The sequence below is a fragment of the Triturus cristatus genome, chromosome 4_1 (genome assembly GCF_964204655.1).
Source record: "Triturus cristatus chromosome 4_1, aTriCri1.1, whole genome shotgun sequence".
Taxonomy (NCBI): domain Eukaryota; kingdom Metazoa; phylum Chordata; class Amphibia; order Caudata; family Salamandridae; genus Triturus; species Triturus cristatus.
In genome coordinates, this window is record NC_140585.1 from 1,292,490,924 (window position 1) to 1,292,635,102 (window position 144,179).

The following is a 144,179-nucleotide window of genomic DNA, read 5'->3' on the forward strand; positions in this document are numbered from 1 at the left end:
ACTACATCCTCCTCGGGGACCTCAACTTCCACCTGGAGAACAACAAGGACTGCAACACCACCGCCCTGCTGGACAACCTCGCCAACCTTGGACTCCAGCAACTGGTCAACACCCCCACCCACTACGCCGGCCACACACTTGATCCCGTCTTCTCATCCAGCAAGCACATCACCTTCAGCCACTCCACCGGACTTCACTGGACTGACCACAGCTGCGTCCACTTCAGCTTCAGAAAGAACACAACCCACCGCCACCCGAAGCAGGCTCCCCACAGAAACTGGAGCAAGATCACCGCCGACCAGCTCACCACTTCCCTCCGCCAAAGCCCACCTGTCATGACAACGGACCCAAACGCAGCAGCCCGCAACCTCACGCAGTGGCTGACCACCTGTGCCGACGACCTCGCCCCACTGAAGAACCCACTCACCAGGCCCAGAAGCAAGAAGGCCCCCTGGTTCACCGACGAACTCAAGGACTCCAAGAAGGCCTGCCGCACACTCGAGAAGGCCTGGCTCCTCGACAAGACTGCCGACAACATGACCACCCTCAAACACGCCACCCGCAGACATCACCAGCTCATCCGTTCCACCAAGAAGAAATCTCTGAAGGAACGACTGGACAACAACGCCCAGGACAGCAAGGAACTCTTCAACATCGTCAAGGAGTTCTCCAACCCCAGCACCGGCAACAACAACATCACTCCTTCGCAGAACCTCTGCGACTCCCTCGCCTCGTACTTCCACCGCAAGATTGCCGACATCCACAACAGTTTCGGCGCACCACCCCCACACCCATCGGTCGAACCAACGCACCTCGCCGCTGCCCTCCAGACATGGACCGAAGTGACCACCGAAGACACGGCCCGCATGATGAACACCATCCACTCCGGATCTCCGACCGACCCATGCCCCCACCATGTCTTCACAAGGCAGACTCCACCATCGCACCCCACCTCCGAGACATCATCAACACCTCCTTCGACACAGCCACCTTCCCAGAGAGCTGGAAGCATGCCGAGCTCAGTGCCCTGCTGAAGAAACCTACAGCGGACCCGACCGACCTCAAGAACTTCCGCCTCATCTCGCTCCTTCCTTTCCCAGCCAAAGTCATCGAGAAGGTCGTCAACAAGCAACTGGCCGCCTTCCTCGAGACGAACGGATCCCTCGACCCATCGCAGTCCGGATTCAGAGCCAACCACAGCACCGAGACCGCCCTCATCGCAGCCACTGACGACATCCGAACCCTTCTCGACAACGGAGAAACAGCGGCACTCATCCTCCTAGACCTCTCTGCAGCATTTGACACTGTCTGCCACCGCACCCTAGTCCAACGCCTCAACGACACCGGCATCCAAGAGAAGGCTCTGGAATGGATCACCTCATACCTCGCCGGCAGAACACAGAGAGTACGCCTCCCCCCCTTCTGTTCTGAGGCGACCGAAGTCATCTGCGGCGTTCCGCAGGGATCGTCACTCAGCCCCACCCTCTTCAACGTCTACATGAAACCCCTCGCTGCCATCGCACGCCAACACAACCTCAACATCATCTCCTACACCGATGACACCCAGCTTATCCTCTCCCTCACCAGACACCCCGACACCGCCAGAGCCAGCCTACATGAAGGGATGAAAGACGTCGCCGATTGGATGAACATCAGCCACCTGAAACTGAACACAGACAAGACAGAAGTCCTCATCCTTGGACCATCACCCTCCGCATGGGACGACTCCTGGTGGCCCCCAACCCTAGGCACCGCACCCAAGCCAACAGACCACGCACGCAACCTGGGCTTCATCCTGGACTCCTCCCTATCGATGACCAGACAAGTCAACGCCGTCTCCTCATCATGCTTCCACACCCTCCGCATGCTCCGCAAAATCTTCTGGTGGATCCCGACCGAAACCAGGAAGACGGTCACCCAGGCCCTCGTCACCAGCCGACTAGACTACGGAAACACCCTCTACGCCGGAACCACAGCCAAGCTTCAGAAAAGACTCCAACATATCCAGAACGCCTCCGCCCGACTCATCCTGGACGTCCCCCGACACAGCCACATCTCGAGCAGCCTGAGAGACCTGCACTGGCTCCCCGTCAACAAGAGGATCACGTTCAGACTCCTCATCCACGCACACAAATCCCTCCACGACCTGGGCCCCAAGTACCTCAACGACCGCCTGACCTTCTACACGCCCACCCGCCAGCTACGATCCGCGCACCTCGCCCTCGCCGCCGTATCTCGCATCCAGAGAGCCACCACCGGAGGAAGATCCTTCTCCTACCTGGCGGCCAAGACATGGAACTCCCTGCCCATCCACCTGCGGCTGACCCAGGACCACCTCCCCCAAGCGCCTTGAGACCCTTCCGGGTGAGTAGCACGTGATATAAATTCCATGATTGATTGATTGATTGAATTTTGACGCCATAGGCAGGATTACCTGGTGAAAAAAATGGTGGGTGGCAAAGTGGGCATGACACCTGTTGCCCAGCCAAGGGCTCATAAGGCCCGGCATTGGATATTCGGCAGCAGGATTAAGCCTTGTTCACGCACACAGGCCCCTCTCATACAAATGACTGCAGAACGGGCCTGGGCAGAAAGAAACATGCTTGCTGCGGCTGGTGAATGAAATGAGGCATCAGGGGGGCCCTTTTCAACAGGTCAGTCTCTGGATGACTGCATGTGATTACAAAAAACTCGCACCTCCCCAGCTCACCTGAATCGCCTACAGCTTAGCTGCGCCACGCTGGTGCCAAGTTGTTTGTTGGGGTGGGGAGGTGGTGTTTGTCTATGGCAGCAGGGGATGAATGGTAGATGGGAGGGCACTGAAGGGGGCTGGTAGGTTGTTAAATTCAGCAATTGCAAAACCTTAAAAATGATTAGAACAACTTTAAGCTGAAGTGCTGGAGCCAAGAAAGAGGGACGTTGCTGTGCACAGGACCTTAATGCAGAGAGCTCCGTGAACCCCTCTAAGGATTGGCGCGCCGGGCCTGAGCCCAGGTCACCTATGCCAAACGCCGGCCCTGAATAGCAGACTGACAGTAGGCAGGAGGTATGAGGTATCCAACTATCCACTGGTTGAGTTGTGATTTGATTGCGTACAAAGTGATAAAGCAATGATCATAGCATGAGGCGTTAATAAAAGACAACTGCCTTTTCCCTCCAACAGCTGCGTGTGGTCTTCCGGGATCTATGGCGGCCGGTGTGGGGTTCTCAGAAGAAGCAATGGAGGTCACTGTGGGGTTCTCAGAAGAAGCCGAGTAGCCAGGTTATAGCTTTGCGTTCTATTATAGGTTGTCATTGCGGTGTATTACAGTTGGCACTGTTGCCAGTTCGTGATAACCAGCTGCACTGAATGTCTGCCCTAAGGCTGGTGGCAGCTGCACTGGATTACACATGTGCGAGTACGTACAGGGAGCGCGTGCACAGACAGGTGAGCGAGACCGACAGTGCTGCTGGAACCCGCTCTGTTTCCATCCCGTCTCCACATTACATGACATGTGCCTGAGAGCCCGGGCTCCTCCGCAGCTGACAGGGAAGCCGCGGCTCCTGCGAGCTCACAGGGCGACGATGCATCTGCTGCTCGCAGCTGAGTCACGTTGACAAGTAGCCTGGGTGATCCGCACGGCCTTCCCTCTGCTTCCAGAGCCCGTGCTGCGACCTCGTGGTTGCTGCGACCTCGTGGTTCCTCCTCCCCCTGGAAACACCTGGAAGCATGTCCGGAGAGGAGGCTCGCGACGGATGCTCCGCTCACGTCTGCCCATTCAGCTGAACCGCCTGGCGACGAAGCATCCGTTGATCAATAGTCATGACATCATCATTCGTTTCCTGCTATGATCACTAACGTAAACGGAAAAAGAAGAAAAACAAATCTTTAAACAGTTTTATTGTTTGTGTTGCCTTTATCATGTTAATTCTATAGCGTTATTTATTTGATGGCGTTTCTTTTAGTTGCAATGTCTTTCTGTTTTCTTTGTTATTTTTAAGAGTTCCTCTACATTGGTCAGTCTGAGTGAAATTGTATGTATTGCTGTATTGCACGGAAATACAATCAACAAAATATAGCACACACATAATAGTCTAATTCAGTAACAGAGAAGGTTCAGTAATGCACACAAGACCCCCGTGACATTGAAGGAAAAATATCACGTTACTACTCTTCCTTAAAATAAGATTACTAACATGCTTTAAACAAAAAGGTGCCCCTTGAGGAACTTGTGTGGCAACCCTGGCACTTAGACGTATTTATTCATTAATGTATTTGTTTTATTTATTTATTCGAATTCTATCGCGATAAACCAAGGTGCACGTTGGAGCAAGATGGAACACACAGTCCTAAGGTCAGGTCCTAAGCTTGAAAATGAGCCTTGGTCAGAAGCTCTCATTCAAAAAAGTCCGGGGCGAGAGCTTGAGGAAGACATATGCAAAGGTGAAGCGGCCTGATTCGAGAGAAGGGACCGTGCTCCTGAAGGAATCTGCGTATGAATCAATACTCTGTCAAAAATCCTTGTCTCTGTTGCTTTCTTGATGGATGTAAGGCGGAAACGCGCCGAGGAAGGTCCTAAGGAACTCCCAGGAAGTGCTCCCTGAACTCTCACTGTTTTCTACCATGCTGCTTTCTCTTGTATTCTGGGGCCCTGCTAAACCTGAGGTCGTGGCCTAGTGTGAGTAATGGGTTTCAGGGTAGGAGGATGGAAGGATAAATAGGGAACTGTGTGGTGTTACACCACTGTTACCGCTGAAGCTCCCAGCAGCATTTTGTGCAATGGAAACGTTGCACATCACAGTGCAGGGCATTCAGTGTCTCTTGCAAAATTTCACTGGTTACCAAACATCCTACAGTTTGGGTTTCATGAAAAACACCTTTCCTCATATTTCCAAATCTGCGCAAGTTCCTCCTACCACCCAGGCTGTAGACACTCTGCCTCGCCCTTGTTGTACTATACTCTTCTGCTGTAAAATCAAGTTTTGTGTATACATTGTAAACTAAGCTTTGATTACCGTTATGACTGCTTTACATATATGGAGTACAGGTTACTGATACAAATCACAGCAATGGGAGCATTTAAAAAAAAACTGGTGTGCTTGTATTAGATAAGTGGTAGTACAGCCAAAGCGAACGGTTAAATGTTAGTACGCCTTTACGTTTTTGTGGCTAAATGAGAGAAGGGGCGTGTGTGTGTGAGTCTGTGTCTGTGTATGCATAAATGAGCACGTTATTGGGTTATTGAGTGAAAGTGAGTAAAGAGTGAGTGAGGGAGATAATGTGAATGGGTCAGTGAGATTGAGAAATTGAGTGAGTGAGCAAACAACTGAAAGTGAATGAGTCATAGACAACAGAGGCTGAGTGAGCTGGTGAGTATTAGTGGGTGATTATGTGAATAAGCAACCATGTGATGGGATTAATGCAAGTGACAGAAAGGAAGAGAAGAAGCTGAGTGTATGAGTGAGTGTGTGAGTGAATGAGTGGAATTTATACCAACCTCACTGTGGAATAAATCCCTTTTATGCACTTGTTGGTGTAAGGAAAAATATATTTAGAGATGCAAATGATTTAAACTTTTTTTTTATAGAAACATTTTATACAATTTTACAAGATAACAGTAAAACATTTGCCTTGCCCAGTATCAAAGCCGTATCAAAGTGTATCGCTGTCATTTTACAATCACAGATTAAGTTAAAATCCATAATGTCCACATTGCTGCAATTTGACCCTCTAGTATTATCTGTTCAACATGACATGGTAGTCCCACCATTTTTTCCAAATGATTTAAACTGTAAGTATAAATCGCTTGAATGTCCTAAGAGTGACATTTAAGAATGTTTTCCTAATATCTGATTGACTCTTTTTTGCTATATCCTGCTATACCCTCACTGAGGGACCGATTCACAAAAGTAATCTGAGACAAATTCCTAATTTTACGACTTTCGGTATTCACAAAAGGCATTTAGTAGTAGTAAAGTTAGGATTTCTAACTTTACTACTACTAAACTGAGACAAAATCCTAACTTTATGACTTTCGGTATTCACAAAAGACATTTAGAAATAGTAAAGTTAGGAATCCTAACTTTACTACTACTACTAAATGCCTTTAGTGAATACCAAAAGTCGTAAAGTTAGGATTTTGTCTCAGATTACTTTTGTGAATCGGGCCCTGAGAGAGGATTCAGCAGGAATTTGTTGTGGACTGTTTTGCTTCTTCCTCTACATAATGAGACCTTGGTTAAGGATTGTGGCATTGTCTTACTGTATATGGAAGTTCAAAGAGAGGGGGCTTCTAATGCTCTTCGCCACATTGTACGTAACATTATAGAAGTTGATTAAAGTAGAATTCGGTGGAAAAGTGGCATTTTGAGGTGCGAGTGGGGAGCTATAGTGTGAGGCTTTGCTAGCCTTTTTGAACAGGCTTAGTGTAAATCTGGATCTTCAGACTTCATGGTGTTGACAAGACATGAATGGTGACGGTAGCCCTGAGGTAGTTGTGGTGAGTAACAGTGGTTTAGTGGTGGATATGATGGTTGAGGTCAATGTTTATCTGAAATGAAGCTATTGTATGATGGGAGCTCCCAGACACAGGTGGCCCCCATGTTTCAGAGGAATTGAGGCCCTGTGAAAGAATGAAGCTGACCATTAAAGTAGATGACAAATGAGGTGTGTGGATGAGAACAATTAGTGGAGCAAATCTAAGAAGGAATTTGCAAGTTTGAAATGCAACAGAGTGCACTGTACAGGTAAAAGCTGGTAATAGAAAGTCTCTGTGAGTAAAATTGTAACCTGAACCCCTTCTCCCAGTCAACTGCATAAACTGGTCCATGGATACTATGCAAACAACCAATTATACTGTATAACTTAGCCCATTTACCTCGACCTTCCTTACTTCCAAAGGCCATACCTCCATGCTAACATAACCTCATCAGTTTGATACTTCCACAGACCCCGTTTAAAAGTCTTGTGGTGGATCCATTTAAGAAAAACCTTCAAATTATAAAAAAAATATTTTCATGGAAAAATATCTGATTTTTAAAAAAATGGTGTGCATGGCTAATTTTAAAGAGAAGTTGAAACACTAACTGCCTGTAGTGCGCAGGAAGTGTAATTTAAAAAAGAGTGTTGGAAAATGTTCCCCAGATTTTTCAGCCTTTTGCTGAACCCTAGTTTTCTAGTGGCTATGGAACACCGTGCACTGTACCACTTTTAACCAGAGTTAAAGTGCTTGTGCCGCTTCTGTCAACATGATTAAATTGATATACACGTATTTGCCAAATTTAACTTATATATACTTCTCTAGAACATGATACAAAGGAGTACTAAGGACCTGCAAGTTACATTTCACAAGTGGACTTCCACATCCATTGTGCCATCCACTTCAGTGACACGGTAAACATGACTGCGTGCCTGCCTCCAGTAGCCTGGTTGTGCAGGTTTTAATCGCAAAATCTACTTGCCAAAATTAACCCATTTGACAGGCCTAAACCTTCATTTTAAATGTTTGTAAGTAGGCCTTATTGCCAAACAGGAAGGGTGAAAGGTATTTAAAGACAGGACATGTAAAAGTTTAATGTTAAACATGTCCTTAAAGTGAAAAGGCAATTAAAGATATTTTGATTGTAGCAGGGTTAGTTGTTCCATGGAAAAGTACTGTGATGCAATAAGGAAAAACAAATTCTGTATCGCAGGAATGGAACACGTATGATTTTGCTCTAAATATTATGGTAAAATGTCACTTTTAGAATGCTACCTTTTCCCTGCCTGAAGTCCGTTGAAGGTATATATGCATTTTGCTCTCCCACTTCAACCAGCCCGCAATTTGCATGTAATTAGCTGTGAATGAGGTGTGAACTTGCTCCCAGTGGCAAACAATAGGCTGTCCCGAATGGGCAGAGATGGCACATCTAAACCTGATAGAATATGCAGGGAAGGCTAGGTGGATCCTCTTTCATATAAAAGTGTGAAGTCCTGCTTCAAACTCGCATCCTGCTTGACAGGTCTTCTGTTTTTTTTTTTAAATAATGCGTGGGACACACTTCAAAGAGGCCTCCCCTGTGTTATGCCGCGTTGGACACGGCTGGGAGCTGCTGCACCAGTTGACTTCCACTCATGTCTGGTTCTGTCTTGGTGGTCCAACCAGGCACACTATGGGTCTGTGGGCAGAGTCTTGTTTTGTCATGCTCTGTTGCCACAAGGAAAAAAAGGAGCCACTTTGCAGTTTCTAAACTATGCAACTGTCATGAACGCCTGGTGTTCAGGGGAGACTTAATGGCATCCTCATGGCACTCCTACATGTTGCCTTCCTTCTTTGTCGCAGATTCTACAGGATGCAGAGGTAGAGCTCTCCTTTTCTATTGACCAATCCAAGATAACTGAGTAGAGACCCTTTCCCATACAGCCTTCCTATTTCAAGATGGCCACCAGAATCGTTTCTTGCATAGTTTTTTTTTAAAAGGTGTATAAGACTGAAAGTAAAATTAGTACAGCTGTTAAGCCTGTTTTCTAACAAAAATCGTTCACCTTGTGATAGGAATCTGAAAGTTGATACAGACATTCATCTTTGTAATAGTAATCAAAAAAAAGCAAGATGCCAAGTGATTATTGCCTATGGCGCCATATAGTTTAATCAAAATCCAAGATGGCTGATAAATATAAAAAAATATTTTTAAATCTTCTGATGTGAGTCAAAATTGGCACAACATTTATATGCATCAGTGCATGCCCACGTTGGCTTTTAACTGTAACGTCATCCATATAAAACGAAAATGGCCACCAACATTATGTAGAAAACTTTAACATTTAATTCTGTTATTGATGTGTTTGATGTAAATATTCATACTTATTGGCATGTAGCAACATTTATTAGTATGTATTACATATTTAAATGTACCTCTCTTTACCAGCTGCAACACAGCTTCTGTAATGCCTGAAAATGAGCAGCATGTCGAAACAATACCTTATTGAAACACCCACAACCAGTGTTCAAGCCTGTCCAGCACAATGATGTTGCTGCACTAAATTGATCTGTGTTCTTTGTAAAGAAAGCACTTCAGAAAGACCTATTAGCCTTCAAAATTCTATATGCAAACATTATGGGTCTGAATATAGTGTTTTACACTATTACCTCAAGAAGTTTAAAGATCTGGAATGCGTACCTATGAATATCAAACTAGAGCAGCTTGATGATGGTTCTGGTATTAAGACGACAGTAAGGACTAAAAATGCAATGTGGCATAAATAGTGTTTTAACAAGTGCGACAATCTAAAGCTGCAATGGGCTCAGAAAAGAAAACATAGTGGTGCAGATCTATATGGTAGCCCAGTTAAAACATGTCAGCCAATTCCAGTTCCAAATAAAATTCCTGGAGTAAAAGCATGTTTCTTTTGCAACAAATCAGAAACATCTGTGATGCATAAAGTGAAAACAGATGATGTGGATGCTAATGTTTGTCATTGTGCTAAGTTAGTTCAAAATGCATCACCTATTGCAAAATTGGCTATGGGTGTTATGCACACACAGGATGATGGAGACCATCATAAATGTTTAGTTGGATTCTATAACAGAGCATGCAGTATATGAAAGAATAAAAAGGAATCACCTTGTGAGACCTCAGTAGAAGGAATAGCTCTAGCTGAGCATGCATTCTATCTGAAAGGGTCGCGAGCGGGAGATGTTAAAACAATTTTCAACCTCTGCGACTTAGTAAACCTTTACACAAGCATAGTGAGACCTCAGTAGAAAAAATAGCTCTAGCTGAGCTTGTATCTTATCTGAAAGGGTCGCGAGCGGGAGATGTTAAAACAATTTTCAACCTCTGCGACTTAGTAAACTTTACACAAGCAGAGTAAAGCAGCTCGATTCCATTGCCGGTAAGGTTAACTCGACAAGACTGAAAGAGCGAATTCTCAGATATACAAGACTTTGTAGGCATACAATGAACGACAAGCTGCCCTGTTAGCTTTCTAAGATGATGCAGGATCCACATTAGTATTTGCCTGTGACAAGTCAGCTGTAAATATTACTGACGCAGAAAATGTTAGATGGGACATGATGCAGAAATCTGAAAACGTCAATAGAACGTTTAGGGATAATTGTAAAAACCTGTCCGTTACAGAATTGCTTCTTGCCCTTGTTAAAATTATACTTAATGAACTCAACATAATAGATCAATATTAGCTGATCGCCAAAGTGATCTAATTGATGCTTTTTAGAAATTGGGTCTCTAGGAGGGAGAGGTTTGCACCCTGTCCAAGTAAGGACCATAATCCAAGTCAAGGTAAATCAGATAAACAACCTAAGTTACGCGTGCTCACCCTCTGATAGCTTGGCACAAAGCAATCAGGCTTAACTTGAGAGGAAATGTGTAAAGTATTTGTGCAACACTTAAATTACAGTGAAAACACCACAAAAAGGCTCCACGCCAGTTTAGACAAAATAAAGATTATTTTCTGAGTAAAACAAGACCAAAATGACAAATAATCCAATAAGTAGAACTTGAGATAATATTTTTTAAAGAATAAACTGTAATATAGTGCCTAGAAGTTAATAGCTCTTAGGGGTCACTTGAGAACGCACTGGACCAGGATAAATCCAAAGTTCAGACCGACCGCGATAGGGGGCAGTCTGGCTACAAGACCCACACAGGGCACACAATCCCAGACACTCTGGTACTTGTTCAGAGGTCTGTCTCCTTTGCAAGCTCTCTGGGGTAAGAGAGATTACAATTCACCAGATATTGGCTCAGCTCTGGAAAACAGGCTAAACATATGTGCTCTAGCAATCAAAATGTATAGCCCCTCAAAAGTGTTCAAAGTACTACCCTTCACCCAAGCATCCAGCCCCTGCAAAAGTGACCCGCAAAATCCCCACAGGAGTGGTGAGACATTTTCCAACTGCTCCTGAATCTTAACCTGTAATCTGCTGGCATGAAGCCATATCTTTTGACATGGGTCTCCTTTATGGTGGGATTTTCAGCATGTCCCTCTTCTGTAGGGCCAGTAGGGCGTCCCAACCATCAACAGGTATATCCCTCCATAGGACAGCTCTCCAGTCTTACTTAGTGATCCTGTGTGCTACTTGAGTTACCTATTCGGACTTAATGCACCTCAAACCACCTGTCTATGTCATACCCTCCCTTAAATCAGGCACCAAGTCTCAAGGTATTGAGGACCTTTCCTTACGCACCGGACATGGTACTTTGCTGCCAAGATTCCTGCCAAACTCCTCCAGCTGCTTAGCCTTCAAGTCCAGCTCCTTGAGATTGGGCTACTGGTCCAGCCTCTCCTTGCCCAGGGCTCTCTCGGCCCCAGCCCTCCTCATCTCCTCTAAGGTTCTCTCAACCTTATCCGTTTCCTCTATGAGGTTAGCCAGCCCTTTATTTCTTTCCTCCCTCCTGTTCTTCAATACCTTCAGGATACAATGCTGTTCCCTTCCCTGAGGGGAACCTTCACTCCATTGGCTCCCTGGCCCAAAGGCAGTCCCAGATTCTCCACTGAACACTGGTCCATATAATTTTCATCTATCACCACATCCTCCTTTTCTGGTGTCACAGCTGCATCCGGGCTTCCAAACACACCTTTTGCAGCTCCACCTTATTGGTGAAGCCCTTCATGGACAACCCAACCTCCTTACAGAAATCCTGGAGCTGGGCCAGTTGTAACTTTCAAGTTTGGCCAGTTCAAAATCCACCTTGGCAAGTGCAGATGTAGAAACTCCAGTTGGAGATAGGGTTTGAAAAAAAATGCTAATTATGGAAAATAGGGGAACAATGCCAATGAGGATCATAGACAATTGATTTGAATTGGTCTATATGTGGATAGTAGTGTACAACAAACTACTGTAAGGTACTACACAAACACAAGTCCTATCCCCAGTGCTGATACCCAATGTTCCAAATTGGGTCTGTAGTTGACAGAGGTTTGCACCCTGTCCAAATAGGGACCACAAACCTAGTCAAGGTAAGTTAGTTATACAACCTAGGTTAGGCTGTGCTCACCCTCTGGTAGCTTGGCACAGAGCAGTCAGGCCTAACTTAAGACAAAATATGTCTGTGCGACACTTAAATTACAGTAATACAGTGACAACACCACAACAAATCTCCAGACCAGTTTAGAAAAAATAGAGAATATTTATCTGAGTGAAACCAGATCACAACAACAAAAATCCAACACGTAGCACTTGAGATGTGTATTTTTAAAGAATAAAGTGCAATATAGTGCTTAGACGTCAATAGTGCTTAGGGGCTACTTGAGGTCGTGGTGGCCCAGGGTTAAACCCAAAGTTCAGGCAGGCCGCAATGGAGGGAATGCCAGCTATAAGATCCATGCAGGACCCACTGAAAAGGTACCTTGGATGGTGCAAGCGTCGATTTTAAAGACTCAACGCATCAGTTCTGATTCATGCAGTTGGGCCGATGCGTCACCCTCCAGCCTCGGAGTCAGGTCCGTCATTTTCATCAAACCCTTCACGGTGCAGGTGCTGTGTCATCCTCGCGCCTTGCAGTTGGGTCCTACATCATCGTGGAGCAGCACAGGGATGTCCTTGAAGCAGCTCTGCATCAAAAGGCACTGCTTTAGTTCCGATCAGCGTAAAGCCATCATTGCATCGCAGTCATAGAAACCACTTTCAAGGCCCAGGACAAGATTGGCACCTCTTAGCAGGGCAGAGCTCACAGTATACAGAGCCAGCAGCTGAAGAAGAATTGAAGGAAGTCTTTAATGGCCTTGAGACTTCAAAGCAGGAGGAAAGCCCTTGGAGAACTTGGGTTCAAGGATACATATATCAAGTTCAGTCCTTCTCACTCCCAGACAAGAAGCAGCAGGCAGCAGGCCAGGACAGCAAAGCAGGTAGGAAAGTGGTAGTCCCTCCTACAACACCGTAATCAGAAGACAGCAGGCTAACACAGCAAAGCAGTTAGCAGAGTGGCAGTCCCTCCTACAGCACGGCAGGTCTTCATCCTGCCTGAGGGTCTCTGGTTCCAACAGTGTTCCGAATTGGTGGTGTCAGGGTCCAGTATTTATACTCAGTTGTGCCTTTGAAGTGGGGTAGACTTCAAAGAGGCCTTTGGAGAACACAAGGTCCCTGTCCTGTCTCCAGACTCACTACAGCTTATGCAGCTGTTTGTGTAGTGACAGGAACAGCCCAAATTCAGGTGCAAGTGTCAGCTCCTCCCGCCCAATCTAGCTCAGGAAAGCTATCAGGCTGGTGATGGGCCATCAGGATGTGAATGTCACACAACAGCTCCCTTTGCGTGTGACTGTCAAGAGGGAATGCACAAAGTCCAGATGTCACCCAACCCAGATGTGTAGTCAGAGACAGGCAGATGCCCAGAATGGTTAAAGTAAGAAAATGCCAGCTTTCTAAAAGTAAATAACAAAAGCAGCTAAATATGCACTCATTTACACAAAAATATACATTATTTACACATTTACTGAAATTATTCAACAATTAATCTGTGATGTGTGCACCTGATAAGTGGCACTGCCAGCCACCTGTGTTAAACTACGAGCAAGAAATTCTAGACGAGTGTCTAGAAATAACAAGTGCACTACTAAATGCCCGAGAGGGGCGTATTCACATTTTCAAAATAGACAGCAAAAGTATGACACATTTATAAATGATAGTGAATGAAAAGAATGTTCAATAAAATACTGTGGTGACAATAAGAACACCAGATGAATTTCCAAATGCGGAATGAATTCTTATGTCTTTTAATTCTTTGTGAATGTAGATAACAGAATCAAACAAAGGTACCACCTCCTCGGAGGAGAGCTTAGCATCAGTTTAAGACACCCAATTATCTCGTCCACCTGCCCCCACAAGTTCACAGTCTCAAGTGAGCGAACCAAAGTTTCTTTTTTAGAGACAAGTCCAGCATCAAATCAACCTCCCACACTGACACCAACACCATCAGTAAAACCCGTCGAGGTCATAGATTCCACAAGAACAGGCTCCACGAGACGAGGGAAGAGACATTAGTGGTGAATATTTCCTCAAAAGTTCTGACTCCCAAGCAAATCGCAGTTTTGAATAAAGGTTGTTCTTTTGTTCCTACGTATGTAGGAAAGGGTCTATATTCTTAGGTAGATCTATTCAAATTCACTAGAAAGCTTCGGCTTCAATACTTTTTTCGACTATTGAAACCACCCCGGATTCCATTCACGATGATGGTTACCTTGAATTCAATCCCAAGAGTTCTTTTGTGCCACCTTTTTCACACAAAACCATTGATTTGTTCGAAAATTTGGTAAAACAAGATTTGACACAAATTCCACTTTCTAAACCTTCTTCACTTAATTTATCTAAAGGTGAAAAAATGGCATTGAACTCTTTGAGACTCAACACCACTTTACATTTCACAAAGGCCGATAAGGGTGGGGCGTTAGTTGTGATGGATCTTGATCACTATGAACAAAAAATTCGATTGATGTTACAAGACTCCGTCACTTACATTCCACTAGCTGAAGATCCGACGGTTTCTTTTGTCTCCTTATTGGATTCTATTTTCCAGCATGCTGTAGACATGCTTTGGATTAGCAACAAAACCAGGGAATTCCTGTTTACTCGACTTCCTCGTAGACCTTCCCTATACATGTTACCTAAAATTCACAAGAATGTTAATGACCCCCCGTTGAGGCCGATCGTCTCCGGTTGTGGGTCATTACACGACCCATTGGGACGTTACTTAGACACATTTTTTCAACCGATTGTGCAGTCTAGTCCATCGTATCTTCAAGACACCACGCATTTACTTAATATTCTTGCGGACATTAGGATACCACAATCATCTGAGGTTTTTTTGTGCACAATTGATGTTGTGTCATTGTACTCTTCGATTCCCCACAATGAGGGTATTGACGCCATTGAATGGGCCTTATTGAGGCATGATCCTATTAGAGCCAATAAAGTGTTTTTAGTCGAACTCTTGCACTTTTGCTTGTACCACAGATATTTCCAGTGGAGGGGCGAATTCTATCTCCAAGCCAACGGTACATCCATGGTCTTTTCTGGGGCACCTAGCTATGCCAACATCTTCATGCTTAAATTTGAATCCAAAAATATTCTATCTGACTCATTATGGTCATCCAAGCTCATTTTATATCGTCGGTACATTGACGATATTTTGATCATATGGCAAGGATCTCAAAACGAACTGGTATCATGTATTCACCAATTGAATGAGATTAATCCTAGAATTCAATTCACCCATTTAATTGATTCTCAAAGTATTTCATATCTAGATGTTGTACTTAAGAAAGTGGGAGATATCATTGAGACATCAGTTTTAAAAAAACCAACTGATCGCAATAATGCATTGCAATACCAAAGCTTCCACCCTTGGTCTTTGAAAAGACACTTACCTTTTTCTCAATTTCTGAGGATTAGGCGCATTTCTTCTGATTCTGAGTCATGCGTGCAGACCATGCAAGATTCCCAAAAAAAGATTTTAGCTAGGGGTTATCCCTCTAAAGTGGTTAATGAAGCTGAAAAAAGAGCATTGATGAAAAGTCGTGAAACTTTATTACTTAAGCAAAATAAGCCATCAGGCCCAAATCGTGAAGTATTTGTATCGACTTTCTCCAGCAATTCCGATTTGATCAAAAAAAGTATTTCACATCGATGGGATTTGCTACAAAGCGAATCTGATTTCAAAGATATTTTTTCTGAGCCACCTCTATTTGCTTATAAGAGATCAAACAACTTAAAAGAAATTCTGAACCGGACTACTGCTAGGCCCCATACTGCCTTTAGAGGCATGATGACTTGCATGAATTGTTCACATTGTCATAATGCTATCACTGGTAGATACGTCACACATCCCTGGACCGGTAAAAAGATTGCTTTAAATTTTGATGCGAATTGCAATAGTCATCATGTCATCTACTTTATTAGATGTCCGTGTGATCTGTATTATGTGGGGAAAACTGAGAGGGCAATACGCACTTGGATCACCGAACATAAGTGTAGAATACACACAAAGACCACCAGTTCACATCTTGCAGCACACTGGTCAGACAAAAAGCATTCCATAGCCCAACTGAGATTCTGTGTTTTGGAGAAAGTTGTATTACGTTCTGACAGGGATATGACAAAATTCTTGTTGCAACGTGAATCCTATTGGATTTGGTTCATGCAAAGCCTCCTTCCCAAGGGGCTTAATGATAAGTTTGAATTGGCTTGTTTTCTGTAAACACTTCTTTCATGGTTTTCTATGCGCATTATTCTTGTAAATAAGTATGCTGTCATATTGCTGATTTGTCAATGTATACCAATACTGACATTGTGATAATTACCGAGTTTGTGCACTAATTGTATCTCATAATTTTTTACTCTTTGATTTTTGCATCTGTTTTCCCCTTCACGCATTCTTTCTTCTTTTCTATTTTTTTTAAGGTTATATGATTGTTTCTGCACGATGGTGTTTTTATTTGTCTTTATATTTGTCTCTTTATTCATTTCAGCACATTTGTGTGTTTCTCGCGCAAACATGGCGGCTATTATTCTGGTTGTTTTGTCACTAGGATAGCGTAGGAATGGGTGCAGTCCCGTCTCTATGTTTAGTTTGGCTTTATATCACGTGACTAGGTGACGTTTTCGAAGCGTAGAACTTGGCGTGTTTTCACATGGAATGCCGCTTGGTCCGGTAAGCGCTATGATTTCATTTTGAGATTTTAGCTAGCAAGACTTCGGTTAAGTAGGTTTGAGATAAGTAACCTTAGTTTTTATTCACTTCTCGTTACAGACTGTTGCATTGCGCAACGTTTGGGAATGGTGTTGTAATCTTACATTTGACGACATCAGTGGTTGAAAGCTGACGCGAATTATTTTCTAACACGTAACGCAGGTGTTGAATTCATTCTCTTGATGCCATAAGTGGTGTAATGCTGGTAAGCGTACTTTAGAGTTTGTGGTTTCGTGTAATCTTATGGGACTTATATCTAGTATTTTGGTATGCTACTTTTAATCCTTCGCAGTGAAATTCTAGGATACCGGCTGGTATTTCCTGGTTTATCTTGCACAGAACAATTAAACTGAGCTGTGTGATTGCCCACGTATTGTAGTATCTCAAGGTATGTTCTTTTTGAATCTAGACACGAGAATGGATTTGTCTGTAGTGCACGGGTGTGATCGGGACTATTTTTGCCTTTTCTTTTGACCTTCTCTCTGGTTTTGGGACTCCGTTTGTGATTTAAACGTTTCTTTCAATTCAAGATCACAATGTTTATTAAAAAAAACCCTGACTTTCCCCGAGCCCCACGTTCGTGATAACACTTATGTAGCCACGTTTTCTGTGTACAAATCTTATAAGATAATTGTTTGTTTTTGTAGATTCCCTGACGAAGGGCTCATCTAATAGCCCGAAATACATTGGGATTTGTTGTTATGAAATTGAAAGGACAGACTACTGCTGAATACAAGCAACGTTTTGTTTGATTCTGTTATCTACATTCACAAAGAATTAAAAGACAGAAGAATTCATTCTGCATTTGGAAATTTATCTGGTGTTCTTATTGTCACCACAGTATTTTATTGAACATTCTTTTCAATCACTGAGTACAAGACTTAGGTGGAATTGATTATCTATCAATTATAAATGTGTCATACTTTTGCTGTCTATTTTGAAAATGTGAATACGCCCCTCTCGGGCATTTAGTAGTGCACTTGTTATTTCTAGACACTCGTCTAGAATTTCTTGCTCTTAGCTTTCTAAAAGTGGCATTAAAAGACTTACAGTTTACAATCTGACTTCACCATAAGTTCTAATTTTATATTGTGAGTCTCCAGAAATACTAAACTCTAACGTTCTATCTGTTCCCAATTGGAAATTACACTTAATAGATGTTTTAAGGCAATCCCAATGTTAATCTATGGGAGAGATAGGCCATGTATTAGTGAAAAATTGATGTAACTTTTTTAACTCCCAGGTCATGTGAAACTTAAAAGTATGTTGACTTTTAGAAAACACTGCAATCTGCCCTCAGGGCAGTGTAGGGCCTATCTTAGGGGTTACTTACATGTATTAAAAAGAAACATTTGGGTCTGCCAAGTGAGTTAACTTACCAGGTCGCAATGACAGTTTAAAACTGCACACACAGGCTCTGCAATGATAGGCCTGAGACATGTTTTAAAAGGCTACTAAAGTGGGTAGCCCAATCAGTGCAGCAAGCCCACTAGTTGCATTTAATTTACAGGCCCTGGGCACATGTTGTTCACTTTACTAGGGACTTACATGTACATTAATTATGCCAATTGTGGATATGCCAATGTTACCATATTTTAGGGGCAGAGCATCTTCACTGTAGCACTGGTCAGCAGTTGTAAAGTGCCCAGAATCCTAAAGCCATCAAAAATTAATTCAGCAAATGGGGAGGGGGAGGATGGCAAAATGTTTGGGGGTGACCATGCACAAAGGACCATTTCCAACAATGCTGCTAACACCTATGAATATAAATGGCTTGAAAGAGTGATGTGCAATGTTGAGAGTGGAAATATTTGTTCTGTTGAAAGCATATGTTGGGTAGCATATCATATCATATCAACAGACCACGGTCAACTACTTGAATGTTGCCATTGTTCACACAAAGTGCTCATCCTAAATCCATGGTCTTGCATTGCATAAAAGTCATTAAAGAGTCTGTTCTTATCTCAATCCAGGACAGACACCTATTATTTCAATGGACCAACCTCTGTTCGCCCTGGCAAAACAAATTTATTGGGATGTACCACATCTATCTGGTGAAGATAAATATTTTGTGATGATAGGGGTACTTTGGATCAAAATGAGTTTCTTCAAAGTACTTGGAGACTGGCTTTCAAACAGTGGATGGACCAGAATGTTAAGGCGAGCTGACATCAATTCCATAGGAAAAGCTGATGCTATTTTGAAGGTTTCCCACTTAACACGTACATGTCATGCTCATCAGATTACTGTTGCTGCGCTGTTCATATTACAGAGGAAGGCATTTCAAAGTTATCTTGAATCTAGACAGTCCCATGAAGAAATAAGCGAGTTTTCTAACTGGATTAAGAATATATATATATATAACAAGCACCCAAACTTCCAATTGTGGGCAATTGTAATGGATCTGCAGATACTTACACTTGAATTTGTTCGTTCAATTAGAGATGGTAACTTTTATTTGTATGTACAACTACTTGATCAGATGGTTCAGTGGATGTTTGCTACGAATCATAGGCATTATTTTCGATGGCTGTCTGTCCACATTCGGAATGTGGTGACACTAGCACAACGGAGAATGTCCTGAAGCACACCTTGTATATTTCACTTTACTTGTAAGAATAACCTCTTTTTTTCAATTTTGCGTGCAGCACCCGTGAATGGTGTGCCGTTCCTTTCACACCAGCGTTACAACAAACAAGTGATGGACGGAATGCTGACAATGCAGACATTCTCCCCCAGTCAACAGATCTGGGTTAAATCCATCGTTCTTTTGCCCACTACGCCACCCCAGTTTAGACATGGCCATATGCAAATCAGTCTTGACCCTGTGCCTCATGGGAACAGTCCAGCCCGAACTGCCAAGCCATGTCTTCCCTGGACCGGAATCAAGCATCCTAGGACCGGTTTCTGGCTATCAGCCGTCATCAGCCAGGATAACTTGACTCCAGTGGCGTAGTGAGCACGGGTCCCACGTCTGGGAATACCCATCCGACTTAGGGCGAAAAGCGTTACAACAAACAAGTGATGGGCGGAATGCTGACAATGCAGACATTCTCCCCCAGTCAACAGATCTGGGTTAAATCCATCGTTCTTTTGCCCACTACGCCACCCCAATTTAGACATGGCCATATGCAAAACAGTCTTGACCCTGTGCCTCATGGGAACAGTCCAGCCCGAACTGCCAAGCCATGTCTTTCCTGGACCGGAATCAAGCATCCTAGGACCGGTTTCTGGCTATCAGCCGTCATCAGCCAGGATAGCTTGACTCCAGTGGCGTAGTGAGCACGGGTCCCACGTCTGGGAATACCCATCCCACTTAGGGCGAAAAGCGTTACAACAAACAAGTGATGGACGGAATGCTGACAATGCAGACATTCTCCCCCAGTCAACAGATCTGGGTTAAATCCATCGTTCTTTTGCCTACTACGCCACCCCAGTTTAGACATGGCCATATGCAAATCAGTCTTGACACTGTGCCTCATGGGAACAGTCCAGCCCGAACTGCCAAGCCATGTCTTCCCTGGACCGGAATCAAGCATCCTAGGACCGGTTTCTGGCTATCAGCCGTCATCAGCCAGGATAGCTTGACTCCAGTGGCGTAGTGAGCACGGGTCCCACGTCTGGGAATACCCATCCCACTTAGGGCGAAAAGCGTTACAACAAACAAGTGATGGACGGAATGCTGACAATGCAGACATTCTCCCCCAGTCAACAGATCTGGGTTAAATCCATCGTTCTTTTGCCCACTACGCCACCCCAGTTTAGACATGGCCATATGCAAATCAGTCTTGACCCTGTGCCTAATGGGAACAGTCCAGCCCGAACTGCCAAGCCATGTGTAGTGGGCAAAAGAACGATGGATTTAACCCAGATCTCTTGACTGGGGGAGAATGTCTGCATTGTCAGCATTCCGTCCATCAATTGTTTGTTGTAACGCTTTTCGCCCTAAGTGGGATGGGTATTCCCAGACGTGGGACCCGTGTTCACTACGCCACTGGAGTCAAGCTATCCTGGCTGATGACGGCTGATAGCCAGAAACCGGTCCTAGGATGCTTGATTCCGGTCCAGTGAAGACATGGCTTGGCAGTTCGGGCTGGACTGCTCCCATGAGGCACAGGGTCAAGACTGATTTGCATATGGCCATGTCTAAACTGGGGTGGTGTAGTGGGCAAAAGAACGATGGATTTAACCCAGATCTCTTGACTGGGGGAGAATGTCTGCATTGTCAGCATTCCGTCCATCAATTGTTTGTTGTAACGCTTTTCGCCCTAAGTGGGATGGGTATTCCCAGATGTGGGACCCGTGTTCACTACGCCACTGGAGTCAAGCTATCCTGGCTGATGACGGCTAATAGCCAGAAACCGGTCCTAGGATGCTTGATTCCGGTCCAGTGAAGACATGGCTTGGCAGTTCGGGCTGGACTGTTCCCATGAGGCACAGGGTCAAGACTGATTTGCATATGGCCATGTCTAAACTGGGGTGGTGTAGTGGGCAAAAGAACGATGGATTTAACCCAGATCTCTTGACTGGGGGAGAATGTCTGTATTGTCAGCATTCCGTCCATCAATTGTTTGTTGTAACGCTTTTCGCCCTAAGTGGGATGGGTATTCCCAGACGTGGGACCCGTGTTCACTACGCCACTGGAGTCAAGCTATCCTGGCTGATGACGGCTGATAGCCAGAAACCCGTCCTAGGATGCTTGATTCCGGTCCAGTGAAGACATGGCTTGGCAGTTCGGGCTGGACTGTTCCCATGAGGCACAGGGTCAAGACTGATTTGCATATGGCCATGTCTAAACTGTGGTGGTGTAGTGGGCAAAAGAACGATGGATTTAACCCAGATCTCTTGACTGGGGGAGAATGTCTGCATTGTCAGCATTCCGTCCATCAATTGTTTGTTGTAACGCTTTTCGCCCTAAGTGGGATGGGTATTCCCAGACGTGGGACCCGTGTTCACTACGCCACTGGAGTCAAGCTATCCTGGCTGATGAAGGCTGATAGCCAGAAACCGGTCCTAGGATGCTTGATTCCGGTCCAGTGAAGACATGGCTTGGCAGTTCGGGCTGGACTGTTCCCATGAGGCACAGGGTCAAGACTGATTTGCATATGGCCATGTCTAAACTGGGGTGGTGTAGTGGGCAAAAGAACGATGGATTTAACCCAGATCTCTTGACTGGGGGAGAATGTCTGCATTGTCAGCATTCCGTCCATCAATTGTTTGTTGTAACGCTTTTCGCCCTAAGTGGGATGGGTATTCCCAGACGTGGGACCCGTGTTCACTACGCCACTGGAGTCAAGCTATCCTGGCTGATGACGGCTGATAGCCAGAAACCGGTCCTAGGATGCTTGATTCCGGTCCAGTGAAGACATGGCTTGGCAGTTCGGGCTGGACTGCTCCCATGAGGCACAGGGTCAAGACTGATTTGCATATGGCCATGTCTAAACTGGGGTGGTGTAGTGGGCAAAAGAACGATGGATTTAACCCAGATCTCTTGACTGGGGGAGAATGTCTGCATTGTCAGCATTCCGTCCATCAATTGTTTGTTGTAACGCTTTTCGCCCTAAGTGGGATGGGTATTCCCAGATGTGGGACCCGTGTTCACTACGCCACTGGAGTCAAGCTATCCTGGCTGATGACGGCTAATAGCCAGAAACCGGTCCTAGGATGCTTGATTCCGGTCCAGTGAAGACATGGCTTGGCAGTTCGGGCTGGACTGTTCCCATGAGGCACAGGGTCAAGACTGATTTGCATATGGCCATGTCTAAACTGGGGTGGTGTAGTGGGCAAAAGAACGATGGATTTAACCCAGATCTCTTGACTGGGGGAGAATGTCTGCATTGTCAGCATTCCGTCCATCAATTGTTTTTTGTAACGCTTTTCGCCCTAAGTGGGATGGGTATTCCCAGACGTGGGACCCGTGTTCACTACGCCACTGGAGTCAAGCTATCCTGGCTGATGACGGCTGATAGCCAGAAACCGGTCCTAGGATGCTTGATTCCGGTCCAGTGAAGACATGGCTTGGCAGTTCGGGCTGGACTGTTCCCATGAGGCACAGGGTCAAGACTGATTTGCATATGGCCATGTCTAAACTGGGGTGGTGTAGTGGGCAAAAAACGATGGATTTAACCCAGATCTCTTGACTGGGGGAGAATGTCTGCATTGTCAGCATTCCGTCCATCAATTGTTTGTTGTAACGTTCCTTTCACACCAGGGCATAATGTTCTGAGTAGTGGTGGCCCGCTGTGTTAGCAGGTCACACGCGGGTTGCACAGCGTATGCACTTTGGTATTTCCAAATTAATACTCATCAACCATTGTAATCCAATTTTTATCAAGTTTATTTCTTTCCTTTTAAACATGTTTTATCCATTTGGTGAAGACATCACGTCAAAAGATGAAATCCGTAACATTTTTTGGTTGTTAAATTCCGTGTATTGCCCATCCAGGCCTATACATGAATATATATTGGATTTCCGAATATCCACCAGATTCTGTACATTTTCATTACTCAATGCATTTCAGTTTTAGCAAAACCTTCCTCAGGAGTATCTATGAATTATAAAGATGTATATGTTACGATCACATAACATGAAACCCATAAAAATATTTGTTTAAATTATATCCGCCTTAACAAGTAAATTACAAAACATTCTAATTAAAATACCTTCATAATCACCTAACTAAATTTTTCAACTTCAACTAAAAAGGTGTAATATATTGCGTGTGACCTACTGAATGAATCCCCAGATTCTCTCCATAATCAAGACCTCGACAACCAAGTGCTTTTTAACCCCCACCCCATAAATCAACTGCCTGTCAAAAACAATCCTTCATCAACATAAAATCTTCCGTGCCCGATTACCCAAATCTCCCTTCTTCTTCATTCCTTCCCCTTCTCTGGTTTAAACACCCTTGACCATCCCCCTTTAGCATACCTGATGTAAAATTTCACGGCGCATCAACCTCCTCCTTCGTGATCGTGATTAAATTAAGCGCCACCATGTTGCTCGTCCCAATTTTTAAACTGTTGTTACCCGCCCCTCCTCCGTGATCATAGGTGTAAACCCACCACCTGTTCTTTCACATCCCACCCCTCAGTTAAGTACCTATCAGTGTTAACCAACCACATGATCTTTCACATCCCACCCCACAGTTAAGTGCCTATCAATGCTAAACAGTGCTCGCAAAATGTTACAAACCCACTGAAAACCCCTTATGTCCGATTTACCATCAAAAATCGAAACAAATCATAAACAAATGTGCAATAAAGAGTCCGTGTTAGTGACTTCTTCGTAATCCGAACGTGATGTGTCTCTTTTGACGTGAAGCATGATTTTCTCTTTCGTGCTCAGTTTTATACTTTCCTCTTGACACGGTGCTAACAGGTGGTGAAACGGTTAGTATTACGACAAAACGGAGAATGTCCTGAAGCACACCTTGTATATTTCACTTTACTTGTAAGAATAACCTCTTTTTTTTTTTCAATTTTGCGTGCAGCACCCGTGAATGGTGTGCCGTTCCTTTCACACCAGGGCATAATGTTCTAAGTAGTGGTGGCCCGCTGTGTTAGCAGGTCACACGCGGGTTGCACAGCGTATGCACTTTGGTATTTCCAAATTAATACTCATCAACCATTGTAATCCAATTTTTATCAAGTTTATTTCTTTCCTTTTAAACATGTTTTATCCATTTGGTGAAGACATCACGTCAAAAGATGAAATCCGTAACATTTTTTGGTTGTTAAATTCCGTGTATTGCCCATCCAGGCCTATACATGAATATATATTGGATTTCCGAATATCCACCAGATTCTTTATAATTCATAGATACTCCTGAGGAAGGTTTTGCTAAAACCGAAATGCATTGAGTAATGAAAATGTACAGAATCTGGTGGATATTCGGAAATCCAATATATATTCATGTATAGGCCTGGATGGGCAATACACGGAATTTAACAACCAAAAAATGTTACGGATTTCATCTTTTGACGTGATGTCTTCACCAAATGGATAAAACATGTTTAAAAGGAAAGAAATAAACTTGATAAAAATTGGATTACAATGGTTGATGAGTATTAATTTGGAAATACCAAAGTGCATACGCTGTGCAACCCGCGTGTGACCTGCTAACACAGCGGGCCACCACTACTCAGAACATTATGCCCTGGTGTGAAAGGAACGGCACACCATTCACGGGTGCTGCACGCAAAATTGAAAAAAAGAGGTTATTCTTACAAGTAAAGTGAAATATACAAGGTGTGCTTCAGGACATTCTCCGTTTTGTCGTAATACTAACCGTTTCACCAACTGTTAGCACCCTGTCAAGAGAAAAGTATAAAACTGAGCACGAAAGAGAAAATCATGCTTCACGTCAAAAGAGACACATCACGTTCGGATTACGAAGAAGTCACTAACACGGACTCTTTATTGCACATTTGTTTATGATTTGTTTCGATTTTTGATGGTAAATCGGACATAAGGGGTTTTCAGTGGGTTTGTAACATTTTGCGAGCACTGTTTAGCATTGATAGGCACTTAACTGTGGGGTGGAATGTGAAAGATCATGTGGTTGGTTAACACTGATAGGTACTTAACTGAGGGGTGGGATGTGAAAGAACAGGTGGTGGGTTTACACCTATGATCACGGAGGAGGGGCGGGTAACAACAGTTTAAAAATTGGGACGAGCAACATGGTGGCGCTTAATTTAATCACGATTACGAAGGAGGAGGTTGATGCGCCGTGAAATTTTACATCAGGTATGCTAAAGGGGGATGGTCAAGGGTGTTTAAACCAGAGAAGGGGAAGGAATGAAGAAGAAGGGAGATTTGGGAAATCGGGCACGGAAGATTTTATGTTGATGAAGGATTGTTTTTGACAGGCAGTTGATTTATGGGGTGGGGGTTAAAAAGCACTTGGTTGTCGAGGTCTTGATTATGGAGAGAATCTGGGGATTCATTCAGTAGGTCACACGCAATATATTACACCTTTTTAGTTGAAGTTGAAAAATGTAGTTGGGTGATTATGAAGGTATTTTAATTAGAATGTTTTGTAATTTACTTGTTAAAGCGGATATAATTTAAACAAATATTTTTATGGGTTTCATGTTATGTGATCGTAACATATACATCTTTATAATTCATAGATACTCCTGAGGAAGGTTTTGCTAAAACCGAAATGCATTGAGTAATGAAAATGTACAGAATCTGGTGGATATTCGGAAATCCAATATATATTCATGTATAGGCCTGGATGGGCAATACACGGAATTTAACATCCAAAAAATTTTACGGATTTCATCTTTTGACGTGATGTCTTCACCAAATGGATAAAACATGTTTAAAAGGAAAGAAATAAACTTGCTAAAAATTGGATTACAATGGTTGATGAGTATTAATTTGGAAATACCAAAGTGCATACGCTGTGCAACCCGCGTGTGACCTGCTAACACAGCGGGCCACCACTACTCAGGACACTAGCACAACGCCATCCAAACAATCACTCAGAGTTTAATAAAGGAAAGTTTGTTATCAATAAAAGCAACCACACATCTCATCAATTGCTCTAGATGAAAATCATAAGCAGGAAAATGCTAAAATCAAGGGACATAGAGGTGCTGTAGGTCTGATGGAAAATCTTGGAGCTCTCAGAAGATGGATGATATATGGTCTAGAGATTTCCCAAGCTGTAAATAAATTTGAACAAACATTTGTGAATGCAAAAAAAAACCTTTGCCACCATGAACAAATACCTAGGGTGCTAAAATCGTAGTAGAGTCAGACATACGACGGCAAGGAGTAAAGTAAGTAAATAAATAAATTATTAAAACCATTTACCTTGTGCTTGCTGCATCGCCAAGTACATTGATCTGTTCATCACAAAAGCTTCTGAAGTTCATTGTGTTCTTCACTCCACAAATGTCCTTCATTCCTTGTCCTCCTGCCTTCCTACCAGTTTCCCTGTTTCTTTTTCCCAGCCTCATTTCTTTTCTGGTTGTGTTCCCATCTCCTTTCAGAGGGTTTGGATTATGAGTGTTTTTGCTCCCGTTTGGGGCTCATTCTAGGGGGCACAAGTTGTCCAGTTGTTATCCTCGAACTGGAATGCACTGTGGCCACTGGCAGTCTCATTCCAAAAGGAAGACATCACTGGTTCTGTATCTAGACCTTTACACTGTGTCCAAGCAAATGTTAGCTGAAGTTTGGGCAGGTCTCTTCCTTTGCCTCCCCAATCAGTCTGGCCCCAATGACAGTCAGCTTCTTTTTGACATTACAGTGTCACAACCACTTTGCCATGTCTGCTAGGCTTCTATATAACATTTAGGGTGCACTTCAAATGGCAAAGCCCAGAGGCCAAAACAGTTCTTATGTATCCCATTTCTGGTTGCTGAAAACTCAGTTTTGTTTTACCAGACGTCTATGTCTGAGGTTGTTGAGGGTATAGGGACTGCTTAAAACTGGATTTTGCTATTAGCTGTGGGAGGTAACTAGAATTACTATTGCCCCCCCTCCACACACACTCCCAGGCCTCAGAGCCCAAGTTTAGTGTGTGTAAAGACTTGGGCCATCTTGAAAATGCCTAAAGTGGGTACGGTTATCCCTGGGAACATTTACCCTATTGGTTAGAGTATTCCTGGGTGTCATTACCCCCCACTAGATCATGCCAGGCATAAAAGTGGCACTACCAGGTACCCATTTCAGAACTCTCTAGGAGTGGTGGCAGATCAAAAGAGGTTGAACCTGCTGTATGAGACCTGAGAAGAGCCCAAGAGACCGTGCCTGCTCTCCCTCTTGTAATCAAGACTAAGAAGTAGACTCTAAGGGTCATAAGACTGATTCCCTGTTAAAGGTACAGGGACACAAAAGGCTACAAGCTGTGTTTTCCTGCAACTGCCCAGCTGCGCATTGGCAACTAGATCTGGACTAGAACCTCCTGTTGGCCTTTACTGAGCACCCTGTGAGCACTAAGTGCCTCCCTTGAGGTCCTGTGGGGGCTTTAGAAGTCTAATCCTGTGGTGGTTTGAGACTTAAAGGACTACGGGACAGATTTATATATTGGCGCAGAGGGTACTCCATTGCACCTGCGATAGAGTTCCCTTCTGCCAATATAGTGGTCTGCCTGCCAGATTTGATTGCAGGCAGACCTTAAGTTTGTCCATGGGTGAGACTACTTTGTCTCCGCTGTGGCGAAACGTCTCCGATTGTCCCGGGGAGTGTAGTAATTCTTTACTGTTTCATACTGCCTTGTGGTAGGGAACAGTAAAATTGTTATAATGCTCCCCCTGCCATGGGACAAGACTCCCATGGCAAGAGAAGCATTTTATTTTTTATTTTCAATATTAAAATCCAGTTTCAAGATTTTCTTTTCGAAAAGAAAAATGAAATACTCTGCGCTACAGGGCTGCGTCCTGCTAATAGAGCGCCATAGCAGAGAGTAAAATGCATTGACAGGAACCGCCATCACAGTGGTTGCTGGCAATGCTTTTATAAATTACCATCTGCCTGACAGTCATTTATAAATCTGGCAGGCAGGCGGTCCTTCCACCCCAGCAATGGAATTTCTCCTCTATTTTTATGGTATGGATTGAGGTTTGCTTTGTCCTGAGTCATGAAGATGCCTTGATTTTTGCTTGCACTTTCTTCTGTGCCCATGTCTCTCTTCTGTTCGTGGAGCAGGGCTGGCTCTAAGGAGGTGCGATCAGGGCGCTGACTTTGGGGCAGACCATGTCTTCAAGTACAATATGGTTTTAAAAGCACTTGCTGTTGTGTTCCTTGCCGCCAGCAATTTTCAGGCAACCATAAAAATGTCAAGATAACTCTGGTGATTAATAGACCTGCTGCAGCAGATCAGAGTTTTGTCTAGTGGAAGTTTGGACTCATCTTAAAGTAGCACAGGGGGTTAAAATGCCTGCGGCAAAGTACGTGTACCATGCAGATCACACGGTGCATATAATGTAAATAGTTTAGTGTCAGAGAGACCCTTTTTTACTGGCAGTTTGTAAGTTTAAATCCTAATAACTATTAACTATCATTAAAGAGCTGAATAAAAAGTGCAAGGTATAGATTAGATTGTTATGATTTTTCCCCCCATTTTTTTAATCCTAATGTTGCAAAAAGGGTTCGATTGGGTAGCAATCAATACTTATTAGTAAGACAATCCCCAACCATTGGGTTAAGTTCTAAATTCTGAGTTTGTGCTTCTCCAGACCAAGCACTCTAACTATACCGTCTACCAGTATGGATGACAAGTGACTCCAAAACCTTCTAGTCCTCTGTCTGATTTAACATTTTCTATACACTGATTTACAGACTTATGACTCATTGTCTCAGCAGTGTTTATGTGATGCAAAGTGCTCTGACACCTTACACTAGTACGACTGGTGCTATAATACAAAAGAAATGGAGAAGAGAGAGTGGTCATGGAGACTTGAGGGGCACTGTTAAAGGGTGGTAGTTAGAGAATCCATGGAGAAGGAGGTCATGGGGAGGTGCCAACAAACATTTTCACACTGGGCGCCACCAGCGCAAAAGCCGGCCCTGTCCTGGAGACTGTGGGGTACCAGACCAGCAGTTGTTTGGTCCTTTCTCTGTTTTCTGTAGGTCTGGGCTAAAATTCCGTTCCGCTCGCGGAAATTGCGATAATTTGACATTTTCGCGTTCCGCGAAGAGCGCGAAAATGTCAAAATTTCCGCAATTCGAATCTTACCGGAAATTTTTTGCTTGCTCGCGCTGTAAAAAAACTACATTCTCGCGTGCACGTGATCGTCTTACCTGAATCCTCGCGTTCGCTGACAAGTTTTCCCGATCCGGTCGCGTTCTCCATGAGATTGTTGGAAGCCATTTGCGCTGTCTCGTGACAGTTCGCGCCCGCAGAAACATAATTCGTCGCGCGATCACGTCTTTCTTCTCGCGATCATGCACCGCGAGACAAGTGAAAACAAGATGGACGTGCCCGTGAGCAACCGCATGGGTAAGTTGGTGAGCCGTGACCACGCAGAAAATACCGCGAACGGGCGGGAAAAAAAAGTCCGCAACTTCGCGATATTTCCGCGTTTGCGGAGGTTTTTAACATTTTCGCGATAGTTTGCGAATGTGAATTTCGCAAATTCCGCCCACCCCTAGTTTTCTGCTGGGCTTGAAGCAGCAGTTTGTTTTGTCCCCTCTGTGGTGCTAGACCCCCACCTGGCCTAAGTAGGTTGGGGACAATACTTTGCATGTTCACTTGGCAGTGAGAACATGGGGTCTCTGCTTTGGGCATTTTTTTTCTTTAGATCAAAACTGTTATTCATTGTGTTCCTCTAATAATCATTCCTGTAGCATGTCGTACGGTTCCTAGGAATAATGCATTACTATGTATCCTGACAACATAACTATCAGAATATGGGAAATGAGTCCACACATATCAGAGTATATTTGCCTAATACCTAGCTAGCACACAGTGCACCAACTGAACCCCTAACCTTTTGTGTGAAAATGAAAATCCACATCTGAAACACATCTTCTTTTTATGTGTAGGCATCACTTTGTGTCCTTCAGTCTTTTGCTTTGGCTTGCTTTTCACACTCATGACTGATTCACTCTAGGCACCTCGGGCCTCCATGGCAGCAGCTTGTTGATCAGCAAGCTCCTCAGCTCTAACAGCCATTAACACTTGCTCCAGACTAGAAGTTTCTTTCAGCATTCGTCGTTTAAATGAATCTGACAAGCATCCATCAATAACTCGGAGACATATAGCTTCTTCATCCTTAAATTCATTGAACTTACAGTGTTTGATAAGGGTAATGAGTCTTTCCACAAATTAATCGATGGTTTCACCAACTTTCTGGTGTTCTTGACAGAAAATGTATCTTTTGTAATCAACATTTGGCATTGGTTTGAACTTGAGATTCAAAGCTTTTTTAATGTGACTGTATGTGACTTCGTCAGTTTGCTGCATTTCCTTTATGACTTCTTTTATACCTTCACAGCAAAGAAATCTTTGAGATGCTTGATAATCTATTTCTTCAGGTGCATCAATGAATTCATAAAATGTCTCAATCCAAGCAGTCCATCTATCGCCAATATTTAGCTTTTTTGGCGATATAGAAAGATGGTGGTGCTTTTAGGAAAATGACGGCATTGTAACTCTTTATGGGAGGGGCTGGCATTGAGGGGGGAGTTCTTTCAGAAACTGTCTGCTGTCCATTGGGACCGTTGTCATCCGCGCCATCTCTAAGGTCCTGCGGTGTATGGACCTCTGGGTGATACTGGACAGTCTGGGGGACCGTGATCTCCTTCTTGGTCTCCATTGGATCCCTTTAATTTCAGGAGACCTCTGAAGTTGTCCTGAGCCACCACCTGGCAGCTTCAGTGGTAAGCCACGTCTGTTATTGGACAGCTCAGTAAGCACAAACCATGTGCTTCTTCTTGTGTCTCCTCGTCTGCTGCTGAGGTCGTATAGCTCTGCTTACTGAGGCTCTGGAAAGTGCAACAACAGTATGTTTACTTATCAATCGTTCTGTCAGCCAGCACTTTTATGTATCTACTTTTCTTATTTAAAATAAAAAAAATGTAACTTTTTTTTTATTCAAAGCAAGTTTATTAGATAGCTAAATGACAAGTGAAGCAAATTTACATGTCCTGTTAGCTGTAGTTCGGTGCAAGTGTTTTATCTTCTGCACCTTCTACTATTTTCCAGCGCTGAACTGCCCATGTACCCTCTTGGGGGATGCACATGGTGCCTACACAACCTCACTCATCCACGCTGACGTAGGAGAAGCCGACGCTGGTGCCATCCTCACAGACCAATTCTGGTTTCTTCTTACTTCTCTTCAGCTCCTGGCAACAAGAACATTTATGCTCCATTGCTCTAGTCATGGAGGAGAATCCTGAGGAACTGCTGCAAAGCCCCTCGCAAACAGACAGCTCAACGGTTGTGTTGCATGTGCCACGAGATAGGACAGTTGCCTTGGGTTGAGGCGTGCAAGACGACTGGGGCAATTTACAGATTTCACAGCAACCATCGGATGTCTTCTGTATGTATTCATTTGGACAGTCTGCGGGCTCTAGGGCCGGACACACCCTCTTCACAGAGGATACGACAAAAAGATCATTGAATTTTTCACACTTGTATCGCATTCTGCAGTCATCACCAGAGGGGTTCCATATCTTTCCAACCTAAAGGACTTTGGTTTCATTGTTCTGTGTCTTCATGACACACTGTGTCTGCACACACTTTCCACAGCACTCCTCTGGCGTCTTAGTATACTAATATCCTGATGAACAGTCTTTCAGGCAAACCGTGCCCTGGCACTTCACAGTGAGTAACTGGGTGTCTGGGTGCACGTGATTCGTGCACTCACATTCCTTACAGGTGCCCTTGATTTGTGGGATGTTGGATCCAGGCTGGTATGTAACATTGTTGAAGACACAGACTTTTTCTGGCACACATTCCATCTTGGCATAGCAGTCACCGGCTGAAAGGATGGACGACAGCGTGAAACCTATCTCGCATTTCTTCACATCAGGATTGCACAATATGGGGTTGCATTTGCATGTCATTTCGGTGCAGCAGGGGTTATCTGGAACTGGGGCCTCAACAAGCTCAAAGCCTTCCTTGTCACAAGCTGGTGGAGTGGGCTCTTGACACTTGATTTCCTCACACTAGATTGAATGGTATTGATGTCGCAGGAGCATTTCTGGCAGTTGCTTGTCCATGACTTTCCTGGCATTCTAGATTTTCCATCAGGTCCCACGCAGCTTTCGTCGTATTGGAAGCAACAGCCTTTCTGGTCATAGACCTGTTTGGGAGCTAATCTACTGTCACAAGTAATCTCCTTGACGGGTGGGCATTCAACAGGCTGCAGGGTGATGTTCCCACCAAGTTTCGCAGGTTGCGTTAGTACATTTGTTAATTTCCCATGTTTCACTGATCTCTCTGTAGGGTTCTACACTTTCACAGCCCTTCGAGACAGTGGTGACCGGACGTTTGTGATGGGTTGGCAGTGATCCTGAGGTTGAAGGTGTAGTGGGGGCACCAGGGCTTTCAGTTGTGCTTGGGGTGGTTGTTTCCATTGTACCTTCTGGAGTAACTGGTGTCACAGTAGTGATTGGCGAAGTGACTTGTGGCGGAGGAGTACCAGTGGTGATGCAGGGAGCCTTGGACCTCACAGGTACGCAGTCGGAACCGCAAATGGCAAAGTACAAGCAGCCTTCATTATCTGTTGTATTGTCTGTTGTATTGTAGATGACGCCACCAGGAGGAATCAGATTCTCGCCAACTTTGCAGTGGCAGGTAGTTGTAACAGAAGTAGTTGTTGACGTGGACGTTTATGTGGTGGGGTGGAGAGGAAGGTTTGCGAATAGAGGTGGTAGGTGTTGCTGTAGATTCAGGAGATCTGACAGGAGATTTTGTGTTGGTCTCTGCTGTACTTGTCTCCATAACTGTGGAAGGAGTAGTAGTTGATTCTGTAACAATTGATGTAGTTTCCTCTGTTGATGGCATTGTACTTCTGGTGGTAGTAGTGGGTGTTGTGCCAAAGGGCGTTGATGGTGCTCCTGTAGCACCAGTTGTTGCTGTGGTTGTTTCTGTGACAGCTGATATTGGTGGGGCAGTTTTTTCTGTGGTTGTAGTTGCAGCTGTTGTTGCACAGTGTGTGGTATCACAGCATAGAACTCTCATCTTATAGTTATAACACTTCTTCACATCCTCTTCTCCAGTCTGGTCAGCATTATTACACACCATCCCAGCTGTTACATTGCACTTTACAATTTGCCCAATTTCAGCAATGTCCTTTTTGGGAAAGTTTACAGCCCGACACTCGATATCACTTATTTTCTGTGATTTTGCACAAATAGTTTTCCCTGATGCTATTATATTTTCAAACTTTTCACTGTCACCATCATCAGGTTCTGAGGAGGGCTCCTTATCATCAAACCACTCAGACCATTTATAAAGTGATTCACAAACAGTTGATGATGGGGAAGTAGTTTCTGTGACAGCAGCTGTTGAAGGTGTAGTGGTAGATTCAGTGGTAGTTTCAGACATTGTAGATCCTGAAGTGGTTGTCCCTGTAACAATCGTGGTTGTGGTACCAATGGTTGTGCTAGGTTCTGTACCAGGTGTCGAAGAGGACCCTGTGCTACCAGTGGTTGTGGTTGGCTTTGTGGGAGGTGTCAATGGTGTCCCCGTAGTACCAGAGGTTGTGGGTGGTTCTGTACCAGGTGTTGATTCTGTCCCTGTACTACCAGTGGTCAGAGATGTTTCCGTTCCAGGTGTTGATGGTATCTCTGTAGTGCCAGTGGTCGTGGTTGGTTCTGTGCCAGGTGTTGATGGTGTCTCTGTAGTGCCAGTGGTTGTCTCTATTCCAGGTGTTGATAGTGTTCCAGTGGTGCCAGTGGGTGTGGTTGGTTCTGTGCCAGGGGGCAATGGTGTCCCTGTGGTACCCATGGTTGTAGTGGGTTCTGTGCCTGCTGTAGATGGAGTCCCTGTAGAACCAGTGGTTGTAGTTGATTCAGTGCCTGGTGTTGATGGAGTCCCTCTAGAACCAGTGGTTGTAGATGATTCAGTGCCTGGTGTTGATGGAGTTCCAATGCTACCAGTGCTTGTGGTTGGTTCTATGCCAGGTGTTGACGGTGTCTCTGTGCTACCTGTGGGTGTAGTGGATTTTTAGCCCGATGTTGATGGTGTCTCTGTAGTACCAGTAGTCGTGGTTGGTTCTGTGACTGGAGTTGATGGAGTCCCTGTAGTACCAGTGGTCATGATTGACTCTGTGCCAGGTATCAGTGGTGTTCTTGTAGTACCAGTGGTTGTGGTGGGTTCAGTGCCAGGAGTTGATGGTATTCCAGTGGCACCAGTGGTTGTGGTTTGTTCCGTGGCAGGTGTTGATGGTGTCTCTATAGTGCCAGTGGTTGTGGTTGGATCTGTACCAGGTGTTGATGGTGTTCCAGTGATACCAGTGGTTGGTTCTGTGCCAGGGGACAATGGTGTCCGTGTGGTACCCGTGTTTGTAGTGGGTTCTGTGCCTGGTGCTGATGGAGTCCCAGTAGTACCAGTGGTTGTAGTTGGTTCAGTGCCTGGTGTTGATACTGTTCCTGTAGAACCAATGGCTGGTTCTGTGCCAGGTGTTGATGGCACCTCTGTTGTTCCAGTGGTTGTAGTGGATTCTGAGCCTGATGTTGATTGTGTCTCTGTAGTGCCAGTGGTTCGTTCTGTGCCTGGTGTTGATGGAGTCCCTGTAGTACCAGTGGTCGTGGTTGATTCTGTGGCAGGTATCAATGGTGTTCCTGTAGTACTAGTGGCTGTGGTGGGTTCAGTGCCAGGGGTTGATGGTGTTCCAGTGGTACCAGTGGTCGTGGTTTGATCTGTCCCGGGTGTCGTTGGTGGCTCTGTTTTACCAGTGGTTGTTGTGTGTTCTGTTCCAGGTGTTGATTTTGTCTTTGTAGTGCCAGTGGACATTGTTGGTTCTGTGCCAGATGTCAATGATGTTCCAGGGGTACCAGTGGTCGTGGTTGGTTCTGTGCCTGACGTTGACGGAGCACCTGTAGTACCAATGGTCGTGGTTGATTCAGTCCCCGGTGTTGAGGGTGTTCCTGTGGTACCAGTGGTTGTGGTTGGTTCTTTGTCAGGTGTCAATGGTATTCCTGTTGTACCAATGGTTGTAGTGGGTTCTGTGCCTGAAGTTGATGGAGCCCTTGTAGTACCAATGGTTGTGGCTGATTCAGTCCCCGGTATTGATGGGGTTCCTGTAGTACCAGTGGTTGTTGTGGGTTCAGTGCCAGGAGTTGATGGTACTCCAGTGGTACCAGTGGTTGAGGTTGGTTCTGTGACAGATGTTGGTGGTGTCTCTGTTTTACCAGTGGCTGTAGTGTGTTCTGTGCCAGGTGTTGATGGTGTCTCTGTAGTGCCAGTGGTCGTGGTTGGTTCTGTGCCAGATGTCGATGATGTGCCAGTGGTACCAGTGGACGTGGTTGGCTCTGTGCCCGGGATCAATGGTGTCCCTGTTGTACCAGTGGTTGTAGTGAGTTCTGTGCCTGGTGTTGGAGACCCTGTGGCTCCAATAGTTGTAGTTGGTTCAGTGCCTGGTGTCGATGGTGTTCCTATGGTACCAGTGGGTGTGGTTTGTTCTGTGCCAGGTGTCGATGGTGTTCCTGTGGTACCAGTTATTGTAGTGTGTTCTGTGCCAGGTGTTGATGGTGTCTCTGTAGTGCCAGTGGTCGTGGTGGATTCTGTGCCAGGTGTTGATGAAGTTCCAGTGGTGTCAGTGGTCATGGTTGGCTCTGTGCCTGGGATCAATGGTGTCCCTTTTGTACCAGTGGTTGTAGTGGGTTCTGTGCCTGGTGTTTGGGTCCCTGTGGTACCAATGGTCGTGGTTGATTCAGTGCCAGATGTTGATAGTGTCCATGTAGTGCCAGTGGTTGTAGTTGGTTCTGTTCCTGGTGTCGAATGTGTCCCTTTAGTGCCAGTGGTCGTGGTTGGTTCTGTGCCTGGGGTTGATGGTGTTCCTATAGTGCCAATGGTCGTGGCAGTTTCTGTGCCAGGTGTTGGTGGTACCACTGTTGTGCCAGTAGTTGTAGTTGGTTCTGTCCCCAATGTCGAGGGTGCACCTGTTGTACCAATGGTGGTTGTTGGTTCATTGCCAGGTGTCAGTGGTGTACCTGTCATACCAGTGGTCGTAGTTGGCTCAGTGCCAGGTGTTGGTGGCGTCTCTGTAGTACCAGTGGTTTTTATTGGTACAGTGCCAGGTGTTGAGGGTGTCCCAGTTGTGCCGGTGGTAGTTTCTGTAACAGCTGATGTTGATAGGGCCGTTGTTTCTGTGGTTAGCCTCCCTGTAGTGGTCACTGCTGTTGTGGCACAGTGAGTGGTGTCACAGCATAGCACTCTCATCTTATAGTTAAAACACTTTTTCACATACCCCTCTTCAGTCTGGTCAGCATTATTACACACCAGCCCAGTTGTTACATCACACTTTACATTTTGCCCAAGTGCAGCAATGTCTTTTTCGGGAAAGTTTACAGCCCTACACTCTATATTGCTTATTTTCTCTGATTTTGTACAAACTGTCTTTCCTGATGCTATTATATTTTCAAACATTTCACTGTCACCATCATCAGGATCTGAGGAAGGTTCCTTATCATCAAACCAATCTGACCATTTACAAATTGGTTGACAGACAGTTGCTGGTGGAGATGTAATCGCTGACACAGTAGTTGTGGAGGGAGTGCTTGTTGATTCTGTGATTGTTGTTGTTTCTTTGGTTGTTGATGAAGGTGGGTTGTTTCAGTAACAATTGAGGTTGTACTATTAGTGGTTGTTGATGGGGCCCCTGCAGTTCCTGTGGTTGTGGTTGGTTCTGTGGCAGAACGGGTCGTTGATGAAGGCGTAGAACCACAAGGCACATAGGAACAACATAAAAAGCTGACCTGGTGATTGTAGCACTTGGGTGCTGGCGTCTGATCTTTGTTATTGCACTTAAGTCCAGTGTGAGGGGTGCATTCCACTACCTGACCGACTTCCAAAGAGGAATCTGGAAAATCTGCAGCTTGACAGCGGACTACTTTTGGTGTTTTACAAACCTTCTCCCCCTTTTCTTCCATTAACTCTAATGTCTCATAGCCTCCATCATCAGGTCCTGACCGTGGTCAACTATGATCAAGCCATTCTGTCCAGCTGCACACCTCATGGACACAGACGGTTGGAGTGGGTGGTGCGCTGGTGTGCGAGGAAGTGGGCGTGTCAGTGGTGAAGGTGAAGGCTGTGGTGGGTTCTGTGGTTGTGCATTCTGTAATCTGATGATTGATTGTGCCATTGGCTGCACAGGTTGCTACAAAGCAGCCTACCACTCCGGTAGATTTCTTCACCATACTTGTACTTCTTGCCACCGTAAGAACAAAAATAGGCTGTGGTCGTAGTTGCATTTCATGTCATTGCCAATGCACGTGCATGACATGCAGTTCTCCACACTGGGGATCTTGGACCCAGGTTTGTAGAGGTTGTCATGATTGTCATAGCAACCACAGTCAGCAGTGCAGGCCATGTTCTGCTCATCGAAGTAGGGTTGGTCCTCTGGGCAGCTGGGGTAGCAACCTTCCAAGCCCGGCAACCCATAAAGGCATTTTCCACCAGGGTTGGCGTAGGTCTTCATGCCTGGGGCGCCGCACGGTTTGTAGTGCCACTCACAGTCCCCATCTGGGTTGTAGAAGTTGCAGAACAGAGGGCATTTATTTGGGGTTCTCCAGTGGATGCAAACTCCAACCTCACATAGGCGGCAACAGTCATACAGAAGCACTCACAATCCCCTCCTGTGTCGCAAGCACAGGAATCAGTCAAACAGGCCTCGTAGAATTTGCTTGGGTCAACCGGTGAGTGACATGTTGAGAACGCGTCGCTTTTGATGATGTTGCACTGCTTCTGGGACCATGCTTTTCTGTACGGGTAGGCAGTACAAGCGTCCTTGGCTTCCAAGGCATCTGGGCAGGTGGGATTGGCTTTCCAGCTGTCCCCGAGTTCAAGTACATCGCCAGCCACAGACTGGCTTCTGGTAGTGAAGTCATTGATACCATTCAAATCAAAGTTACCACAGAGACCACAAACCTTGCCCTTAAATTTTGAACTGAGCTTGAGGAACATGTTGGTCTTCTTTTCCCACATGAGGTTCATTCCATGCTTTGACTCGATCGCTGTGTAGATGCCTGCAGAGCAGACGTTGTAAGTCATATCAACCGCACTGTCCCTTTGCACCACATCGATGTGTTCCTCATGCAGAATCAGTTCATTGCCCCCGAGGAAGGGCCGAGTGGATTTGGAGCAGGTGGTGCCAGTAGTGATGCAGGGAATATTCTCTGTGATCACTCCGAAAGTGCCAGCAGTGCTGTTGCCACAGTCGTCCTGAGTCTGGGTGTATTAACAGTAACCGTTGAAGCTGAAGCGCTTGCTGTCGAACGTGATGTAATGTCCATCGCAGTACACAGTGCAGGTGCTGAAGCAAGGTTTGTCAGTGCATTGCCACTTCCGGTTCTTGCAGGTGCAGGTGTTACAGCTGATGGAGATCTCCTCTCCAGGTTGGTATTCAGCCTCATTGTGGAGACAGGGACATGCCTCGGCCTGGATGCAGCCACCTTTGCCGTCGAGCACCATCCCCTCTGGGCAGATGCATCCAGACACGCAGTGGGTGCTGAAGCATTCCACGTCGAACGTCTGGCAGCTCTTCTGGCACTCTGAGCCCTTGGTGTTGGTAAAAACATTCGTGCAGTCGAAGTACACAATGGGGACCTTGCATTCTGGCTCTTCAACTGTCACTCCCAAGCAGCTGACCTTCCCCTGTGAGCAGGTGCAGATAGCCTCGTTTTCATGTGCAACCTCCCCGGGTGCCAAGGAGGAGCCCTGGTAGTAACAGCCCCACTCTTTGTCCTCCACACACTTGCCGCTCTCATCCAAGTACATGCCATCTGGGCAGATGACAGGTAGTATCTTGACACCGCAGGAGTTGTTGGGTTTGCTGAGGGACCACCAGGTGGCCTGGTATGTGTGCGCAGAGTATGTGTAGGTCTGTGTGGCAGGGCATTCTTCACTGTACTTGCCACATATCTCGCTCCTCCAGCCTTCTAGGAAGACCCCCTTGGCAGCGCATGTGCACACGTAGGACGAGATGGCTGCGCACATGCAGTCCTCAGTCTTCTCAAAGTTGCAAGGGTCAAACATGCAGTTCATCTCAAAAGACGTTGGAGCCAGGAAAGCGTGGCAGGGTCCCAATGGGTCTGACAACATCTCGCAGTGGTGCTGAGCATACTCGGCGTTCTGTACACTAGAGGCACACGGATCCTCATGGAGGTTTTTCACATTGGGACAGTCACTTTGTGTCTTCCAGTTGTTACCAAAAGAAGCGCCAGTGCCCTCCACCACTTCGCTCAAGGTTTTGAAATCATCGGCTTGATCTTTGTTGAAGTTTCCGCAGAGACCACAGGTCTTCCCCTTGAAGTGTGGCTGCAGCCGGGTCCAAAATTGCATAAAGGGCTTCACTTCGATCTCAACCTGGAGGCCAACATTTGTCTCCCCAACAATAAAGGAGGAAGAGGGCTAGAACACGGTAACACCATCTGAAACAACGGGTGTGAGAAAGCGCCATCTTTCTTGCATGGTATGCCCCCACTTTTTGCTGAATTGCTGGTGTTCTTTGAGTTTTCCCTGGGCTCCTGCTAATCAGGTACCCAGGGCCTATGTTCCTTCCCTAAACCTGCATTGAAGCCTAAACCCAATTGGCATCTATGGCCACATGTCAGCCCCTGGTAAATGGTACCACAGGTACTCAGGGCACTGTTACCAGAGAAGGCAACTAAGGGCTGCAGCACTTATTGTGCCACCCTCAGAGGCCCTGTACCCTGACTCTCACACACTGCCTTTGCAAACTGAGTGCCTTGGTGCAGAACAAAGTGAAGAGTCGAAATGGCACACATCTCTGTGTAACCACATATATATATACCACCTAAGGACAGGGAATTCCTACTATACATACCAAGACCTCTTATAATCGGCGGCCTCGCGATCCCATACGAATCCAGACCTCTCTACCCAGACGGCAGTCTCAGCACAAATGGCGGCCTCGCGATCCCATACGAATCCAGACCTCTCTACCCAGACGGCAGTCTCAGCACAAATGGCGGCCTCGCGATCCCATACGAATCCAGACCTATCTACCCAGACGGCAGTATCAGCACAATCGGCGGCCTCGCGATCCCATACGGATCCAGACCTCTCTGCCCATACGACAGTATCAGCACAATCGGCGGCCTCGCGATCCCATACGGATCCAGACCTCTCTACCCAGACGGCAGTATCAGCATAATCGGCGGCCTCGCGATCCCATACGGATCCAGACCTCTCTGCCCATACGACAGTATCAGCACAATCGGCGGCCTCGCGATCCCATACGGATCCAGACCTCTCTACCCAGACGGCAGTATCAGCACAAGTGGCGGCCTCGCGATCCCATACGAATCCAGACCTCTCTACCCAGACGGCAGTCTCAGCACAATCGGCGGCCTCGCGATCCCATACGAATCCAGACCTATCTACCCAGACGGCAGTATCAGCACAATCGGCGGCCTCGCGATCCCATACGAATCCAGACCTCTCTACCCAGACGGCAGTCTCAGCACAAGTGGCGGCCTCGCGATCCCATACGAATCCAGACCTCTCTACCCAGACGGCAGTATCAGCACAATCGGCGGCCTCGCGATCCCATACGGATCCAGACCTCTCTGCCCATACGACAGTATCAGCACAATCGGCGGCCTCGCGATCCCATACGGATCCAGACCTCTCTACCCAGACGGCAGTATCAGCACAATCGGCGGCCTCGCGATCCCATACGGATCCAGACCTCTCTACCCAGACGGCAGTATCAGCACAATCGGCGGCCTCGCGATCCCATACGGATCCAGACCTCTCTACCCAGACGGCAGTCTCAGCATAAGTTCATCCTATGATCACCATAACATACAGGAAGGGAATCAGTCTTACTATTCATCAGATCACACAAGGACTGCCAGTTCAAGCATAGCCTGTTCTCTGGTTCGAGGGGCTCCTCTCTCCCTTATTCAGTTACCACTTACCTGATCAGGGTTAACATCTGTTCATGTAGCCACAGCTGACTAGAAAAATAGGCTACCCTCTCATACAAGAACACGCAGCATCTGTTGGTTCACTACAAACTGGGTACTTTATTACTCATTACATACGCAATCACATAACATTACAATATAACACATAACCTGCAAAGAAAAGTGAAAGATTAAGTTGTACACTCTAATAAGAAAAGGGTCGACATCACCTTAGTAGTGTGTAGCCTGCACTCAATGGTCATCTAGGTTCCCTTCTCGTCTGTGCCTCGGCTCGCCTGGAAGTCACACCTCCTCAGTCACGGATCTGTTCCCTTCACCCTTCTCCGAGTCACTGGGACCTCTTCCTCATCGGCTACTCCCTCCTCTCTGGCTATTCTGCTAGAAGAGTATCTGTCTCTCGGTTTTTCTCCGCCTTCAAGATGGCGTCTGTCTTCCCTAGAATAAGTAGTAGCTTTACTGCTAACGGCTAGATGCCGCCTACGGACTGAACATGTAACTGCCTCAGACTTTCACTAATATAGAGGTGCGTTTCCTCATGGAAAATTCCGGCCCGTAACCTGCCGCCCACCAAATTCTTGTACCTCTCCGTACCAAGGACACTATCCCAGCCGGCCGGCCTGATGTAGTGTCTTCGGCATGAAGAAAAATACAATCCTTCGATAAGGGCCGGCCTGAACCGGTTCTCTCCAAGCGAATAACACCTCATAACTAAAACATTACATTTGACCTAGAAGCATCCCAAGCTGCCGGAGCAGAAAGAAAGATGGAGTCTCTCCCGTTTGAGGCCTACCAGGCCTGAATTCAGCACGGCTCCATGAAATACCCTCACTACAGGACAGGTTATCCCTAATACTAACGAATCTATCCCAAGCCCTGATCTATAGGGAAGAGCACAGGAGCATGTCGAAGTGCCTAGTAAATAGGCTCCATTCACTACTCTAACCCTTAGACTTGAATGGTAAGAGACTGAAGTCACATTCAATCACCCTGCAACACAAGAAGGCCGGGAAAATCGAGCAGAACATTTCACCCTTGACTTCAGTCTATTATACATTCATTAAACAGAACTAACATCTGTGGAAGAATAATATGAAACCAAACTAACTGATCTATGTCTAGTACCAGGTGTGCAGAATTGAAGTAGTGAAGGAATACACTGGATAAAGCAACAGATAGAAATCAAAATGCCGATAGTAACCAGAATACCTCCTACTATCTGACGTAACATATGCAAATCAGGTAACCAATTAAAGAGCCAGTCAAACCAGCCCTGGTCAATGTGTTTTCTAACTTCTTCTGTCAAGTCATGTAGTTTATCAATGTGAGCTTGAATGGATTTTGTATGATCAGACAAGTTAAAACAACAAAGACCCTCAAAATCAGAACAATCGTGTCCATGTTTAAGCAAAAGATAATCAATGGCCGCTCGATTTTGCAAGATAGCTCTACGTTCACCCTGGGCGTCTAATAGCATGTCAGACAGGACTGTAGAAGTATGATTAATGGATTTCACCATCCAGCAGGCCATTTTCCCAATAGATTTGGCATTATAAACTGCCAAAGCAGGAACACCAATAATTGAAATAGCCAGGCTAAGGTATTCAGACTTGGAATATAAATGCAAAGATGATTCACAATCCTCTTGTAACCTCACTGTATCTCGAATCACACGAGAGGTGGCATTCGGATGTGAGGAAAACATTAACAAGCTCAGTCTAGTAATGGCACAAGGGCCTCCAGAAATATTTGCGGGGATATATGGCCAGGAAGTATTACCACATGAGAAAAGCCATCCGGCAGGTAGTAACATCGTGCTATAATGACTGGGGGTAACTACCAAACTCTTGCAAGTCATGTTATTCTGAACAGAAGCACATGTTTTCGGTGTCCTTTGAAAGCACAAAGTTCGTTCATGAGCGGTGAATGAAGTGGCACCTTTCAATCTTAAACGCATACATTCAGAAATCGCACTAGGATCACAAGTAAGGAAAAAACACAAATCACCCTGTGTGATATTATAGGTAACTATTTGGGACTGGATGGGGGGTATCGGGTCTGACAGTACAGTACACAAGGGGCAATACTCATGGGTAGCAAAATCGCCCAGAAGAACATTGGGGCGAGCATTCGATATATTGAAAATATGAGTCAAAGTCTCCAATGAAGCAGGGACAGCAACTAAACAAGTTGCTAGAATGTCCGTCACCGATCTCATCGGTGTCAAGCAGAAATGAGGGGCTTTAGTCACCCGTTTGGCTAACATGGTCCAAAAGTTCGATGACGAATCCCACGCAGCGAAGGAACGCGACACTCGGGTTCTCAACTCAACCCGGGTTGATGGGATCCCTCCTCTCTCGTCGTACCAGCCCAAAAGGAGTCCAACGCCGACACATCCTGCAGCAACAGTCCAAAGAATGATCTGAAAGAGAATCAAATACAGGCATTATTCATTCTCGTAAGTAACATTTGTCAGCCGGGACTGCTTCCCAGCTATCTTTCCCTGGTCTCATAACTAAAATGGTGTTGTCTTGACCGGTTGCAATGACCTCTGCTTGTTCAGGGGGATTCTTAGGCGACTGCACCCAAACTCTGGCCCCAGGATTATCTGTGGAGCCAAAACCTTTCTGGCCTCGTACAGTTAGCAACGTTGGGGCAGTGCCTTTTGTCATCTCACCACTGAAAACAGGCATTATTAGCAATTGAGCCACTCGGTCAGTTTGATGTATCAGTAAGTCAACCTCACTGCTATTCAGCAGGAGCACCTTAATCTCTCCCTGATAATCACTGTCAATGATTCCTCCAAGCACCTGAACGCCTTTTACAGCCAGCCCCGATCTAGGGGCGATTAATCCAAAATTCCCAGTTGGTATATGAACACCAACACCAGTTTCAATGATGACTCGAACCTTGCTTTTTAGAACGGTGTCATCCATGGCATGCAAGTCTAAACCTGCCGACCCTGGGGTCGCTCTACATGGAGCCAAAGCTCCGGGAGTAATTTCCCAGTACATCACAGTCTCTCTGATTCCATTGGGCTTAGCATCAACATTCGGAGGAAACAAACGCATAAGTGGGGATTCAGCATTTAGAAAAGGACGGTTATTCAAAATCAATAGCGCTTGAGGCAAAAAGTCTCGCCAATTCTTATACTTGTCATCTGTTAATTTGCGTAATTGATCTTTTAGCAAGCCATTCAACCTCTCCACAAGACCCGAGGCCTGTGGATAATATGGTATATGAAACACCCATTCAATATTGTTTTCCACACAGAATTCCTGTACCAATCTTCCACAAAAATGGGATGCATTATCAGATTGAATTTGAAATGGCACACCATAATACATCATAATCAATTCCAATGTTTTAATAGTATTCAGTTGGGTAGCTTGTTTACAGGGAAGGGCCACCAGCAGGCCACTGTATGTATCAACAATAGTGCAAACATATTGACAATTCCTACTCATAGGAAGTGGACCGATGTAATCAATCTGCCAAATTTGAGCGGGCAATTTCCCGCGATGTAAATGACCTTTAACAATTTGGGGCACTTTGCGCTGCCTGATATGCTGACAAATGGGACAATGTAGAATAACATTTTTGATTAAATCTAGGGGAATATAAATTCCTCGATCAGCAGCCCACCTGCTAGTGGCTTTCTCTCCAAAGTGTCCTGCTTTCTGGTGGGCCCATTTCGCCAATCCCGCAATATCAGAATCTTGCCTGTCCACCACTGCCTCAGCAATTTTAGATTTCTCATCTGCAATGTTATGAAAGAATTTGTCAAGAGAGTCTATCGGGGTATGAGCATCCACATGGAAGATTGTAACAGTACTCTGTGGGAGCATTTCCCAAATCTCCTGCCATAATTCTTTTCCCCACAGTTCTTTTGAATGCAATTTCCAACTATGGGAATGCCAAGTCGGTAACCAAACTGCCAGTCCATTGGCAGTAGACCAAGAATCGGTGAAAATATGACATGTGCCAGGTAACTCTTGTTTCAGAACTTGATAAACAGCATAGAGTTCAGCAAATTGACTGCTCTTACCCTCACCAGTTGTACTCAGCAATTTTTGTGTGATCGCATTATAGGACACCGCCTTCCAATGCCGTTTCGTCCCTATGAACCTTGCTGAACCATCCGTAAACCAGACATGGTTTCTGTCCTCAGCGGACAAATCATCAAAAGGTCTACCCCACTTAACAGGAGACTCCTGTACTAAAGGTACGGAACATTCACTCTCAGTCTCAGTCGATGGCGCCCGCGCCACCTGCTCATGCAAAGATGCAACTCCTTTTTGTCCCACACGTGCCCTGTCTTGTATATACCATTTCCACTTAATCACACTCGCCTCTTGAGCGTGTCCAATTCGGTGAGTTTTCGGCGAACTCATAACCCACTGCATGATAGGAATTTCAGGTCGCAAAACTATATCATGTCCCAAAGTCAATTGCTCGGTATCCACCAGAGCCCAATAACATGCAAGTAACTGTTTCTCAAAAGGTGTATAACGCTCACCAGCATCAGGTAACTTTTTGGTCCAGAAACCTAACGGTACTCTACTCTTGCCTTGTTTCTGCCACAAACTCCAATTCGCATAAAGACCTTGTACAGACACATTCAAATCCACATCACCATCACGTACAGGCCATAAATCCAGAGCATGCTGAATTGCTTCTTTTGCCAGACTGAACGCATCTTGCTGTGGTTTATCCCATTCAAATGCATTCTTTTTACGAGTGACACGGTACAAAGGGGCCAATATTTGACTCAAATGAGGAATATGCTGACGCCAAAAACCAAACAAACCAATGAAGCTTTGGGCTTCTTTCCTATTCCTCGGAACTGCAAAATCAAGAATTTTCTGTTTAACCTGAGGGATCACTTCTCGGTGCCCCTCATGCCAATTAATACCCAAAAATTTCACAGCCTGGGACGGACCTTGTAATTTATCCGGGTTGATTTCCCAACCTTTCTCACGCAGGCACTCAATGACTCTGTCCAATTGGGTCTGAACTTCCTCTTGTGTTTCGCCTTGGATCAAAATATCATCAATATAGTGACATATCTGAATTTGCGGATGAACCGGTACCTCAGCCAAATGCTCTGCCACCAGCCGGTGACATATCGTAGGACTATGCACATAGCCCTGAGGAAGACTTCTAAACGTCATCTGACGCCCGTTCCACGTAAAACTGAATTGTTCCTGACACTCAGGTGCAATCGGAATCGAAAAGAAAGCATTAGCAATATCAATGGACGCATACCATGTACCTGGATGTTTTTGGATTCTTTCAATTAGGGTAATAACATCCGGTACTGCAACAGTCAAAGAGGGTGTGTGTCTATTCAATTCTCGATAATCAACAGTCATGCGCCAAGAATTATCACTCTTACGTACAGGCCAAACAGGATTATTCCAAGCAGAAGTAACTGGGGTTATAACTCCTGCATCCACCAACTCCTGAATAGTGGTACTAATCTCTTCATGACCACCTGGAATACGATACTGCTTCTGACAAACCACTTTTGTCGCCTGGGGAACTTTTATGGGGGGCATTCTTAAACGACCAACCCGTACAGGCCTGGACGATATATAATGTTTATTTCCAAATTGGTAACATCCATCCTCTAAGTGCAGAGTCATTCCTTTCAAAATATCAATTCCAATTATGAATTCTAAGAGTGGCACCACTAATACAGAGTATTCTTTTCTAGGAATTCTACCTATTCTCATTTCAAGTGAAGTTTGAACTGCGGGAGTTTCCTTTCCACCTAATCCGGTAATTGTAAAAGGCTGACCCTTAAACTTCTTTGATTTTCCATGAATAAGAGTGGCCTCCGCTCCTGTATCTACCAATGCTCGGGCCCTTTGGATATTACGATGTCTCGAATAAATATCAATATCTACATAGGGTCTATTATCTCTGTGAGCCCATCTGTGTACTGGAGCTTGACCTATTTCCTAGTCATTTTTACTGCATTCTGTGTACCAGGATAAATCAGGATAAAGACTCTCACGTTTCTTAGGTATCGATACCTCCTGTTCATATCCATCTCCATTACGAAATGGATTCCTGTCCTCTGCATTGTACTGCGGGTTTCGATCGGCCAATCTGTGTCGGTCCTCTCTCCTTCAAAAAAGACTTGAGTGAAAAAATGACCCCAGACGAAATGACCAAAACTCTCGAGGATATTAATAATCAACTAGATAAATATCAAAAAGAAATCAACGAAAGGAAACTACGCAAGTTTAAGAGAGACACTGTTGATTATAAACTGGGAGAGGTGTACACATGGGCCGAAGTGTACGCTACACGCAGGCAACAAAGACCGTACAACCGATCTACAGACGGCGAAACAACTTCATCTGATGACTCACAAACACAACCCAGAAGACCCACACCTAAACAAACTAGTGGCCCAAGAGATATTCAACCATCTACCTCTACAGACATTTCTAATGAACCGATTCCTTTTTTAGGAAGAGGCTCATCCATACGAGACGAACCAGGAGGTCTCAACGCAAGAACCGAGGACACACCCATAGCAACAAGGAGCCAGAGAACTTAGTCATCAACATCTCAAACAAGACTCTAACTCCTCAACAAATCCAAACATTACAAAAAGGGACTTCTTTTGTACCAACGTACAACACGAATAATTTGGAAACTCAAGTATGTTTGTTCAAATTCATGCGTAACCTTCGACTAAAGCATTTCTTTACTAACGTTATTGAACCTACAACAACCCAAGATAAAGGAACACTCATGGATTTACGCCCCAAAAGTAAATTCATGGCTCCAACAAGTCACAAAGTTCTGGATAACTTCGAACTAATAGTAGGAAAAGAGTTAACCAACTTATTTGTGGAAAAACAATCGAAATCCAGCAACTTGTCTTTAAGTGAACGAAATATCATCAAACAACTATCAATGGACAATGACATCACATTTTGCAAGGCGGACAAAGGCGGCGCTCTTGTTATATTGGACACTTCATTCTACACAGAAAACGTGGAAACCCACGTAAGCGACCAAAATACCTACCTAAGGTTGACGTCAGACCCCACAACGGAATTTTCCCTCATTCTTTTGACCATCATCAATAAAGCACTACACTTAGGCACCATCAATGACAGAGACAAACGTTTTCTTATTACAGAAAACCCCAATGTTCCGTACCTATACATGATACCGAAGATTCATAAAAACCTGGAAAAACCGCCATTCAGACCCATCGTCAGCACCAGAAATTCTATCCACGAACCTATTGGCAAATACATTGACAAACATTTGCAACCTCTCGTTCAATCAATGTCTACATATTTGAAGGACACCACTGACTTTCTTACCAAACTTAATCACCTAAGGGTTCAAGATTACGATCAGCTTCTTCTATGTACCATAGACGTCAAGTCTTTGTACACTTCCATCCCGCACAATTTAGGGATACAGGCAATTGAATCTTTTTTGATCGACACCGACATGGAGGAAGACTTGAAAGTTTTTCTACTCGAACTCATACATTTCACCTTATACCACAGCTACTTTACGTGGAACAACAACTACTACATACAACTCTCCGGAACATCCATGGGGAATTGTGCTGCTCCAGCATACGCTAATCTGTTTATGCATCGCTTTGAGCTGGATTACATCTTAACCCAAGAATCTTGGTCTAAAAATTTATTGATGTTTCACAGATACATTGATGACATCTTCCTAATTTGGAAAGGTACCCAGACGGAATTACTAACACAGATAACACAACTCAATACCATCAATGAACGTATTCAATTCACCCATGAAACTGATTGTAACCACATTACTTTTCTGGATGTTGATATCACTATACGCAATAACCAACTAATCACATCAGTATTTACCAAATCTACTGACCGCAACAACCTATTACACTTTTCGAGTTTTCATCAAAAATCATTGAAAAAACATCTTCCATATTCCCAACTACTGAGAATTAAACGTATTTCATCTACGGAAGAGATTTATCAAGAACAGAGCCGCTTACTGATTAACAAATTCAAGAGGAGAGCTTACCCTGATCCCATCTTACAAGAAGCTGTCAAGAGAGCAGAAACAAAAAACCGTGTAGATCTATTACAAACACAAATTCCCAAAGCCACAAAAGATGCACGATCAGTCTATGTGTCTAAATTCTCCAAACAAAGCCATAAAATCAAAACAACCATTTGCAAATTTTGGCCACTTTTACAATCTGAACCTGATTTCAAAGGCATTTTTGATGAATTACCAATTTTCGCTTACCAAAGAACACACAATTTACAGCAACTTCTAAACAAGAGCCCTCCGGATTCCGAGACAATACACAAAGGAACCATCCCTTGTTTAAATTGTGGTGGCTGCAACAACACCATTAAGGGTACGACACTCATGCATCCCTCTAAAGGAACTCCCATTAAACTCAGAGTTACAGCCACTTGTGACAGCACCAACATTGTGTATCTACTGAAATGCCCATGCGGACTCCCGTACGTGGGCAAAACGGAAAGAAAAATGAAAACCAGGCTCATTGAGCACAAAAGTAATATACGAACTAAGAACATGAAATCCGCTGTTGCAAGACATTTTACGGAAAACAATCATAATTGCAGTCAATTGAGATTTTTGATCTTAGAACAAGTCAAAATCCAAAGAGGGAAAGACAATGGAGCTTTTCTGTTACAACGTGAACTCTTTTGGATAAATAGACTGAACTCTGTTTACCCGCATGGTCTTAATGAACGCTTCGAATTCAGTTGTTTTCTGTAATTATCTCATCATGGTATCATGTGTACATCTTTATTATTACGTTTCTTAATGATATTTCTTCCATCCATTATATGTTTTTTCATCCCTCTTATTTAATTATTGAAACTGTTTTTCTTTCCTTCAATATTTTTCTTTTCCTTTTTTTCCTGTTATTTTTCTCTTTTACCTTTCTTTGTTATTTTTCTATGTATTATCTTTTCAGCGTACATTTCTGGTTACTCTCATATGCACGCCAGTCTTTCTTCCAGCTTCTTTTACCACATGACTTGTTTTCGCGTTTCACTCGGTTCTCTACTTCCGGGTTCACGATATTAAGAACCGGGTCCTATGATGCATGTTTTCACCCATTTGGAAGAGGTTTCGACACACCCACATCCACGGCGCCATTCAGGTAATCCAAACCGGTTGTTTCCTACACCATTCTAAACTTTTCCCACCCTTTGAATACCACGCTCGGTTTAATATCACGGGTTTTAAATCAAAGTGTCGGTCCTCTCTCCTTCTCAACTCAGGGGATTGATCCCTATCATCTCTACGTCTGCTGTTAACATAATCATCTCTCCCCCTTCCTCTTTCCCCCTCTCTCTCTCCGTCTCTCTCACGACGGGGGGACAAATCACGTACAGAACGTCGGTCATCACGACGATCAGAGCGCCCACGGCGGTCGTCATCACCGCTACCGTCAGAAAAACCACGATCACACTCAGTCGTCCGAACACGCCGGGCACCCTCCTTTCGATCCAAGCCACGTTTGCGAAACATTTCCCACAAACGAGCAGTAGTCTCACCGTCAATGTCCTCCTTCCGCACACCATCGGCCACAAGACCAAAAAAGATATCACGTCTAGTAAGTTTATTGTCACCAGGAGTACGAGTGTCAGGCCGGGACTGCCGTTCAGGTTTAAACCACTCACCCAACTCACCGAGTTGGCGTACCGATTCCAGCACCGTAGATAACACGTTACCAGTCTGATTAATCAATAAAGTCATCATGACCTGCTTATAGGCAACAGGGGAAGAACGAATGATACGATTCCTCACAGAAGATGTCAACAAACCATCAAGCAACCTGTCAGCAGTACCCAGAAAAATTGCCGTTTTCATCACCTCCTCTTTGAGACGTTGTGCAGCGTCGCGCAAAGTATACCACGGTTTGTCATTCACAGGCCAGTCAGACTCAGTAGGATATTTTTGATTACAACCCTCAGTCGCCAATTGAAGCAAAGAAATTTGACCACCACCATTAAAGTTACGAAAATGATCTTGTACAGTAGAATCCGAACTCAAGGAGCAAAACTTCAAACAATCGCCATTATCCAACATAATGCCAGCAGCGCCCAGTTCATAAAGGCGCACCATCCATGTGAGTAAGGTCTCACCAGCTCGCTGCCGAAATCGCTGCAAAATATCACTAATTTCTTGTTGAGTAAAATCCTCCAAAGAGTCTAAAGAAATACCATTCGGAGCATTGGGAGCCTGCTGCAACTTCCGTCGAAAAACTGGATGCACCGAGACCGCGGGACGAGCATCACAAGGAGCTCGATCAGTATACGTAGAGGAACAATCAGTGCAAGAAGTATCGACCCTACTCGAAGGACGAGCGCAATCACGGGGTGCACCATCAGAGGTGCGAGAAGCAGACTTACAATCACGGCCGGAGCGAGAGGACTCGCGCTTGGCAGACTCCTCACCCGAGGAACAAGAATCACTAGAGTTCCAGATATTACCATCCCATTCATCAGGATTCCAATCTAGTCCGGCTTTCGCCACGACCAGACGCACCTTTCGCGTCGAAACCCGACCACGCCGATTCTTGTATTTATAACGAGCAATGCGCACAGCCGCCCTCTCGGCAATAGTTTGGTAAGTCTCAAGTTTGTCAGCAAGCAACTTATTTTGACACCGCAACAAAGTATGAGCATTCTGAATCTCAACAAAGTTTGCTTCCACATCCTTATGCGATTTCTGTAACTTCAACAACCTCTCATGCAGAATCCTGTACGCAGACAGAACAATCCAACCCCTGCGCCCCAAAACGGGAAGCTCATCACCCTTAGATACCGGCGCCTTCTGTAAACAAGTAATCACATTAGCCGGCTCCACCAGCTCCAAAAAAGAATTCCAATTCTCACTCAAACCAGTAGAATCAGCCCACTCACGGGCTAAGGCTTCATACGTCGTTGAATCCCATCCGGGAATATCAACGGGCAACTTAAAAGTAGATTTCGACTTTCTAGAAAACATCTTGGAAAAGAAAGAAGAAAAGAAAGAAAAAGAAAAGAAAGAAGAAGAAAAACTATACACACAAGTATACCACAAATAATATACAAACAAAACCACGCACGCGCCGAAAGCAAACACAATACAACCACAACGCACACAGGTTTCGTAAACGGTTCGTGACGCCAAATGTTCTGCTTGGGTTTTCGGATCAGATAGAACCCGTTCATCAGAGCCTCACTAACCCAGCCAGAACGTTACCCCCTCCCTAGGGCCTGTTTACAATAGGTAACCACATATATATATACCACCTAAGGACAGGGAATTCCTACTATACATACCAAGACCTCTTATAATCGGCGGCCTCGCGATCCCATACGAATCCAGACCTCTCTACCCAGACGGCAGTCTCAGCACAAATGGCGGCCTCGCGATCCCATACGAATCCAGACCTCTCTACCCAGACGGCAGTCTCAGCACAAATGGCGGCCTCGCGATCCCATACGAATCCAGACCTATCTACCCAGACGGCAGTATCAGCACAATCGGCGGCCTCGCGATCCCATACGGATCCAGACCTCTCTGCCCATACGACAGTATCAGCACAATCGGCGGCCTCGCGATCCCATACGGATCCAGACCTCTCTACCCAGACGGCAGTATCAGCATAATCGGCGGCCTCGCGATCCCATACGGATCCAGACCTCTCTGCCCATACGACAGTATCAGCACAATCGGCGGCCTCGCGATCCCATACGGATCCAGACCTCTCTACCCAGACGGCAGTATCAGCACAAGTGGCGGCCTCGCGATCCCATACGAATCCAGACCTCTCTACCCAGACGGCAGTCTCAGCACAATCGGCGGCCTCGCGATCCCATACGAATCCAGACCTATCTACCCAGACGGCAGTATCAGCACAATCGGCGGCCTCGCGATCCCATACGAATCCAGACCTCTCTACCCAGACGGCAGTCTCAGCACAAGTGGCGGCCTCGCGATCCCATACGAATCCAGACCTCTCTACCCAGACGGCAGTATCAGCACAATCGGCGGCCTCGCGATCCCATACGGATCCAGACCTCTCTGCCCATACGACAGTATCAGCACAATCGGCGGCCTCGCGATCCCATACGGATCCAGACCTCTCTACCCAGACGGCAGTATCAGCACAATCGGCGGCCTCGCGATCCCATACGGATCCAGACCTCTCTACCCAGACGGCAGTATCAGCACAATCGGCGGCCTCGCGATCCCATACGGATCCAGACCTCTCTACCCAGACGGCAGTCTCAGCATAAGTTCATCCTATGATCACCATAACATACAGGAAGGGAATCAGTCTCACTATTCATCAGATCACACAAGGACTGCCAGTTCAAGCATAGCCTGTTCTCTGGTTCGAGGGGCTCCTCTCTCCCTTATTCAGTTACCACTTACCTGATCAGGGTTAACATCTGTTCATGTAGCCGCAGCTGACTAGAAAAATAGGCTACCCTCTCATACAAGAACACGCAGCATCTGTTGGTTCACTACAAACTGGGTACTTTATTACTCATTACATACGCAATCACATAACATTACAATATAACACATAACCTGCAAAGAAAAGTGAAAGATTAAGTTGTACACTCTAATAAGAAAAGGGTCGACATCACCTTAGTAGTGTGTAGCCTGCACTCAATGGTCATCTAGGTTCCCTTCTCGTCTGTGCCTCGGCTCGCCTGGAAGTCACACCTCCGCAGTCACGGATCTGTTCCCTTCACCCTTCTCCGAGTCACTGGGACCTCTTCCTCATCGGCTACTCCCTCCTCTCTGGCTATTCTGCTAGAAGAGTATCTGTCTCTCGGTTTTTCTCCGCCTTCAAGATGGCATCTGTCTTCCCTAGAATAAGTAGTAGCTTTACTGCTAACGGCTAGATGCCGCCTACGGACTGAACATGTAACTGCCTCAGACTTTCACTAATATAGAGGTGCGTTTCCTCATGGAAAATTCCGGCCCGTAACCTGCCGCCCACCAAATTCTTGTACCTCCCCGTACCAATGACACTTTCCCAGCCGGCCGGCCTGATGTAGTGTCTTCGGCATGAAGAAAAATACAATCCTTCGATAAGGGCCGGCCTGAACCGGTTCTCTCCAAGCGAATAACACCTCATAACTAAAACATTACATTTGACCTAGAAGCATCCCAAGCTGCCGGAGCAGAAAGAAAGATGGAGTCTCTCCCGTTTGAGGCCTACCAGGCCTGAATTCAGCACGGCTCCATGAAATACCCTCTCTACAGGACAGGTTATCCCTAATACTAACGAATCTATCCCCTAGGCTATGTGTGCAAGCCCTGATCTATAGGGAAGAGCACAGGAGCATGTCGAAGTGCCTAGTAAATAGGCTCCATTCACTACTCTAACCCTTAGACTTGAATGGTAAGAGACTGAAGTCACATTCAATCACCCTTCAACACAAGAAGGCCGGGAAAATCGAGCAGAACACCTCCTCCCCCAGGATGGGAAGGGTTCACGAAGAAGAGACTTCAAAGGCCAGCCGCCTTTGTGAGCCTCTCCAGACCATTTGCTGCTTTCAGCAACTGGTCCCCACTGGTTCTACCCCCCACTTTGGGTGGGAGAACCGGCGGGAAAAACAAGTGAGGAAAAGAGATGAGCCCACCTCTGCCAACTCCACCCCTCAGGTGGGGGAGGCGAGGTGAAGCACAACCTCGAGTCCCCATCATCTTGAGGAAGGGGGACTCAGCCAACCAGGGACAGGCTCCTGCCCCCCTCCCACTGGAGAGTGGCTGAATAGGGGGTGTACTCACACCCAGGAAGGGTCTCATTGGTCCCTACCCTTTACCTACCTGTAACACCCCTAAATTTAGTATTTTGGGGCCCCATGAACCTTCCTTCCTCAGATCCAGCAACAACAATAAAAAAGGTTTTGCAGAATGATGAAGACCTGTGCAGAGCTAACAAGAGGACGACGCCCACTGACTTGGCCCCAGCCCTACAGGCCTGTCTCCCCTCGAACCTACTCCTGCGAAATCCCGGCGTGTCCAGCAGCCAGCAACCTCACAAACCCCGGAGGACCTGCATGCCTTCACTTTCCAGACTGTTTCTCCCGTGAACACCGGACGTGTTTAAACTGCAGCTTCTGGTGCCAGCCAGGAACTCCGAATCCAGCCCACTCTGCACCCGCCAAACCCAGCCTGAGCTCGAGTGGAAAAACACCACGAGGAGGTCCCTCAGCTATCCTGACCCAAGACCTGACACCCCCTGGCCTGCCTCAAGCCTCCTGACGACGCCTGCAGCCTCAATCCAGAGGACCCCCCTGCCGCGACCAGAGCGGGAAAGAAAAGACACCCCTGCACTGATGCCCCACGGCCTTGTGTGCCCAAACCAACGGTGCCTAATCAACGCTCAACATCCCAACTTACCCCTTGAAGTGGTAGTCGCTCCTGGAAGATCCTCGTCCCCGAGCCTGCAGTGTTTCTTTGTCCCTAGAAATCTCCATTGAAATCAACAGGGCACCCGACCTCAAAACAGCACCCTGCACGTGACCGCCCTAGTGCCGTTGAGGGTGCACCTTTGGTGCTACTTTGGTCCCCAACTTGCCCTGAGCTGCTAAACCCTGGGAGCTTTGCTCCCACAACCCCATGGCCTGCTTTCCAGCAGCCACCAACCGGAGTCCCCCTATCCTCCATAGGATAACATTGGGCCTCAACACTCTGCACCCGGCCGCCCTAGTGCAGCTGAGGGTACAACAACAGTGCATCACTGACCCTGGGAAACCCCTGAGTCTAACCCCAGAACCCCAACTCCAAAGACCGAGTAGTTACCTCGAAACCGATAACCTGTTTTTCCTCATGGGATAACATTGACACTTTTCCTCCCGAAAAGTTTCTATCAACTTTTGAAAACTAAGAATATTCTTTAAAAATCGCACAAATAACCAAAACGCATTTTCTCAACTGTTTTCAGGAAATGTGCCAGTGCTGAATCTAGGTATCCAGCACTGAGTAGGAAAAGTAACGTAAAAGTAACTTATCTGTGAATTGAATTTCCTTCCATAGGATAACTTTGGTGGTTCTCTGTGAAAAAGTTTCTAAGTGTCAACTTTTTAAATACAAGAATATTCTTTAAAATACGTACATCTAACTAAAACACATTTTCTCAACTGTTTTCAGGATATGTCCCAGTGCTGAATCTAGGATCCAGCACTGTGTTAGAAAAAGTAATCCGAAAAGTAACTTACCTGCAATTTATTGAAAAAGCTTTTTCATTCCAATGTACTGTATTTGCTAAGTGTTGCATACTACTGCTCATCTGTAAATCAAACAAAGTACAATTTCGATTGCATTTTCAAATTGTTCTATATCCAGTAACTTATTACTGAAAAGTATTTAATGCTTACCTGTACCAGGCTTGCATAGTTCTAAAAATAAACACCAGTATTTTATACAAACACAATTGGCCTAGAGTTCAGTTCTTGAGTGTGTGAATTCATTTGCTGGCTGAGTGGGTACATCAAATGCTTAACACTGTCCTCTGATACTGCCTTACCGCTCGACCAAGCTACCACTATTAGAGAGTAAGGTTCTATCTAACTTTAACCTCTACCTACCTCTGGGGACACTTGGACACTATACACACTATACCTCATTTTGGTGTAGTATATATAGAGCCAGTTTCTTACAACGGGCAGCTCTGCATAGACCATGTTCATGAGCCCAGTGCAGTCTGGCCTGATGAAGAAAGTCTTGTCTCCACCGTTGAGGCTGATCGAGACACTTTTCATGCAGGTCTCGCTCTCCGTCCTGCCACACATGCGCATCTCTGCCATGACACTGAAAGAGTTGCCAACGCAATCCTTGGCCAACACGTAGCCACAGTCGCCATGGAAGTTGTAAAGTGTCTCGTCAAAGGTGCTGATGTGAGAGCCTCTCGTAAACCGAACACGTCCCAACGCAAGGTAGTTTCTCACATGCCCACGTCCCTCCACCACAGGTGCATCTTTGACAGGCCGTCGTGTAATTGGAGCCCAGGGCATATGTCTTGCCATTGAAGATGCAAGGGCAGTCCTTCTACTTCATGCAGCTGGAGTTGGTGATGTCATCGTACACAGTTTCTGCGAGCAGAAACAGCCGTCGGAGCAGGGGTCATCGCAGAGCGCGGACTTCTCGTTGTTGCTGCAGGTGTCCACGCAGGGCAAGCCGCACTCCTCGTAGACCACGTTGAAGGGGCATGTGATTGGGCATAGATCTGGTTTCCTCCAGTTCAAAGGCTTGCCTCCAGTATGGGAGCACTGCCGGGCATAATCGGCGAAGGTGTTGCACATGCAGAAGGACTGCGACTCATTATTGCAGCGGCACAGGTCCTGCGCACAAGCCTCAATATATGGATGGACATGGATGGCAGCGTTGCAGTCAACGAAGGCACTGGATGTCAGGGTGGATTCACAATACTCGACGTGACCAGTGTAGTTGTTGAGAGGCTCAAAGAGCATATCTTCACACTCCTCTATGGGGTCGTTCAGCTTGTGAAAGTTCCCATACTGTTGGGGGGTCATCTCGAATCCATTTACAAGGAACTCGTCCTTTGGAATGTCGTTGAAGTTTCCGCAGAGCCCACAGGTTGTGTTGGCATAGTTTGCACCTAGCTCCACCATGATGGCATCTTCTTCATTCCACTTGAAGTCCATTCCTTCCTTATAAGTCACACACAAGTAGAGGCCGTTTCGATCCATATGGATCCCTGAATGGCTTCATGGCAACTCCGTCTCTTTGTTGTTGACTATCACGGTTGCATTCTTCAACTGGATGGCCACGCCCTCCAGCACCATTGTGATGCAGGTGATAGTGGGAATGTTGTTGACCACCTCGCCCTGGATCTGAATATTGAAGCTCTCATGTGCTTTTGCAGTTGGAGACCAAGATGTAGTTGCAGGTCCCGGAAAGTGGAAGACGCCACCATCAAAGGTCTTGAAGTGGGAGTTGCCCCATGTGCTGCATACCTGGTCATTGTGTGACTCAATAAGAGCTGCGATTGCAAAGCAGAGCATTAGGCAGGCATGGCACAGTGAATAGTATCTTAAGGACACGTAGTGGCATTTAGTTTGTCTGTCTCATAAACTATCTACACATCTCTGCTTAGAAACATTCACCAACGTTTTCAAACCAGTTACTATGAATTGTGTAACATGGTTACTAATGCTTACGCCTAGCACCACAGTGGATAGACCCCTCAATCGAATGAGTCACACTTCTAGGTACCTAAGTAACAGGAAACTAACTCCAGTTAGGGCCCAAAGTACGGAGAGCAGCTGCAATCATTGAAGGATACAATTCAACGCGCTTATTTGCAATAAGCAATTTCTGATCACAACAAATCTACCATTGATGAATGATCTCAACGTCTCAGTCTATATATCTGTTCAGCTATGCCTCTGTCAGTCTGTCTCCAGAAGAAAGATACATGATTTACTACCTTGTATACTTGTCTCTCAAGTCATAGTTTAGTTGTGTATCTTTTTTTTCCTTTAAAAAATGTTTTATTGTCAAAAAGACATGCAAGCATTTTTATGTATCTGTGCGTATTCGCGTTCCGCTTTAACAATCCATATAAGTTATGACTTTAAATTGCATAGCAGCTCTGTACCTTTCTTTACAGCCTCACCAGCAGGTTCTTGGCCAACAAAGTATAGATTTCTTTGCAATGTTTTTGTTATCTTCAAATGTTTTATAGCTGCTGGAGCTGCGTTTTGATTCCACATTTGAAAAGCGTTGATTCCGTACTTTGAAGGCAGCACATGTGGCACGCACAAGCAGTTTTCATTGGACCACAGCAAACTCTCTGGGAGAGCACTGTCGATCTTCAGGTTACTTGTCCCCTATCTCATTGCCAGTTGTAGCGTCCTCCCCACCCTGGGTACCTGCCAATGATTAAACACGGAGCTTGGTATTACACGTTGTCTGTGTGTAACTGCGAACTCAACATTCTAAACTTGCCTTCATTGCTCACTTACGTCACAGCTCTACAGAGTCCATCGGGATCCGAAAGAGTTCAATCATCGCTAACCCACACAAACTACACCCGCGACCTTGATACAGTGGACAGTGCAAATGGCTACATGCTTTCCAACAAAATGAGGGACAACATCAAGGTAGAAGTGTTCAAGATGCTGGAGCTAGGTGTGAATGAGCACTCCAACAGCCCTTTGTCCATTCCAGTGTTCCTGGTACCCAAGTTCAACTGTAAGAAATTGGGCTGATGGTTGAGGGGCATGAAACCCTACTCAAGCAACAGCTGCACTTCTTATCAGGGAGAGCCACACCATGTCACTAAATTAACCTGTGCTTAACCCTCTGGTAGTTGTGCACAAAAGCAGTCAGGCTTAACTTCGAGGCCCCGTGGAGAGTATTTATGCAGCTCTTAAACATTTAATAAAGTGAAAACATTCCACAAGGAAAATCCCACACTAATTTCCCAAAATTAATTAAAACAAATTATTAGGCGCTAAAATGGAAAAAAAAGTGTACAATGCACCTAAAAGTTCATAGTGCCATCCGCAGACATCTAGTCACGTGGGACCGGGGCAAACTCAAAAACCATGGCAGAACACCATAGAGTGCGGGCCAAATACAGAAAGTATCTTAGGTTTGGTCTCCACTTTCCTTCGGATTTAGACACATTTTACGAGAAAAATGCCTGAGAAGGTAAGGTTCAGTGGGGCATGGCAGCAGGCGGTGTCCAAGGAGGAGGCGGCATCGTGGGAAAGCTGTTGGATGAAGTTGTGGTGAATATTTCTACTTTTGGACTTAGTCTCTTTTATTGATGTTGAAAATCTTCAGGGGGACAAAGCTGCAGGCTGTTGCCAGAGGGCTCAATGAGGCAAGATACCTCTTGTGCAAGGAGCCATTGAACAGGATTTGCTGCCATGGAGTGGAACATAGTGGGAGCCCCGTGAAGTTAGGCCGACCAGCAATGCACCTTGGGCAGATTAGCAAGCACATAGGTCTTGTCTCCTTTTAGTTCTCAGAGCACATTTTGGCAGAAAATGTTTTAAGGTCCAAGGTTTGGATTTGGGCTATCTGGGCACATTTAGCACCACTCCCGGTAGTCAAGCACTGGAAGGGCACTACTTGGAGGGTCAGAACTCACTCAGGATGGGTCCAGGTGTGGGTTCAAGGTGGGTGGAGCCTTTTTTCTCGCTGTGGCTCTGATCAGAAAGCCAGCCAACTAGCCCTTGGAATCACTTTGAAAGTCCTGGGTTCAAGCAGAAAAGCAGCTCTCCAGCAGCTGGGCAGTCCTCTGAGGGCCCAAGTCAGGCAGCAGGGCAGTCCTCTTAGTGCAGCAGGGCAGTGCTCTCAAGTACACAGAACGCCATGGCTGAAGGGCATTCTTCTGAGAGTCCTTCTACAGGCCCAGAAGTGAAGAGTGGATCTGAGGGTCCTATTTTTATACCTGGTACCCCCTGCAGAGTTTGATTGTCCTGCCTTTCTGCCCTGGTCTCAGTCTGTAAAAATCACAACAGGCTAGTGTGTAGGTATTTACGTGCAAGCTGAGGCAGTGTCTTGGAATTGCAATTAGGTCTGTGCATAGCTTTGCCCCAATCCAGCCTTGAATGGCCAATCACACCAACACGCAGTCCCTCTATTGTGTGGCTGTCTGGGTGGAATACACAAAGGCCAACTGCCAACTACACCTAGTCATGTGACCCATTAAACAGGCACCAAATTCCTAGGACAAGGAAATGCCAACTTAGTAAAAGTGGAAGTTCCAGAATTGTGACTTAAAATCTGATGTTACCATTTAAGATGATTTTATATTACAATTCCTTAGACACCAAATATGATATTTCCGTCTGCTTCCAAAGTTAACACTTATTAAATGTAATAGGTTATCCCAGTGTTCACCTATGGGAGAGGTAGAACTCACAGTAATAAATATAGAATTTAGGGGTTTTTACTACCAAGACATTTAAAAGTTTAACTTAAAAGTGCATGTCCAACTTTTTAATTAGAATGCACCATTCCCTATGGGCTGTTTCTGGCCTACCTTAGGTGTTACTGATAGGTAGTAAAAAGGGAGTTTTAGGCTTGACAAGGTGTTTGTTTTACCAGGTCGAACTGGCAATTTAAAACTGCATATATGCTGCAATGACAGCCCTGGACGTGTTTTAGAGGGAAGTGAGGTCGCAATAGGTGTTGCTGGCCCACTAGTAGCATTTCATTTACCAGCCCTAGGTATATGGTATACCACTTTACTAGAGGCTTATAAGTAAATTAGATATGCCAATTAGGTGTAAGCCAATTATGCCGTACTTTAGGGAGTGAGCACAAGCACTTTAGCACTGGTTAGCAGTGGTAAAGTGCACAGTTCAAAGGCCAACATAAACAAATTTAGAAAGCATTCAGTTTCAAGTATGATAACGATGTCTGTGCTAACAATGAGTGATATGTTTAAACCTTTGAACCCATAGTTCTGGGTTCTAATCTGGGCTGTAGTGACACAAATATGTGATTTTGGGCAACTTGATTTGTTTCCCAGTGTCTCAATTTGTAATCATGAGTATAATGTAACAGCTATATCACGTTGTATGCCTGCGTCTAAGATTATGAATTTGTAAAATGTGAAAACTCATCTACGGTCCGATTTCACCATCCCTAACCTATCTAAGCCTGGTTTCTGTAACACAACTTCAACTGGACCCAGCCAACCATGCTAGTCTTTGTAGAGCACAATTAGGCAAAAATGTTATCATGTTGGCATTATTTTTGGTAATTTCATGAATTTTATGTTATGCTTTTTACATGCAAATTATGCTATTCGGTTATGTTTAGGGGTGGGCGGAATTTGCGAAATTCACTTTCGCAAATTATCATGAAAATGTTAAAAATCTCCGCAAACACGCGGAAATATCGCGAAGATGCGGAAGTTTTATTCCCTCCCAGTCGCGGCTCGCCAACTTACCCATGCGATTGCTCGCGGGCGCGGCCATCTTGTTTTCACTTGTCTCGCGGTGCATGATCGCGAGAAGAAAGACGTGATCGCGCGACGCATGACCTTACCGCGGGCGCAAACTGTCGTGAGACAGCGCAAATGGCTACCAACAATCCAACATCTCGTGGAGAACGCGACCGGATCGGGAAAACTTGTCGGCGAACGCAGGGATTCAGGTAAGGCGATCGCACGCAAGCGAGAATGTATTATTTTACAGCGCGAGCAAGAAACAAATTATCTCTAAGCTGCGGAATGCGGAAATTTTGACATTTTCGCGCTTTCCGCGGAACGCGAAAATGCCAAATTATCGCAATTTCCGCGAACGGAACGGAATTTTGGCCCAGGCCTAGTTATGTTGCATAATTACGCTGCTGTTCGGAGCAAAATTATAGGGCGGGAGAGCAGAAACAATGTTAACAACTAGAACTGAAGCATTTCTGGTTTGTGGCACTTGCGTTTTATCCATCATTGACATGAGGCTATGTTTCATGCTAAAATCTAGCACTAGATTTGCATTTCTCATAATATCACATAATCTTCCAAACATTTGCTTTAATGAGACGCAATTAAAATACCTTGAATGTCACACAAATCCTAGCCACAATATCATGGTCGAGATATTTACTTACCGCACTATCGAGTCAACAATATCGACTACCACTACATTGTCAGGGTCAGAATACGAAATGTACACTCTCCTATATATCCTATATATATGTACCTTGTCAATATAGCGGTGGTGAATATTGTGCAGTTGAAATTGTTCCAAGACTCTAGTCAATATCGCGACATACACACTGAGCAGCAGAACCTCATGGTCATGTGACCCTGCTGCAACAAAACTGTTATGTGTAAAAATAATCACCTCGGGCGAATGTCGGAAATATGGGCCATTCTACATTCTCACTTCTGCAGGGAGAACTTTGCACTTAGCAGAGCGTGAGATAACATTAACAAACGCATCTGATTGAAAAAGGTCACAGGCGAGTTGTTAAACTGTCAACACCACAGTTATTTTCCATAACATTGTGGCAAGTGAATGTGCTGCAGTACCCCACCACAAGCATAAACCAGAATACTTCCTTTGCAACTAAATTCACAACATACACATTTGTTGCAGTAAATAATCACAAACGCAGGCAAGAAATCGCTTCTTTGTAAATTGTGAACACATTAGAAACATTGTTCACTACAAAAACAAACAATGAAATGTTTCCATGGTTATTTTAACATCAGTGAGAGGGAACTAAACGAAATTCACTGTTTTTATGAACCTTTTGTTAACTCAACAGACAGAAGTTTGTGAGCTGCCAAAATATTAAGAAACAAAGTTTGTTAGGAGTGTGCGAACTTTGCTTAATTTGCTTTCATGTACTTAGTTACACAAAATGTTTGCAAAATTACATGAAATACAAATTCTTCATTGTGCCTTAGATTTTACCATGAAATGTAATCAATCCCCCCTGTGTCAACTTTTGGTACCACGACGCATTTAAACAAAGCACAACAAACAACAGCTGCTTGTGTTCCATTGTTCTGGTGAGTTCATGGTAACTTTTTACCATAACTGGTGTCAGTCGCAATACATTTTTTTTACAGTGAATGGTGGGTAATTATGCAGAGTGGTGTAAGGCATAATTTGGGAATTACATGCAAAAATCGCAAAGCAAGATTTCTGAAACTACACAAATTATGCTGACCTAATTCAAATTTCAACCAGGCCTAGTTTAAATGTAAAAGTAGGCAGATCTTAATATTCATCAATTGGTGCCTTCTCCTTGCTACTCTCATACTTCATGATAAGAATTCATTCAGCTAAAACACTAGTATTCTGAAATTAAATTTATTAGTTAATAAAAACTGACATACATCAAACTGTTTGACATGACTTCGATAAAAAAAAATATAAAAACGTGAAATGAACACAAGGTTAAACTAACTGAAGAGCACTTAAGCCTGGATATGAGAGTACCTCTGGCGGTACCTCCCCCGTACCTCCCCCTTGTGATAGCAGCAACAATTCGAAAACCTGGAACCTGGCCGCGTATCTATTATTCTGTAAAGTGCATAATGAATGGTACAAGATGCCTCCTTGTACCCCACCCCCCCTTAATAGCAACGAAGAGTCGAAAACCTGTGGCATAGCCACATATCTGTCATTCTGTAAAGTGCATAGTGCATGATAAACTGCAAGGTGCGGCCCGCTCCCCTACTGAGCCCAGATCATCATATACAGTGAGTTTTTAACATGAATTTAGTAGACACCCATTTCAGTTTTCAGATGGATTAGCCCAACCATTCCCTTCAAATATAGAAACATAATAACAAGTTGGCTAAAACAGAACCGACTGACCAAGGCAACAGGTGATAAGCGGGGTGCTTATGCCATAGTCATGTTAGAAGCGCCATCGGGATCCCTCTCCCACATGATAACAGTGGGGCATAGAACATCACCACAATAACGTTGAGCTGTAAAATGCATATTGCATAGCGGATCCAGAGTGCAACCAGATCCTCTTCTGAGAGACTCAAGTAGGGTCTGAACATCACAGTTTCTAGGAGCTTTTGCCCCCCTGCAGCTGAGAGGTATGTGGGGTTTGTACTACTCCCCTATGACCCTTTAGACCTTCACAGATGGGATAGCGGGTACAGTATTCTTCTCGCTCTAACACCTCATGTACCCCATAGCAGCCCATCATTCAGGCGCCTTCTGTGCACAACCGTGTCCTGCCATTGGCACCTTCCTGATACTGGGAATCTGGGGCCCTACTTGGGAGACTCTTTGGTCTTAACCAAACTTTAAAAAATGTCAAGAAACTGCACCATCCGAATGTTCAACTTGATGTTTTGAGGACTTAGCGATTCCCTTGCCGCTGACCTGCAAGTTCTAATTCCTAAAGCTGTAAATTCATTACAAAGGAGGGCCCTCCGATGCACAAGTAGGCATGGACAGCATGGACAGTGGAGAAGGACGTTTAACAATGTATTTGTATTGTGAAAATGACACTGTCAATGCAGGAGAAAAACTACAAGCCATCCCTTAATGTACCTACTGACTTCCTTCATGTATATGCTCTTTTGTCTCATGCTTCCTGCTTTGCTAGAGTATTATTCACTTTTCTTTAAAAATTGAGTCATCGCTAAGTGCCTGTAATAAAATAAGTAGGGGTGTGAGAAATTTGTGTAATTTGCAATTGTGCAAGTTTGCAAAATTTTAGAAAAATTGGGCAAAATTATATGTAATTACCTTAAATGCAAAACAAGCACTTGGCACTATATTTTAGCATGAAATATGTCTTTGCATCCATTTTGGTTGCAAGGACACATTTATCATTAACAAAGTGTGGGGGAAAAAAACACAAACCGCTCCCTCTTGCTTTCTGGACATTCTCATTGTTGATATGCACTTGTGCGGATCTTTTGCCACAAGCAGTGCAAAAATTGTGTTATGCAGGGGTAATCTTGCATAATTTTTGGAATTTGGCATAACAAGTGTAATGCAAAATTATCGAAATTATGAGAAATGATGCCTGTGCAACAGGAATTTCACCAGGGTCTAACAATAAGGCATTCAGTGAAAATTTCAGGATGGTGAAACGTGCAGCTTGCCCACTAGGCCACATCTCCTCCTGATCCTCCTCCCATTCCTTCACTTTGTTAAGTCAAAACAATGCAATAAATGGTCCCAAGTGTGCTTAGAATGGTAAAAGTGGCGAAGCACCTGGATATTACTCTTCCAGGCAGAATATTCTGAGGAACACTGTCCCCCACAATGTATGTTGGTAAATGTTTCTTTTTTTTAAAAAATTGTTTGTTTTTGTTAAATGAATATTGCTGACTTAATCACACAAACGCCACGCTTTAACATGCATTCTTTGTTGCTGTATAAAATATACAAAAAAAATAGGAGTTTTTTTCCTTATTATTAGAAGTCCAAATAGGCCATAGAAGCAGCAGGAAGGCATGAGTCAATAATACTGCTGTCAACATCCGTTTCCTTAGAGTTTTACGAATAATATTGGTTCCTCCTGCATCACAAACTGAAAGAGACACATAATGGAATTGTAGTGTAGTGGTCGTTAATAACGTGGATTGCTCTCATGATTAGGGCCATTGCTACATTTTCTAAATGATGGACAATGTGACACAGTTTTAAAATAATCTTGAGAGCGAGTTCCCCAAAGCTCTATTAGATTGACTTGGGTCTAATGCTGTGCATGCTCTCTGAGTGACACATGGTCTTGCTTGGTGAAAAGTGGTAACCTATCAATATCCCCACCAGGGGTTGGTTTTCCCACCCTCCCAGCTTCAGACACCAATTGGCTGCACATGCAGAGCACATTGAACCTTCATCCTCTTCACTTTCCACAGCACCACCTTTAACACACTCGGAGAAGGGAGACACACTAGATGATAATTAAGGCTCCTTGTTTCCCGTTTTTACTGATTTTTACAGACAAATACATACAAAAATCATTGTGTTTTCTGTCTGTATTTATTTTTAAAAGCTGAAAAGTACAGATAATTTGAACTCTTTTGAGTGAGTTTCCACGCTGAGATTAATGACTTTCAGGCTAATTACTGTACATTTTGGCAGCATGGCCAATGGCTTTACATATTGGTAGCTTGGGGAGTTACAAAGCTGAATGAGATTTGCTTACATTACTGCATATCTCAAACTGCATCTGTTCTATTATGCTATTTTTTCATGTGGGTGGGTTTATTATTTTATTATTTTGAGCTGTGTAATGTGCTAAAACCTGACAGGCATCAAAGTAAGTGTGCATGTTTATCTTTTAAATAAATGCAGAAATATACGAGTTATCACCTCATCCATTCACAAATCAAATAATAAATATGGATAAATACCAATAAGATGGCCAAAACTTAAATATGGCTAAATACAGTTGGAAATGTGCCAAAAATAAATACCTTTAGCCAGGGAGCCCTAATTATAATTGTAGGAGATTGGCATCGACTGCATAGTTGCCCCCAACTTTTTGCTGATGTTTTGACTGTTTTATGACTCTAGCCAGGCTGTGGCCCTGCTATCCAGGACCCCAGCCTAACTGCTTCCTCTCCAAACTGATGTGAGTACCCTAGGTACATTCCAATTGGATTCTGAGGACACCCTATCAGCCCCTTGTAGATGGTACCCTAGGTACCCAGGGCATGGGTCCCTCAGAGGCCTACCAGGGGCTGCAACACTTATTGTGCCATCCCTGGGACAGCCATACAAACTGACACCACCAGACCACTACTGTAGTCTGGGTAAGGTGGTGCTTGCACCCCTTACCGGGATATAGGTACCCTGTATCCCACTAAAATACAACACATATATCCTCATAGGTCACCCCTAAGGCCTTGCTAATTCTACAAAGCAGGGTGCTGAGATATGTGTGAGGGGGAACCCCTACCTGAGTAGGGCCCCTCTGCAACTTTTGTTAAAACTATTGCGAGGTTGTTTGTTGTGCAGCCATACCATGTACTCCTAACCGCATTATAAGTAATCACGATAGCGTGATAACTTGAGAGTGGCTGCACAGAACCATGTCATGTTTAGTGTCAAACATGGTGGAATCATACCCCCAATCCAGCCATGGGAGTGAGGGCATGATTCCCCCTTCTAGAGGGGTGATATGGTAAAAGCGGCAGATTTTAGACACCAATTTAAAAGAGCACACATAGTACAAAATGGATGCTACCCGCCACCCACACAACTCTGGCTGCCTGTTGCTGGGTAGAACTCCAGCCACGGCAGCTGGACAATAGGGATCTTGTTGCAGGGAGGTGTCCCCCCCTCCCCAGACAGACTATGTGGATTGGAACTGGGTGTGTGCACCATAGGATGTCTTTCAGACTTGCACGTAGGCTTCTCCAGTGCCTACTTCTGCACACACTGCCTCAAACCGGTTCAGGGGCATCCGGTCCCCTGCCCAGGTGGGAAAACACACAAAGAGGAAAGGGTGTAGCCACCCTTTCCTGCGTGAACTCTCATTGGTGGGCTCTGATTCAGACACTCCCCTAACCTCTGGATAAAGGTGGGTGCAGGGTCCCCAGAGCCTCAGGTTAATCTTGGATGAGAACTTTGCTTCAAAGACTTGAACCTTCGACGAGCTGCCGCTCAGCTGAATGAAGAAATCTCCCTTGGGGAAAAGGAGTTACCCCCCTGCTTGGCAGGCACCTGAAACACTGCAAGTGACCCGGTTGGAACTCTGCTGCTCCTATGGACATCGAAGACTTCTGCCTACCCTGAGGTGGGTTCCCAAGCATCCCAGAGGCCAGTTAGTGTGCACAGCAAGGCTGAGCACCATGGACCCCGTGGGTGCCGAGATACCTAATACCCCAGGACACCGGCCACCTCTTGCATAGCACACAACCCCGACAAGTGGGGAAGTTGTGCTTTGGCCCATCATTGAGCCAACCTCTCAGCATCACCTGTACCAAAGATCGACGCCCTAGCCTGCTCTGGCGACCTGTGGGTGCATCTTTACGCACTCCAAATTGCTCCCTCCCGCAGTCCCTTTTCTCTCAACTGTTGGGCCCTAGCCTAGGTCAATCTTCACTTCCAAGTGCCCCCCTGGGTGCTCCAGGCCTGCTCTACAGTCTCCTTGCTGGAGATCTTGCTCAGGCCCCGTGGGTCTGCACCGTAGCTGTTTCTTGATCCTTGCGTGGGTTGCGGTTGCCAAGGCTTAGTGGATCCAATCCGGACACTAACACCGCAGCGGCCTTCATCCTTCATGGGTCAGTTGCCCTCCAGCAGCTGGCCTTCCTTGAATCCTCCTGGACTCCGTGGCTGCTGATCCAAGCTACCCGTCTTCAACCTGGAAGCGCCCGACATTGAAGGTCTCTGTCTCCTGAGGCCCGTGGTCACTGGCTAGTGACCCAGACTCTGTCCCCTCTGCTTTCAGGTCCTTTCCATCAAGATCTACATCTTCAATCTGCACGACATCGACAACGCTTCACGCCAGCAGCAGTTCTTCACCTTTTTCCATTGAAAACGAGATCGCGACCGACATCGAAAATTACCTATGCACCCGGCTTCCCTGGGGCAGGTAACAGTACTGTCGTGGGTGTGGGCCCTTCAAGAGCTTAACTTAAAACTCCTGAACTCGAACTCCTGCTGGAAGTGTCTAGATTCTTGCAATTTCCAGCCGCGACATTTCCCAAAGGGTTTAATAGGGATCCCGACTGTAGTTTAAACACTCCACCCGCTTCCCGTGGGTCCCCTTCCTCACTACCTTGGGTGGTTTCGTAAGGGGACAGCGACCCTAAGTGCCCTAGGCACTGTCTGCAGAATTGTCTTGGTTCCTATACCACTTTTTTAATATATGGTTTGGTCCCCCCCTGGGGCCCTGTGATTCCAGTGCTATTTATTGTGATTATAAATGCTTTATTGAATTGTATCTTTACCTCCAGCCTCATAAAGAGACTAGTGGGATTTGTTCTTAGAATAAATACATATATTTTGAATATGTACCTGTGTGGACTACTCTTTCATTTGGTCATTCAAGAGGTTATCCATGGTAAAACAATAAGCTTAACACTTCTTCAAGACTTAGCCTGAAGGCTGCTCTCCACAGCTACCACTAGGATAGCTTTCTTTAAAGGTTGTCTTTTAACCTAACACCTTAAGAGTCGAATTGGACTGGTGCAAGGTGTCCCCTATAACTAGAGAACAGCATATGCCAGGCCAACTTCTCACAATAATACATCTCACTTATAGAAAGACTAAGAACACAAGATACAGAACTCTCCACAAACAATCCACCTCAGCCACAAAACACCTCTTTACACAAAATGAGGAAATAGAAAATGCGTGCTTTGAACTGGCACTGATTTGAGACAAAGGGTACAACAGTGGTTCATCCAAGGCTGATGCTAACCATGCACCCTCTCCCAAGCTGATACTCATCTGAGAATCAATAATATCTCAACCAGGTCAGATTATAGAAACACATCACCTTCACACCCTGACTCACCATCACTTATCTGTCATGCATAGAGCATGAGCTCTTATTTCAGGTCAGATGACCACCACACTCCCTTGATCGCCACACTCCCTTACCCCCCACTGACACTCATTCATCACATGGGAACCCTCAGCAGACCTTCTATGGCAGACCACAGTCCTACACACACTTTCCACACTGGCACTTATTACTCCTAAGGTCAATTTCAGTATTTCATCCACAGTAGTTGTATGTCAGTTAAAAACCTCAAGCTGCAACAAAATCAGCCCTTCAAACAGAGATCTTTTAGGTACTTTGTTTGGATAATCCTCACCAAGAGATCAAAAGGTAGGGTCCAGTTTCTAAATCAGTCAGTCAATCAGGTAGTACTACTTCTTTCCAAATCCATCATTAGCAGGGGTGTATTTTCTTTGCCAGAGCACAGGAGTTTCCAACAGCTTGTTTTGGAAGGAGGGTGAGGTGAAGCTGGTTCAATAAGCTTCATTGTGGTAACTCTATTGTGAAACCTGTTATGGGTTTAGTTCCTACTATGTCTCAGTACCACTTGAAACTGTGGTTTTATTCAGACCTGCAGATAGGAAGGGTTTAACAATGTCTGTGTACGTCTGTCTAATGGAGGATTCTGTTGCAGTGAATTACAGTCCGTAAAGCATGCATCTGGAGTTGTAGATCTCAATGGTGCCACAGGACACATCACTCACTGTCTGTGTAAGCAAATGGTGGATATAGGTCAGTTAACTGATTTCCTCTTCTGCACCTCAGCTGGCCTCTTGAGGGCAGATTATTTGATGCAAAAGCATCAAGGATGTGCAGTGATTGGTAGTCTAGTCCTTGTGTCCCCTGAAATCTGGTCCTACTTTTTATGAAGGGACGTCGGGGTAATACCATACACTGCATAAGGAATGATCTCAAAGTCCACCCACATATGACTTTTTATGGCAGAGGCCCTGTGGGGCTACACACACATCCACCCCCTTCTCCTTTCACAGACCAAATCTTGCCTCCTCAGTTCCTGGAAAATTTCACTCATTTATGATCTTCCATGTATACTCATTTACCATGTCAGAACGCGTTAGCTTGCTGTTAATAACTGAGAAATCATTGTACAGCACCACCACTTACATTAGACTTCCTTCCTGAAGGAAATAGTACGTTTTCCTCCAATGCATACCTCACTCTGTAGTCATCTGCCAGTGCATTTACTGATGTATTAAACTCAGTGGTGGCTGCACTCACGGTTTTAAAGCACTGTACAACAATACATTGCATGAGGTAGATATTGACAAGCAATGATGAACAGCATTGCAGAAGGTGGGAAGATGTAAATGACATCTTGTGGATTCTATGACGACAATAAGAAAAGAAAGTCCCATCTGATATGTGACTGTTGGAAATGACCTTCTTTTGCATGACATTCCTCCAGATTATGCTTTTTTTTGCTGAACTCGGTTTTATGTACCATAGGACACTTTACTCTTTACTCTTGCTAACCAGTGGTAAAGTGCTTGTGCTTTCTGTCTAAACATTGCAAACATTGGCATATACCTAATTGGCATATTAAATTTACTTATACGTTCATAGTATATGGTACTACATATACACAGGGCCCGTAGAGTAAATGCTACTGGTTGGCTGCAGCACTTATTTTGCCACCCACTAACGTAGTCCGTAAAACATGCCTCTAGGCCTGCCAATGGAGCCTGGGTGTGCAGTTTTAAACTAGCCTGTCATTTTGAAATGGCAAAACAAACCTTGTGCCAGACCTATAACTCACTTCTAAGGAAAGACATGAATTCCATAGGACAGCGTGCATGGTACTTAAAAAGTAAGACATGTAGAATGTTTGTGTTGCATGTCCTAGCAGTGGAAAATCTGCAAAGTCGTTTTTCATTGTGGCAAGGCTGGCTCTCTCATAGGTTAACTCTGGGTTACACTATTACGTTTAGTAATTGATAAATCCATTTTGGTAGTAGCTAAAAAGAAGGGTTCAAGGACTCATTTTAGTAGCAATTTAAAATCTTTTTAATGGTCAAGTCGGGATTTATATACATTTTTTGGAGCTTACACTTGTATAAAATTGACGTTTTCTTGCCTAAAACCAAAAAGCTTTCTTGTCAGTGTCCAGCTGTCAGCAGACCCCTTTTGGCTCCCCTGTGGTGAGATGTGTATTGCTCCTGGAAAGTTGAAAAAGGGCCCTGTGGGTGGGAAAGGGGTCTTCTTTCTTGACAGGATGGCCAGGGGGGTGTCTCCCTCGTTGCTGAGCTTCACAGGATTCCTACTTTCTTATTCGCAGCTGGAGCTCACACCTAGACCTCCCTCCCCTTTGTCTCTCTAGTCAGGATAGCACCAAACCCAGCGGGGGCAGAAGAGCTGACAGCCATGCCCTAAACCCACAGGTTGGCACTGGGCATACAAGTGGACCTCAAAGACCTCTCCTTAGAACATTCCTAGATCTGTGAAGATTCAGAAGAAGGACTGCCCTGCTGTCTGAAGTACCTGAAGAAAGACTAGAGCTGGGCCCAAAAAGTGACTTTAAGGGTCAGTTGGCTGACCTCTAAGGGCTACAGGGACACAAATATTTTCCAGCGGCCCTTTGCCTGAAACTGCCTTGATGAACAATACCAACTGCACCTGCCCTGGACCTTGGTGCTGGCCTCTTTTGGAGTGAGTCCTAATCCCAAAGTGGTGCCCGTGGGTCTTGGACACTTGGCTGTGTTAGAGTGAACTCCTGCTGTTCCCTACCTGCAAAATATGGGATTTTGACATTTTTGCCAACAATTTGCCTGGAGAAGCAACAGAGACTGGGATTGCCATCCAAGCCGCGGCCATCAATGTCAATTTACTGGTTAGCCCCAGCTTGCTGGTTTGTCCAGCCGAAGGAGAACTGACTTCCAGAAATGTTTCTAAGTCCGAATATAGAGGGCTTCATTGGGACTGACGCTGAGCAGCAATCCTTTGATGTTGAGGCCTTCTTTGGCACATACATCCGACTTCACACACTCTAAGTTTTCTCGTCTTCATGGATGACCGCACTGGGACTCTGCCCTTCGGCATCCCATCTTCATTGACCCCCTCTTCAGATCCAGCTTGCCCCTCCAACAACTCATTGATGGCCACTTTTTATCCATAAAAGTTTCTAAATCCTTAGGTAAACTTTCCACTGGGATGAACCTGCTCCCTTTATCTGACACGCACTCCATTGCGGTCAACCTTAACTTTTGACTTTGACCCACTCTCTGGATGACCAGATAACTGTGGTTGACACGTTGTGCTTTTTGGCACTATTTTAAATTCAAAGTTCATATCTTTGGTTCTATCTATTGGATTTTAGTCACTTTGGTGTCAATTATCAAAAGTTACTCTAGTTTTCTAAATTATTTTGAGACTTTTATTGCGCTACATTTTTACTTTATTACTATTTGAGTGCTGCATAAGTACTTTTCACATTACCTTTAAGTGAAGCCTCACTGTTTTGCGCCAGGCTACCAGAGGATTAAGCAGGGGTTTATTTAGTGACTTTAGTGTTTCAGCATAACAAGGATTGTCATTGTTATTTGATGTGGGTTTTCACCCCCTCAACTAATACTCAAATTTCTTACAGTGACATAAACTTCCAAAATGCTAAACTAAGATCATGTGGGTTAATGATAATATTGACAAAACGAAAGTGTCTTCAGTGTTATACTGAAAAAGGAAGCAGATATTGAGTTCTAAAGGGAATGGGGAACAATATTATAACTAGGGGCGGGCGGAATTTGCATAGTCACGCTACTGAAAGCTCAGCGAAACGGTAAAAAATCTCCGAGAGCACGCAGAATTCCGTGAACGCGCGGAATTGCTTGTTTTGCCCGTTTGCGATGCTTTTTCCCTGTTCGCGAACGCTGTTTGCATGCTCGGGGGGAAATATCTTGCAAACACGCATTTTTAAAGCACAAACAAGCAAAAAAATCTGCGAAGCGGCGGATCACAGAATTTTTGGCAATTCCGCGTTCTCAGCGGAATGCCAAACTACCCAAATTCCGCAAATTCCGCGAGAGTAACAGAATTTACCACCCAGACCTAATTATAACGTCAAAATGATCTACCTGATCTGTAATATCAGGTATAAAATCTTCGTAAGCCAAACACTTCTTGTCTACAGTGCCTCCATCGTGTGATTATTGTTTTGCCCTCAAGAAGTCAAAGTTAATCGATAGAATCACAAGATTCTGCATCAATCTTTGTGAATTGATCCACATTTTCAAGAATGAATCCATGAAAAGAAGAAAATGGTGTAGTACCAGAATATTGCTCTTCGATGTCATGTCGTATAAATATTGTGTCCTAAATGGTTTCTGTGAAAAAATGGCCACATTAGAGTTAATGATACAAAACCTTTACCCAATGGAACAATATGTTCGTAAATGATATTTAGGAGACAATATTTGTGTCATATGCTATTCCTATATTCAATATTGTGACACACAACTGAAGTAAATAAGTACTCAATGAGCACTGCAAATACAATCATACTGCCTGGCATAAACATACTAGCTTGCCAAGAATCCATCAACCTGTACATATGGGTGAGATATCTTTGGACTTCTTGGTTCTTAGCCATGGTTGGTGTTGAATATTTGCCAGTAGGCCTAGGCCAATGTACCTGATTTCCTATTCAAGAATCATTCAAATCTTCTCAAATTCAAGTTAGTGATGTACAATTGATCAATTCCAGTTCAAACGGCTGCAAGATGGCCATATGAGAGGAGGTGCCAACACAAGTCTCCAATAAAACATGTACATTTCCCTGTATGGGTTCACGAATAATCCATTACCATTTTAATCTTTTGAGTGGTATACAGAAGAAATCCTAGACTGCTTGGATTTTAAAATCAAGGCCTTCTTATTATGTGCATCTAGACCACTCAGTACGAAACAAAAAATCATGTCACTTCTGTATTAGCATTGGTTATAGGGATGAAGATGGTTCTCTTACCCTACGCAGAAATCTAAATCGAGAGAGGTTCACACCACACTTCTGCCATTTCTAAGCATCGTAAAAAACAAAGGTAAATAAAACTCAGCATGGCACTCCATTTACCTACTCAGAAGGATGGAAGGCCATATTTACCTGGCTGATATATGAACTCAGGACCTTTGTATCAAAGAAGATGTCACGAGTCAGCTTCAAGTCAATATTCCATCTTTACAGACCTGCTATTTCAACTTTTTGCTGGGACACAAATGTCCCTGTTTTGGGGTGAAAGACACCGTTAATATAACCATGTCACTAATTGCAACATCTTTGCAGAGGTGTAGCTACATTACAAAATTCTCAAACTGCAGACTGTGAAATGCAATATTCATTGCAGCCTTAAAATGAGTCCATTTCTAGGCTCCTTCATTGTCAGAATATTCTCCTTCTCCATGCTGCCTGCGAAAAACAAGCAGTGGCACGAGGCAACTTCTAATAAAACCCTTTCCACCTTATGGTATCATAAATCCCCAATGGCCTTTCAGGAAGATGATGAGATAGTAAAACAGGTATTCGACAATTAATATTGGCAACAAAGTATTATGATTCCTGATGTGGAAGGCTAAGAAGACATATGTGCAGATGTTGGCCATCACCATACTTAGATTTAATAGAGCACATCGGGGTGAATGGTAAGTACTTTGAATAAGACCATCCTATGTTCGAATGAACCACATGTTATAATGTATGGAATGCTTACATGACTCCAAATATTGCAAAAGTCAGTGGCTGAGCAGAAGACTCCAATGTGGGAGAATTGCTTGAAATTTAGATAATCAGCTCCCGTGGAGCTGGTGAGACCTCTGGTCCAGGCGGCTAGAGCTTTCGGATGTTTTAATTAAAAGAGGCATCAGAACAGGTGTGCTAAATGTCGTAATACTTCAACGAGTTCAGATCACCAAACTGTCTCGAAGAAGGGGTAAACCAAAATATTAGGAGATATGTATGTGTTTTCAGGTTTAGGCATCTTTTGAAATTGTTAAGGAATTGGGCCTGATCTCCCACTTCAAGGAAGGAAAGGATCGCAGATGTTGCCATCAGTATCCAGAGATCACAACCCATCTTACGTTATATCACGAAGAATCTGTGTTATTACAAAGTAGAGGATGGATTTTAAGTTACGTTATAATTGGTAATATTTAATGATGGCTAACGTGTCAAAGCAATATTTTAAAGACAACATATTTCCATCTGCAGAATATGAAAGTTTGTGTGCAGATTCTTTCGATATACTGCAGATTAAGTAAGAAAATTGTAAAGGTCAATTGCAGTTTGTATGGTTTTAAGTAAGAATGTATTTAAACTATTTCATAAACAAATATAAAACATAAGTAATCTGATACCAAGGAAGGAATATCTGTCTTTGGTTTCTTCAATAAAAACACAAACACAATAGCATGTTGTCTTGGACACAGGATTGTTGTGTACAACAAAAGTAAAAGATATAAAATGATAACGTTTTTATAGTGGCCTTTGAAATGTTTACACATCTTTGGCGGGCATGTAACCCCACTACAAGGACACTGGATGGTTGGCAGAGTGCGGAGATAAATGAAGTGATTCTATTGCAGGGTTTATGAGGGTTGGAACCTGTCAGATGATAAGATCCAGATTAGATGTCTGCACAACATTCAGGAGCAGAAACAAAGCTGCTGTTAGGTCGTGTGAGTGAACTTGATGTAAGGGAGCATTTATCATCAAACAGATCTTTTTCCTGGGTGTTCCTTTTAGGTACATTTAATAGTCTACACTAAATTTCTGCCAGAGATAGTTGACACAAGGTTTGGGATCCCACATGTCCACATTGTAGTTTAAAATATTCTCTGAATCATTCTAAAATCAAACATTCCGGATCTAGGAACATGTTAGAAAACGTTTCTGGTAAGTAAAGAAGAAATATACAACACAGACCATTTAACAAAGCTTCATATGTGATGAGGAAGCCATTTTACAGCAAACATTTAACTAAAGCTTATTTAGTAAATTTTGGTAAATCATTAAACATGTCTGAACTTTGTCACCTCAAACTATTGCATACCTCGCATACATATTCCAGTCTTCATGTTGGAGCCTCAGTCATTATCGGAATTATTCAGACAAAGCGGTCCAATAAGAATGATCGCACCGCAGTACTTAATTTTGAACCAGCACTTAGTTTTGGGGACTGGCACTTCTTTTCCTACGTAAGATACTTCCCCAGTGCAAGAAAGGAAAAGCACACAAATCTGAAAGATGGAGGAAGAAAAAGAAGGAAAAACCTTCACAAAGGAAAAATACTGGAAACTGCAAGTGTGAGATAAGGGGTTAGTGAGTGTCTGGATTAAAAAGGCATTATGTGGATTTAAGACTATCAGCTGAGGCATTCGGAGCACCAACGTTTAATTGCACCGGTGCATGCATCTGAGCAGAACTTAGGGCACTGGCGCGAACCACCCTCCATAGACTCAAGAAATTGAAAATCTCTCAATCATTGTACTGTCTGAGCCTCACTGTTAAGAAAGTGACATACTAAAGACATTGTGAAGAGGGTGTTTGGACAAAGTACTGAGTTGTAAATATCAGGAGACAGAATGATCGGGAAATATAATGTGATGCAAAAATATCACTGTCAAGAATATTGATTTTTAGGTAAGTAATGTAATTTTTAAGAATATTGTTGCTTTTAATATTGTTTTCAATAATATAGTTGTAAAAAATATCATTTTTTATTCATTGTAATGCATTTAGTTCATACAATAATGTTACGTGTTACTATTGTTTGTATAATTGGGTCTTGTGGAACTTCTGCCGCATCTTCGCTGCTCTCAGGGGACTCCAGGTCCCAGAAACTACCGCTGCCTGGGGGAGGAGCTGGTTTTGCCGCTCGCGCTGAAAAGCACGCAACGCCACCCACGACGCGGGTCCTGTGGGACTTCTGCCGCATCTTCGCTGCTCTCAGGGGACTCCAGGTCCCAGAAACTACCGCTGCCTGGGGGAGGAGCTGGTTTTGCCGCTCGCGCTGAAAAGCGCGCAACGCCACCCGCCACGCGGGTCCTGTGGAACTTCTGCCGCATCTTCGCTGCTCTCAGGGGACTCCAGGTCCCAGAAACTACCGCTGCCTGGGGGAGGAGCTGGTTTTGCCGCTCGCGCTGAAAAGCGCGCAACGCCACCCACGACGCGGGTCGCGCGCGGGCGCCCCCCGGGCAAAGCCCGGGCCAAGTGCGGGCCCGTCCTTGCCCGTCAGTGGCAGGAAGAGGCTGGGCTCGGCCACCCCTCTAACGTTTATTTTGTCTTGCTGGCCAGAGTATGGAACTGGTGATCCAGCTGATTGACACCTCCCACAGGTACTGTTGTTGCTACTCCTCGCGGTGACTGTTCTATTTGGAGACTCTAATCCCTCGTAGAAATCTGTAAAGTCTGGACTTGTTTCACCATCATACTGCCTAGCTAATAAGTGTTACAATATAACAAGTTGTGCTAAAGTGTTGTATATCGATCGCTGCCTTTCCAAGACTGACAACGTTACAAATGGGTAAAAGAAAGTTGCTGGGTGTGGGGGAGGATGGGGGGAGACTGGAAGCACTAGTTCAAGTCGGAGTAGGGGAGATAAAAGCAAAAGGGCAAGGAATCTCCAAACACATACAAGCAGTAATTGTGTATTAGATAGGATAGACACTCTGTTGGTTCACGTGGATAAAACGCCCATTACTACCATTCCGGCTATGTTCCAGAGAACAAACGTAAGAAGGGCAGATAAAAGTTGTAAGGAGGGGGAAATGCCCAATGATGATATAGCTAACATAGACCAAATTGCTCCAGCGGTGCAGTGCACAAATAGGTACCTCCCACTACAAGACATTGATAATAGTGAATTAGGAGGCGATGGGGGGGGCAAGTACATCATCTATCCCCGAATATTTTACACCAGGGTGGGTCAAACCCATTTAAGAGTCACCAAGATCTAACCTTACAGGTGGGTGCAATGAGGAAAGAAATGGGTGTAATGAGAGGCCAGATTGAGGAACTAATTATGTTAGTGAAAACTTTGACCTCGGGCCAATTGCACCCATGGGCCACAAGGGAAAGCACACTCATCCCCCCTCATTCGAACCAAACACAGGCTTCTGGTGCCACATTTGGTTCAGGTAGGTTATGGGATGGGGCTAAACCGCCATCCTTAATACATCTGCGTGCTGCCCCAAGTCCTATCCAGACTAACCTTATTAATAATTATATTGGATACTATGTTTCAACAAACTCTGCCAGGGCTCAGGTACACCAGAACGACACTAGGGCACTATACATTACTCAGCTAAGGCCTAGGGAGGAAAATATGCATTTGGCATGTAGTTCTATGGAAACGCAAAGTCCATCAAAAATTATCATGGTGAATGTTCCAAAACTTCCCGTGACCAATAGGCCAGAGAGTGAGGATTCCCTAATAAATAAATAAATCCACTGGATAAGGCATGTGAGAGGGTGCCGGTCGGTGATTAGGGAAGATATAGTTAGAGCCCGTAGGCTAGTAGCAACAGCAAATTCCCTGGATAGCATCGAGCTTATGATGACTAAGGGACATATAGCTGAAAATCTTTTTGCCCTAGAATTTCGCACCAGTGCACCAGGTCTATCAAATATACAGTTCAGGCGCCCACCGAGGGGAGGAGATAATGTTCAGCAACATGGGCTTGACCCCCCCAGGCTTAGGGGGAATTAACATTGGAAACTATTGATTGACTTGGGGTGATTTGGTAAAGGGGAAGCAGGGCAAACTGGCTATGGAGGTGGCCCCCAAAACTGTTTCATTAGGGTTAGATTCCAATTAGTAGAGCTGGAACAAGCTGTAGGAGTGGAACCCTTGATAATCAATCAAAACAGAGGGACAATACAAGAAGGTACCCTAAGCTTAAGCATACCAGTAGCAAACATCAATTTGGCGGATAAAGGGGCATTAGTAATGAATACCCTCATGACATGGAATACTGCAGGATTAGGTTCTAAGGTGGGATCCCCCGAGTGGCATGCTTTTAGTGAGAGGTTTGACATCTGTCTGTTTCAAGAGACTTGGTCAGAGGCCCCTATTTTTAGGTCTCGCCTGACCCAGCGCATGCACTGGTCTGGTGAGACTTTTTGAGAGGGCTCCAAAAAGTGCTACCAGGCCAGCATGAGCACGGGCGCACGAGCCCTATTACTTTCACTTTTGAGGCCGCACAGCCGCTTTGATGTTTGATCGCGATCCCTTTCGCGGCCGCACGGCCGCTTGGCATAGCCAATAGGTCTCGCTTTTGGGACCTTATAAGTATTTAGTGATGCAACTGTTGCATGGCTAAACACTTATAAGGTCCCAAAGGCGAGACCCATTGGCTATGCCAATGCTTGTTTGTGCTGGCTATCTGAATTTTTATATTCCAGCTATTAAAGGATTATGAGGGAGACCATCAGGAGGTCTGATAATGTGGGTGAGGCAAGATAAGGGGCTGAATATTCAAACTATCCCAACCCACAATCATGACATCCAAGCAGTCAGACTGTCTAGGGGCCCTAAGGGGAGTGCAGTAATATACAACGTGTATGTGCGTGGCTCACGAGGGAAAAGGTTGAGTGTTTTAGCGGCACTTGACGATCTTCTGGAGAGTGATCAGTCATGCCTACCTTTGATTATTGCTGGAGATTTTAACACAACCTTTGAGCCACTCTTGAATGAGGAAGGCAGCATAGGAGATGAGGAAGATCTAAGTTGGGGAGTCCCAAAGCTAGAGCTAGAGCCAATAAAAAGATGGACTGATGTGGCGATCCATATCAATTCCATATGTATGGAAAATGGACTACGGGCACTTAATGGCCGTACAAAGTCCAATAAATTGGGGGCTGTCACATTTAATAATGGCTATAGCACAAGCAGGATTGATTATGTTCTGGTTAGCCTAGCATTGTGGCATACAGTGAGGGATATGATAATACATGATAGATTGGAAAGCGACCATTATCCGCTCTGTGTAGATATGGACCTGTTTAATTATAAGTCTTGCAGAGAAATAGAAGACAGTTATATGTCTAAGGATGTGGTATCATCGAATGACCAAAGATGACTAAAATGGAGCAAATTAAAAGAATTACCCCTAGTGCTGTCTAGAATTGATAATGAGTTAAACAGTGTGATTAACGATCTAAATGTAAGTGCATCTAATTTGCCCAATTTGCTTGACCGCAAATTACCAACTACCATACATAATGAATTCTTTGGGCACTTGCGTAAGCACTTTGTAGTAAATAGTAAACCCAAAAAGGTATTTACTCCTAAAGTACATGAATGGTATAGTGCCGACTGCAAAAGGTCGCGTGCAGAGTTGGGAGATGCTATAAAATTAGGGGACCCAGCACAGGTACGATTAGCAAGGGCAACCTATCGGGGGGCAATACTTAAAGCGAAAAGGAACTGGGACAGCAAAAGGTGGGATGATCTGAAGGAGGCCTGCGTTAACAGGAATACAAAGCAATTTTGGAATATCTATAAATGGAGCAGAGGAGGGCAGGCTTCTGAGCCACATAACCATGTCTCACAATTAGAGTGGGTTAACCACTTTAAACTACAATATGCAGCTAGTGAGCATGATAGTGTTGTCAGTATTGCTACGCAGTTTTTTTATTGAGGAAGCATTTAGTAGGGTGGATGTTGAGGTGGCCTTAAAATCTATCATGGCAGAAAAAGCCCCGGGTTTGGATGGAATACCGGGGGATGTATTTCTTGCCAATAAGGTAAGGTCGGGCAAATATATTTTCCTATTGTCAAATGCTATAGCTCAGGGGTCGCCGATTCCAGATTCCTGGAAAGGTGCGGAGATCATCCACATCTTTAAAAAAGGAGATAAAACGTGCCCCGGGAGCTACAGGCCCATCAGCCTCATTGACTCGCTCCAAAAGCTAATGGGCAGGTTGGTTTTAAATAAAGTGCAGGATTGGATCGATGAAGACTGTATTTTATCCCCCCTCCAAGCAGGATTTCAAGCTTTTACTAGCACTATAGATCAAGTATTTAGGTTCACTCTATTGCATTGGAAAACAGTGACCCTGGGTAAGGGGAGTTTATATGCCGTTTTTGTTGACCGTCGGGCAGCATTTTATCTCGTGCCAGGAGGGAAACTCTGGTCGACACTAAAAGATATGGGGCTACCACTTGATTTGTTGTCTCTTATCATCAGACGGCACGAAAGTAATAAGGCCAGGATTCCCTGGGGCAAACAGGGAGGAGTAACAGAATTTTTTCCAGTGGATAAAGGAGTACATCAGGGATGTGTGCTGGCCCGACCCCATTTTCTTTGTATATAAATGGGGTAGTGAACTGCATGAAATTAACAAACATTGGTGCACCAACACTGGCAGGCAAAAAGGTACCTATACTGATGTTTGCGGACGACACGTTGATCCTCTCTAAAACTCCAAGTGGGCTTCAGAGGGCCCTCTCACTCTTTGAAGAGTTTTGCGCTCAACGGGGATTGGAGGTCAACGTGTCCAAAACAAAACTGATGACCTTTAACACACATAGGGCGTTCAAAGGAGGCATCAGACTAAATAACATCAAGCTTGATCAGGTCTAGGAGTTCACATATTTGGGGGTTAATATCCAGGAGGGGCCAAGATGGTCACATCAAGTTGATCTAGCATCATTGAAATATAGGCAACTGGCAGGGGTATTGTTAAAAGAATATACCTCCTCTTTTACTAAGATAATCAGCCCCGCCATGGAGATATATAGTATGAAGGTAATCAGTTCTGCTTTATACAGTGCTGAACTTTGGGGCGACGAGAACCTAGCCAAATTAACCATCTCGAAGAATAAGTTCCTTAGAAATATAGCGAGACTGCCCCAGAGCACCCCGATGCGCCCATTGCTGATTGACCTTGGGCGGAAGCCAATCGCAGAAATTGCAAAATTGCATCCTTTGTTGTACTGGTGGAGACTATGGTCTACCCCAGAGCTACCAGAGTATGCGGCTGGTTTCCTAGATATAATTAGGGTGGATAGTTCATGCAAAATAAGATGGCTAAGACAGTTTAGAGCCACATTATTTTGTATGGGTATGAGCTCGCTGTGGGATGATCCAGAGAATGCTATCTTCCCCCCAAAACAGATCTTGAAAGCTAAATACTGGGAAATGGCCCACACGGATCTGGTGAGGAACTGTGAGGCAGCTTCCCTTACTGGCGGTTTCTTATGTGGCAAATCGGTACCTGAGTTAGATTGGTATTGGGACATCATCACAAAGCCCTTCGAGTGGAAATTATATTTCCAGTTCAGGGTCGGTACACTGCCCACAAGAGCCTTCACTAGCGAATGGTCCATATCTTGTGATGATTTGTGCTTGGTGTGCCAGTCTGGAAATGAATCTTTATCCCATGTACTATTTGAATGCAACAGCCACAGAGCTCCACGGTGCCTCTGGTTGTCCCCAATATGCAAACTCTTAGGAACCACAAGGGTGCAGGAGGAAGAAAGAATCCTAAGAAGCAACACATCTGAAGTGATAGTTGTTGCCATGGCGAAATTCTTGGGGTGGGTATGGGCAATTAAAGCACGGTCCCTTAAGGAGAGATTAGCCCAATAAATACATCTGTCTCACTGTATCTCAATTTTTGAGTAGTCATTCGCTTTCCACTCAACTGGATAGCTTGTTTTAGAGTACCCATGAAATTTTAATCAACTCATTTTTATATAATATTTTATATTGTATATAGTGTTTCTTAAAAGATTTTATAAATCCATCCTAGAATGTGTACATTGATTTTAAAATGATTTTTTCTTTTATGAATTCAATCCGGAAATTATGTGTAATTCTTTTATATGTATATTGTGTGCTTTGATGACCTAATAAGCCGAACAAAGCTTTTTGGATTGGATTGGTATAATTGGTATTAATTTTCTTAAATTTTGTTTGCAATTTGATCACAACAGTAATCGGGATCTCCTGTGATTTTACTGTCTGGACCAAGTGCTTAGAGAAGAGTGGGGAGGAGACAGAACACTAAAATTATGACAACTGGAGTTTAGATAGATACTTACCTTAAAAACCGAGACTGACACTGCCAGCCAAACTGTCATGCGCACTGAAGGCAGTGCACTACCACTCCTCCTGTCATCCCCTTGGCCCAGCCCCCAAGACTCAGCAGAAAATAAAAAATAAAACAATAATAAAATATGTTTCTTATCATTTTACTTTTCCTTTCTTGCTGTTTTTGGGAGGACGATGGTGCTCTGCCATAGCAGAGGAGACAGCGCTGATTGCTACTCTTTTAAAGTTCTGTTTCGATCTAACAAACATGGATTGTTTTTTAACTGGCTATCTGCTTGCATCTTCATTTAGTTTGACATAATCAGATGTCCGTTCCTTGTATGCACCATATATCCCACAAAAAACAACATGCATGGCATAATGATATATCATCATCAGTGAGGATTAATCTTATATCAGGACCTACACCAATAAACCCAACAGAATGTCAACAATGTATACCAAAACATAAATATCAAACATAATTTCACAATCTGTGTGGAAAGTCCAAGGCTCAGATTGTCAAAAAGATCACAGAACATAGTGCAGCAGCCACAAGTGCTGTGCTGCGTTGCATGACAGGGAGGGAGCGGGGGAGCGCCATATCTACAGAGATATGGCTCTCTCCTCTCCTCTCCCTAGCTCTGGCACTGATTTTAACTGCCATGCGTCAGGCAAACACCTTAACGCTATAGTGCTAGGATGCATGCCTGAGTAAAGCATAGGTTTTGTACAAGAAAGGTACCCTTCCAGTACAAGATACTATACTTAGACATACTTTCAAACTTTCCTACTTTGTATGTGTGCTGAACAGTGCAGCGCACATGCAAAGTCAGAAAAGAAAGAAGAAGCAAAAACATTTCTCCTTTTAACGCCTCCTTTCAAATGGTGTTAATTTTTGGCTCATATCCCTGTCTGCTATTGTGTGTACAATTGTTTCTAGATAGGGTTTTGCATTAAAAGGCATGGGTGGTTGCAATGGAAAACCCATGTACCACTCATGTAACTCCCACTTGGCGCTAAGTAACGTAAAGCAGTGCTTGTGTGTACTGGAAAGTGAATCAGGAAAAAAAGATTTTGTGCTGGTTAGCGTCATGTTTGTGATGCTATCCCAGCACAAAATGTGTGAGAATTTTCCCCCTAAGTTTCTAACCTTGCTTATAGGTGTGCAAACAACTCCTCCTGTACATTTATCCCCATTGGAGTTTTATATCCTTCTTCTAGGATAAACTTGGATTCCAGTCTCCGTAGTGATGCTACTCTATTCTCCCCCTGGGTGCAGAGTCAATACCAAGAAATGCGGCTACTGGCCATTCGTCTTCACGGATTTCAACTAGTAATCTAATTTCTTACAGTAATTAAGCAGAGCAGTCACTGCATGGCTCTCATTGAAGATTTTTGCAGTCCTATAGCTTTGATCATTCTTTGTGATGGCTGCCTGAGGAGGGTTTCACCTCCCTAAGCCTTTGTGATGGCTCTCCTGTGTTCTAATATCATTTTTTCCCCCAGAAATGTGGTCTAGCTTATATACCACTTTCCGCACGGGCAATTGGGCGACTGGAAAGGTATTCTGCCATTTTATGACCCCAAGCACGTAAACAACAAAATCAGTTTTGCATGTGATATGTTTGGATAGTCGCCATTGTTTCTGCATGCGTGGTAATGTTGTCTCTTGTATGTTGACACTATGTTTACAGGTCTTACATTGGTCACATCGTTTGAACCTCCTCCCCTGTTTTAGCCAGTTAGTGTGTTTTGGTGTTATATTATATACATAGGGCCACTGTGTTGGCTGTAACGCGTCATGATGACCGACTGCACAATAATATGAAATAAAACGCTGAAATTTGGCATCCAGTGTATTGAAGTTGTCCGTATTTCCTATGTGTGGAAAACAGAACGAAGGAATGGTAGTTTGATATATTTATATATATATATATATATATATATATATATATATATATATATATATATATATATATATATATATATATATATATATATTATCTACTGGCGGTCGCCAGTAGATAGTTATAGTTACAACCTAGTTTCCATAGGAAATCTCAAAATTCTATTTTGAATAACTTTGGCGCCGGTTGACGAATCCTCGCGAAATTTTCAAAACTAATGGGGTGCTCCGTTCAGCTCCTACCCTGAAAGTCTCGGGGTGATTCGTCAAGCGGGGGCCGAGAAAAAGGGGGGGTCCCAAAACGCGTTTTCCACATGCATTTTTCCATAGGACCTTTAGTCGCAGCTACAGCCCGAACGGCTGAACAGAATTACGTGAAATTTGGCAGAGAGGTAGCCATAAGGTCAAGGAAGTGCCTTTTGCAAGTCTGGTGTAAATCTGTACAGTATTTCCTGAGAAAATAGCATTTAAAAGCATATATATATGTGGGCGGAGCCTAACCACACATCTCATCCTGAGATCTGATTGGCTGTCAGCACTTCATCCAAGAAGTGTTGGCAGCCATCTTGGGAACAATATACATGATAGCACCTCATTAAAAAGCATTGCAGTTAATAGAAGGTTTTAAGACTTTAGTTACATTATAAATCATTTGTTGATGGTACCATACTCATTTTAGGAATTGTGGTATGTTCTAAGGTGATTTCACCATGTGAAAAAGCCTTCTGCTGGGATATCATGATTGAGAGAAAAAGATTTTCTCATGCTTTTACCACAAAGGTTTGGAAGGTGATCTATAAGCTAAACTGAGAGCTTATTTTCTGTAAATTCACATTATCTTTCTCAGTCATGTGAGAATGAAGTCTGACATTCTCAGTAAAACATGTACATCCAACAAGGGCAGAGACTGTCAGTTGATTCCTTTGTGTTCTACTGCAGCTTCCCAGAGTGTTCCAAAGAACTACTAGAGCGCTAACAGTCCTACTTATGATAAACGTATGGCACACCTGAAGCCATCTTGCTTGGACTAAAGTGGTAACTCTTAAAACATTTAATTTAAAAAGGAACAAAATGAGGGGGTTCATTTTTCCATAAAAAGTATGATTAGTGCTGCAGAAAGAAAAATTAGGGCACATTTTGAGTGACTTCTCAAATCCTCTTCTATTTCATTAAAAAATTCTGACATGCAGACTGAAACATGCACTTTCAATACCAGCAGCAGTTTTCCCTGGTGAGCAGTAGCTTTACTACAGTGATCTAATGAGCAAAAAGAGTGCTAACATTCTGAATTTATGGCAAATGTGTGACACATCTGAATGCCTTCTTGATGGAATCAAAGTAAAAAACTGAAAGTATTTCCTACTGAGGAGACTGCAGTAAATGAGGAAATTAGGAAACTTCATAACAAATAAGTCTCCCAAGATGGCCACCAGAGACAAAAGAGCCCAAATGTAGCCCAAATATCACCCAGATGTAGCCCAATTATAGCCCAATGACAGAATGTCCCAGAATGTTCTTAAAAACAACTAGAGTGGTTACTGTCTTCATTATGACAAAAGTATGGCACACCTGAAGCCATCTTGATTGGAATAAACTGGTAACACTTAAAACATTTAATTTAAAAAGGAACACAATGAGGGGGTTCATTTTGCCATAGAAATTATGATTAATGCTGAAAAAAGAAAATGAGGGCACATTTTGAGTGACTTCTCAAATCCTCTTCTATTTCATTAAAAATTTCTGACATGCAGACTGAAACATGCACTTTTAATACCAGGAGCAGACTTCCATGGTGAACAGTAGTTTTACTACAGTGATCTAATGAGCAACTAGAGTGCTAACATTCAGAATTTATGGCAAACGTGTGACATATCTGAATACCTTCATGATGGAATCAAAGTAAAAAACTGAAAGCATTTCCTACTGAGGAGACTGCCGTACATGAGGAAATTAGGAAACTTCATAACAAATAAATCTCCCAAGATGGCCACCGGAGACAAAAGAGCCCAAATGTAGCCCAAAATCACCCAGATGTAGCCCAAATATAGCCCAATGACAGAAGTGTGCAAAACACTTATTATTTTGTGTTTTTGCAGTGTTATATAGTGCAGACTTGTCAGGTATTGGAGTGCTTTACATGAGCATTGGTTACATCACACAAGAACAAATTCATTTTGGTTGTAGACATGAGGAGACTAAGTGATTTGACCAGAATCACAGAATGTCGAGCTGAAGCAGAAACTTCAACCTGGTTCCCCAGTTGCAAGGTCTGCAGTTCTGGAGGTAACACCACATCCTCTCCCCTAAGTGCAACATTTAATCAAGTGGTCAACTGGATAAAAAAACATAAAGATAACAAATAATTTAAAAGTGCTTTGTCGCTATTTGAAAACTCAGAAAATATGTCCTTATTTTAGTCTTTTAGAGCACTAACCATAATTTTGATGCCAATAAGACCCTCTCATATATGTAATTTCTAAAGGAAATGCTCTAGGTATTACAGTTTTGATTACATCAAGATGACGTCAGGCGTTCTACACTTTTGTAATAAATATAGAATGTTAGCTATCTAGTTGTTCATTAGGATACTGTTGAGAGAAAGAGGCCAGGGGCACGGACTCTGAAAATTGAAGGCAGGTAGGAGGGTGCAAAGGCAACAATTTAACCACACTGAGCAGGCAGGAAGGGCCGTGGCAGCACAAAGGACTATGGAGGGCAGTGGAAAGGGGGGCAGGGGCAACAAACCAACCATACAGGACTTGCAAGAGAGGCTGTGGCAATGTGATAGACCATTGTGGGCAGAAGGAAGAGGCAATGGTAGTACAACCATACATGCCAACAGACCTGTTTCAGCCAGGAAATGTTCAATGTTTTTAAGCTCAAATGGGCTTTATTTGATCTGTCTCCTGTCTACAATCTCCTCTTTTTTAATGTAACTCAAAGGGAAAAATCAATACCCCAGTTTTTTTTCAAAATCTCCCTCTTACCAAGCTCAAAATGTTCGCAAGTATGGTACATTGGATCATGGTAGGCAGGAGGATTTGGGGTAGGGACATGGACTCGGATAACAGAGGACAGGAGGGACATGGAGAGGTGCACCAAACTGACCCTACAGGACAGGCATCAGGGTTTGCAGCAGCACAATACACCACACAGGGCATGCAGGACGGGAGTGCAGCACAACAATCCATAGAAAGCAAGAGGGAGGGGACAGGACCATGCACATGGACAACAGAGGGGCAAGAGGCAATGGTAGCTAGCTGACCATAATGGACAGACAGGAGAGAAAGCTGCAGCATAGCAGACCATAAAGGGCAGGAGGGACGGATCATGGGCATTACAATGGAACAGACAAGCCAGGAGGGAGGGAGTAGGGGTCTGCACATGTAAACAGAGGGCTGGGGGCAAGGGGGCAGGGCAGGAGCAGCAAGATAGCCATGGAGGTCAGGCAGGATGGGCACTAGAAGCAAGACACACCATGAAGAGCAACAGTGAGACTGTGATGGCATACACACAGACCATGGAGGGAAGGTGGGAGGGGGTCAGGGGCAGCTAACTGACCACACAGGGAAGGTGGGAGGGGCCATGGCAGCACAGAAGACCATGCATGGCAAGTGGGAGGGTTAGTGGCAGCACAATGGCTATGATGGGCAAGAAGGAGGGTGCAGGGGCATGCACAAAGGACGATGGAGGATAGAAGGGAGGGTCAGGACCTGTGCACAGACAAGAAATTTCAGGGGAAGGGGCCTCACAACAGACCGCGCGGGGCAGGCAGGAGGAGCAGTTGCAGCACAACAGACCAGGGAGGGCAGAAGGGTGTGGCAGTACAATGGACCATGTAGGACAGGAGGAAGAGGATAGGGGCATGGCATGTGGACAGGCAGGGTGGAGGTGGCAGGGACAGGTTACAGTCATCTGACAATGCTAGGCAGGTGGGAGGGGAGTGGCAGCTCAACAGAACACTCAGAGTAGATAGGAGTGGCAGGTCCATGGAACATGGTGGGCAAAAAGGATGGAGCAGGGGCATGCACAACGACATCGGAGGGCAGGGGGAAGGAGAATAGGGGCAGCAAGCTAAGCACAGAGTTTAAGCAGGAGGTCAATGATGGGACATAGAATTGGGCAATGGAGGGCACGAGGAGTGGACTGGTACATCATACTAAATTGAGGGCAGTGGCAGCACATCAGACCATGCATGGCAGGAGGGAGGAGGCTAGTCCATGGATTCACACAACAGAGGATAGGGAGGAGGGGGATGGGGCAGCAAGCTAACTGTTCAGAGAAGGCGGGTATTAGGAACTTTATTGTTTTTAAAACATTGTGTCTGTGCGAACTACTTAAAATATGAACAAGTATGCAGCATAATCTCACTTTTATTCAGGAAGAAGAGGACGTTTGTGACTGTGACTCCGGGCTCACTTGGCAGAAACACCCCGTGACCCTCCACCCCCTATCGCAAAATGTAATGCCCGTGAAAAGGGTAGGTGAACACAGTGTTATATAGAACATAGTCCTGAGAGCACGATTGAAAATGAAAACTTGATATAGTGTATGGTATAAACTATGCACCAAAAAGTGTGATATAAGATGAACCGGGCGTGAAATATAATATGCAATACATTGTGCGCAATGACAGATTCATTGGAGAGCGCGAGATAGCACAGGCACTAGCGCGTGCTATGCGATATGCGCCTTGGAGTGTAATATGCACAGGGCAGTGTTGTGTAACCTAACTAGTCTCTAAAGTTGTATTATAAAATATGTGCTGGGGAGTGTAACGTTGCATATGCACTGTGACAAAGATATGGATCCCAGATTGTAATATGTATGGGATAGCACTGTGCGTTATAACATAGGCATCGAGGAAGGCACGTTAGATGGGGCAATATAACCCGTGCGAAGACAAGTGTGGCATGACATATTCACGGGGTGGTGTTACAGTGCACATGGGCTAGAGAGTGTCATAGCATATGCACTAGCTAGTGGAATACAACACAGAGGTGTGTGGCACTCGGCAGGCAATGCTGGGTGTAACACAGCATTGGGCTCTGTCAGGAGCGCGCTGTGACTCTCAAGTGATGTTCGTCCCCTTTCCAGAGAGTAATATAAAAAGTATTAAACATCTTGCATAGTTTTGGTCGAATTTTTGTCGAATCCCCTTTGAATGGCTTGGTGTGCATGTGTATTAAATGTGCCCGTCAATAGCTACCCATGTTTGTATAAATAAACGACAAGGGTGTCTACCGGGATTAGGCACGGTAGGGCATCAGACATGTCAGAGCTTCACTAGTGGTGTAAATACATTCCACGTGGATTCATTGTATGCATAGTCGCCTTTTAATGAATATCACGCAAATCGTCATGGTGATAGGTACGTACGGTTTGTCCAGCATGTCCTAGGTGTGTCTATAAATATATATTTTTTAAAAATAATAAAAAACAGTGGCCGGCCCTGGGGATTGGGGTCAAAAAAATATAATTAGGAGACAGGCCCTGGGGGATGGGGTCATCAGGGCCAATAAATTAGAATAAGAAGGGGAACCACACAGCCCCCCTTCTTAAAAAATTTAAATAAATAAAAGACTGGCATCGTGCCGGAGGCCATGCCCCCTCCGTGCAGCACTCTGCAAACGCGCCCCCAACAGGCATCTCCAGTATGCGCCAGGGAGCTGCGCTGCAGACAGGTGTTCTGAGGCCAAGCCCCTTTTTACACCTCTCTGCAATGCAGCTCTGTGGCGCTTACTGGAGGTACCTAGTGGTCTAGTTTGACCCTAGGCACCCTTAGGATTCAAGGGGACTTAATCTCTCAACTTAGAACAGCCACAGGGCGCGTTTACACAGTGGTGAAGGGAGGGGACGGGGCCTGAGGTGACGTGTGCAAACACGCACTATGGCACGTTTTAAATTGGGGATATAATTTCCTTTCAATACTGAGGGCCCCTGGGGGCTAACTAGCCCACCAAGTGCTTCCAGTAAGCGCCACTGAGCTGCATTGCAGAGAGGTGGTCCAGGCCGTGCCACTTTTAAAAAAATTTAAATAAATAAAAGACTGGCATCGTGCCGGAGGCCATGCCCCCTCCGTGCAGCACTCTGCAAACGCGCCCCCAACAGGCATCTCCAGTATGCGCCAGGGAGCAGCGCTGCAGACAGGTGTTCTGAGGCCAAGCCCCTTTTTAAACCTCTCTGCAACGCAGCTCTGTGGCACTTACTGGAGGTACCTAGTGGGCTAGTTGGACCCTAGGGACCCTCAGGATTCAAATTAACTTAATCTCCCAACTAAAAACGGACACAGGGCGTGTTTACACAGTGGTGAAGGGAGGGGACGGGGCCTGAGTTAACGTGTGCAAAAACACCCTGTGGCCTGTTTTAAGAGGTAGTTTTAATCCCCATGCCCTATTATATACTAGGGGCTTACAGAGGAGGTCATGCTAATCACAGGGGGACCCCAACGCATAATGTTCCCCAGTGTATGTAGGTGTTTTCACTGTATTCTAAGTGTCTTTTAACATAGCACTGGCTCTAGGACTGGTTAGTCAGACTCAGTTACCACCAGTATCCATCTAAAAAGTTGAGGGTACAGGATGATTTTGCAACAAGGCTTCTTTCTGCTCTTCTTTTTGTTCTTTCTGCACGTTATCCTTCTTCCTGCACTTTTCTTCGTCTTTGAGGACTTCTGTTGCTTCTTTCTGCACTTCTTTTGTTTCTTTCTGTGCATTTTTTCTTCTTTCTTCACATGTCCTATCTCTGTAGGCATAGTTAGAAATTAGCATTTAAAAAACCTTTGGAATTCACAGAAAAAACCATAGGTTTCAGGCACGTTATAGTTAGGAATTAGCATTTAAAAAACCTCAGAAATTAACTGAAAAAACCATAGGTTGCAGGGGTGTTATAGTTAGCTGGACTTTTCACTTGTACAAAACCATTGAAATTCCCCCGTTATAGTTAGTTCAGCTAACTATAACTCGCGCGCCCGCAATGCACTGCTGATGACGTCACATATTACATCACTCATGACATGGTCAGTGACATCACTCATGACATCACTGATGACATCTCAAATGACATCACTGATGACATCATCCTTGTGATAGAGTGGCAGACCTCCTCTCACCCTAATATAACCTTTGATACACACATTCAAAAATAGAGACTAACATTTTCAAAACAATGAACATACCAATACCAGTTACAACAACCTCTTCAGTAATTCTAAGATCCACATACACATCCACTCATTCACCAACAGTCCTATACAGTCACTCATACATGTACTCACTCATCATATGTACTCATACACCTATACATCCTGTTACACAATGCCACTCATCCATAGAGTTACTCACACACATAGTCACTCATGCTAATAAAGAATCAAACATACATTTACTTGCATATACAGTTATACACACACCACCACACTTACTTCTACGGAAACTTAGACATACTTAGTCTTTTAAACAATCACTTATAGAAACACATACTTATTCATACAGGAACTCTTTCAATCTCTCTCTCTCACATATACTCACTTATATACACCAATAGTCACATATACTAGTTTAAAACAGATGTAGTTACTCATAAAGACACTATTGAGACAGTCATTCACTCACTAACACACCCATACACACACTCATCCACCCATACAGTCCTGCACACATGCTGTGTTCAACACATACAAACAGTGAGTCACTCATTCATGCACCTATGCACTACGTAATACCCCCCACCGAACCATGCAGACACTCAGACTGATACTCAAAAAACCAAACTAATAACCTATATAGACACCCATGTAGCTACTCACCAACCCATGCAGCCACTTATACACAAAGTGAGAGACTGATACAGATATTTACATATTTAAACATTACTCACTAAGCCATGTATTCACTATGATACACTTAATCAGTCAGTTACACAATCAATTTTTCAAAAACAAATCATCCATTTAGACACTTATATACCCATTTATTCTTCCATCGACCTTGAGATATACATATATAAAACATATTTAATTTTCAGAAAAACACACATTCACTGGATGATGTCATCAGTGATGTCATCAGTGATGTCATTTGAGATGTCATCAGTGATGTCATGAGTGATGTCACTGACCATGTCATGAGTGATGTAATATGTGACGTCATCAGCAGTGCATTGCGGGCGCGCAAGTTATAGTTAGCTGAACTAACTATAACGGGGGAATTTCAATGGTTTTGTACAAGTGAAAAGTCCAGCTAACTATAACACCCCTGCAACCTATGGTTACAATTTTATTTGCATTGAAGACTCCATGCCCCAGAATGCACTAAGGCTAACTTGCACTCAGCGTACGCCTATTTGGGGCTGGGCTAAATAAAGTCTGTAATGAATCCAATGCAGATGTCAGCTGTGTGGTTTGTGGCAGCCCAGGAAGAAGGGGCCATCAGGCCTTGAAACGCGTCGGCAAACTGAATTAATTGATGGATGTGCAAAGCAGATTGCATTGTAAAGCCGGAGGGCGGTGTGTTGTCGAGTGACCTCTTGATGCTTGGGCACTTTGTTTGAAAAAATGTTCGCGCGGCCGCCTAGCCGTGAAGAGGAGCACCATCGTCATCCAGTGAGGAAGCGCATCGCTGGGTGAGAGAGGCTGAAGTTCCGCACTGTTCGGGATGATTTCAGCACAACACACAATATGCGAACCTCATCTGTTTTCACCGCCATCACCTTCTAATGGATTAAATAAGCCTTAATTCAACCGCACTTTTGAACTTACTGAAAGATTACAATTTTATTTGCATTGAAGACTCCATGCCCCAGAATGCACTAAGGCTAACTTGCACTCAGCGTACGCCTATTTGGGGCTGGGCTAAATAAAGTCTGTAATGAATCCAATGCAGATGTCAGCTGTGTGGTTTGTGGCAGCCCAGGAAGAAGGGGCCATCAGGCATTGAAACGGGTCAGCAAACTAAATTAATTGATGGATGTGCAAAGCAGATTGCATTGTAAAGCCGGAGGGCGGTGTGTTGTCGAGTGACCTCTTGATGCTTGGGCATTTTGTTTGAAAAAAATTTCGCGCGGCCGCCTAGCCGCGAAGAGGAGCACCATCGTCATCCAGTGAGGAAGTGCATCGCTGGGTGAGAGAGGCTGAAGTTCCGCACTGTTCGGGATGATTTCAGCACAACACACAATATGCGAACCTAATCTGTTTTCACCGCCATCACCTACTAATGGATTAAATAATCCTTAATTCAACGGCACTTTTGAACTTACTGAAAGATTACAATTTTATTTGCATTGAAGACTCCATGCCCCAGAATGCACTAAGGCTAACTTGCACTCAGCGTACGCCTATTTGGGGCTGGGCTAAATAAAGTCTGTAATGAATCCAATGCAGATGTCAGCTGTGTGGTTTGTGGCAGCCCAGGAAGAAGGGGCCATCAGGCTTTGAAACGCGTCGGCAAACTGAATTAATTGATGGATGTGCAAAGCAGATTGCATTGTAAAGCCGGAGGGCGGTGTGTTGTCGAGTGACCTCTTGATGCTTGGGCACTTTGTTTGAAAAAAATTTCGCGCGGCCGCCTAGCCGCGAAGAGGAGCACCATCGTCATCCAGTCAGGAAGCGCATCGCTGGGTGAGAGAGGCTGAAGTTCCGCACTGTTCGGGATGATTTCAGCACAACACACAATATGCGAACCTAATCTGTTTTCACCGCCATCACCTACTAATGGATTAAATAAGCCTTAATTCAACCGCACTTTTGAATTTACTGAAAGATTACAATTTTATTTGCATTGAAGACTCCATGCCCCAGAATGCACTAAGGCTAACTTGCACTCTGTGTACGCCTATTTGGGGCTGGGCTAAATAAAGTCTGTAATAAATCCAATGCAGATGTCAGCTGTGTGGTTTGTGGCAGCCCAGGAAGAAGGGGCCATCAGGCCTTGAAACGCGTCGGCAAACTGAATTAATTGATGGATGTGCAAAGCAGATTGCATTGTAAAGCCGGAGGGCGGTGTGTTGTCGAGTGACCTCTTGATGCTTGGGCACTTTGTTTGAAAAAAAAAAAAAAAAAAAATATATATATATATATATATATATATATATATATATATATATATATATATACAATGAAAGAAACAAAGATTACAGGGATGTTATAATTAGGATCGGATTTTACACACATAAAACTGTAGAAATTCAGCAGTTATAGTTACTTCAAGTAACTATAATCCATGCCCCAAGATAGGCCTGCAACACCACGTCATGTTCCGTAGCCCAGCTGAAGCTGTGTGGGTGTCTGTTGCAGGGAAAGCCTGGGCAAAGTATAGCTGGAAAAGAGGGCATCAGAATAAACATTTTCTTTTCCCCGACAGACAGCTTATCTTGCAGTGTGCTCAAAAGAGGCGATGGGGGGGTCACAGGTGATTCACGACATCCAGAACAAAAACCCCACAGTGGGGGTTCTAATTGGGCAAGCCACTGTGCTTCACTGATCACCCTTTGATTTTAAGAGAGAGAATGCTTGCCCATTAATGCTGGTATGTGAGACCGCATCTGCACTTTAAAGCCAATCTTTGACATCTTCCTGTGCTTCCAAGCAAAGAAGCAGAAATTCAGCAGTCCAGATTTTTCTATCAATAGCAAGGGGGAATGTGGGAATTTGAGGTTTTGGTTCTAAAGGTACCAAGTACTGACTGAAACATAAGGACATGCAAAATGATGTTGGCCAAATAATGGTGGGGTGAATGGATAGCAAAGAGGGCCTGTGGGTAGCAGACAAATCCTCTGAGTAAAATGTTCCTGGCTACCTGTTATTTTTATTGTTTGTGCAGTTTTTTATACGGCTAATCCGGAAAAGAGGCATCAGGGTGATTTACATGAGCACCAGATTGCATTACACAAAATCAGATGTGGTTTTTAGACATGGGGAGATTAAGTGACTTTCCCAGGATGATGAGCTGACCCGGGTATTTAAACCTCATCCCCCAGTTCCAAAGTTGGCAGCTCAGGTCGTTAGGCCATAACTCATGTGTCAGTATGGGAGTCAGTGGCGTCTGATGATCTTTGAAAGTAGTGGGCGTAATAACGCCCAGATGCTTACCCCATTGTTTTGAAATTTGCCTCACTCATACTCATTCCTGCTCACATTTAGACCCAGATTAACAACCCAAAAAAATCTCTATCGGCTCCCAATGGGAGATTACACTCAAAAGATATTTCAAACCAATCCCAGTGTTACCCTATGGGAGAGATAGTCCTTGCAATAGTCAAAAACGAAATTAGCAGTAATTCAATGTTAGAAAACGTAAAACACACCAGTTCATGTTCTACCTTTTAAATACACTGCACCCTGACCATGGGGCTGCTTTGGACCTACCTTAGGGGTGATTTTCATGTACCAAAAGGGAAAGTTTGGGCCTGGCACATGGGTAAACTGTCCAGGTTGAAGTAGCAGTTTAAAACAGCTCACACAAACACTGCAGTGGCACATCTGACACATGTTTTCAGAGCTACTCATGTGGGTGGCACAATCAGTGCTGCAGGCTCACTAGAAGCATTTGATTTGCAGGCCCTGGGCACCCCTGGTGCATTTTTACTAGGGACACGCTAGTAAATCAAATATGCAAATCATGGATAAATCAATGGCTGGTTGGCAATGGTAAAGTGTCCAGAGTTCCAAGCCAACAAAAACAGGTAGAAACAAATGGGAGGAAGAAGACTAAAAGTTTGGGGATAGCCCTGCATAAAGAACCAGGTCCAACAGCTAGTGAATCTGCACACCAAGGCCAGAGGCCTCAAAGCCTCAACTGCCTTTGAAATGCGACCCCAGTTTCCTCCTGATGTGGAGAATGCCGCCCCTTTGCCCTGAGGCCCATTTGGTACCAGGGTAGGCGGTAAATCAGCTATGCAGTAGGCGTGTTGCACCACCAGGCTAGTCATACCCCTAAGGTGGGTTACCTGATGTACTCCACGAAGATGAGTATTCATCAGTATTTACTGGCTGGTCATAAATCAGCTCTAGAATGTCTGCAAAAGGTGGGGAACACTGACTCTCAAAACATTAGGGATCCAGATGAGCTGGACATGCCCAATAATGAAGGATATACAGTTCAGACTGAGAATCAGAAAAATCCATTTCGGATCATCATGATGATTGGAGGCCCAAAAACAAACAATCAGCAGAAACTTGACCCGTCGGATTGTGGGTGAGGCCAATTAACAGATTTCATTTTGATGGGTGCCAAAACTGGGCTTAATGGGCCTCTTTCCTTGGTTAGAATGTTCCAAAGGTTTCATAGTATTTACCTTAAGGGCCTTAGGGTTGTGGTTGACCAGTTCAGAAAGGGGAATGGTTGTTGGGAAAGAGGTAAGCGCATAGTCAGGGGGCCACCACAAGTGCAAAAATAAAATTGGTTGGATATGCAGGGATGAAAGCATTGCCCCAGGTATTTCCGAATGGGTAAACTGACAGTTAATACATATGAGGTTCCCGGGTTGAACCATTGTGAAAAGACGCAAGGAATCCTGCACAAGCTAACTGCTATGCAAGCAGATACAAGGCTTCCGAGGAGACTCGCCTGATCACAGGATCAAATGGTCTTTTATCTAAAGTGTATACTCAACAATTCTTCTCAGCAAGAGGAAAGAGGCAGGTGTAGGTATTTTGGTCCACCAGTATAAAGGAGTGCTTAGAAGATTAGGAAGAAATGGATAGCATTTAAAGAGACCCTAAGTGAAGAACCCCTGACACTAGCATCAATGTATGCACTAAACCAAGGTCAAGGGGAGTTCCGCATTCACAAGCTTCAAAAGTCAATGGTAATTCGAGGTGACTTAAACCTAGATGCTTGTTTATATATCAGAACAAGGCAGAGGGGTTGCGGCTATTTCCTCTTCTGGACAGATACAATTGGAATATCTGGGGCTGGGGGACACCTAGAGGGACAGACACCAAATAGAGGTTGATTTATGCACTTCTTAATGACACACAAGAGTTACGCAAGAATAGGCTACCCCCTCCTAGATAAATGGTTGTTAAACAGAGTGGCAGGAAGTGGATGAACACCCAATTATACTATCATGATCTGGTGTCTTTGTAGACTGTACCTTTCTTCAAAGAACGGGCAGCATGGATGGCAGCTGCAAGACACTCCTGAAAGATCCCAAGCAATAAGCAATATAAAGCAAAGTATAGGAGAATACACTATACACAATGATACCAGTGAGATCAAGATGATAACCCTGTGGGTGCCGCTGATGGTTGTCCTTAGTGGGCAGTTCTTATCAGAAGTGACGAGGCTAAAAAAAATAAGGAGGCCTTGCAAGCCCACTGTTGGGATGGAAAATCCCTCTGTATAGTAAAGATGTGGACCCCTGCCCTAAGTGCCCCTCTGTACTGTTGTCTGGATCCCAAATGCTGTTTTTTTTGTCATAGGCGAACACACATCATGCGTGTGCACCATGGCATTGCCTGTCTCACGGATTGGCTCTTGTTGGGCCAGAGGGGCACCCAAAGCGCTACCCTCATAGTGGTGGAAGCCTACTGCCTTCACCAGAAGTTAAGCAGCACAAGGCTAGTGGTGGTGGCATACCCTGTAGTGATCAATAGTAGTGAATAGGAACTTTTTATCTTGTGTCACTAGAGTGAGATCTAAAGGTCCACTCACTTTTTAAAAAGTTATGCTGCTCTGTACTTAACTCACCCTTGGCCTACATCATGAGTTGTGAAGTTCTCCACAGTGCAAAAGTAATGATTCTGTGTTGGCTATATGTATGCGGGAGAGCAATACATTACATGAGAGATGTAGTGTTGTGTATTTTTTGCACCATGAAAGCATGTAAGTGTGCTAGCTAAGGGTGGGCGATAAACTCCCCTCGGTCGGCGGAGTTTCCTGAGTTTTACCAACTTCGTGCTCCACTTGCAATGCGGAGTTTCGGCAAAACTCCCCCAACTGCCGTGTGGCGGAGAGTATGTTCATGCATTTGGCTCGCCAATGCTAAGTTGGTGAGCACGAGCGAGGATTTGCATCTCCTAGTGTAATTTTGGTGCGTTAGAATGCCACCAGTGAGGTTTCTCCACATGGGAGCTTGCAGCAGGTCACAATCATTAACGTAAAGAAAGCTGCCACACTTGAGCGGTAAAAAGAAACAGCGAACTCTAGCGCACCATGTGGTGCCATTGGCACTGATTTTTAGCGCGGGACAAGGTCCTGGCGCTAAAAATTAGCACGATGTGCTGAATTCTTCACGATCATGGAACTCCTCAAAATATCACAGAGGTTTTATGGAACTGCGAGTTCCACCCATCCCTAGTGCTAGCGTGAAGTACAATACATAAAGGGTGAAGTGTTGTGGTGCACACACATAGTGAGTGGGTGTGCTGGCAGTGTGTGTTTTTTTTAAATGAGCACATTCTGGTTGAAGATAGGAGAGCTTAAGTACTGAGCAATGTGCGCAGATTTAGTGTGTGTGCTGAAGACATGTGTACATGCAAGGGTACAATGCATAGGAATATTCGTGCTGGACAGTAAGGATGCTGTGATTGTACACTGATTAAATGTGCCTGCAAGGATGCATTATTTGGAGGAGCCTGGGTTCCATTTTGTGAGGCCTATGCCTGCCTGGAGAAGACAGAAGTAGGAGAGGAATCGCTCCAGAAAGATTTGTGGTTTGCTATATATATATTATCTTAACGAGTAGGGCTGATAGCCTTGGATTAACCTCTTGATGCACACATCACTGTGGCTGACATCCAGATGTGAAATCTGGTCACTTCCATAAATTCTGTTGTGGGTCAATCAGCTTCAAGAGTCATGCATGCTGTGACAGACATCTATCAAAGAAATAAGAAAAAGGGGGGAGTGCCAACTTCAAAAGAAGTAGAACCTCAATATAAAACTTTAATAAGCAAGACCCTAAATCCCATTTAGGGTCCGGAAAAGGACTATAAGAAGGGGAGGATGAGTCCCCCAAAACTGGTCATATGCCAAGCAGTCAGACGGGCTGTGTGTGAAGGAGAAACTCTGCAAGACTTCTGCTTGTGACCAGGACTGGGGGCAAAGGCCTGCTAGTCTCCCTACTGGATGAGTGATATCACCCAGGACTCCACAATCACCTGGCCTGGAGCCTGGACCACCATAATCTGCCTGCTAGCCAAGACCAGTGTGCCCTGTGAGGGAGAGGCAAGTGTTGGAGGGAGCTAGATCCAGTGGAGAGCCCTGCACAAGGATTCCCTGAGTGAGGTATGAGGCTGTGCACCGATCGAGCCATTGCCCATGTGCAGTATCGGCTCTGTGACCCTCGCATGCCAAAACAGAACCGTATTGTTCAGAGCTGTACCATCATCATAACTTTATTGTTGATCACAAAGATCTTATAAAGTGCATCTTGGACCATACAAACATACATTAAAAACACTAAAAACATTTTTCTTCCTATTAACATAAAAACTGAAGGAGCAATGTAAAAAAAGGACATCATTCTATTTAAAAGCAAAAAATCTCATATCTATATTAAACCATTTAAAAACAATACACATTGTTTATTATAAAAAAAAAAAATACAATATACTAGGTATATCACGCAGGGCACTTTGAAAGGCTAATACACAGGGCCATCCAAAACTTAGCTAAGCCAAATACCCCAACTCTTCTAGTATCTGTACTAAGTGTTCTGAGCACTTCTAGGTAATGGCCAGGACCAGTGAGCCTTCAAAAGGGAGTAATCCACTTAGACCTCAGATTATCGTAGTAGCAGGTGGACTAGTGATTCAGGACTTCCTTTACATGCGGGGCATATGGCATTGGAGAGAACTTGGCCGCTCAATTAACTACAGAACACTTTGTTAGGGAGAGTCTTACACCTAACCTGAAGAAACAATTTCCATGCCAATGGCAGGACAATCTCATCAATGGTATCTACAAAAAGTGTATAGGATTTAAAATCTAAGAACTGTCGAGTAAGTGAATCCATAGGATTAGACACATTCTCCACCATAATAAATTCACAATCTATGTTATTAACCCTACTATTTATGATTGAGGACATCTCCTTCGGGTCAGTCCAATAATCTTCCATCCCCAATTTTCTGAACAGTTCCCTAGGAGAACAGAACCAGGAGTTTTTACTAACCCTGGGCAATACCATAAGATCCCTAAGTCCCACTCGATAGAGGGCAAGCTCCATGGTCGTCCAAAACATTAACTGCTTGTACTCTATCTTGTGAGACAATTTTCTATGGGCCAGATCAAGAAAGATAGGAGTCAGAGGAGAGCTAGCCGGGAGGTTGAAAAGGGATCTTATGAAACAATGTTCGGTCACAGAGAGATAGTCGGTGTTCCCACAGACTGTCCCCACAGTTCTGCTTCATAGATAGCTGAACCTAAGGCTTCTGTTTTATAGATTTCTAGTGCTGGGGTGACTTTTCTTGGCATGGTTCTTCTATGGATCTTGGTTATATGGGCAGTTTGCTGAATTGCAGAAAGATGTGCTTTCTCTATATGAGGGTTCCAGCACAAATTCGGGGTTAAACGAACCCCTAAATAATGAAAGGTAGAGACTAATTCAATGGGTCAATCTCTTAGGGTGCTTCGAAATACCATTGGAAAACACCATATACTTTGTTTTGAAATCATTTAGCTCAAGGCCATGCTCATCACAAAAATATTTCAAATCATTTAATAGCTGTTGGAGCCCTTGTGGAGACTTTGATATCAATAGCGTATCATCAGCAAAGAGGAGGGCAGAAGCCCTTCTCCCTCTGACTTTTGGGGCATTGCACCCATCTCTGTCGAGGGACCCTACTACCCCATTATTAAATAGTGAACACAGGGTAGGTGCTAAAACACACCCCTGTCTAACTCTACGCCTAGTTATGAAGGGCTCTGTTAGCTGCCCCTTCTCACCCACCTAACTTGGGGTTGTTTGTTGAATGTAATCGCATCAGGCTATCCAGTAAATTCGATAGGATCCCCATCTCTGCTAGCACCTTCAAAAGCTTACCTCATGGTACCAGGACAGAAGCTGTACGCAAGTCTACGAATGCTAAATACAGCTTCCCCCCCTTTAACTGAAACTTTTTTCCAGTAGATGCAAAGAAATCAAAAGACCTGGTCCAGGGTACTAATGTTGGCACAAAGCCCAGCCTGGAAGTCAGACAAAATATTCCCCTCTCAAATCCATGCCTGAAGAAGGGCCAAAATCTGCTTGCATAACATTTTCTGTAGGGAGTCTATTAAGCTAACGAGTCTGTAACCTCCCGGATTAGCCACGTCCCCTTTGTTAAAAATCAGTTGATCTCAGTCGACTTCCAAGACGAGGGGCTCTCCATACCCAAAAAAATGGCAAGTTAATAAAAGTAGCCCACACTTCTGGGTCTGCCCTGCACAGATCACTCAGGATTATATCAGGGCCAGGTGCTCTCGCTGGAATACATGACCTGATTGCTGCATAGGTTTCTTTGAGCGAAATTTCAAGGACTTCAACATTGCCAGATGGAGACTTATCCAGAGGGCCGCTGTCATCCTCGTCCTCCTCGGGGCTATGGGCAAACAGACCCCCAAAATGAGACACCCACTCCTCCGGCTGTCCAATGTACTCTAGGGCAGTCCCTGGGCCATTCTCAACTGTACCAGAAGTGCTTGCTGGGACGTACTAAGCTGCACCTCAGTGACCGTTTATGCAAGAGGGGGTCACGTGTGAACTGACTTTGGGCCAGTTGCGCAGTACTTGTGACTGCCAAAATCAGCAAACCTGTAGGCCACGAGGGGCCGCCATAATGAGGGTGATCGTGTAAGGAGAATCTAGCCCTGATAATGATTACTGCAGTAACCCCGCATGCAAGGAGGGGCTGCCGGTACTACTTTGGCCTAGAGTTTGGGTTATCGATCGCCCAGACCGAAGGACACCTGCTGTGACAGTGGATGGAGCAAGTACGCTGTGATCTGAATCTGACAAAGTCCCCAAAATTCACAGAGATGCCACTGAGGATGTTGCACCCATGTTGGAGCTCCAATTGGGAGCTGGTGGATCACACCAGCACCCTCTTTGATAGTATCCTTTTGTGTCCATCGAGCAGGAGCAGCTCTGATCAATAGAAACCAACTGCAGTGCTGTTCGGCAGGAAGAGTCTGCACTGTTGGGTGTTGCTGCATCTATCGTTAGTGGCACGAGTTCACTGTACAGGATTCGGACATGGAAGTGCCCGAGGAGTGGGCACTCGCTGCACTACTGAACACTGCCACACCACCGGAGCAGGCAAGACTGATACTTGCATTTGGGGCCCCAAGGAACTTGCCGCTAATGGTGATGTGGCACCAGAGACACTTTTGATGAATTCCTAAAGAGTCAAAGGGAGAACTCTTGAGCATGGCCTAATATTTTGCATTCCCTGGATGAGGCCATCAGTAAATGGGGAAAAACCTTGAACGTGTTATAAAAAGGAGGGTGGGACAGGGATTTGCCTGATAACTACTAGTGCCACGACCTCAAAAGGAAATTGTGTTATTGCTTCTGAATGCTGTATAAGTTTGTGTGGAGTTTCAAATAAAATACTTATTTTTTTAGAAAAGTGAGTAGTGAACTGGACATTGGTTTACTGTGTGCACTGTTTGCATTTTGATTGATCAATTATGTTCACTGTCCTGTATCTACATCCCCTACTGTCAGAAGGGATACTTAGCACAGTTGAGCAGGATCCATTGTATGTCGGGCTCTGGGACATCAGGAGTAAAAGGCCTCAACCACCACAGTTTGGTCCAGCAGCCCCTACTTGCCCGTTGCCCTCTGAAAGAGGCTATGACACCAAATTTGGAAGAGAACTAGAAAAACTAGAAAACCTAGAACAGAGACAAAAACAAACACAATCTCAAACTATCAGGAGGGAATCACAATGAAGAGGGGTCAAATCAGGGCACTAGAACTTGACAGGCAAGCCTTTTATTTGATTAAACTTGATAACAAATTTAGGAACTAGGAAATAAACGTGACAGAATGATGCCAACCTCTTGAGTGTGCACCAGGTGAAAAGCCAACATTTTTGATGCAAAAGGTAAAAGTTGGTTGTGTATGCATAGATGAGGATGATAAGGCCAGATGTTTTAAAATATCTTACCAATATCCCTATACAAGTGATAGTGTGGATTAGGGGCCAAAATTATACAATATAGTTCACCATTTGAATTGCCATCACTTACAGGGTTAAGCCCCATTCCCATGCCGGTCACTTCTTCTTTTAGGTAATGGTTCTTGGGGATGTATGATGTTACAACGCATGCTTTTACAACGCATGCTGTTACAACGAAATTTTTACAACGCAAATGCAGTGACAACGCAAGTCTTTACAACGCAAGTCTTTACATCGACTTGCACTAGATGGCGTGCTAACATTAAAAAAGTGTAATTTACTATTCTAACTCCAGTCCACGTAACAGCAGGGAAGGTGTTTGGATAGTAAACTACACTATTTTTAATGTTAGCACGCCATCTAGTGCAAGTCGATGTAAAGACTTGCGTTGTAATGGCATGCGTTGTCAATGCATTTGCGTTGTAACAGTTTAGTTGTAATGGTAGTGCGTTGTAAAAGTTGCGTTGTAAAGGTTGTTCCTCGGTTCTTGGTCACCGTATTTTGATTCAAAGAGATATTTCAGCATCACAAGCAAATACCAAATACAATTCCGAGTTCAGTCAATGATGAGAGTTTGGAATAGTTTTAAAAACCTTTATTCTCAGAGAATTAGTCAATTTTCATTTTCCTTATTTATTCAAATTAGTCAGAAATCTTGTAAAAAGTTTTGACTAAGACAATTAATCAAATAGTGCACCAAGAGCATTGCATAAAGGAAGGAAACCATAATCTAGAGATCAGGACAGGAATTTCAGAGTTAGTAGAATTCATAAAGAGTGCTATGTCAAGGAAAAGAGTTAGATTAAAAGAGCATACAGCTCAAAGCCAAATTGAGTCTCAGTGAGAATATCAAATGGTCATTCAGTTGCAAGAGCAATTTGTAAAATAAATCATCAAAATGCAAGATGAGCAGTAGAACAGTAGCACAACTGTCAGCTTAGAGCAAAGGAAAAGTTTGAGGAAAAGCATTCGGAGAGGCATTCAGAAAAAAAGCATTGAAACTAACTAGGAACACGCACTAATATAAAAGACATGAATACGTGTTGCAGACATTGTATCAGGCTTATTACTCTCTGGTCCAATTGAGCAGCAGCTCACCTCTGTGAGCAGATTCCGTTCTTCCTTTACAATGAAAATACATGCAGATTGTAAAGCCTTGTCACAACTCAGCTACAGACATTCTACCATAGTTAAGGTCTGGAAACATAAGCCTCAGTTCCCATAGGCATTGATCGCAGGTGACCTTCTGAAATAATTGCTTCACTGCATACACAATGAACTATGCTAAAAAGAAGACACATTATCTTTGTTAAAATATTGTTTAGTAATGCTTGTCATTAATGCGACCAAGAAATATTGTTTTCAATGTGCAACAGTTCTATTCAAGCATTATGCGGAATAGGTTGAGAAACAGAAGTTTAATCAATACAAACAAGTTGTTGCTCAGTAGAATAATACATTTGATTAAAACTGGAACATTCTGCAGTCATGATGAACATTTCTAAGCATGTCTCATTAAGGTCAGACTTCTAAATTATATTTTGCACAGTTCTGCAATATTAGGTTAAATTCCCGTCAAAGGAAGCTTGCTTCTTTGTATTCCCTAAGGCCTATACGCATAGCTATGACTGCCTCTTTTAAACAATTAATTTAAATAATTTGCATTTTAATTTGTTGACATGAGAAGCAGTATCTTCCCATGAGAAAAATCTTTACCTGGGGGTGCACATCTGCCCAGGCTGTCGTGCGGTGACCAGCAAAGGTTTGAAGAACTGAACAAAAATGAGGAAATACTGTGGGTCATTTTCAATAGGAACTCATCCAGAGCGCCGAGGTTGGATGGGTTTTCAGGTCATGTTTTACAGGGTGTTTAGCACTGCACTGATCCCACACCTTTCAAAGGCTTTCCAAGAGCTGATCCAGGAGGAAAGAGTAGCACCCACAGTGAAAGAATCTGCTTTGTTTTTGGATCCCCAAACCAGTTAAGTTACCTGAAAAATGTGCCTCGTACAGGCCGATAACAGATTTTAAATATTGATGTGAAAATATTCACTAAGACAGAAGCCTTGTGTTTCAAATAGCGTTGAGATATTGTACACCTGGACAGGCCAGTCTTCATTCTGTGAACACAGACCAGCAATGATAAAAGTTAGCATATCCCTGTCCCGGGTGGGTGCGGAATAGCAAGGGCACGAGGCAGGAGTGCCCTCTTCCGTTCCTCTTTTGTTTGAGGTCACTAAACAGACTCTAACCCAGAGGATTAAATCAAATGCAAACATAAGTGGGATTAAATGGGGCTCAAGTAACTAAATTCATGATATTTGCAGATTACATTTTGGTCTCCATAATTATTCTCCTGAACCCACTCCCACACCTAAAGCATGAACTCAGGACTTACCAGCAATTGTATGTGATATCATAGAGAACCAATTTCATGGAATACCATTACTCAGAAATCCTTTAATCTAAACTTAGAATTTATGTAATGTCCCTTTTCATAGAAACCATTTCATATAAAGTCTTTTTGATCAAAATTGGCTTTTGATTGCTTATTTTTAAGGTTAATTGCAATGGTTGCAGGTCTTACATTCAGAAATGGTTTGTCTGAGATATTTACATCTGTGATTTATTTCAGGGGACATTATTTCATATTTATATCTGTTGAAGAACCAGAACCTTTTGGACCTGGCGGCGCAGGGTACGTCCTATGTCTCCGGAGTTCTCCTGCTTCGCTACACAGAGACACGGGACACTCTGTCGGCGTTAGAAGATCAGATTTATTTAGCTGCAGCTAGTACAGTTATCCTAGAAGTACACAAAGTAGGTTCTCAGGAGACTGCCACTTCACTCTGTGGCGCATCAGATTAAATACTATGCAATACACAATAATTAACGAGACACACTCCCAAAGCATATAAGAAAGAGCCAATAAGGAAAGTTAGAAAACAGAGCGGAACCAATAGGAAGAGTTCGAAAACAGAAATATCAGATGACTCGAAGAGACCTCTCCTCCAATGGTGTTTGTCACCCCACCCTCAAGCTGATAGATTAACAGATTCATAACTAACTTGCAGTTGAAGAGATAAGTTTGTGTGTATTGGAGGACAGTCGTGAAACAAGAGAATGCTAGCAGGAGACAGTGAAGGCCAGTCGATAAGATAAAGTCAGGAAAGAATAGTGTGAGCCAACAGATAGTTGAAACAGGGATTTGAAAAGCCAGACAGCGATTAGTGTACTCGTCTAGTTCTAACACCAGCTTTGCAAATAGAGGCCGAGGGCGTATTTGGACACCGGACTACAGAAAAAGCAGAATAGACTTTGTTCGCTGTGCTGCCTGAGTGAGGGCAACACAAAATGGCGGCGGGTCACAAAATGGCAGGTCGATTCGATCGTGATCGAAAATCGAAGTTCCTCAGACCCTCCTTTTGCCAGAACTCAGGCAAGATAGACTCATGTTAATCTGAGTCCACATCAATAGCCATGAGGTCATCGAGCTGTTGCTGTAACATCATTCTTATATTTTCTGTTACTTGCGGCTTAGGTTTTGGGATGCACATGGTGGCACAAAGATCACAGATAGCAGGACCACAGTGCATGCAAAGGCAACAGGAAAATATAATGGTCAGGTTTATACCAAGGAACGTCAATGCTTTCCAAACCCATTTGGACAGTAGTCCCCAAAACCATTCCGTTAAAGACCAATCTCCTTCGTCTTGATGAATAGACTCGGAGATTATGTGCAACTTGGAGATAGCTTGGTATACTGTCGGAGCGTCATTAGGAATGAAAACACAGCAACTTGACCCGATCAATTTACACACTCCACCACGATCAGCGAGAACAAAGTCTAAGGCAACTCGATTTTGTAAGGTCATAAGACGATCCGCCTGTAGTTCTGCCGTGATGTTACCTAAGGCTCCTACAGTGATGTCTATTGTAGTCTCTACGACACGGACCAATTGCCTTATATTTCTGCTGTTAGCCATTGGACCCCAGAAGGGAAGAAAACCTTTAAGGAAATCTCCTCCTTCTTGTCCTGCTGTGTCCTTTGAATCAATAATCCCTCTGCCGTATCGGGTTTGGTGATGGTTTGCGGAAGCAGTGTAAGTAGGGGGAAGAAGAAAAGCTATATAACAAGTACCAGAGAAACCCGTTGGTAACCAAGTATACGCTCTGTTGTAGCAGATGAAATAGGTGCCTTGAGAGGGCACTAAAGGAGGCGAGTTCTGAGAGGAATAAACGTACGTGTAAGAGCAGTTATTCTTTGGTGTAGTGTCAGAAGTGCGATCGTTTATCTGTAGGCAGAAGTTACCCTGATGTGGTATAGTCCAGATTGGTGAAGACTGTCTCTTTCCTACCTTAGTACTGAGACTAGACATGTATTGTGTGACGTTCCAATTAGTGTATGCCTTTCTTTCGTCGATGGAGATTTTGCTGTTTTCCATGATTTTAGCCATAACTACCATACCCTTAATCAAAGAACTATGACTAAAATCTGGATAACTAATTTGTGTACTAATTGGTCGTCTGAATTTGCTTGGATAAGCGTTAGAGAAGATAACAAAGTAAGGCCAAGCAGAACCTTCGTAAGAGAAAGGAAGGACTAGATATGGTATTCCCTTCTCTGTGGTATGTGGCATAAGACCACACACCCAACAATCAGTTGTGTTGACCACTAATTGATGCTGATGTAATAGCTGGATAAAGGAATTGTTGTAATACTCAGTTCTTCTGATGAGTTCATGTGGAGGAAAAGTATGGAAGATGTGTGGGGAGATAGTAGAAGAAGACAAAGAAGAAGAAGAAGAAGAAGAGGGGGATGCATCTTTTGGCTGCAAAGCATAAATTATCCAACCACTAATCGCCAAAGCAATACATAATGATATAGAAACACATAAAGTTATACTAAAACGACTGTACATTATTTACAGGATGCTTTCTTCACTCCATCTCTTTTCTCTTTATTATTTAGTGTAGTTTCCATCTCACTAATGGATGCTCACGGCAATCTTCCTTAATCACTGAAGTCACGATGATCTACCGTCCTATGACACTGAAGATCCTGCAGACCTATTGTCACAACTCAGGTCGTGACCTAGACTCCTACCGTGACCCTGCAACCGAAACAGAATACTACACAAGGGAGAAGAAAGTCTTAGGTGTTCTTGGGTCTGGGCCTGAGATTGTAATGTCTTTTCCCCGGAACACTCTGATCTTGAAACAATGTTTGTGGTTCAGTCGTATTCAGGCGACGATGCGATGGAATTGCTTCCTGTAAAATGTCGTCGTCCTCTTTCTCAGACAATGTCCCATTCAGGTGTGCATCGCTAAAAGGAACGAATCGTGGAGTCTTTTCGATTTCACAGTCGCCAACACCTCTGCGAACCCACTGATCAAAGGGCAAAGGCAAAGGCACTTTCTTACAATGCACACCGTGAATCCAATTTTTCTTTCCTTCGACTTTGACTGCTGTTCTTGTGGTTAATAACACCATACGAGGCTCCCGCCACCTGGGCTGTAGATTATTGGACCTCTGAAAGTTCTTCACGCAGACCCAGTCGCCTGGTCGGATGGAATGACCTGGGTCTGCGGAGGCCTCTGGCAGAGCACTCTGAACCTGTTGATGAAGAACACGCAATTTAGTCATAAGGTCATGCAAATAATCAATCAACATTGGATATGGCAAGTCTGAGAATTTCTTAGGACGAGGTATTCCCCATACGTTGGCCGGACGGCCAAATACCACTTCATAAGGGCTAAGTCCCAAACGAGAGTGTACTGCAGTTCTGGTGTATAGCAGAGCTAACGGCAAAGCATCAGGCCAATTGAGTCCTGTACTTGCTTGAACCTTTGCTAATTTCAACTTCAGGGTCCCATTGTAACACTCTACTAAACCCGCTGACTGTGGGTGATTTGCCGCGTGGAACTTTTGCTTGATGCCAAGACCTGCACAAACTTTTTGCATAACTTGGCCAACAAATTCGCTCCCATTGTCACTCCAGACAATGCGCGGTAAACCAAACCTAGGGAAGAACTCTTTCAGAAGAATTTTAGCCGTGGATAAAGCAGTGTTATCTTTTAAAGGATATGCTTCTATCCATCTTGAAAAGGCGCATACTACCACCAGAACATATTTGTGGTTGTTGCATCGCTCCATATGAATATAATCAATTTGCAACACCTCAAATGGATATGTCGGAGGAGCAAAGTGACCTGCTGGAGTTGGGGTTCCCTTTCCCGGGTTGTACATTAAACAAACAATACAGTGCTTTACTACATTGTCTGCGCATTTTGGGATGTTCCCATTTGGCCACACTGGAGCTAGAAGTTTACAGATGCCTTTTGCACTTAAATGGGCTGGACCATGTGCCATAGTAACCACTGGGAGGACATAGGCATTTGGTAACAACCAACGTTGATGTTCAGATAATTCCACCCAACAACCCATCTCATCTAACATTCACATACTTTCTTTCCACTTCCTCGTCTCACTCTCTGAAGCCTCTTTCTGAACAGCTTTTACGCTTTCCACTGTATTCTCACACATTCCTCTCTCTCTGACCCAATTCGCAGGACCTGCCACAAACATTCGACTCGTTGAATCTCTCGCTGTCTTCTTTGCTATTTCGTCTGCAAATGCATTTCCTCGTCCAACATCATCTGTAATCTTCTTGTGTGCACTGCATTTCACTATCGCTATTTGGGTGGGTAAGACAAGTGACTCAAGAAGATCAGTCACTAGCTGACCATGTTGTATTTTGGTGCCATGGGAAGTGAGGAAACCCCTCTCCCTCCAGAGACACCCAAAATTGAACTCCACACCAAAGGCGTATTGACTGTCAGTGTATACATTCACTCTTTTCCCTTTTAATAATACACAAGCTCTCGTCAGTGCTATCAGTTCGGCTGCTTGCGCTGAATTGTGTCTAATGCGTGCAGTTTCAACAATCGTATGTAAGGTAGTTACAGCATAGGCTGAAACCGTATCTCCATTAGACATCTTAAAACAAGAACCGTCTACCCATAGAGTCCCATCCGGATTCTCTAGCGGTGTATCTCTCAGGTCAATTCTCCCTTTTGTCTCTTCCTCAGTACGGAAGAAACAATCATGCTGATCTTCAACACTCTCCTCATTTGGAAGGGGCAACAAAGTAGCTGGATTCACGGTATTACATCGTTTGATGTGTATCTGACTAGCTAGGAGGGTCAGCTCATAACCAGTTAAACGAGCACTCGTATGATGCTGCGTTTTTGTTCTGTTTAGCAAAGTATCCACTGCATGTGGCACCATGACAATGAGAGTGTTATCTAACACTATTCCAGCAGACTGTCAGATAGAAATTGCTGCTGCTGCTGTCGCTTTGAGACAACTGGGCAATGCTTTAGCTACAGGATACAGCGTAGCCGAAAAATAAGCACATGGCCGCTGTTTGTCTCCGAATTGCTGTGCCAAAACTGACAATGCGCAACCTTCTCTCTCGTGAACATAGAGCGTAAAAGGCTTAGTGTAATCTGGGGTGCCTAGTACAGGAGCAGAACAGAGAGCAGTACGCAAGTCAGTGAAACTCTTTTGGCACTCTTCAGTCCAAGGAAGGGGCTGAGGCGTATCTTTTAAAGTGAGTGCCAACAAAGGTTTGGCTAATAGAGAGAAGTTAGGGATCCACTGTCTACAATAAGAAGTGATACTCAGAAAGGCACGTACTTCCCTTTGCGTGGACGGTGCAGACATTCGTGCAATCGCCTGAATACGTTCTGGTGTCAATCGTCGTCCCTCCTTTGATAGGAGATGACCCAAGTAGGTAACCTCTCGACAAACATACTGTAGTTTGGAAGGTGAAACCTTGTGATTCAGTTTAAATAAATGATGTAACAATGCAACAGTGACATCTTTACAGATATCTTCTGAATCAGCGGCGACTAACAAGTCATCCATGTATTGGATAAGGGCAGCACCAGACGGCAAGTGAAAAGTATCCAGATGACATTTTAAAGCTTGGCTGTAAATGGAGGGACTTTCACGGTACCCTTTGGGTGCGCGCTTAAACCGGAAGCTTCGGCCTCCAAGAGAGAAACCAAAAATGTCCCTACTCTCTTCTGCAATGGGAATACTGAAGAAGGCATTCTTCAGATCAATAACAGAAAACCAAGTCGCTGTGGAAGGTATCATTGTCAACAAAGCAGTGATATCTGGAACAACACGAAATTGTGGGACAACAATTTTGTTTACTTCCCGCAGATCAATTACGAAACGATACACAGGAGGCTGAGAAGGATCAGTGCGTTTAAGAACAGGAAGAATAGGACTATTGCATGTGTTACCTCTTGTTTCTTCAACCACACCCTTCCGAATCAAGTCATGAATGATTCCCAAAAGCGCTTTCTCACCTTCAGCAGAGATTCTATACTGTGGGATGCGCGGTAATTCAACATTAGGCTTAAGAGTGACAACATAAGGTGGAATCTCAAGACAACCCACATCGTTCGGACCCGTGGCCCAAAGTGCTGTTGGAAGAGAAAGCAATTCAGGAGGAAACTGATCTTTGGACAAATACATTGGGGAGACTAATTTCTGTCCTAGAGTAAGATGTACGCCAGAAGGAGAACAATATATTGTAGCATGCATTCTTTTCAATAGGTCTAGACCCAACAGATTCTCACCGCATCCATTCGTTAACAGAAGTGGAGCTTCCAAGTCATAAGGACCAACCGAGATAGGCAAAGAAACTGGATTACGAACAGGGGCGCCAGAAAATCCTACAGAAACATTTGTTAAGCCAGACAAAGGTGCCCCAGGGAGTTTAGAATGAATGATAGAACTTCTCATTGCTCCAGTATCCAGAAGAAATGGCTCTGAAACACCCATTGTAGTGACGTTAACATAAGGACCATTTTGATCTACTGGGATTGGCACAACTCCCTTACTTTTCCATGGCTGTCCTAGTTAGCATGAAGACTCTCATTCTCGCCTTCAACATAATGATCTTCATTATAATACTGAGTAGACCTCACAGTTTGCTGATCAAAGTAGTTCACGGAATTGGGAGAAGGTAGGGCACGCTGTTCTTGAGTCAACATACCCCGACCTCTACCTCTGTTTGCTGACTGAAGGCCAGCACGACCTCGTGGAGCAGATAACGCTCCATTGCGCTGCAATAAAACCGGACAACTATTCTTAAAATGACCTTCCTCTCTACAATAGGCACATTGATTAGGACCTAACAAAGGTCGCGGAATGTATGACTCAGGCTTTTGATACAACCTCTGAAACTGCGGAGGCTGCTGAATTTGAGGCTGAACATAACGTGGTGGATAGGCTTGTTGCAAGAGAACCTTTGTTTTTAAATCTTTCGTCTTTTTCTCTTGCTTTTCTTTTTCTTCTTTATCTCTATTCTCATAATATTGTGCAGTAGCCAATATCTGGGCGGAAGAGGAAACAGCCCATGAACTTTCTGAATCCTTTAATTTGTGTGACAGCTCGGGAAGCAAATTGAATACAAATTTGTCCACGAATAATCGCTGTCCCCCCTCGGTAGCCATGTCCTGACCACTTTGGTCGATAAATGTCTCCTCGAAACGAGTAAAGAAGTCAGAGACACTTTCATCTTTCTTTTGCTTGCATGCTGCTAGTTTATCCCAGTTAACTCTCAGTGCAGGCATCATAGTTTTCATTAACGTGATGATTCTACCAGGAAGTTCCGAGATCAGAACGTCAGGCTTTGCGCCACCCACTTGGTCTCTATCTGTATCAGTTATAACATCCCAAGTAGCACCCAGTTCTTGTGCATGATCCTCTCTACGAATCTTAGCCCATATTGTCTGTGGGACAACATTACCCATTAGCATATCAATATCTGCTAAATTCATAATACAAGCATCAATTGTCTGCGATAATTCTTTGTAATAGCCTGCAGGGTTCTTACGAGGATCTGGTAGAGTCTGCTTAAGGGCCAAAACTTCAGATCTCTTCCAAGGGACATGTACCCATATACGTTGGAAATGAGCAGGAATAGGAGGATTAGCACCTACAGCCGCACTGCCTTCTTCCATACTGGGGGAACCTCTCTCATAGGGAAATTTTTCGACGTCAGTTTAACCGACGGATCGGAATCAGGAAAAATTTGAGAAAACAATAAGGTTCTATAAGAGATAAGCGTCCTTACAGCTTCCTCATCTTTGGAACCTACAATAAGTCCTTTCTCAAAATCAGTCTGAATATTTAACAAATTTTTTGAGATCGGACTCGAACTCACATCTTCCCATTCTTTAATGAGAATATCACACATTACATTGAAAACATATCTCTGCGTAGGCGCATTCCATTGCGAAAAGGTAGGCATAATGTCAAGCACACTATATTGTGGACCCTTCTTGATCCATCTTCGTGCAAGAGAGTCTAGCTTCTCTCGTTCCTCAAAATTTGGGAACTGACTGCGAGATTGTCTTCGAGCAAAAGCCGGAGACATATTTAAAGCTTCAAAGAAAGGAGTTAGAATACCAGTGACAGAGTCTGTGAGACGCTTACGCATAGACGGTGAATTAGACATTAGAACTGGAGACAGAGTATTAGAGGAACTGACAGGAGTAGAACTGGAAATTGCAGGAGGAACAGAAGGCAAAGGAGAACTAAGATCAGGAGATGAAGGCAAGGAAGTTAAAACTAATGGTAAAACTGGCAAGGGCGGTAATACTGGGGGAGGCAAATGCTGAAGAGCCGGAACTGGCGGAGGTACCACTGGCAGCTGAGCAGGCTGTAACAGCTGAGGTACATTGGCATTTTGCGCATAAGGCGGAGCCAACCTCAATAAGTGGGACACTAGGGGATCTTCTTCTATATCTTTCTTTTTATCAGAAGGAGAAACAGGCAACACCGGATAGCATTTATCTATCGCCATACGATGTTGTCTTTCTGAAATTTCAGTCGCGTTATCAATTTCATCATTTTTGAACTGTTGGGCAGCCTGTATAATTGTCATACCCTGTGCTTTCCTATCTCGTTTTGCTTGTTTAATTTCTTTCTGTTTGGCTTCCTTACGCCAAAGGCGGAAAGAGTCAAACATTGCCGGCCGGGCTTTTCTTTTGAACAAAGCTGTTTCCAAATTATCTAGCACATCTGGATCAAAACTGCCGTTTTCTGGCCATTTGAGAACACCATCTTTCTTCGTGTATCGAGTCCATGTCTCATTAAAGGCAATGGGGCCGATACCATGTTTCAAATAGAGCTCATATGTGGGAGTTCCAACCGAAGGAATCGGACAAGAGTCCTCAAGTCGGGAGTCCCTATTACAACCAAGACAACAAATTCTTCCAAACTTAGTCAGACCAGGCATCTCAAGATATTTCCTGTCTGTTCACAAACTTCAAGGGAGTAAAACTCAGTTTACGCAGCACAAATGCACTTACCCTCGGCTTTGTCTTTTGCAAAAAACAAATCTAAGGTACCTAAGGACATAAAACAAAGAACCAAATTGTGGGCGCGACCCACGAAGATACTTAACTAAAGACGTCTTCTTCCACCAACAGAGGCCCGTCTATCGTCTCGCCTTACCATACATCATCAAAAAATGGGCCAAAGCAGGGCGGCAGTCAGGGCAGCGGTCGTCAGTAGCCGTCAGGAAGGAGTAACCGCGCTGCAAAAGACCTTCGGACCACTTTCGACATACAGGGGTCGCTTAGTGTGGCTCGCGAACCCTCCGGAATTTTCTTGCGGGGTTCCTAACGACCTTCGGGCAGAACCGGTACCACTGAAGCCGCCCCACGTTGGGCGCCAGTTGAAGAACCAGAACCTTTTGGACCTGGCGACGCAGGGTACGCCCTATGTCCCCGGAGTTCTCCTGCTTCGCTACACAGAGACACGGGACACTCTGTCGGCGTTAGAAGATCAGATTTATTTAGCTGCAGCTAGTACAGTTATCCTAGAAGTACACAAAGTAGGTTCTCAGGAGACTGCCACTTTACTCTGTGGCGCATCAGATTAAATACTATGCAATACACAATAATTAACAAGACACACTCCCAAAGCATATAAGAAAGAGCCAATAAGGAAAGTTAGAAAACAGAGCGGAACCAATAGGAAGAGTTCGAAAACAGAAATATCAGATGACTCAAAGAGACCTCTCCTCCAATGGTGTTTGTCACCCCACCCTCAAGCTGATAGATTAACAGATTCATAACTAACTTGCAGGTGAAGAGATACGTTTGTGTGTATTGGAGAACAGTCGTGAAACAAGAGAATGCTAGCAGGAGACAGTGAAGGTCAGTCGATAAGATAAAGTCAGGAAAGAATAGTGTGAGCCAACAGATAGTTGAAACAGGGATTTGAAAAGCCAGACAGGGATTAGTGTACTCGGCTAGTTCTAACACCAGCTTTGCAAATAGAGGCCGAGGGCGTATTTGGACACCGGACTACAGAAAAAGCAGAATAGACTTTGTTCGCCGTGCTGACTGAGTGAGGGCAACACATAATGCGGCGGGTCACAAAATGGCGGGTCGATTTGATCGTGATCGAAAATCGAAGTTCCTCACTTTTACATTGTCAAACATTTATTTTGGATGCTTTTAGTTCTCTGACCCTTAGCAAACCCTAAATACAAGCAATCTCTGCCCTCTAAAATACCACACCACACTTAAGCCACAATCATCCCTAAAGCCTAAAAGCCCTTTCTACCCCACAAATCCACCACCCCTGAACCCTAAAATCATTCACTACCCATACCTTCCCCTATTCCTGAACCCTAAAAATCACTATCTATGCCCAAACCATCCCCATCCCATACCCCTTAAAACATCTCAGCACAGCCAAACTCCACCCATCCCTGAACCCTAAATGTCCCCAATGCCCTTAAACACCAGTCTTCCATGACCAACAAGTGCTCTTCATCATCCTAAAGTACTTATCCCTAAAAAGCCCTTTCTACATCTGAACTCCACCCATCAATGAAATATTAAAACCCATCACCACCCCATCCTGAACTCTAAAAACTCTTTGTTAGACCTGGCGTCCTTGGTGTGATTTTCTCAGATGTTTGCCTCCTGATCTCCTGTTTTGTTGACTTTTTTGTTGTTGCTGACTTTAGGATTCTGGGCACTTTACCACTGCTAACCAGTGCTAAGGTGCATATGATCTGTACTTTAAACATGGGAACCTTGGCTCATCCATAACTGGCATATTTAATTTACTTGTAAGTCCCTAGTACAATGCACTATATGTGCAGAGGGCCTGTGCATTAAATACTACTAGTGGGCCTGCAGCAGTGATTGTGCCACCCACTCAGTAACCCTTTAAACATGGATCAGGCCTGCCACTGCAGAGCCTGTTTATGCAGTTCTGAACTGCCATTTCAACCTGGCAAGCTGACCTACTAGCCAGACCCAAACCTTCCCTTTTATAACATATGTCATCCCAAAGGTAGGCCCTAGGTAGCCCCAAGGGCAGGGTGCAGTGTATTTAAAAGGTAGGACATGAACTTTTGAGTTGTACATGTCCTGGTAGTAAAACCTGCTAAATAGGTTTTTCACTACTGCAAAGGCCTATCACTCCCACAGGCGAGCATGGGGATTGAAGTGTAAACCATTGGGAGGTTACACTGCCTTGATTGGTGAAAAACAGATGGTTTTCACGTGGGAGAGTTTAGATGTTATATGTGAAGATGAGGGAACACACATTCACGGCAGTTGGAGAGAGTGTGGAGGAGGTGATTAGGCTGCCGACCTTGGCTTTTAAGGTAGTTTTTACAGGCTCACATTATGGTTTATGGAAAGGGTTGTCAAACACTAGTTATTATGCTGGAAAAGGGGATGCTGGTGGGTTTTTTCAGTTTTGTATTCACTAAGGGTTTCTTGTGCACTCAATGGAAGGGGTGTTCATATTAGTTTGGCACAATTGCTTTATCGCAATTTGGTTCTTTGAGTTCTTATTTCAGGTTGAGCATTATGTGTAGTAGCCAAGGGGGATGATTATTATGTTTACACAAGTATGTTTTTACAAAAGATGCAGAGTGGGATTGAGTAAGGGTTAACCACGGGGGTGTTAGCAGCATTTGTATGCAAATGTTAAAGACAGCTTGCATTGAGCAGATAGTGTAGATGTCTTTTCATTATTATTTTAGTTACCCCTGATGAAGGGCTAAAATAGCCTGAAATGCATTGGGTGGAAGTACGTGAGGCTATTCAGCATGAATTGTTTACCCCTACATGTCGATGTTGAAGCCCAGATGGGCACACAGAAGGCATTTGAAAAAATATATCAAATAAAGAACTACTGTGGAATCCAACTATCTCTATAGTGATTGTGATCTAATGGATTAACTTTTAAATGAGCTTTAGACAAAAATATTGGTTTACAATTTGGATTAAACTTGGAGTACCACATGCATATCTGCATATTTGTATATCGTGAGGATCAATTCCTGCACTTCGCAGTGCGACTGATTGGTGTGTAAGCCATGTGTCTTATGGATCACTTATCATAAATCCGTGACCTTTGGGACAGATCACGGTATCAGTTCGCACGCAATCACTGAGCTAGAACATGAAACTGTATAAGGAAAGGAGTGCATTCTGTCATCTTTCTTTTGCATCACGTTTAGAAAGTTGGCATTTTCTTACTTTAACCTTCTGTGCCTCTGTCTGTCTCTGAATACACATCTGGGCCAGGGTGACAACTGGACTTTATGCATTCCCTCTGGACAGTCACAAAAAGGGACCTGGGGTGTGACATTTGCATCCTTATGGCCCATCACCAGGGTGATGGGTCTTCATGAGGTAGATTAGGAGGAAGGGGCTGAGACCTACACATGAATAGAGCTGTGAATGTCCCCACGCAAAGAGCTTCATACTCTACTGTAGTGTGTCTGGTGCCTGGGAAGGAAGGGCGCAGACCTTGCCAGGTTCAAAGGCCTCTTTGATGTCTACCCAACTTCAATGGGTAACCATCAATGTTCAGAGGATGGAGGATCTGAGAGACACAGGAGCCAGCATGACTACAGTCAGGTGTCATCTGGTGTCTTCACAACAGGTAGTCCCAAACACAGTCCATTATGTTATTGCTGCTGCCAACTGTGAGAGTCACTACCCTGTGGCTATGGTTCCCTTTGAGTGGGGGTTGTCTCAGGCCTGTTAAAGATAGCTGTGAGTCTGTAAATGCCTGTGGATTGTCTGCTGGGCAATTACCTAAAGCACAGCAGCTGGAAGAAGGTGGAGCTCAGATCACACATGAAGATAATTGAGTTGCTTGATTGGGTGTGCCTGACCACACTGTACATGACAGCTTGTGAGGGTGGTCAGAAGAACTTGGAGCCTAGAACAATGGCCCAGGCCTACCAAAAAGAAAAAGGGCAAGGGACGTCAGAAACCCACTCATGAAATTCCCACAGTCAGGGAGGAGGGGGAACCTGAGGGGGATGCCCCGGTACCTACAGGGGATGATGTGGCTAAACTGAGGAATCTGCCTGAGCTGACCAATTGGTAGCAAGAAGGAGGTAAGAGTTCTTCAAGGAGCAGAGGGAGTGCCCTTCGCTTGAGGGTCTTCTGATAGAGTGAGAGCTAGCATTAAGGAGGAGGTTTCCAAGATGACAGCATTAGGGGTTATAGAGCCCTCAAACAGCCCATGGTCCAGCCTAGTGGTGTTGGTTCCTACGGCTTCCCCTCCAGGTGTCACCCCTGAACTCAGGTTCTGAGTAGACTACCATGGGCTCAATGCATTTACCAAGACTGACGCACACCCCATCCCCAGAACTGATAAGCCCTTAGATAGGCTTGGAGCTGCTAAGTTTCTCAGCATGTTTTACTTAATGTCTGTGTACTGGCCGATTGCCTTGGCCGATAGGGCTAGAGAGAGGTCTGTGTTCTCAACTCCAGAAGGGAATTTCAAGTTCTCTGTTATACCTTTTAATTTGAAGAACACTACTGCCACCTTCCAGAGGCTGTTCAATCAGGTCCTGGCCATGGTTGTGTTGGAGAACTTCAGTGACGCCTACCTAGATGACATCGCAGCCTTCAGCTCCAGTTGGGAGGACCATTTGAACCAATTGAACCACCTCCATGAACTGCTTCAGGCGCTGAAGAGTGCAGACCTGACTATCAAGGTCAGCAACTGCCAGAAAGGGCAGGGTTCTGAGATCTACTTAGTATACCACTTAGAAGGTGGCAAGGTGCAGTCTTGCAGCCCCAATTGACACCATTCTGGCTTTGGAACCCCCCTCATACCCAGACAGATGTGAGAGCATTCTTAGGCCTCACTGGTTTTTACAGGAGATTCATCAAGGGATATGGTACCATTGTTGTCCCCTTGACAGAGCTGACTTCCAAGAAGCAGCCTTGTCAGGTGACCTGGACAGAGGTATGACAGAAAGCTTTTGATTCCCTGAAAGAAACCATATGCACGGCACTCGTGTCCTGGGCCCTGAATTTCTCCTAAGAGTTTGCATGCAGACGGTCAACTCAGATCATGGCAAATAGGTTGTGCTCTCACAGCTAAATGAAGAGAGCCTGGATAAGTCTGTAGCCTTCATCAGTAGGAGACTACTTCCCAGGGAACAGAGGTGGAGCACAATTGAATGGGAGGCCTTTGCTGTGGTCTGGGAGCTGGAGACGCTAGGGCCATACCTGTTTGGAACTCACTTCCCGGTTCAGACAACATGCCCCTTGGATGGTTAATGCAGATTAGGGATGAGAATTCCAAACTGTTAAGGTGGTCTATCTCCCTACAGAGGAATGGACTTTACAGTGGAACGCTGTGCTTCCACAGATCACGCCAATGCTGATGGTCTCTCCAGGTTCTTCCGCCTTACTGAAGAGAACTTCCAAGGTGTTGGATGGCTCTCCCCACCTTCAGCTGGGGGGGACATATGTTAGACCTGGCATCCTTGGTGTGGTTTCCCCTGAAATTGTGCCTCCTGTTTCGCTGACTTCATTTTTGCTGGGTTTAGGATTCTGGGCACTTTACCACTGCTAACCAGTGCTAAAGTGCATATGCTCTGCACCCTAAAAATGTTAACCTTGGCTTATCCACAATAGGCATATTTCATTTACTTTTAAGTACCTAGTACAGTGCACTATATGTGCATAGGGCCTGTAAATTAAATACTACTTGTTGGCTTGCAGCACTGAGTAGAACTTTAAACATTGATCAGGCCTGCCATTACAGAGTCTGTGTGTGCAGTTTTAAATAGCCATTTTGACCTGGCAAGTTGACTTACTAGTCAGGTTTAAACCTTCCTTTTTTTACATATGTCACCTCTAAGGTAATCCCTAGGCAGCCCCAAGAGTAGAGTGCAGTGTATTTAAAAGGTATTTAAAAAGTAGGACATAGACCTTTGAGTTTTACATGTCCTGGTATTGAAAAACTGGTAAATTCATTTATACTTTTCCATTGGAAGCAGATAGAAAATTGGAGTTTTGTGTCTCTGGATGATTCATAATTTAAAAACACTTTGTTAGAAATGGGGGTCTCTAGTTGGCAGTGGCTTGCACCCTGTCCTAGTAGGGACCCTTCCTTCTAGTCAGGATAATTAAAGTATACACCGAAGTTTGCCTGTGCTTACCCCCTGGTAGGTTGGCACAGAGCAGGCAGGCTAAACTACAGAGGCAGTATGTAAAGCATTTTTTATATAACCCACAGTAACACAGTGAAAACAACACAAATGAACACCACACCATTTTAGAAAAATAAAGAATCTTTATCTAAACAAAACAAACCAAAATGATAAAAATTCAACATACTGATGTCAAACTGTGACTTTTAAAAGGTAAAAACAGTTCTGTCCATAGGACTCTATGGATGCGTGATTTCTTTACAAGTACCTCAAATACGTCAATATCTACAAGGCAAAACAGCTGCAGAGTTGAGAAGCATCAGAAAACACAGTGATGCTTCAGTTCCTGAGCCCTTGGGAAGGCGATGTGTTAGTTCTACTGCCAAGCAGGAGAAGTGTTGTGTCGAATCGGGACTGTATGGGGAAGTGATGTGTCGAAATCCAGGCGGTTCCGGTTTGCAGGTGCTGCGTCGGAAAACTTGCAGCACAGGGGCAATCTGTGAAAATCTGTCCGTGTTGGAGGTTGATACAGTTGCAGCAAAACAAGCGCTGAGTCAATTTCTTCAGCCTCTGTCCCACGATGAGTTGATTCTTTCTACCGCACAGCAGGGTCTGTGTTGCAGTTGGTGCACTGAACTCAATGTGCGGTATATTTTTCAGCTGCTGACAGGTGGTGCGTTGCTTGTTTGTCTGCACAGCAGCAGTGCGGACAAATTCTTCCTGCACAGCGGTGCTGCATTGGAAAAACAGGCGCAGGAAGGACAATGCATTGATTTTCAGGTTTCTTTAGATCTTTGCAGGTCTTTGCAGCAGAAACAAACTGGGAGGGCTCAGAACCTTATTTGGCACAACAAGGCAGGTCAGAATTCCCAGCAATGGAGTTCAAGGATTCTGCAGATGAAGTCTTTGTGTCCGAGACTTCAGAACAGCAGGAAAGCTCTGCATCAAGCCCTTGGAGATCTTCTTTAAGCAGGATACCACAGTCGGGCAAACGTTTCAGTCCTTTTCTCTGCCCACAGACGAAAGCAGCAACTGCAGGCCAACACAGCATCACACAGCACAGGGGCAGTACTCCTCCTGGCAATTCTTCAGCTCTTCTTCTTGGCTGGAGTCCTCTTAGTTCCAGAAGTGAACTTAAATTCTGGGGTTTTATGTCCAACGCTCATACCTCTTTTTCTCTTTGTAGTCTTTGTTTCAAGAGTCTCAGTAAAAAAAAATGTCTACCCTCCCTGGTCCAGCTCCACTACAGGAGTTAGATACAGTATTATGCAGAGCAGACAAAGCCTATTCAGGTACTACTGAACCCCCCCCCCACCACTCTAAGTGCAGAAGGGTCTATTCAACCTGGCTATGAGTCATCCAGGAAAGCCAGGACACACCTCAACCCCCTCGGAACTGTCTAGAGTGAATGCACATTCCCAGCTCCTGTCACTCAAAAAACAGATGGTGAATAAATACACAAACAGGCATGGGCACACAGGATGGTTAAACAAGAAAATGCCCACTTTCTAAACACACAAATTAAAAACCACCTACACTAAAATGTGTGTTATTAAATTCTAAGTTCAGAGAGCCTAAACTCCAAATCTCTAGCTGTTCCCAATTGAATGATACACATGTAAAATGTTACAAGGCAGGTCGACATGGACGTAAAATAACTGTGGTGCAGGCACTGCAATGGCAGGTCTGAGACACATTTGAAAGACTACTGGTGTGGGAGTCACAATCAGTGCTGCAAGCCCACTAGTAGCATTTGATTTACAGGCCCTGAACACACACAGTGCACTTAACTAGAGACGTGCCAGTAAATCAAATATGCAAACCATGAATAACCAATCATAATCACAATTTACATGGAGAGCATCTGCACTTTAGCACTGATTAACAGCTATAGAGTGCCCAGAGCCTAAAAGCAATTAAAAATGAGTCAATAATAGGAGGCCGAAAAGCAAAACGTCTGGGGGTATACCCTCTAAAAAGGCCAGGTCTAGCACAACCCCTCCCAACCTAAAGCCAGGGTAGACTAATCCATCCCTTGTTGGATTTCTCTGATTAGGGCGTTCAAACATTGACCTGGCCCACAACATCGGGGGCACATTCTAGTTCTACACCTCTCTAAAACCAGTTTGATCCCTCTCCCCATACTCTCAGGGCCCACTAAACTCACCAATGGGGAACCCTTCTCCTCACCTGTGGTACCCTCTGTGCAGCACCTAACCTACTTTACTCACAGATGTCTCCCAGTAGGCAGACATGTCCAACACAGTGGTATGGCCCAGCCTACCCCCGGGGTGTGACTCCAGTCCTCCCCCCAGGGACAACTCTGTCCACCAGAGCAGCAAACTAGCGTAGCCACTGACAGCTGTCAGCGGTGGTATCCAGGCCTCATGCCACTCAGGACTCGCTAACCTCTGTGGCTTCTGAGAGTTAGGGGGTGGTAACACCAGGTGCTCATCACCCTTTGACCACATTCCCTCCCACCAGTTCAGGGATGGCATTGTGACACTGGTCCACCAACCCAGGGTCTGTACCCTGAGGCTGAACAGGAGACTGAGGTGGGCTCTCCTACACCCTGTATTCCTCTCTGGGTCCTGTACCTGCCACTGTTGAGAGGTACCCCCAGATTCCAGAATTGCCAGGGCACCTTGGGCAGGTGTCCTTCACCATTATTCCACCAGTTCAGAGATGCTATCCTGCAACTGGTCTCCCAGCCCAGGTGCTGTACCCTTAGGCTGGACAGGAGTCAGGGGTGAGGCTTCCCTCCTCTACCCCCTTCCTGGCGCTCTGCACCCTCCCACCTGGAGCAGTACACCTTCAGATCTGGGGGCACCCTGAACCTGACCCTCCAACCCAGGGTCTGGACCCTGAGGCTGGACCTGTGCCTGACAAGCTAGGCCTTCCGGGGGAGTACACCCCCCCAGGGAAACAAAATCCTCAGGTGTTATGTGAGGGTCTCCCTAGCACATGTCTCTAGCCTCCTGTGCATCTGACAGTGCATGAAGAATCCCGGGCCAGAAGTGGCCTCACCAGGGTCAGTCCATGGTTGCTCTGTCGTCAGAGCTGGCATCCCCTGACCCACTGGTCCTTTAAATGAGGACTGTCTCCCGCCCTCACATCGTCATCTGGACTCATGCACCCTCCTATTTGTAGTCTTGCTGCCTGACACCAGAACTGGTGGGATGCCCATCACAGCTGCCCCAGCTCTCCTGACAGTAAGGGATTCCCCCACAGCGGATGGTCTCCCGGTACAGACTAGGCCCACCTCCTGGTGCTCAATCATGGAGCCAACCAGGCTCTGGGACTGGGTTTTGGGCACCCTGGAACTCAGCCCACCCCCACTCCCTCTACTCAGAGTAAGGACATGGGACCCTTCACCCATCACACCACAATGGGACCTATCTGGGTCATTACAAACCTCCCCTACCTTACTTGGTTGGGGAAAACCTGAGCCACCTCCTTGAGGACCACTCCCAAAAGCCTCTTTAGACCCTCTGGAATCCACCAAAAGGTCTTCCTCCAGTGCAAGCTCTCTGGGGTCAGAGAACTCACACTCCACTGGGTGTTGGCAGAGCACTGGAAAATAGGGAATGAACATATGCTCTCCAACCATTAAATCACACACCCCAACATAGGTGGTAACCAAGCTATCCTTCACCTCACTATCCAGTACCTTGCAAAAGTATTCCACATCACCCTCCTGAGACTGGTGAGACAGTGTCTGACGGTTTTTGTCAGTTCACCCACACTTTTCTGGGCAATCTCCATACTCACATACTAGGGCTTCTACCATGGGGTAACCCCTCTCCCTGCACCTGTCTACAGTTAGTAGAGCGTCCCTCCCACCACTAGGAATCTGACTCCCATGCCAGTTACTGAATCCACCTCAGGGACCCTGTGCACCACATGAGCTAAATCATAAACCTGAACTCCCTGGTATATGTCAACCCCCTCCTTGAAATTGGGCACCAAGTCTTTGGGTGTGTGTACTTCTCCCTCAGTACTGGACATAACACTTTTGCTGCCACCACCTGAGCTGGACTCCACTTTCATGACTTACACCTCCAGCCCAGCCAAGCTCAGTTCATGAACAATACACATTTCCCTTTGCTTAGCTAAGGCACCTATGGCCGCAGCCGCCTCGAGCTCCTCATCAAGCTCTCTCAGCCTCTGCTCTCAAGCAAGGGTCCATTCCTCTCTCTCTGGTTCTCTTTCAGGGTGTGAGGGGCTCCTTGTTGTTGTTAGGATACTGTGTTTTTAGGTTGAGCTGAGGCAGCGCACATGCACTGCCTGCAAAACCTGCTCTATTCAATACAAACAACTTTTTTCCCACCTCCTGTTGGCTGTAGTTTCACCCCAGTGTAGCTCTTATTGGCTGCCGTTTCCTAGGCCAATACTTTACTTCCATTTAAGGCTGAGGAGCACCGGCCAAGCAGAGGTTCCTTAGTTTGCATTGCTTATCTGTCCTTTGGGAGAACTCTTTTTTTAAAAGAAATTATTGTTTTCCGCCGTCGCAGACTTTTATCGGCACCGCCACCCCTTTCGCTTTTTGGATTGTTACTTTCCGCAAAGAGCATTGTGAAGAAACACATATATGTACGGGTGCAGTGGTTTATGTTTCAGCATTTCTCCCGGTTTTCTGTTTACAAAGCCAATAGCTGCAGCAAACTGGATTCAGTCATGTGGTTCTCTTGTTAAAGACACAAACAAATTGGTTGTGAGCCTATGTTGGTATGTAGTGCCTCTTTCAAACCAGGTCATGCAGGGTTTGAATGCTGCTTTAGGGCGCACCGTTGTATTCGGCCTCCGCATACCAGATGAAGCACATGCATTCTTGCTTAACTTGCCTTTCATGGATGTGCATTAGGTCTGGCTTGGCTCAGGACAGAGATTGTGAGAGTGTTCCTGAAGCTTGGGTAGGTGGTTTAATGCCCATTCTCATCCAGACTGGCTGATGATCACCGTGCAGTGACGCTTTCACAGGGTCTACCCTGAGTGGGAATTCACAGGCCAGGCTGCTGTGTCCTAGGGTCATTTAGCCTTTGGAGCATTGGACCCCACCTCTCAGTGGCACTTTCACAGTCTCTGCCCTGGATGGACTCGCCAACTGCTCTCTGTGAGTCTTTCTACTCTAGCTACGCGACCGCTCCGTCACCTAGGGCCCTGCTGCCCCCCCCCCCCCAGCACTGGTACATTGCACTGATGCCAACCCTACTGGCTGAATTCAGACATTTTAGCTGCAGCTTCTGCCCATGCTCAGCTCTAAGTGCCTCAAGCACCAGGTGCTAAAGAAAAGCACCTCTCTCCGACCATCTGTCACCCATTCACAAAAGGGCCATGCTGTATTTTTTAAAAGGTGAGTGCTGTGTTCACGTTAGTGACCCCTGGAAAGTACCCCATCTTCCTCCCCAGGGAGGTTGCAAGTAGCCACATGAATGCCAGGAGCACCAGAAGGTACACATGTGGTCATGTTTGCAGTAATTGCTTCCAGTACCCCTGCACACAGCACAGCCCGCTGTGCAGCACAGTTTCCCATTGGACCAGCTGTGCCTTTCACAAAGCCAGGCTGGGAAGATGCCAGTGTACCGTTGTGTATCGGTGTACTGAGTCAGCAGAATTCGTACTTCAGACGCGGCGGTTTCTGTGACTCAGCAGTTCTCCCTCGCAGTGTCTACAGTGTCAAAGTTCCTTCACTGTGCTCATTCACTTAGTTCCTTGATTCAGACCATAATGCCAAAACATAGCTCATTAATTTCAATTGCCTCTGCTGACCTCTGGGGGACATGTGGGTGATCAGTCTGAATCTGAGCAAGCCTATTTGAACTTATGCTTTTTACACTGCTTAGAAGTGGCAGAAGTGCAAAATGCGATGCTGCACTACACAAGCATTTGCTAAACAAGCACTGGCATAGCCAATAGGTCTCGCCTTTGGGACCTTATAAGTGTTTAGCCATGCAACAGTTGATGTTGTTGCAGAAAGGATATTGTGCTGCATAACTAAATACTTATAAGGCCCCAAAGGCGAGATCTATTGGCTATGCCAATACTTGTTTGTATTGAGGTGTGTGTCAAGGAAATCTCTTTAATGAAAGACAACCACCGGTATACGATCTGCCGGATCCACACAGAAGATCATCCATTCGCCCCAAAAATCCATCATCCCTAATTAAACATGACTGAAATGTTGTGAAAGGGAGATCAAAACAGATTGACAATTATGTTAATGTTAACGCAATAGAGTTCTGCTTAATTTGTCTCCTTCCCCTAGAAATGTTCCTATTTGGGCTGCATCACAACATATAAGCCTCTCTGGAGTTCGAGGCATTGATCTATTAGTGAGGCAAGATATAATGGCTTGGAATGGTTGAATGGTCCAAACACCTGGTGAAGTGTTTTAATTTTACACTCCTTTCCAAAGTATGATCACTCTGATACCAAATATCTTTTCCATGCGCAGGGGTATGACCTAAATCTTATGAGGGGACGTCTGGACAAACGTCAGGTAGACTAAGACAAGAGTAAAACTTCATGAATGATAATGTAGCCATACCTCTAGAAACAGAGTCGACAATTCACCCAACACAATCAAATAGACCAACTGCTTCTGTCTGCTGCACACACGTGATCCACCCACTAAGTTTAAAATGCAGGCAAATAACAGTAGTTGGTGCCAGCCTTCTGATTGGCTGAATGCATGTCTGTGCTACCAATGCGATCAGGAGAGAGCTCTGTCTCTACTGTGCAAACTGCCTGCTCTAGTGGGGAGTTGCTTATTTGAATTTCAAGTAATGTCACATGACTTTCTAGAATAGGCTCCCTCTACTGCGCCCCACAGTTACTGGGGAAGATAGAACGGGGCCTGGTTTCAAGGGTTTTTTGTTTTGCATTAGATACTTCCGAGTGTATCAAAGGCTGTTATTGTTGTGTTTGCCCACAACGAACACAGACCCTCGCTTCAGTCGAGCCTGCAGCTGCAGGACAATAGTCCGTTTGTCGGCTTTGTTGTGCCCGTCCACAAGAACCCCCTTTTCATAAATGGATGGCAGGAACGTCAACAAAAATAACTATTTATTTTGAAAAAAGGCGAGACGAAACAATTCAGGCGACACAAAGAGCCCCGGTCGTTCCAAGGAGGCAGGTGGTGGGCAGGGCAGGTGGTAGCAGCCGGGTCCCCTTTGCAGAGACATCTGACTGTTCCCAGATCACTCGAAGATTTCAGTCACTGACTGAAAGGGAAGGGTTGTCTACTTGTCTGTACATCGTGCTCTCATGAACAAACACCGGCGCTGCTCACAGAGGGGTCTCCAAAGGCACTCAGTGGCCAAGTCATATGGACCTGCTCGGTTTAGGATGCTGATTGGCCATCAGAGGGATTTCGAGATCTCCCGGAAAGTCGCTAGTGTTGGGGCCAAGTCAGTCACATGTCAGGCAGGGCCGAGTTGGGTCAACATCAGTCCCTTGTCAGCTACGACCATACACACGACTGGCTCCTTGCCCCACGTCTGCTGGTCTTTGAACATTACCAGCCAACTTGGAATTCGGATTTGTGAGACACCACAGATACCTGCAAAGTCCGGCAGGGCTGGGGAAGAGATTGTCTGCAGCTTACATGGTTGGTTGATTCAAGGAAGAACATCACCAGCTGAATTCAAGGCAGGTGGTCGTCTGTCTCTGCACTAGGTGTCCAAACCACTGAGCTAGAGCACTGTATGAAAAGGGGATGAACTGGGTCACCGCAGGCTGGAGACTGGGCCCTGGCTGTGCCTGGATTGAGAGAACGGAGTTGGGGAATGGAAAGAACCGGCAGACAGCAGGTGCAAACAGAGGTCACAAATGGCATACTTGGGGGTCAGTGAAAGCTAATGAACTTCGACATGAATCCAGGGTGTTGGAAAGCCACAGTCCAGAACCACACTACAGGCTGGTATGACACAAGATGGCATCGCGCCTGCGCCTATCCACAAGTAAATATCGACATTGTCCGCTGCTAAGAATTAACAAGCACAAGCATGCGCGCCTCGCGTGGCAGCAGGGGGAGGGGAGAGAGGAGGGGGCCTGCACGATTCACTTGCGGGAGCGAGCGGCTGGCGCCACGATAATTGATAACATATGGCGCCATCCGCTCGCTCCCGCAAGTGAATCGCCACACGTGCATGTGTTGCCATTAAAGGCAATGGAACGCGTGCATGTTTTTGGCTGAAAAGCCCAAGCGATTGCTAAAGGTCTTTTGCCTATGCAGTGCATGCGCGCTGCGTAGGCGAGACCTAAAAAGACTATCTCCTCCTTTAAAATAAACTAACAGGAAGAATTGCTGTTGTGCTTTTTACTAAGCGACATGGAATGCATTTTTAGGAAGAATTTTCATTTGTACTTAAAAAGCTAAACAGAAATCCTCCCTGTTAGTTTATTTTAAAAAAATCACTCCATCAAGTGAACACATTCTGATCAGAAAGCACGTTCACTGGAGCTTTAACAAGAGTAGTTATAAAATGCCCACCCTCCTCCTATGGCCTGCAGAAACAGCATATGGCAGCATCTCGTTAAAGGTGCGGTAGAGGGAATGAGGAAAATATGCCAGAGTTCTAGTTAATGGTCTCAGGACTGCAGAACTTCGTTAATAAATTGCCATTCTGTTGCTGTATCCTTTTACACTTGGGGGTTACTATTTTTGTTGCTGCACTTCCTCTGTTCTTTTCTTTATATTATATTGTTATATGGTTTCTGCTGTTATCAGAAAGGGGTTGCGCTAAAATTATTAGCAAATATACACCTCAGCGTACAAATAAAAGAAGCAAGTTCCTGCACATTCAGTACCTATAATACTTAAAATCCCAACATAAGACTAAAACCTCAGCCTCCTCCTTTTTAGAAAACTCATGAAGACTGACTTCTTTAGACAGGCATTCCTCTGTTGTCTGGTATCAACAATAGACTAAAACAGAATAGGAGAGCTTCACCTCACATTCAGACTCTGCTTATATACTGTTGTGCTTTATACAATGGCAATCCCTCTGCTAGGACTCAATAGTACTATGCTATTGTACAATATCTCACAATTATATTAAACAGTAAAATAACCAAGTATTTATCACATTTATTATAAAAAACATACATGTATCACATTTAAAATCAATTGTACATTCTCCAAAACATATTCAAATACACTAATCACATCATTACAAATTTATCAATTCATGTACAAATAACAACCTGTTATGAGCCCGCATAACAAAAAACACAAAAGACAATGAACTTTGTCATATATTACACATCCTATTGGGTCATGAATGTGTGTCCGCAGATTGTGATATATCTAAAACAATTATATCTACAAAGTATCCACGGTTGTCCCTTGGATTGTGTTTACAGTTGCGTCGACGCGTTTCGATGGTATTTCTTATAAGGCCATCTTTTTCAAGACAAATTATAGGCTGTAATCCTTGTCTGTTATATTCGAATATATTAAGAGATAGATATTTTTAGTGAACTCATCTAAAGTTCTACTAACACTAAAATAAGAGACTTTCACTTTAATATATTTTTGATTTTTATATTTGTTCTATTGTTTTTCCATATCCTGTTATACTGCATGTGTATCAATACCTCCTATTGCTAACAGTTTCCCCTTATATACTCCTATCCCCTTGTTTACTTCTAAATGTACAACATAGTTGTGCCCATAATTGGTCTCATCCTCACCTTTGTAACTACACTCTGTTTGCTCGAACTTTACTCCAAATTTTCTTATTAGGTCACGTTTGTGGATGCTGTATATTCTCATCCGTCATGTGCAGGATTAGGGCATGTTTATTACTGTAATTTAAACAGCGTGATGTTACCTCTTTGGAGTCTTGCTAAACGTTAAATTATGTACTACTACAAATGCCTATCGTTATCAAAAAGGCGCTTACTTGGCTCATTTCCGAGATGGGTTGTTTCATTTGTGTTTTCAACAGGGAGGCGGGGGTCCGATTTGTTTCTCCCTCATTAAACGCCACCTGTTTGGAAAATATCAACGCGCATCAGCGCAGTTCCATCTTGCGTCTTTGTCTAACAAATTGCTAAAAACGGCGAGAAAACTACCCAAGTAAATGTTTTAGCCCTGCAAAGGCTCCCGCTGTAATCTCACCTTATGGCCACTATTTTTCTGGCATCAAATGCGGAAGTACTCCTGCTTCGTCTCCCCTGTATTTTCCTATTGCGTCTGCCTATTTGTTGTTGCAGACATGGGCCGTTATTGGTTCGATTTAACACGTGCAGAAAGCCACGTGATTTTCTTACTTCGTGTAAGAGTGTTTATTGTCAATAATTTTACAAATGTATTCGCCACATTTACTTCCATACAGCTTCTTCATATCCTATTTAGGAAACTGTCTATTAATTCTACCTTATTAATATCCCTTAATTTTCAACGTTAGTAGAAGAAGTTTATTTATCGAGTATAACATATGGTTGAGTGCCGATAAGGTGCACGATACGCCATCAACCACCCCTTATTGTCTTGTTTTCAATATGATTTCCTATTTATTGTCTCTATTGTCCTCGACATGATATATTCAAATGCCGCCAACTTTATTGTTTCCCTCATCGTCTAATCATAGGAACATAATATAATGACACATCGCATCCCCTTTTAGTTTCAAATCATATGTGCTATTGATAATATTGAATACTGTTTTCTAACACTAAAAAATATGTAAAATATGATTTCCATGTTCTTTCCACATTAAACATCATTAATTCAACAGAGAACAGAACCCACGTTGCTTTCCCGTCCAACACAGAACCATTTTGATCTTCTCAACTTCATTCCCCAACAATTTGTCAAAATACCATATCTTTAGAAATACATGATTACAGAGGAGAGCGTACGACATCTTTTGGAAACACATAATTACAGAAGGGATTGAACTACCACCCTCTCTTAGAGATTTCAAGTGTCCCCGTTCAGTTTAAGTGGCAGGTAATGTTTTCAAAAAACGGAGCCATCTCGTTATACACATGTTTCATTTCAAAGTTACCAACATAGAGGCATGCCAGGCTAGGAGCACAGGCAGCCCCTATGAAATGAAAAATGAAACATGTGTATAACGAGATGGCTCCGTTTTTTGAAAACATTACCTGCTGGCACCGTTACATTGATGATATTATCTTTGTCTGGAACGGTGCAAGCCAGGATTTAGAGTCATTCCTAGAATGGATTAATTTGGGAGATCCCAATTTAAAGTTTACAGCGCATTACAGTGACTCTGAGGTAGAGTTTTTAGATATAAGAATCAAAAATGTGATAGATGTCCTCCTTGTGGAGTTATTTTCCAAACCAACTGACAAAAATACACTCCTTTTATATGGAAGTAATCATCCGCGGTCCCAAAATGACAATATCCCCTTTGGGGAATTTTTAAGGCTTAGACGTAACTGTACAACTCTTTCGGATTTTTATCACCATTCAGAGCTCTTAAAGAAAAAATTAATAGCTAGAGGTTATCCAGGTAAATTGATTAAGCATTCTTTTAAAAGAGCTAGATTTTATAATTGTGATCATCTGTTAGAGATTAATAAAGTTAAAAACAATGATGAAACAACAGGACGCATAGTTTTTGTTTCCCAGTTCTCGAATCTCAGCAATCGGATTAAAAACATTGTCAACAAAAATTGGAAGATTTTGAATTATGGATCCGAGACCTCATTAGAAAAGCCACTATTCTCGTTCAGACGAAACAAAACCATACGGAATTCATTGGTGAGAACATATGATTACAAACATGAAACCCAGACTACCCTAATGGGAGAGAAAGCCAAGGGAAACCACAAGTGTGGTACTTGTTCTATTTGTCCCCTATGCCTGGAAGCTAAAAGCTTGACCCATAACAACCAAAAGATGTGGGCTAAAAGCTTAAACAACTGCCGTAGTAAGAACGTTGTTTATTTTTTAATCTGCCCATGCGGTCTCGGGTACGTAGGGGAAACGAGCAGGGAACTACGTATCCGGCTTTTAGAACATAAATCAGCAATCAAAACCAGGAAAGAGAATGCTCCTCTGACTGACCACTTTATGAAGATAAACCACAATTGGGATCAAATCCAGTGGTTCATTTTGGAAAAAGTGACAGTAAACAGAAGAGGAGGTGATCTCAATACTAAAAGAAAAAAGAGAGAACAATGGTACATATGTCACTTGAACACAGAAGAGAGGGGATTAAACTCAAAAGAAGACTGGATGAGTATAATTGCCACTTAAACTGAACGGGGAAATTTGAAATCTCTAAGAGAGGGTGGTAGTTCAATCCCTTCTGTAATTATGTGTTTCCAAAAGATGTCGTACGCTCTCCTCTGTAATCATGTATTTCTAAAGATATGGTATTTTGACAAATTGTTGGGGAATGAAGTTGACAAGATCAAAATGGTTCTGTGTTGGATGGGAAAGCAACATGTGGGTTCTGTTCTCTGTTGAATTAATGATGTTTAATGTAGAAAGAACATGGAAATCATATTTTACATATGTTTTAGTGTTAGAAAACAGTATTCAATATTATCAATAGCACATATGATTTGAAACTAAAAGGGGATGCGATGTGTCATTATATTATGTTCCTATGATTAGACGATGAGGGAAACAATAAAGTTGGCGGCATTTGAATATATCATGTCGAGGACAATAGAGACAATAAATAGGAAATCATATTGAAAACAAGATAATAAGGGGTGGTTGATGGCGTATCGTGCACTTTATCGGCACTCAACCATATGTTATACTCGATAAATAAACTTCTTCTACTAACGTTGAAAATTAAGGGATATTAATAAGGTAGAATTAATAGACAGTTTCCTAAATAGGATATGAAGAAGCTGTATGGAAGTAAATGTGGCGAATACATTTGTAAAATTATTGACAATAAACACTCTTACACGAAGTAAGAAAATCACGTGGCTTTCTGCACGTGTTAAATCGAACCAATAACGGCCCATGTCTGCAACAACAAATAGGCAGACGCAATAGGAAAATACAGGGGAGACGAAGCAGGAGTACTTCCGCATTTGATGCCAGAAAAATAGTGGCCATAAGGTGAGATTACAGCGGGAGCCTTTGCAGGGCTAAAACATTTACTTGGGTAGTTTTCTCGCCGTTTTTAGCAATTTGTTAGACAAAGACGCAAGATGGAACTGCGCTGATGCGCGTTGATATTTTCCAAACAGGTGGCGTTTAATGAGGGAGAAACAAATCGGACCCCCGCCGCCCTGTTGAAAACACAAATGAAACAACCCATCTCGGAAATGAGCCAAGTAAGCGCCTTTTTGATAACGATAGGCATTTGTAGTAGTACGTAATTTAACGTTTAGCAAGACTCCAAAGAGGTAACATCACGCTGTTTATATTACAGTAATAAATATGCCCTAATCCTGCACATGACGGATGAGAATGTACAGCATCCACAAACGTGACCTAATAAGAAAATTTGGAGTAAAGTTCGAGCAAACAGAGTGTAGTTACAAAGGTGAGGATGAGACCAATTATGGGCACAACTATGTTGTACATTTAGAAGTAAACAAGGGGATAGGAGTATATAAGGGGAAACTGTTAGCAATAGGAGGTATTGATACGCATGCAGTATAACAGGATATCAAAATATAAATATAAAAATAGAAAATATATTAAAGTGAAAGTCTCTTATTTTAGTGTTAGTAGAACTTTAGATGAGTTCACTAAAAATATCTATCTCTTAATAGGTTCGAATATAACAGACAAGGATCACAGCCTATAATTTGTCTTGAAAAAGATGGCCTTATAAGAAATACCATCGAAACGCATTGACGCAACTGTAAACACAATCCGAGGGACAACCGTGGATACTTTGTAGATATAATTGTTTGAGATATATCACAATCTGCGGACACACATTCATGACCCAATAGGACGTGTAATATATGACAAAGTTCATTGTCTTTTGTGTTTTTTGTTATACGGGCTCATAACAGGTTGTTATTTGTACATGAATTGATAAATTTGTAATGATGTGATTAATGTATTTTAATATGTTTTGGAGAATGTACAATTGATTTTAAATGTGATACATGTATGTTTTTTATAATAAATGTGATAAATACTTGGTTATTTTACTGTTTAATATAATTGTGAGATATTGTACAATAGCATAGTACTATTGAGTCCTAGCAGAGGGATTGCCATTGTATAAAGTGTAATTAGTACCCCATTCCCTTTAACCGGACAAGGGGTCGCTCTCAGTTTGATATACATATATACTATTGTGTACAGCTTGCCTACCTGTGATCATTATGAACCACAATGCCACATAAAACCAAACTATACCACATAGCCACAATATACATAAATACACTCCGCAGCATGCCACAAAATTATAATCAGCATAATTTCACTCAACGACACATAGTTCCAAGCCACATCAATCACCCCAACACTTTTCTATGACACACCACATAATTCAACCAGAAACTACATAATACAAATCAACAACACAATTACATAACAGACCACATAAATACAATCCACACCACACAATTCGCATCATACCCCAAAATTAAACAGAGCACCACATATTTAAACTCCACTACATAAAACTCAACCACAATACCATACCACAGAATTCCACTACAAACCACATACATCCACTCCAAAACACATGAGTAAAAAACATTCACATTTACAATGCCAATACCTCCAACTTTTGCAAATGCGAGACCTATTGCATTGCAAATGCTTGTTATATTATTGCATATCGTATTCACGTCTGGGAACGACTGAGTTCCCTCCCTCATCTGGATTGTTGAGCACCTGTGTCAGCCTTGCGGTTCGTGGATGGCCTGGAAACTAAGACGGTCTCTACACCTAAAGTTGCGCTAGTGACTTAGTTAATTGGAAATGGGAGGGGTTGGAACTTTGGGCGGGCTTCAGAGCCCATTTGGCCAGTGGTTGAGTCAGTAGGGATGGAGTATGTTCTGCCTGTGGGAGGGTTTGGGGTGAAAATTTTGGGGTATGTTGTGTTTTGTTACTTGACTTTGTTGGGGTTACTTCCAATCACTGCTGATAATGCTCATTATCATGTTAGTCATGGTTTTACTAGGGTGGGACACCCCACATACACATGACATCCATGGCGGAAGTAGGGACTAAAAACAAATTCCTTACTTGGAATGTGTGAGTATTAAACAATTCCATGAAAAGTAAGAGTCTGCATACCTTCCTTAGATGGTATAATGTGGCTATAACATTTCTCCAAGAAACACATATAAGGGGGGACTGCTTACACAGTTTGAAGAAGAGATGGCGGGCAAAGGTGTATGCTACATCCTTCTTGGTCTATGCCTGAGGGACCTTAATTTGGATTGCTCCTGGAGTCCCCCTTAAAAAGATACAAGTAATACCTGATGCAAATGGGAGATATATTACCCTGGCAGGGACTGCAGATGCACACAAATTATGTTAAATTAATGTATATACACCAAACACTGATGTCGTATGGTCCTAGGAGCGGTACTGTTGGAGATCTTAACTGTGTGGCACAAAGCCCAATATGACATAGGTACTCCAGCAGGCTGGGACAAGTCTGAGACTGACAGACATATGGCAGGTGCAACACATAGTTGATTAGATATTTATATCATGCAGGCAGATGTGACACAGTACGTGGCAGACTATGTGTACCTGGCCTGCTATATATTCAGCCAGACACCCCTTTTGGTTACTTATACTCTCCACGGGTGGTGCCCCGAGTGCTACTCTGGTGCCTCAGGGTGGAGACTCTGACAGACCCAGTTTTCACTGGGACATTGACTGAAACTATTGGTCAATATTTTTAATGTAATCAGGGCAGTGCAGGCAGTCGAGCAGTGGAGTGGGATGCCATGAAAGTGATTATCCGAGGAGGTTGTATGGTCAAGTCCACAGACATCCGCCAGATGCTAGAAAGGAAGCTGATGTGTAGTGACGAGGCCTTGGTGAGGCTTGGGAGAGATCTGGTGTCACACCCAGAGGTCCTCCGGGATTGGGAACAGGCCAGGCATAAGATAAACAAGCTCTGGTTCCAAATAGAAAAACACACTCTGCATGCTAATGGCCAGAGATTCTACATGGACGGGGAGAGGCAGTGATTTCTCCTGGAACATATCATAAAATCTGAAACCTCGGTGCAACCTGTCTTGGCCCTAAGGGACCAGATGGGGAACATTATTTCCACCCAGCAAGGCATCAATTAGGTTTTCATGGATCACCTCCAACAAGTGTATGTCCACCTCCTTCCAGACTATCAGGCAGAGCTGCCCATGCCACGACTTACACCTGAGGAACGGGAGGAACTTGGGCCTCTCTTACCAAAACTGTGCTGCTTAGAGCGATAGACAGGCTGAAGACTGCTAAGTCTCTAGGAGGATATGGAGACTCAGCAGAATTTTTTTAATGTTCTCAGTATCCCTGATGGCCAATCCACCGCTTGCCTATAACGAGGCACTTGTAAAGGGGTCCCCCCGGATTCTATGCAAGAGGCCCTTATAGCGGTAATACCAAAACTGAAGGACCCCATGGAGGCGGGCTCCTACTGCCCGATTTCTATGCTGAATATAGACCAGAAGATCCTCAGTCACACACTGGCAGTGCGACTTCTGCCTCATCTCCCATGGCTGATCCATTCGGATCAGTTGGGATTTATTCCATGATGTAAGACATTGCTCATTTTGCTCTGTCTGATGCATGTCTTGCATGAACCTGAGCTTGGCAAGAAACCAAATTTGTTGGTCTACCTAGATATCGAACAGGCTTTTGATTCATTCTACTGGGACTATCTCTGGCATATACTGACCAGAGCAGGGCTATGGCACGGTTACATTAAATGGGTTCAAATGCTTTATGAGCACCAAATAGCGAGTGTTCGCACATAGCTCTATAAATCTCTTGGCAAATTGCGGGGGCTGCCTGTGGACTGTCTGCCTGAGTCAGGGCTACCTTGGACAGTAGATAACGCCAAATTCCTGGGAATACAAGTGGCGCACGACGTGCAATGATCATATGAATTAAATTTAGGGAGAGTGATCTGCAGTCTGCAACCCATCATAAACTTCTGGAATACGTTAAAGTTGTCCCCGATGGGTAAAACAGCTCTTTTAAAAATGGTAATACTGCCTGATGCCTCTATGTTCTATAAGGCGCAATTTACCAAATCCCCAAATGAGTCTTTATGGAATTAGGCAGTTTACTATACTATTATAACTACTATCGGTGGGAAAGCGCTGTAGGATAAATCCTTGAATCTCTACTCCATCTGATCCAACTGTTATGTCGAACCTGGGCGAGGGTAGTAAAACGGATGCTGCGTAGGGCTCCATACGCTCCGGACCCAGACTTCTGGATACTGCAGCCTTTCATGCTGATTGTGCAATCTATGTTGGTTGACAAGTGGAGAGAAAAGGAATGTATAATGTTGTCGAACCTCTACCCTGAGGTTTGTTTTGTTACCATGCACGACATGTTTCAATTAGACAGGGGCCAGTCCCTACAATATGCTAAAACTGCGGCTAGAGCCCGACAACTATGGCCGCTATTCCCTGATGTCCCTAATCCCACCCAAACGTTGGTCACTCTGCTTTCCATAGCGGGAAGTTGCAGGCTGATCAGGCACTTTATACATGGCACTGCATGCATATAGACTATATGCGCCCCTCTGAGCGGACAAGGCTTGGCGGCATGTTAGTGATGACCCTATTAGTGTTCAAAAATAGCTGAAAATTCATGGAGGAGTACACAGGGTGTTGATCAATGCACAATTTAAATTGGTGCAAAATAACTTTGTCCGTATGGCTCACCTGTCTCCCAATGGGCTACATGCTATCTACCCTGAGAGAGGACGAGGAGGTGCTCAGTGCAGCACCACAGAAGTGAACTTCTTGCATGTGGTCTGGAGTGGTCTGTAATTGGGCTGTATTGGGTGGAGGTTCTAGCCCAGCTCCAATGCGCGACGGGTTGGGATGTCTTATTTAGGACTAAGCGATGTCTGCTGGGCTTGCTCTCTGATACACCCCAAAAAGAAATTAAGCAGTCATTTCATGGTACTGGGTCCTACATTGGCAAAAATACGCATTGATACATGCCAGCTGAGCACAATACCTCCCCAGTTGCATGACTGGGCGGGTGCAGATGAAGCACATATACGCAAGTCGCGCAGAGATGAGAAAGTGGCAGACGGCCTCCTCTCCTGGGGGATTATGATGCAGACACTGACCGAGTCAACGGAGGATGATACTCTTGGATGACGTTCTTATGCCCGAGGCATCCTAGATCACGCCGAGCGGGAGTTCAGTGGGCTGAACCACTGACATTAAAGTTTCTAACCATCAAGGTGACTGTCGCATGTAGAGTTGACACACTAGTGACAGACAAACACACCTGATATGTTTCCTTAAAGGACGACCCAACTGGGGGGTTGAAGTTTTGGGGTAGATGGTGGTCAAGAGGTAATTTGGAGTTGAGGTTGTTTAATACCTGTTTAAATAGTATCTATTGGTTCTTATTCTCCTGCTACAACTGTTTGGTTGTGTCACTACACCACCAGAAGGTAATAATACTTTCTATGTATTGTTATCTATTGAAAAGCCAATAATTGCAATGAAATTCATAAAAAGGATACGTGAGCATGCTGCATCAGCATGGTAAAACTGTTTTTTGAGCATGCATATGGATATGCTTCCCTGTTATTGTCAAATTACTCAAATCTGAATTCCTATCCTATCTGGGTGCATATAAAAGCAATCATCCTATCCCCACTCTCTGCTTGTAGACTTCTGGCCTGATTTAAAGTTTTGTGGGCAGGGTCCTTCACCGTAAATGGGACAGGGTAACATTTCCGACAAACCCTTTGTGTGTTCGCCTCATTTAGAGATCAGTGGACCTTATGTTTTCTGTCCTTGGACCCCCGTTTTCTCCATCAACTCAAAGTTGCCTCCAACAGCCATTGGAGCAGGAGCCATCAGAGGAAGGACATTACACCACCTGCCCTATTTAGGATTGAGAGTGTAATTTTTTTTTTTGTCCATCACCTCCAGGTTAAACCTGTGGTGTGTGACAGAAAGACAATAATGCCCCATAGACCCTGGGAGAAAACTCTAAGGCTGGGGGGGTCAGTAGTTTCATTAATTGTTAGTTTTTTCAGAAATTCCAGCTTTGGGAGCTTGATTCTGAACAACAAAAACTTTGAATAGGTTGAATGAATGGTTTTGACGATGGTTCTTCTGTTTCCTCATGAACTGGCATTATGAGTTTTGCAGTAATTCCTTTGGGGTTGGACCTAGACTCATATCGCCTGGATGTGGCGTCAGTTGTCTGGGGAAGAGTGGCCAAAATATGTGAAGAATGCCAAAATAGGTGGTAAAGATTAATGTATGCAGCGGTTTTCCCGTGCCAAAAACTTGTAATTGTGTGGATATTTCATAGCTGGCAGTTCCCCAACAATTTTCGGAAACTGAGGTACACTATTCGCACGGCAGGAGTTATAAGTATCTTGCAATGGGGGTCTCACTTTACTGGCATTCGAATGAATTTTGCAGTTTCGAAAAATGAAGGCTCGAGGGATTACATAAAGGGGTTCTTAGAATATCCTTAATGAGACACAGTTGTATAAGAGGCACTGGAATATGTCTTTAGAGAGCCCAAAAGCTCGTTTTTCACAGAGCATAAAACCTGGTTTAGAGGTGGATGGGGGGGGGGAGGGGTATCCACCTGCCACTAACAGAGAAAGCAACTCCAGTTCACTAGCAAGGGAAGGTCTGCACATCTATTATTGCCCTGCCTGTATTGCCAGAGTTGTTTCTGTGATTGAATTTCTACCAAGCCAACAGGGCAATGGTAAAATTGTCGCAAAATGTTCATACTGGCAATGGGGTCCCAGATTAGTGGTGCATTTCCGTGATTTTTCAAAGTACATTAGGATATTTGCATTAATGTTAAAATCAGAGGAAAATGCATGTGTGAAATTGCCTGAATTTTAGGGACACTATGGTGGAGATAATCCCACTAGTGTTCAGTTCTCCAATTTTATTACTTCCTACAGAAATCAGAGAATTTTCCATTAACACCCACCTCTGAGGCAGATGATTGTCCACATCCTATAAGGAGCTCAGAGCACCCTGTATTACAACCTCAGTGTAAATCCTGCTAAAGGAGCACACTGATGCTCTGCCACATAGGGACATATTTACAAGGAAGTGGCAGAGCGCGGCGTTAGCCACCTTGGCTTAATGCCGTGCTCCGCCACTTCCAAAATGCAGTACTGCACCATATTTACAAGGATACGGTGCAACCCTGTGTTTCCCCTGCTCTGGCGCTAATTTTAGCTGCCTTGCGCCAACGCAGACACCCTTGCACCATAGTGCAAGAGTGCCTGCGTTGTAGGGGAAGATTGTTTATGTGCAGGAAAGTGTTCCTTCCTGCACACAAACAATCTGAAATGGCGTTTTGAAACTTCTATGTGTGCTTAATGCAGCAAACATAGAAGTTGCAAAACATTGTTTATGTGCACATAGGGAAACCTTCCTGCACATAAACAATCAATGGCCTGTTGCTGTTTCTATGTGTGCTGCACAACGCAGCATGAATAGAAACAGCAAAAACGAGGAGAAATTAAACATTTCTCCTCGTTGCTCCTATTAAGACCAGGTTTTCCCTGGTGTTAATTTTGGCGCTGCTCCATATTTACGCTGCTCTTGGTAATATGGGGCAGCGTCAAAATCAATGGGTGTTGCGGTGGAACGCCCACCGCAACACCCATTGCCCGCCCCTTTCACGCTACGTATTGCGTGAAAAGGGGCCTTTAATAACAAGGCTGCGTTAAGCCACGTTAAGTGGATTAACGCTCCCTTGTAAATAAGGCGCAGCCCATATCGCCACATCAACGCCACTAAAAGTGACGTTCCTGTGGCGATAAGGGCTTGTAAATATGCCTCTTAGTCTAGCATTGTAAACCTGCGGTATCTGACAAAACAATAGTCGTTAGTTAACTACACTTAATGCACTTTAGGGTCATATTTACAAGCCCCTATCACCAACACAATGTCACTTTCAGTGATGTTGTGATGGCAATAGGGGTCTCGCCTATTTACAAGGCAGCGTTGAGCCACTTAGCGTGGCTTAACGCCGCGTAGTAAATAAGGCCCCCTTTCACACTGTATTTAGCGTGAATGGGGAGGGTGATGAGTGTTGCGGTGGGCACTGTATTTACAAGGATATGGTGCAGTCTTGTTTTTCCCCCTGCGCTGGTGCTAATTTGAGCTGTCAAGCACCAACGCAGACACACTTGCACCATAGTGCAAGGGTGTCTGTATTGTAGGAGAAGATTGTTTATGTGC

The 144,179-nt window shown here is 44.4% G+C and overlaps 1 protein-coding gene and 1 pseudogene across 1 annotated transcript; both read right to left on the reverse strand.

The window, feature by feature from the left end:
* Window positions 1-31,903: 31,903 nt before the first annotated feature.
* Window positions 31,904-32,710, reverse strand: LOC146856606 (intestinal mucin-like protein; annotated as a pseudogene).
* A 142-nt stretch (window positions 32,711-32,852) lies between these two features.
* On the reverse strand, window positions 32,853-83,757 carry LOC146856607 (mucin-5B-like). The gene is given in 11 exon segments (XM_085651278.1): window positions 32,853-34,285; window positions 34,388-36,781; window positions 36,937-37,481; window positions 37,483-37,539; window positions 37,541-37,895; window positions 37,898-39,730; window positions 49,962-49,968; window positions 56,950-57,201; window positions 57,203-57,381; window positions 57,384-58,292; window positions 83,451-83,757. Coding segments are annotated over 11 exon segments (8,271 nt in total).
* Between the last annotated feature and the right edge of the window lie 60,422 nt (window positions 83,758-144,179).